Genomic DNA, 144179 nt, shown 5'->3' on the forward strand with positions numbered 1-144179 from the left:
TCCTGAACATGGAAACGCGACTCTGATTGCACTTGTGAAAAGCTACAATAATACAGTAAGCCAAAGAATTAAGGTACCAGTTATGTTCACCCCTGCATATCCTAAACAAAGACAGATATGTCATAATTGGAATCAGAAGCCAACAGTTGAATCTTTTAGCCCGAATTTAAGACCTCGTTTGTTGAAATAAAGACACGACGATCCAAAAACCCAAGGAAGATTCCAATTTAATAAGTTACAGTTTGCTCCATTGCATGCCATATTGATTTGAACTAGCGCCGTGCTTTCATTGATTAAAACACAAAAAGGCAACTTTTAATTTAGTTTCTTCATTAGGTTGTAGATCACCGTTTCTTTGATTCTCAACCGAGTTCAACAAATAAGGTCTTAAACCAGAGCTAATGAGTACAGATATTGGCTGTTTGTTTTAATTTTGACATATTTTTCTTTATTTAGAATATACAGGGGTAAACACAACTGGTTTCTTAATTTTTTGGCTTACTGTACTTATGTGAACGTTCATTCAATGATCATGCTCGAGTTACGTATGTCTAACTCAGATACAATCCTACTTGGTACGGCGAATCTGTAGTGAGGGTCCGTCGTGATCAACGCCGCGCCGTTGTGAAAAACTTTTAGTATGTCATTTTTGGGTCCATTAAAAATGCATTATGCTAAAATTCCTTTGGTTGCAATTAGTTCTATTTTCTATTAGTTCAATTTTCTTAGACTAACGGAGAAATACCCGATCTAATCAAACATAGGTCTTACATTCATAACAGGACAGGTGTTGATGTCGAAGCCAAAGAAAAATATTAAAATATAATATATTAATATAATATAAAATATAAAATATAATACGGTAAATGAATTGCTTAATATCAGTAAAATAATGGCAAGATATCAAAACAGGAAAAAAATCAGATTTGAATGATAATTGTCACAAATTGTTACAAGCAATTCAAACCATCCTTTATTCATCTTGTCGGTTTTAACCTCTCTTGACTCACACATTTACCAGTTGGTCGTTCTGGCTCATAACTCATAACGATAGCAGTAAATGAAGCTATATATATTTTTTTTTTAATCCCTGTGCATGATCAGGAAAATATTTAGCAGTTTTGAATTATGACCCCTTAAACTTTAGACCTTGGAAATTGCCCAGAGGTAACAAGTTGATAATTTTTTGAAAGGTTATATTGAAAAATAAAGCGGTCTTAAAGACATAATGTACGATCCTTATAATATGAAATTGGTTTATTTTTTTCAAACCTGATTTTTTACATATTTGTAATGTTTACAGATGTCCTAACTTCCACCTAAATGGAATCGGCCAAATATGTTGTCTTTGTAGGTCAACAGAGCAAAGTTCGACATATTAGCATAATTTAAAAAATTATGACTTTATGTCCTCCCATAGAACTGCGTGTTAAATGACCAAAATAACCAGTGGGATTTCTTTCACTTTACCTTGTTATTTCAACCTAAAATGGACAGCAACCCTTCTCGTCAGTTATTACTGATATTATTTAAACATTTTGAATAAAGAATAACACAATTAAAATTTGATGGAAATCGTACATTAAGGCTTTAAAGTAACACTGCTTTGATATTTGCTAAGAGTGATATTGTAGTGACATAAAAAGACGTCCGTATTAGATAAGCAGGTAATAGGATGACAGATAGTCATTTTAGCCATTTTTTAAGCATCCGGGGTCCCGGTCCGGGGTACTTTGTTGTTGTTGTTGTTAAATACCCCGTCTTTCTCCAGATTAATGTTACATGTTTTGGGTGTTATGTCCTACATGTATTGTAGAGTAATTAGGCGAACACGTTTTGACAAGGTCATGGCGAAAAGGAGAAAAATATTCCAAACTTTTGTCCACGACTGTACTTATTTGAATTAATTTAATTTTCCTTCACAGCTCCAAGCGGTTCTCCTCCAAACATAACAGCGACAGTACAAAGTGATAGTATTGCAAGTTTCTCATGGAACCCAATACCATGTGGTCAAAGAAATGGCAATATTATTGGATATGACTACTTATTACAAATCAAAGGTGATGGACAACTGCGCACGGGTACATCTACTGCTACATATGTCAATTTTGCTGATTTAGCCTTACAATGTGTTACTTACGAGTTTCGTGTAGCAGCGAGCACCAGTGGTGGTACAGGCACATCAGGCAATCTTGAGTTTACTCTAGAACTAGGTAAAACTTCCGGCACAAAATTTCAAAGGGAATTATGTGATCCAGCACAAATTAGCTTTAATATCGACACTGAGCTTCTTTTGAGATATGGTCATTTATACTTTTTTAAAACACAAAAGGAGAAAGGGGATTTTCAACTCTTACAAACAAGGAGCATGTAATATATCATTGCATATTAACTTATTTTGAGAAGAATTTGCCTGTTCAATATGAGTCTCAAAACGTGAAAACGCCGATATTACAGCACATTTATGGTGGACGGTCACATCCAAGCAAACACAAAACATTTTACAGAAAACGTTTATGGTATAACGTTTTAATAACATTCAGAAAACATTTTTGAAAAACATTCTAACATAATGTTATTACGTTTGAACAAAATATTTTTCGAAAATGTTTGCCAAAATTATTTTGCCATAACATTTTGACATTTAAAAAATGTTGTTGTAGTGTTTTATTTACATAAACTGTTTTTGAAACGTTTTTTATGATCTTTATATAACCCAACATTATTTTAAATGTTATTTAAACCCCGGGTGCACTTCAATATGAAATAGAAGTATGTGTATGGGTGACACTTTCACAGTAGGGGGCATTTGGTGAGAGAAAAAAGTAAAAAAATTATGGGGTCATTGGGTGAGAGCATGATTTTGGCATTCGGTGAGAGCTAAATGTAAAAAAAAATATGGTGCCATTGGGTGAAAACATGACCTTTTCAGCACCACATAAACCTGGAACATTGAATCTCTAGACTAAATGGCTTCAAATTTCTTTGCTTTTTCAAAATAAGTAACAAAATCAGTAATAAATGAAAGTTGCTGTTCAAATTGAAAAACATGGGTCTTTGGGTGACAGATCAAATGAAAAAATGAGGGCTCTTCGAGTGACAGAGCATGTGTTCATTATACAAATGGGTTTGTGCGTGACAGCGACGCTGAAAAGGGGGTCTTAACAGCCCTACCCACGCGTCACCTCAAGCGTGGGAGTGCCCCCTCCCCCCCCGGGTTCTGACTATAACCTTAAAGTGTTTATAGTTTTTAAACATTTTTGTGCTTGCGGGGATAAAGTTTTTAACTGTAATTGTGTGAGAGGCAGATTAAAATGGTGTTTATTAAGATTGACAAGGAATGCCGTTGTTATTTTGTTCAACTGATATGTTTAAGGGTATACGATGTATTGTTGGTCGAAACAGCAAAAAAAGTTGTTCACGGCATCTTGCGAATGGTAGTGAGCTTTAGCAAAAATTGCATTGCTCAATTCATAGTGAGCGTGTAGAAGAATTCAAATATCACAGATATACTTTTGTAGGTCCAGTGGTTCTTGAGTTATGTTGTAAAGAGGGCTGTAACAACAATACTTTTGTAAAACGTACATAACTCATTAACAACAATATATTAAGCAAGTTTTCAAAGTATGATTTGTAGAATGAAGTGTTATTTTTCAATAATATATTGATTCAGATAATGAAAATCGATTTTTTTTTTGGGCTGCTTCGACCAACAATAGCTCGTATAACCTTAATACAGACTAATTATAATATGGTATTTTATTATATCGTTTTAGTTTTGCGTATGTAATGATTATATGAATGATGCCAACAACATGGGTGTGGTATTCAAACTTTTTATTATTTTTAAAGCTCCTGGTGAAATAAGCGATCTCAGGATTACAGGATTTGATTCGGAAAGTTTTGATATGACTTGGACTGCCCCAGACACTGGATGTCCAGCAAACACATATCTAGTGAGGAACACTTTGATAAACCAGGATCAGTGTATGTATAGTAACGACGAGATTCAAATTACTGCGGTAACAAGTGCGTCATACTCTGCTGTAATCCTAATACCATATTCTACATACATGGTGGATATCACACCTGTCAATTCTGCTGGATCTGGAACAACTACAAGTATACAAGTCACAACAAATGAAGCAGGTACTGTAATGTTTATTACCCTTCGTCCTACGAGGGGATAAAAGTATTATGGCAGGGAGGAATTATGTTGTTTCTTTCAGATTAAGACTATTGTAAAACACATGCACACGTACACACAACAACAACAACAACAAATGTTGGATGTTGCTTTTAAGAGTCGAAATTGTTATTATGGTTTTATTGAGTACGAGAGTAAGAAATTAATGTTATTTACCAACCTGTATACATTTATTGACATTTACAGTACATGGAGCCAGTGGCGTAGCCAGGTGGGCGGGGTGGGACAGCTTCCCCCTATGAGAAGTCTTGCCCCTCTTACCATCCCCCACCCGTGGGAAGCTGGCCGCCGAGGCCAAAGTTGCATTGCCCTTGCCCAGGCTCCCTCTCCCATGTTTATGGCGATATTTGACAACCCAAACTCGCATCTCGCATTATTGTGAAGTCTAATTTAGTCGAAGAACAAGCGGCTTCAGCCCATGGTTTAACTTAACTTGGGTGGATTGTTCTTTTGGAAGCATTTTTGTACTTTAGGTCAGTTAAAAAAACATAATGGTTCCAAACATTGTGGTTCCTAGATAAGATTATGTTCTTCTACTCTTTTTTATTTGGCCATTTATTGATCCATCTAATCTAAGACTTCTGGGTCGAGATTTATGTTCATTGACATTTTACTAAATGTAAGCCAAATTGGCCCGACCCCAACCTCCAGCCAACCACCACCCACCAAGTCTAATGGTGCGTTACGACCTCATTTAGCGTCTCCGCTAATTTCTCTTTTGTTCAGTACCAACTGTTGTTCCGTCTAATCTACAACTTCATGATCGAGGTTTGTGTTCATTGACATTTGCTTGGGATGATTTACCTTGTGGAAGTAGAGGCGGAACCATAAACTACATCTATGAACTAGTTAATGATATAAATGGTGATACTGTAAGAGGCCAACCCACTACAAATTACATCTTCATCAATACTCTTGATTGCGTGGTTGATTACAAGTTCAGAGTTGCGGCTGGATCGTCTAAAGGTCCTGGGCCATGGACTGGTTACATAAATGCATCAACAACATTACAAGGTATTTCAAATTATACTAACATGACTAATTTGCCCGGGTAAACTGTGATATAGTACAAGCAAGTACAATTAATTTGTGTAATTTTTCTAATCCTTGTTTATCTTTCCTTGTTTTGACGTATAAATAGTGTCAAACATCCAAGCATTAGGAGGAGAAAATAGCGTAAGCGTAACATGGTCGGCTGGAATTAATTTCTGCACATGTAGTGTCGTGTATTTGATTGAATACTCATTAACCAATCCAGGGCAATGTGGAGACATATCAGATACTACGAGGATGACCGTTACAACTACATCTGATACCACTTACGTTATCACTGATCTATTACCATACTCTTCGTATACTGTGTATGTTACACCAATGGTTGATAATAGAAGAGGAGATGAGGCATATGCAGCTGTCATGACATTTGAAAGTAGTAAGTAAATGCTAAAATGAAATTGAGGAATGTGGTCAAAATATAAAGTAACAAAACCATATTCCGACTGTGTTTAAATTAAACTCTTGCTGATGTTTGTCAGGATCCTAAACGATGTTGGTCACTTGCTGGAATCGCATCGAAATAGGCACAGACGTCCTACTAAACATGAGGTGAAACAGTATTATACATGTATGATGAATGAACTTTCACCTCCTGGAATTGATACTACGTTATGGACTGTGCAATGTGTGGCAGATCAAAATATTTTTGGCAAGTCAAAAGGGGAGCACTGACATTTTTGGCACACATTCATTGAGTACCTTGAAATAAAACGCTCTAAGACCTAGGAAAACAGTACGGAAACGTTCTAAGGTTTTAAGGTTTGCTAAATGCTAATTGAGTTCTTAACAATTTGGTATATGCAACGGGCGACAATTTTTTGGCATGCCGAAAGAGGGGAAGTAATTTTTGGCATGCCAAGATGTGGGCAATGTTCTTTTGGCATATTGAGAGGGGAGCAAGCATTTTTGGCAGGCCGGTTTGGAAATCCCCCCAAAAAAAATTATTGCACAGCCCCTTTACTCCTGCCTTTAAAGCCTTAATCTACGATTTCTGTCAAATTTTAATTTTGTTATTCTTTATTCAAAATGTTGAAATAATATTAGTAATAACTGTCGGGAAGGGTTGCTGTCCATTTTAAGCTGAAATAACAAGGCAAAGTGAAAGAAATCCCACCGGTTATTTTGGCCATTTAACATGCAGTTCTATGGGAGGACATATGTGATGCGATCAAACAAAATCAGTCGGAACTCGGAAATATTGATATTGAGATATAGGCAAACAACGGAAATGTTTCCTTTTGTTTCCTCTTGATTTGGAAACTCTTTAATTGCTCATATCTTTGGAACTGGTTGTTCTACTTCAATGGTTTTCTGCAAAATGCAGCTTTGTTAATGCTTCTCACTATCCTATAAGAAAATGAAAATTTAATATTTCCGAGTTCCGACTGATTTTGCTTGATCGCATCACATATTATCATATTTTTTAAAATTATGATAATATGTCGAACTTTGCTCTGTTGACCTACAAAGACAACAAATTTGGCCGATTCCATTTAGGTGCATGTGTAAACATTACAAATATGCAAAAAAAATCAGGTTTGAAAAAAATAAACCAATTTCATATTATAAGATCGTACATTAAGGGATCTGAAATGAGCGTTTAGAGCGTTTCGACAGTATTTTTATGGGACATGAGAGCACTACAGACGTATCGAATTCCGTTCTGAATACGAATAATGTCTTTCTGATATCAAATAATTTTCATTTTTGAAAATCACGATATAATACAAATTTTATGACAAATTATAAAAATTTGATATTTTTCAAATTTTGATATATAACAGCCCTCGAAGTAAATTTCATAAATCTAATGATATATTCTTAAAGCGTATGTAGCTGGGAGGAAAAGCCGACGATCAATTGAATATTTTGACCTTTCATATTGAAGATATGGATTTTTCCCCAAAAGACCTAATTTTTTTTGTGTGTTTTGGGAAAAAAGCCATATCTTCAATACGAAAGATCAAAATTTTCAATTGATCGTCGGCATTTCATCCCACCTACATACACGTTAAGTATAAATCATCAGATTTATAAAGTTTACTTCGAGTACTGTTAAATATCAAAACTATCAATTTTAATGATTTGCCATAAAATGTGTATTACATTGCGAATTTCAAAAAATCAAAATTATTTGATATCAGAAGGACATTCTTCGTATTCAGAATGCGATTCGATATGTCTGATGTGCTCTAATGTCCCACAATAAATACTGTCCAAACGTTCACACCCCTTCCCTTAAGGCTTTAACAAAAATTAATGGGTATCATTGGGTATATGGTAGTATGTTGAAATAGTAAAATTCAGTATAATTTGTTTTTAAATCAAAGTTCATCTGTGTTGTTAGACTTCCTAATTACCCATTTTCCAGTTTCAATGCCGGGTTATATAAAGGGTATAAAACGTTTTAATAACATTCAAAAATATTTTAACATAATGTTATATTAGCAAAAAAATATTTTACAATAACTTTTTGACAACATTTTTAAACCTGTGATCTCAACATAACTCAGGGTTCGGTGAAACAATCTTGACCTTCAACCGGATACTGGCAACCCAAGTTTGGGATCAGTAATGTTTTGGACACTTGACCAAAAATTTGAACCGTACTATTGGTCACTTGTAATTTTAAAATGGGCCAAAAGACTCAGACCCTGTAGTAGACAGAGGCGAGATTGACTCCAATACTGAAACAAAAATCAGACCCCTCTCTCTTTTATCATGTTTGGATTGTACAAAATAGATCCCCCTTTTCTCTGCTAAACATTTTTCAGACCCCCTCCATAATCTCAAACTACCACAAAAGTATTTAGCAACGTATTTATGAACACTCCCCAACGACAACACCAAATGGATGAAACAATAAGTATTGGAAAACCGACTCTATAATATAAATTTGTAATTAATTGTTAGTAAGCAAAACCATTCAGAGGTGGAAACTTAGGAGTACACCTGGGGCATGCTGCTATTTTCTAGTTTTTCCCTTTACTTGTTAGAATATGTTAGAAATTAAATCAAAGAAAAGAAATTCAATGCTTATGAAGAATATTTAAAAAAGATATCTTAGAATGATACTATAAAGAAGGTAGGCCGTACTTCTTTCGTTGATAAACAATGTTTGGTTTATTTCAACATTATATTCATCTATTTCAACATTATGTTCTTTTATTGCCATCCTGTAAATTCCGATAATATTATATACACACAAAAAATGAGAAGTATCATATAAACATTACTTTTTAGAGCATATAAATATACTTTTTAGAATAGATTAAGTACTTTTGATATAGTTTTACTCTACTTTGTATTGCATATTATAAATTATTATTTATATCAGGCTTTTGAGCGATACAATAAAACTGTATATTGTACAATGTTTGCAAAATACCCGGATGCAATACAATATTATTTTAATATTGTACGCGTATCTCGTACGCGTATCTCGTACGCGTCGTGCGTTGCCATGGTGACAGCACTAACACGCGTCATGATACAACAGCACAACAATACAGACACCGTAACGGCTCACACGAGATTTCGTACTGTATAAACAAGTAAACTCACAAACTTAATTCGCGGTAATTCTGGATGATGATAACATTAGGAAATATAATCCACATCTACAAATAAACCTATATATAATTATTCCGAAATTGTCTTTGGAGAGTAAAGAGCAGAAAACAAGAAGGTCAAAAGGTAAGCTTAGATTACAAAACACATTGGTCAAACCCGGTGGCTAGGTAAGCTTAAATTTTCATTTTACCGCAAAGCAAAAGCCTGATATAAATAATAATAATATTGAATGGCTTATTTTTGTGTGATACAAGAATATATTGCACTCGATAGAAAAATATTGCACTCGTCTTCGACTCGTGCAATATTTTTCTATCTCGTGCAATATATTCTTGTATCACACTCAAAGCCATTCAATACTATATAAATGTTTGTAGGTTTAGTAAATTATTGTTTTGCTCTTGTATTGTTCAGCCCACTGTGGCTTGGCTAACGCGCAATATAATAATACCATTATTTAATTATTTAAAAGCGTTGTGTCCAAATTGATTATTTTTGCTTTCTAATAGAGGGTGGGCTACATACCTCAAGGAATGGGCCTCAAGGAAGAACAGATGTGTTTTTAATTTATTGAGTGTCCCGGGTTAAGGTTGGTCTGAACCCTGGAATTATGGAAACTTTCGGGCCTCATAACTGCTTAATTGTTGGTGTAAAGTATATAAAAGTATACATATTTAGAATGGCAAAGACTTGATAAGTTCATCTGTGAGATCCAATTTGGGCCAAAATCCCAAAAAACGAGATAAAAATATTTAGGACCTGTTTTTTCATTTTTTTGAATTTCGACCAACTTCGATAAAAAAAAGCCCGATTTTCGCCCAAATTTCTTATATTTTTGGTGAAGTTGGTCAAAATTCAAAAAAATAAAAAAACGGGTCCTAGATATTTTTATCTAGTTTTTAAAAATTAAAAAAAAGTGGGCCAAAAAACCGTTTTTTGGGATTTTGGGCCAAAATGAGCATTTTGGCCCAAATTGGACCTCACAGATGAACTTATATTCAAAACCATTCAGAGGTGGAAACTTAGGAGTACACCAGTAAAAGAAAACAAGACAGAACCGATTTTATGCATTTGGCGATTGTTAGTGTATTGTTATATCTGAAACAAACATAATAATGTTCACTCTGTGTACATGATAGGACCTACTACGTGGCCGGTCGTACTGGTTACTGAAAGAACCATCAGCAGCATATACTTCACTTGGGAAGAAATACCGTGTGAATCACGTGGTAGTAGTATCCAAATGTATCGTGTTCAACTTGTCGATGAAAACAGCGTAGATGTTTTCGGACCAACCAATCTTGCTCAGTCTTCGAAGGATGTCAATATTACTGAACTGGAACCTGGCAATGAATATACATTCACAATATCAGCAATAAACATCATGGGAGAAGGGCCACGAGGAACCTTCCCTGTTACGACTTTACCGTTAGGTAACGATAACAAGTGCATCTGACATAATTATTTTACTTTAGTACTTACTCGTTCACATGAATGAGAATATAAAAGACGACTACTAAAAATTTGCACTAGGATTTGTTGTTGTCTTCGTCGTCGTAGTTGTGTTTTCTTGAATGTATTTGTTTGCGAAATTGGTGTTAGTGAATATACCTCTATTATAGAACGTGCTTCTTCTGTTAATCATTACTCTTGTTCACGTTACGCAAAATTTGTTATTAACAGGCCCTAATCCTCCACAATTCGTAATACTGACGGGATCCGGCACTACATTCCTGACATTTTCGTGGGATGCTGCCTCGTGTGGCGGTTTGGAAGGGTGCAACAGCATAGTGAGTTATTCATACACAACCGTTCGAATATCCGATGGTGTTCAAGCTAAAGAAACCACGAGTGAAATTACAGTCACAGTTAATTCTCTGCAACCATGCACAATGTATGATTTCTTTGTGGCGGCAACTAGTAATTCTGGACTGACAGGACCCAATAGCAAAGTTGTGTCTGCACTAACAAAATTGACCGGTACGTTTGTTTAAAAGTATGTTTGTGCACTTGCAGGGTTGTGTGTACAATGTTGTGTAGGTGTTTGTATGTGGCGCATGCCGGCAGGATGTTACAGATGTTTACACTCCCCAACTTTTTTTTCTCCTTTTTTGATATGTTGTTCTCGAGGATTTGTAAAGCTACCAAAAAACATTCTTTTGCAATTATGTCAAACCATATATTGATTATTGACTGGGCTATATGGCATAATATGCCCGTGCAACGGTGCATGGATCACAGTGTCAACACCCAAATATTTTTTCCATACAGGTCAATACTCCGTTGAAATCAATATTCTATTATTGACACAGATAAAGAAAGTTTACATATGCATTGTGTTATAGGACGTGCACCTGGAACTTAACTAAATGGGCTAAACGCGTTCCTTTATACCTATAAAGTATAATTGTCATTCTCAAAATTAAATATATCTCAATTTTTACATTGGATTTCAATTTTTTACGTTAAAAATGCAGTAAAAGATATCCACAGCAGCTGCAAGGCCCCGCTAATTAGTGTACTGCTTTTCGAGTGAGTGTACTGGAAACAAAACCCTGGTTTTACCTGAAAACAAATTTTGTTCTCGTAATAGAAACATCATATGCGGTACTAGAGCATGCACAAATCGTAATAATGTGTAGAATATAGAAACGCTGTGGTATCTCATATGATAGTCATGGTATGCTTAGCCTGAGTCGCTCGGCCTATCTCGAACAAAATCGCGATGCGTAGCTGTTAAAAAACGAGAGGATTCGCTGTACTATCACGGCAATTTTTAAAACAAATATATAGGGATGATGACGATGTGTGGATATTTTCCTTGTTGTGTTTAGTCTTCTCATTCTTCGTCGTTAGTGCTTGCTTTTAAAAATTAGTTTTTAAAAATTGATTAAAAAATGTTTTTTGGGTTTTGACCTCAATTTGACCTCACAGATGAATTTATCAAGTCTTTTCCATTCTAATTATGTGTAATCGATCAGCAAGAGCATTTAATTCATTCAAAATGAGCGATTAAAATGTAATCGATCAGCAAGAGCATTCAATTTATTTAAATGAAGCCCCTAAAGTCAGGTGGGTGATAAAAACGATTACATCGACAGCTAAAGCCTCCTTTATAGACTTCAGACCCGCATAAGCACACATTTGGGATACGTGAGAACAATGATACCACTTTACACATGACCGCCCTTACACATGACTGTATTGTGGTCACTTATTGATACTCGCCTGTTATGTAAAGCTTTAATATGATGCCGGATCAGTGACCAATTTAATGGCTTATGAATAGCCTGTCGGAAAATCAAATCGGCATCAAACGAACAAAGCATTACGTAATCTATTGCCGCTCCTTTCTATCTCTAACCTCCTTGCGTAAAGGCACGTTAGCGCAACGGTAACGGGCATCGACTTACAATGATAAGGTAGCTTGTGGTCGTGGGTTCGAGTCTTTGCATAGCCATCGGGTAGTGCACATGGGTATGGTGCTTTACCTCGCTTGTCTCATACAAACCAGACGTAATGGAACAATCTGAAGCGTCGAGAGCAGTTGTGCTTGAACCCTTGTTGAAATGAAATTTTTATAAAGTATCTCAGTAGCAACGGAATATATTGTTCAAGTGTACTAATCAGTAAAAGTACATTAAATCTAAAAAACAAAAAAACAAACAAAAACAAAAAACAAGACAAGTTGGTGTATGTAAAACTAACGATAAATAGAACGCTTATGCCTAAGGCATAATGGACAGGGTAGTTTTTAATCTTGTATCAGAATATTTTAAATGTGATTGAATTTTGAGAATAGTACCGCATTGCTATTATTACCTTTTATCTCGTTCATGTATAGCTCCTTCTACGGTAAGGAATATAGCCCGTAGTGAGGGTACAAACCCATCCACTTTAGTAGTTAGATGGACAGAACCAGAAGGCCCGTGCGCTGCCGACAGCTACAATGTTAAATACAAGCTACTTAACAAAGATATGTGTGAAATGATTCCGAATGAAATGTTTACCCAATTTGGAGTTGTGTTGACTACCAATGCTCAAATCAGCAGTTTGGAACCATATTCTGAGTATATGATAACCGTAAGCGCTAACAATAGTGCCGGCTTTGGAGATGATGTAAGTGGGATTGTTACAACGAGCGAACAAGGTAGGTTTCGGGAAATGTATATTGCGCGAATGCCCGGGGGGTCATTCCCATTGTGGCCTGTACATCCGCGATAATGAAAACGCGTAAAAAGGGTCGTTTTTCGTGGGTAGGCACGATACGCGCGTATCGCGTTTAGGGTGTCAAAAACATGAAAAATTGGAAAAAAGGGTAGCAAAATTGCAATTTCTAAATACGCGGAAATGAAATTTAGGGTATGAAATTTGATATTAGGAATGAAATCCCTGTTTAGGGTGTCGTTTTAGCCAAGGGTTAAATCCTTGTTTAGGGTGCTTTTCAAAAGTTGATTATCGCGGATGGTGTACAAGCCACAATGGGAGTGACCCCGGGCGCGAATGGCGTTCTTTATGAACTCAAAACTCACAACATCATGATAAAGTTATAAAGTGAAGGTATGGATATTTTGAAAAGATTTTCTATTCTAAGGAATACTGGTCATACAATGCCAAGGTAAATGGAGCCTAAATAAAAAATTATTAAAGAAACGATGAACACGACATACGACATACAGCCCTCAAGCCAGCTCATGCTATCTTCATTACCACACATATATCAGTCAAGAAATGTGCCAAAATATGGAATTTTAGTGTTGCATAATAATAACTTCCTATGGCTACACTGGATATAGGCTAATCTCATTATTGACTCATGTGGTCAGTTTGCCATGGATTAGTTTAAAACGCTGCTACCCAAGCTCTGGGTTGTCTCCGGCACGGGGCCTCCCATGCTCAGGGCGCGGACGGCCTGCTCACGGGGCACCCAAACCAAACCACTCATCGTCGTTATAAATGGTTATCGTTAGTATTCTAATTAAATTTTGCAATTTTCAACTAGTTCCATCTGGTTCACCCATTAATGTTGAAAGTACAAGTGTGTCAACAACTACCGCCAGTTTTATCTGGGATGAGGTGACATGTGGCGAAAGACGAGGAAATATAATACAATACCACTGCAAGATAATAAGTGAAACTGACCTAGCTGATAACGCAGAGATGGATGCCTCAAACAAGATGATATTATTTGAAGGATTACAGCCATGCACTACATATGACTTCACAGTTGCAGCAGTAACAATGGCTGGTATGGGACCAAGGAGCACTGTGACTAGTATTACGACGGGGATGATTGGTAGGTTATTTTACTTGATTGTTTGCGTTCTCTTTGATTATACGTAAAGTCGAAAAAATAATGTTTTGGTTCTCGTCCCCTCCCTCCTCAATTTCTGGAATTTGGCAGATTTAAAAGAAATTAGATTAAAAAAATATAAGATGTTGGAACTTTGGACTTTATGCATACAAATAAGTTTATTATAGATCAAGGATCACTTCCAAATCTATTTTTTTTTAATCCCTGAGAATCTCACATTTGAAAAAAGAAACAAAAAAACTTTTTTCTTCAAACACTGTTGGAAAGACGAACCATGCTAACTTTACATGGGGAGGGGGACCTCCATCCCTTATCAACTCACAAGAAAATCATTCGGGCGAGAAACAAAACATTGATTTTTATACGCCTAATAGTTCAATACAGGAATATTAAATAATTTTTGAGCCACAAAACTCACATGAGGTCATTTTTTAATTAGTCTGTGATTCGTTGTTGTTATGCACTATGCATTAAAAATTATCATCGTCAACTGATGTTTCCTTTAGAATTATCTACAGCATGCATAGGGCCTTTACAAAATTAATGTTCTGTCTAGAAATTATATGGTAAAATCAAGGAATTTGCTTTACAGAACCGTCATCGATCGCAACGTTAACATCACCGCTATTATCAACAGTCCGGTGGGATCCACCTACAGCAGGACTATGTCCAGCTGAAGAGTACCTAGTAGAATATGAACTTATCAATAAAGACCAATGTGAAGATGTAACCAATAGTGCAATTATAATGTATGGCACAGTAACGGACACGGAAACAACGCTTACTGGATTACTGCCACATTCAACATACCGAGTTTATGTAACAGCGAGGAATAGCGGTGGGGCTGCTGCGTCTCAAAATATTGAAATCCAAACGGAGGAAGGAGGTAAGATAAAACATGTTCATTTGCCATATCACCTGGTTCAACAAAAAGATTAAGTATAATTGTTTTAATCATGTGTATCAAAAAAAATGTAACCGTATTTTGTGGCGATAAAATGATAAGTTGTCACGATTACCATCTTCCTATCACAGAACCTACAGGTTCACCTTTGACTGTGATGATAACTAATGTGGGTCAGAGACATTTGACGTTTTCGTGGACAGAACCTGAGTGTGGTGATAGGAATGGTGACATCGTGATGTATTCCTACGAGTTAACTAATAACACAAATACTGTCATAACGCATGAGACGTCACAAACTACTGTCAGCATCAGCAACCTGACTCCGTATGTGAACTACTCATTCAGGATAGCAGCAGTCAATAGTGCTGGACATGGACCCTTTAGTGACGTCGTTATGAGTCAAACTGAAGAGGATGGTACGCAACATTTACCGAATCTTGCTTTAATCTGGAGAATTAATAAATTATTATTAACAGCCCTGTTTAAAATTAAACTTCATAATCTTTCTGTGAAGTTATTAAAATGTGTTTCGACGTAGTTATACGTGTTCAATGTAGATAAGAAATTGATCTGCATTCATGTCCATAATGTTTGATGGCATGTAAAACTGAGTCATTTTAAAGAAAAGTTGAACAATGATGGCGCTATTTATCTAAAATCTTGTTTGCATCTTTACAAGGGGTAGACACTTGTAAAATGAAAATAGAACATCAGCAAATACTAACAAATGACAAGGGAATTAATAAAAATTATAATGAAATGTAAGGGATAACTCATATTATTTGGCTAACTTGAATTTAAACAATGTAAATAGCGCCCTCAATTTACACACAAATGTACAATTGATAGAATTAAAATTACCACAAAAAAGCAGAATATCTTTTGGTATTTTCCAGGTCTAGAATCGAACATTATAATAATATTTTGTTAGAAAAATTTATATATGACCACATCAAACAACCGTGTAATCTATTATTGTTATTACTGACGAATTCTATTTTCTCACGTTCATTATTAAAACGTTGTCAATAGAGAAGTTTGCGATTTCAAAACGACGGGATCGTAAGTCTATCCATTCAAAATCACTCTTCCATGACAGAGCGAGATCGCTTATTTAGCCAGTATTGCGGACGCACGTACGAAATGAGCACGCGGACAACGAAGACAATTCGCAAAATGTGTCCATACGTATTACAATATACATACTAAAGACTGTCAAGGATATTATCATACGAAGGAAAGTCTATTGTATGTCACATCTTACATGTACGTTCCATGTTGGATTTTGCAGTGGCAAATTCTGTACGTGTGTATACGCCTCACGGGATTAGAGGAGCGCGCGTGATTCAAATCTGACACTGTGAAATCCAACATGGCATTACTCTCAGGTTGAGACGAGACAGACTATAACTATTAATATGATCAATATTTGGTAAGAAATCAGTATGATAAAGCTAAAGGGAGGTGTGAAAGTTTGAATTCATTCATTCGTACAGATTGTCCATTAAATGCGTGTTAGATCGGCCGTATAAAAAATGAGATTACATATTTGATACAAACGCACGAAATAACGCACGGAGGACGTCACGTGGTTCATGCAACACGACTCATTTTCCCCACAAAAACTATAATTTCGAAAATAAAGAAATGATATAAAGATTATAATCTACCGAAATATTGTTTTGTTTTTGGCAATCATAATATTCGGGAAGGACTGAAATTCATTTTTGTTAACCCTGGTGATAGTCAGAATCATGCTAAATTACAGTAGAAATATGACATATCGTTAGTTAGACACCTCAGAATATATCTAATAGTATTGTATATTTTGTTTAAACAGTTCCACCAGCACCTGAAGAATTGGGAGCTTCTAACACTGACACGGATTCTATTACCATTGAATGGTTAGCGCCTGATCCACCTCATGGTGTCATCATTAGATATCATATCCAATATTGGAAGACGAGTGAATCTATGAGCACGGCAATGTCTGCAATGAATGAACGTACTGCGTTTACCTTAACAGGGTTACTACCTACTAGCAAGTATTTATTTAGGGTAAGTTTACAAGTGATGTAATCAAAATCCTACTTTGGTTTATGTAACAAATAATCGGAACGAATAAGAAAGACAGAAAATTCGTAGAAAATTCGTTAAACATGCTAACAGTATTGGGGGGTGCGTCATTGTGTATCTTTAGCCCTGGGCGCCACAAGCCCTAGCTACGCCACTGCATTCTTAGGAAAAATTGCTAGTACATAACACACATAGTTTAGCAAACTCCCTTATTATCACAGGTACAAGCTGAAACCTCCGCAGGGAGGGGTGATTGGAGTAAGACCGTAACGGCTGAAGCCACGGAAGGATGTAAGTATAATAATCTTCTTAATTAAATTTGGAACTAGTCTAATAACTAACATTTAAATATTCAATGTATTATTTAAAACTACCGTTGCCATTTTGATTGAAACCTCAGTTATTAAACACATTAAATGGTATAGCATATTGAGTTTCTTTGCCATCATACTAATAATGCAATGATGTAGAGTTACAAGCAGAAAAGATTATGCAATGTCATCGCAGGACAAAACAGTTACAATAACCGGTGTTTTTTGTTTTGTTCTTTCATTTTCAGTACCCAGTGCCCCATTTGAGTTACGAGCAACAGGATTGGGGAAAACATCTATTGCATTAGAATGGAGAAAACCCTTATATCCAAATGGAATCATATTGGATTATGCTGTAAGATTTGTTTTCAGTAAAGGTGTAAAATAACTTTGTCTCCTTTGTCTTTGTATTACTCTTCTGTCGCTTCTTCTTCCTTCTCTTTCTCACATTACCCTGCTTCTATGTACAGGAAGAGATTCGTTTTAAAACATATTAGATTGTAGTTGTGTAAAGTAAAGCGAAATACTTTTAATACCCGTAAGACCGTTTAAGAACCCAGGTCCAAATCTAAAAAATCTGAACCATACTTTTCTGTTGTGATTTTAGATTAAGTACCAAGCGCTTGAAAAGGCATACGACAAAGATTTCATCTCTAATAACAGATACACTACTTTACCGGTTTTAACCACTGCTGCAAATGACGCCCATGAATACTTAGTAGATGACTTGGAGCCATCCACAAAATATGAATTCAGAGTGTCCGGCAGGACGTCTGTTGGGCGAGGGGAGGAAGCAGTCATTGAGGTGTATACAAAAACATTTACTGGTAATTGCATATTGAAAACCTACCATATTAAAACCACACTAAATTTTGATTTTGGCTCATGCTTAATATCATTATTTCTATTAGAATATGTCGTCAGATGTTATATATGTTAATTTTTGACAAATGGCTTACCTTAGGAAAGTGGTATCTATACACTGCGGCTTTAAACGTGTAACTAAACGATCATTAATGAGACGTTAACATTTAAAATCAACATGTCATTCTTGTTAGATATTGAACCACCGAAGCCTCCTGTTCTCAAAACGTCGGGTCCGTCAGTTATTATTGAATTCGATGTTCTACCTAAATACATAAGGTTAGAGGAATAAAAACGCATACCATATACATCATCTGAAGATTAATTTCATTCTTGAATCAAGTAAAACATAAATTTATTTGAATACATTATTGAGAACACAATGGAATATTAGTATTGATACAATAGAGTGTACTTACATTATTCCTAATACCCATAGATGGGGTATAGGATGGATGGATTAGGATGACGAGGATAAGACACGGGACGATACCGACAGCGACATCGTCATGTCGATGATAATTAATTGTTTCCTTTACATATTTTATTGTCTCTTCATAGCAATGTGTTTATAGCCATAGAATATGCACCGGGTAGGAACAAAAGACAAAACAGCAATTTGGACGGAGCTTCAAATTCAATTATAGTGGCTAATCTAACACGCGGTGATATCGAGGAGGGAATGACGTTCACTCTTGGTGATAACAAGACTTATGGTGGTTACATCAATCATGTTCTTATTCCTGATGCTACATATACTGTAAGGGTAGCTTATGCTAGCTGTACTCCTGTTGAGGTAAATGCACACGGGAAAAATAAAATGGTACATCTGAGCTGTATAAGTTAAAGAAATTCAATATTTTTGTTAACAAGAATACTTTTGAAGTGTGTAAGATCTTTGTGAAACTATAAAAATAACATGGGTATTTACCATTACCATTTCATTTCAGGAATGCGTGCCGGTTGCATGGTCACCGATATCTATTATAACAGGTGAAGACAGAATAGTAAACAAGAATGTAAACTTTCATAAAGGTTTATGTGGTTTAGTTGAATTAATGATGGACGTTAAGTATGATTTTCAAATATCTTCCAATGTTTTGTTCAATAAATCCTGTAAGAAGTTTGCATGTATCCTGCATCTGTGTATTTTTTTTATAAATATTTATTTATTTATTTATTTATTTATTTATTTATTTATTTATTTATTTATTTATTTATTTTTATTTATTTATTTATTTTTATTTATTTATCCATTTATTACTTATTACTTAATATTATTATTTGATTATTTTTCCATTTATTTTTGTTAGTTTCATAAACTGTTTATTTCTCTCGTTTTATTTCTTTCAGCTCCTAATTGCAAAAGTGATGGCTGTGGAGAAACAGGAACAAATATTGGCGCAACTATTGGCGGTTCCTTGGTAGCATTTGTCTTGATAATCGTTTTCATTACTGTAGCTATCGTTATCTATTATAGGTAATAATGAAATATAAAAGGATGCCTCCTAAACTTATAGCTTAATAATACGAGTTTTATGAGTACTTGGATTCTTATCTATTCCGGTGAGTTTTATGAGATAAAAAAAAGTTGAAGACTTAAAATCATTGTCTTGTCATGTTTTCAGACGCCAACATTCCTCCTTACAACAGTCACCCACATCAAATGAAACTTACGATGAAATAGATCCAAAAATCGCACAGCAGTCTGCAATACATAATGAGGCGGGATATGAAGTGAATCTAGCAATGGAAGGAATGCAAACACCTAACCAACATGAAGGAGATGAGTTGGATTATGAAGACGTGAAGACTAAGACAGACTCTGACTACCAAGGATTAAATACAGGGGACATGGAAACAGAACACGATTATCAAGGTTTGGACGAAACAGAAAAGAAGAAAGAGTCGGATTATCAGGGTTTGAATAAAGCGAACATGGACGAAGAACATACCTATCAAGATTTAGGGCAGAAAAGTGACACAAATCGTAAAATTAGCTCCCCGTACGTTAATGTTCCCTGATTTTAAAGCGTTTCCTTCTTGACATGCGCAAAGCATTTTATGTGTGTTGCTTTAGTAAAAATTGTCAAGAATGTTTGTTTAAAAAAGTTAGATTATAGCAACCTTGATTATAGCCTGAAACAATTACCTAGAGATACAGAGAGTATTAGTCCCACTTGCTGCTGTAAATACAACAACGCTACTTGATAATTGTTGATGGGAATTATTTTCACAAATTGTTATGAGTTTGCTGACTATGGATCATGGAAAATGTATAACTTATCCAATATTAATATATTTAACTAGAGTTTTTCTATACACTAAATCGATACCTTATACAAAACAAGGTGCCGCCTTTTAAATGTTTTTATTCATGTATTTATTTATTATTTACTTATTCGTATTTGTTTATATGGATTGTTTATGATTATATTGTATTTCTCTATTTTATTCTTTATTTATAAATCATATGAAATGAATCCTAGTCATGACCTTCCTGTTATTACTAGTGTACATAAAATATAAGGAAATAAAATGTATTCAGAATCTGTTTATGGTTGACAGGTTCAGCAACCTCATGAATAGTAAATTAAGCTATATAGTTCATGTGTAAAAAACAGTAAATTAAGTATGCTTGCGTGGCGTAACAGATTGATACCATAGTAATAACATTAGTAAATATTGTAACTTATGGCATGTGTGAGAAATACTTCCATAAACAGCTACATATTAAAACAATACTATAATAATTATGTGGCCTCATATGCATGAATCTGATACCTCTCACAGACACTAAACTGAGAAAAATCAAGTTGAAATTTTTACTTTACTTTTACTTTATTTCAATATCCATGTTCTACCAACTTGGTTTATCATATCAATGAGTTTCTTTTGGACTTCTTTAGCTAGCTGTATTTGAATGTACTCGGACCTAATGTTGGCCAAGAAAAGGTATAAAATTAGAAAATATGAACATTATGATTTAGTACTTTGGCTATTCTCCGTGCATGAACCAACATTTATCAGGTTCATGCATGGCAATTATCCAAATAACCATAATAAGAGAAAAATTTGCGCGCTTCGCGCTCAATGGCCCATAAAGTAGCAAAACACACCTCATTTGGTGCTAAAAGTCCAAACTGGAACACAATAGGCTCGGTCCCCGTCCTCCCCCTCCCTAAATTGTAATGCTTTCACCACCACTGGAATGTCATGTTATTTCACGCTGAAAGTGTTTCTTTTCAGTTAACCATGCAAAATGAGTTGTCTTCTTTCAAAATGACACGTGATTTAATTTTTAAAAAGAGAGAGAAACAATCTCAATGTAATGTAGCATAAATCCGAAATGGCCTTAAGGGATCTGGAATGAACGTTTTGAGCGTTTCGACAGTATTTTTTGGGGGACATGAGAGCTCATCAGGCATATCGAATTGACTTCTGAATACGTAGAATGTCTTTCTGAAATCAAATAATTTTAATGTTTTGAAATTCACGATATAATACAAATTTTATGACAAATTATTGAAATTTGATATTTTTCACGTTTTTGATATACACCAGGCACAAAAAGAAACTCGTCAGTTATATTCATCCTTGCTGTTCGTGAACATTGAGCAAGAATTGACCACGATATGCGCCTCCAAAACTCTCAAACCCCAAAATGAGAAGTTGCAATTTTAACGATTCAATTGTGCCTGTTACACTGTGTGCTTTATTGATTGGCCCGTGGTGCTTGTGTGCAATACAACGATGCGTTCACATTGAAAATCGTTGAAAATGCAACTTTGGGGTTTGAGGCTTTGGATGTGCATATCTTGGTCAATTCTTGTTTGTTTTTCATGAACAGGGTGTCAAATGAGAAAGCAAAGTCCAGTTAACAAAATGTATGTTTCAGAATAATCCAAAATTATCAAGTTGTTGAACAGCAAGGATGAATATAACTGACGAGTTACTTTTTGTGCCTGGTGTATGCTTACTTTTGCTTATCATTATTTCGGGTGGTTTTCCCGAACCACGACAGCTCTCCATATCCTCCTGTCCTGCATCACCGCTCCCAAGTCAGATGCTTCCAGTCCAGTGTCTTGCTTGAGTACATCTACATATGTAAGGGGTGGTCTACCAGGGTTTCTTGTACCATGTTTGGGTGCCCAGTTTATCAGGTTGGCGACAGGTTCACACTTGCTCCTGAAGCAGTGGCCAGCGAAGCGCGTTCTCCTTTCTCTGATCTTCTCTGAGAGCCTTGGGAGGTCTCCATACAACTCTTTGTTGCTTATGTGCTGTTTCCAATGGATGTTGTACACTGCCCTTAGCATACGGGTGTAACAGCCATACCAGCTCTTTGGCTAGTTTTGAGAGTTATGGTCCAGGCTTCACATCCGTACGTTAACACAGACTCCACTGTTGCACTGAAGACCAGCAGTTTGAAATTTTTTGGTAGAGCAGACTTCCAGATCTTGCTTAGGCTGTTGCATGCTCTCCAAGCGGCTGCCTTGCGTGTTTTGACATCATGCTCAGTGCTAGCTATCCATGCTCTTAGATATTTGAAGTCTTTCACCTCATCTAGCTTTGTACCATTATTTGTGCTGATGTTAACTTGCTGATCTTGGTTAAAGGACATGAACTTTGTCTTGGTGGCATTCATCTTTAGGCCGACTCTTCCAACTGATGCTTCTACCCTTTGTAGCAGTTCCTGAGCTTGTTTTATTTCTTCTGACAATAGGGCGATGTCATCAGCGAAGTCCAGGTCGGTTACCACTTCTGGCCCAACTCGTCTGCTTTTTCGCCTTTCAAGCTGGAATCCTAGTGCTTCTTCCTTGCCATCTATAGCTATTCTCAAAGCATAATCAAGCACTATCACAAACAGATACGGGGCAAGGGTATCTCCTTGTAGAACGCCGGCTAGGATGTCAAACAGCTCAGTTTCACCATCAGGGGAGATCACTTTGGCTCTGGTTTTCTTGTATGTCCTTCCAATGGCATCAACAAGTTGTTTTGGTATCCCATAGGCTCTGAGGATTTGTAGCATCATGCCTCGGTGAATAGTGTCGAAGGCTTTTCGGAAGTCAATGAATGTTATAATAGCTGGTCTTCACTCCTTCTAGTATCCTTCTAAGAGCCAGTATGTGGCTGATAGTAGTTCTTCCCACTCTGAAGCCATGCTGGTTGTTTCTCAGAAGTACGTCAACTTTGGGTCTTATCCTGTTGAGTATCAACCCATTGAAGGTTTTGGCCACTATTGAGGATAGGCTGATGCCACGGTAATTACCTCCTTGACTTAGGTCTCCTGACTTTGGTATTGGGATTATGTTAAGAATAGACCACTGATCAGGCATTCTTTCTTTCAGCAATGCATCGTTGCAAAATCCTAGCACCAGGTCATCCAGGTCACATCTCTTTAAGACTTCTGGTGGAATGCCGTCTTCTCCACTACTCTTTCCTTCTGCTATTGCTGTCTTTGCCTTTGTGTATTCTTCATGGCTAAAAGGACCAACCTCAATCGTGAGATCATCTGTGATGGGCTCTATCGTATCATCTTCTCCCTCTATATCTGGGCAACTTCCTAGTAGGTCTTTGAAGTGATGATACCAGTTGTTAACCCTTTCCATCTGAGTGTCTCCTTTCAGCTGCCCCCTCATTGACGATTTTCTTCCTGTAATGTCATTAATCAGTCTCCAACTCTGACTGTGTTTACAGTTGTCATGAGCCATTTCAACTTCTCTCAGCTTGATGTTGAGATCATCCTCTATTGCCTGATTATAGGCTCCTGCTAGATCAGACTTTGCCTGATTATAACTGAGCCTGTTGCCTTCGGTTGTGCATTCTTGATATGTCTCATAAGCCTTCTTGATTTTTTTTGTCTTGCTGTTGTTACTCTGTGATCACTTGAGAAGCACGCCTTCCTGATTTTCCTGGTTATAACAGTAAATTTTATAAATCTAATGATATATTCTTAAAGTTAATGTAGCTGGGAGGAAAAGCCGACGATCAATTGAAAAATTTTGACCTTTCATATTGAAGATATGGACTTAGTTTCACAAAAAGACCATTTTTTTGGTGTTTCGGGAAAAAATCCATATCTTCAATTCTCAATTGATCATCGGCTTTTCATCCCACCTACATACACTTTAAGTATAAATCATCAGATTTATAAACTTTCCTTCGAGTACTGTTAAATATCAAAAAATATAAATTTTTAATCATTTGCCATAAAATGTGTATTACATTGCGAATTTAAAAACAAAATCAAAATTATTTGATATCAGAAGGACATTCTTCGTATTCAGAATGCAATTCGATATGTCTGATGTGCTCTAATGTCCCACAATAAATACTGTCCAAACGTTCATACCCCATCACTTAACGTAATGTAAATTTTACTGAAATTTCACAATGTTGAATTCTTCTAATTTCAAATGGATTCAATGAACATAATAACTATGTTTAATATTAAACATTCACAGGTATTTGTTTCCATTTTTTAGTTACCTTTTGTTTACATTGCTCGTAGATATCATAAGAGTTGACTAATATCAGTAATATATTATACAGATCATATTTTGTACTGGTTGAGGGCCCGACCGACGTGGTAACCTAGTATGCGAGGCACCATCTAAGCAAATGAGCCTGCAGAAAATGTAATATATTAATGGTTAAAGGGATCAAATGTGTATCTATTATTATCTTATCATTTTAATTTTACTAAAGACATCTCCAATTATCTATGAAATTCGCCGTGCTCAACATTACAACATGAACTCACATTGTGATTTATCTCCAGTCTCCAAATACAAGAACACCGCAAAAATATATCAATGAATGATTAGACATGAAGCTTAACTAGAGCGATAACCGCACCATAGCTGAACCATGTGGCTTAGGCAGTATATTGTGGTAGGCCTATACCACTGTAATGGACATAATCTTGAATTGCTACGAAGGTATGACCGCCCGAGTGGTGTTAATGGAAGAGGAAAAGTAAAGAATATAAAATAAACTAGAGCAACCGTGCCCTTTGCAAGGGCACGAGGTAAGCTGAAGGCGGAGGACTGTGACGATCTGATCAAGCAGCAATATTGTGCTGGATAGTATTAATTTTAATAAGACTGTTTCATTAATTGCCGTTTTAATATACCTTGATCGTGGTAAGCTGGCATTTTGAAAACTTGACTTTTGACCTCTGTATGACCCCCTTAATGATCTTAAATGAATTTTAAAATATTTAAAACATGTTAAGAATGTCATAAGGATCATTGCATTTAAATTTCAGCTCAATTGAAGCATTTTGAAAACTTGACCTTTGACCCCTTTATTGCCCCTTAATGACCTTAAATGAATTTTAAAATATTTTCAACATGTTTAGAATGTCGTAAGGATCATTGCGTTTAAATTTAAGCTCAATCGGAGCATTTTGGAAAACTTGACCTTTGGCCCCTTTATGACCCCTTAATGACCTTAAATAAATTTTGAAATGTTTAAACATGTTGAGAATGTCATAAGGATCATTGCATTTAAATTTAAGCTGAATCGGAGCATTTTTGGTTAAAATGACCTTTTTTGACCCCTGTGACCCCTGGATGACCTGTGTTTGGAAATATTTTTGTTATATTCTTTATGTTTCCCTCTTTCATATGACACCACTCATGGGATCATACCTTCGTGGCATTTAGAGATATGTCCATTTCAGACCAAATGGTTAGTGAGTTAGTAAGCTAGTAAGCTAGTGAGCTAGTAACATTTACTCATATAGGCTGATACCATTTCATGGTTCAGCAAAAATGAGACCCATATATGTTTTTGAACCACCTGCTCCATGATTATGGGAACAAGCACTTGTATTCCCCAGCAAACACAAAACATTTTCGACATCATTCACTAAAGGTTAGAAAAGGTTGCCAGAAAACCAGTGGTGTACCGTGGCCGCCCCTTCCCCGGGGGGCTGAAGAAAAGCCAATTTTGCCGCCCCTTCCTAAAAAAAAAAGGATTATAGGCGCTACAGGCCCAAAAGCAACACATTTTGATGTATAGTACATTTTTTTCACATTTTACGCCCTTTTTTCTTTACTAATTCTCTTGCCGAATTTGCCACCCCTGCTTTGACCCGGGGGGCTGACGCCCCAAAGCCCCCCCAAAAAAAAAAAAAAAAAAAAAAATACGCCCATGAAAACGTTTAAATGTTGGGTTATATAAAGGGTATATAATTAGTATTCTCATGCAAAAGAGATATATGATTTGCATGTCGTGAAATAGATAATAAAAAATAGGCTTAAAAGGGTCAATTTCAACTAATGTTCACCTCTATTCGTGAAGAGTATAAGGGTTAGATATATATGATATTAAGTTTGTCTTCAATCCTTGGTAGGTATATATTAATTAACATTTAGGTAATTAATTAAAACTAAGTCTTTTTATTAAGATTTATTCAGTCAGTCCATTGCATTCACGTGTCAAAAAATGTCTGTCCGTAAATGGAACAGTCAGTTGGGGTGAGAATCTGGCAAAAGTAATAACTATACAATTATTCAAAAGTTCATTGGTACATGTCACATTTTGCTTTAAACCCGCGCCCATTTAGTTCAGAAACTGTGCCATTCCAGTTGAAATTCATACACCCCATATGGAAGACATAACCTTACTCTCCCACACAGGGTGGTGTATATTTCAAATGGATTCACACATTCATGGAACCACATTAGAAATTCACATTCCATGTATGGAAGATTAAGGTCAAGTGTTCCATAGGGGGTGTGTGGATTTCAATTGGAATAGCCAATTCTACCTGACTTTTTACACTGTTCCAGTGTTCCTGTTCAAATGGTAAAGATAATGCAACCCAGGTAAGGAACTATTGTCCATGTAAATAAATGTAATTAATTACCTTACCTTGGTTTGTGGTAGGAAACTTGTCAACGAATATCACATACTTTGGCATAAGGAGTAAGCCTGTGTAAAAATAAAGCAATAATGATGACGAAATTCTACTTTTTTGTTACAAATAATACCTCAAATAATTATTGGAAATGACATTACTACAAAATTATTTGTAAAATTGAGATTATAATTTGTCAATGACTGTACTTCTAATGCCTACATTTGCTGTTTTTGTCTCTCCTCTGCATACCGTCTAGTCCGTATTTTACTTGTTCCCCCACATCAAGTTGTTGTACCTTGCTCTTTTTCTTTCCAGATAAATGTCATTTTTATATTAATAAAATGTGAGATTCTGAGAGACAGATTTATTTTTGAGTTTTTAATACAAGATATTATACCTCACGTATTCGAGTTTTGTTTTCGGATTTGTTAAAGGAAAACTGTATTCCGCAATACTGAATAGTCTTAGATAATGCTTCACACAATTATCGAAAGAATTTGAAAATGAGATAATCCCCAGGGAGAGAATTTGCATTCTGAAGACCACAATGACATTTGAGTTGATGTGTGTAACTCTGATGAGAAATCGGAGTGTTGACCAAGTTTGGAAGGATACACACAGTTAGCATGGTTGGTTGATGTCGGTAATGTGGATATCTATATATTTAATTTTAGCTTCATAATGATGACTCGAGAGGTCGTACAGATGGCTAATAGGAACCTTGATCAAGTTGGGCAAATGATTATCTAAAGACTAGCGTAGGTAAACAAACGAGGAGTTTTGTGTTTCATATGCCAACCCACCAAATCTAATTTCATAATACTAAACAATAAATGATAATAATAAAAGCAATGATAATTATATGCCTTTTAAGGTGTTTAAAAACAACCCATGGACCACAAAATAGACAGACACGTGATCACAATCTCATGTGTATTTGTATGTTCAACCAATCGGTATTAAACTTTGGCTTTGACTTGAAATGGTTCCACTATAAGTACTATAATGGGCTAATTCTTAATCCGGGGGAATTCTGTCGGTCCGTGCCACGTCACTTCCGGTTGATGATGCGACTCACGGTCGAGTGAAAACATTCGATTTTTGTTGATGATTTCTGTCATTGGTGTTATGTAAATTTCGATCGCAAATAGTCAGTGGAATCAAACAACCGTTTCTAAGTCTTCAGAGTGGAAGAAACTTACTTGATTTACCGTTTATATACTGACAGACTTAAAATTAAATTCAATGGTCGAGTGTCGTTTTCTCCGAAATTGAGGGTCACTCCAGCAACATCGCTATGTAGCCTCCTTCACAGCCGGTTTCTGTTGTTCACAACAAACCGTGAGCCACATGCAGTTTGGGCCCGAGACTAGAGATAGCCCGGATGTCCGACCGACAGAATAAGGGGAGACTCATGCGATTCAAAAGGAAGGGTTATTCGACAATATAATGTTTTGTGACAGCTTCCCTTGAAAAATATAGTTCTCTCGGTGACTATTAAAAAGAAGAGTCTTTCAGTGACTGATGCTAAAAAATTCATCTTTTGTTGAAATGGAGCCATTGATAATGTTTCACTTCAAATAGTAATGTTTCGCTGATGATTTAGGTCATTGTGTGATTGTTTTGAATTAGAAAAATAGGATCCTTGGGGTGAAAAATCTAAAAAAGATGGAACATTTTTTATATTTTTAAATAGAATGTTTGAGTGACAGCGCACTAAAATATGTGGTATGTTTTGGTGGCACTCACAGCTCACCATACTATATGAGTGCTGGTTCGTGATTTCAACAAACCCTTTTGGTATTCGTCAACTCCGCACTTTATAGTTCAACTTAACGTGCATTAACACATTGTATTTACTTACTGACCCATTGTAGAAACGAGGAAGTGAAAAAATAATATTAAAATGTAATTAAAATGCTCTAAACATATCCTTAAATGGTTCAGAAAAAAATGCAGATATATTGTTTTGTATTTTGCTGAAGATTGCAATTTGAAACTATGTTTGCTGTAAGAAAGTTAGTGCTTGTGATTACCTTTCTACTGTCATGTTTATACAGCATCGAAGGTAAGTCTAAATTATGTATGGTTTAATCGCATCTAGTTTCTATTTATATGAATTTAACCTTGAACATGTTAAACCGTTTCAACACGTTGTCATTCATTAAGTCATAACAGTGTAAAACAGGAATTGTACGTACAACATGATGACGATTGGGGTGACCTTGGTCACCCTTGTCATTTAGTTTCTTGGTTCCTTATCGACCAATCGTTGACGATCAGGTGACCATCACAACAAAAACACACCTTATCTGCTAGCTTCGCCATCAGACCTGCTAAGCCGACTGAATCGCGTAACTGATTTTCTTTTTAAGAGGCTGTTGAAAATAAGAAGTCATGTGGAGGGTAAAATTGGGAGCATGCAAAGCCAAAAGCGGTGGGCAAGCAATTTGGGGGGAGATCGAAAGTGGAGGGCAGGCGATTTTTGGCTCACATTTATTATAGAAAAAAATGCGACAGCACTGGACATTCACATCGCGTAATAATGTAAAATGGTCCACGAAATGGCTTCAGTTCAGTCTTTGTTTTAATTTTTTCTAAATACTGAGGGGTGCATCCTCCTTCAGACAACCCCCATCCTCCCCATTCAAAAAGGTGGCAGCAACAATTTCAATTGTGTCCCCCCCCCCTTTACCAAATTCCTGGATCCGCCACTGCTTTGTGACATACTTGACGAACCTGCCCCAATAAAAACTTTACCCAAACATTTTGCGATGAATTGTACGGGACAAGTGTTTGAAGCAGAATTTATTTAATCTCGCCAGGAAATAAATATGCAACTTTATCTCGAGCAAATGTCATCTACATCTAAGCCAAATCTAACCATGGTCGTGATGAGATCGCCAAATGCAATAGGTGCTCGGTTTTGATCACCAAGTAATTTGAGTGCTTTTTTTGAGCATTTTAGTGCACCCAGGAATATTCTGTAAGCAAGAAAAGGCAGTTGACGAGGGTGAAGGCTTTATTTGTTTTTCAATCAATATTATTGTCTAATAACCGCGTTCGGTGCACCCTAAAATAATATATGTAGCCCTCGAAATGAAATATACACTACACAAGTAATTGGCTGTTTATCCTACCCGAAAAAGTATTACAATTACCAGGCGGCGAGTGGCATGATCGAGCCGGCAACTTGTGAAACCGCCCGGCCGTATGGCATTTTCCATATACTCGGTTAGTTTTGTGGGGTTCATTATCGAACCCCAACGGTTTTAGCTTGTATTTATATTATTTATTAACATAGGCCTATTTGTTTGTGATATTTCAAGCGTTTTAAAATTTCAAAATAATCCCATTCAATTACACGGTTGACGATGAAAATTTACTGAATTTAGAGGATGCACGGCGACCACCACCTGACAATTATGAGCTACACGTTATGTCATATAAATACTTACCTTGCTTGCATTTTATATTCTGATGACAAAACATCAGTTTTTCTTAGGGTTCAGAAACACATTCCTTTCGTAATTCAAAGATGCACAAGAAAAAAATGCACCAGTAAGGCAAAGACGAAGATGGATTGTTGTTGGAAATAAAAGTTAAACACCGCAGAGAGTGACTATTTGACTACATTCTGTTAGAATACGTCATACCCTTAGTGTCCCCGCGATTACTCTCATCAAGAACCTTTAATTTATAATAACACTTACTAGAGTAGCCACCTTACTTTTGTGCTAATTTGTTTAATAAATTTATATTTTAATATGCTTCATTTGCCTCTTATTAGCCCAATGTAGTATTATGAATCTGCATCTATTGGCAAAAACGGCTTCTTCCTTAACGATATCCTGGTCGTGCTTCAAGTCCGAAAGAGATAGTGAGTTTCAGGTAAAGTATCAACTTACAAACAAAGAACAATGTGACACAGGACCTTTTGCAACCATAACTCATCGATCTTGGGCTACTTTGATTGGCAGCAGTGATGGTACAAATGATTTATACTTTTGGATTATTAATGGACTTCACCCTCATTCAACCTATGAAGTGACCCTGGACACGAGATCCCCTTCTGGTATCAATGGAGTCTCTAGATCATATACCGGAAGTACAGATGAAGCAAGTGAGTCATAGGCTAATAAGTTATTTCCTTAGACCATTCAATATTAACGCCAGTAGGACTGAAAGCTCGAAATTTTCGGATTCCCTCTTTTTTTCCGATTTTCTCCATTCAAAAAAATTCTCCATTCAAAAAATTCATATTCCCCCTCAAGATCCTAAATTTATTTCGGATCCTCCCTCAAAACTTCCGGCGTAAATATTGAACGTTCCCTTAACAGTTGTTTGATCCTCTCGTTGACAGCAAAGCTTCATGTATCTTAAATTCCTTTTTGTATCTAGCGATAACAGCTTTAAATTAAGAGGCTGCAATTAGCAATAAAATGTGTTACTTGGGGTGGTAAATTTTCAAAATGGTCTGCCAAAAATCGCTTGCCCCCACCTTTAACAGTGTTAAAATCCTTTTCAAGTCCCCCCCCCCCTCCGATGAGCCAAAAAAATCTTTGCCTCTTCCTTTTTTGCACACGATTTTGGGGATCCCCTATTTGCAAATGAATCAAACCTTAAATTGTCTAATCGTGTGAGGCGGGCGCAGCGAGCACAAAATTGTGCACATTTGAACATGTTCCTACACTTTTTGGGGCGTAATGTCGAAACGGTGTCCAAATTTCTGTGCCAAAAATTGCTTAACCCCCCTTTCAACCTGCCAGAAAGTGCTCCCCTCCCTTGTTTTTGACCTGCCAAAAATCGTGTCCCCCCCCCCTTATAATTCACCACTCCGATGTATACATAAGCATTGCACCGCCCCTAACATAATGTGAGTCAACGAAATTCGAACTAGGTTCAAGCTGTTAAGGTGGTATTGAATGCATTTTCTAGAAATTAGAAAATGCTTTGAGCATGTTTTAAACAGATTAATTGAGTAGGGTAAAGTACACTGATCAATATGCCTTTTGTTTGGAGCAAATCGGACATACGGTTTCCATAATACATCAATTTATATTTTCTTTGTATCCTATTGTATTTGTCAATAATCAATATAGTTAATGAGCTAAAAGGACTGGAAAGGCTCATTAATATGTAATTTTGCCAATATTTTGCTAAAAATCAATGCATAAATGTTCAGGGTACTTTTATTTTGCATACTTTTGCCCTGAAACTTGGTCAAAGTGTGTCTAATATGTTCTAATGTATTATATAGTGAAGCCGCCCTCTAATTTGCATATTTGCATAATTAATGAGCTAATTTGCATAAATGCTAATTAATTATGCAAATATGCAAATTAGGGCGGCTTCACCATATATATACATTAGAACATATATATTTCATACACCACGAATGAGCCGTAAATGTCCTCAATTGTATTCTGAGTTACAGTGTAAAATGGGCATGAAGGTCGTATTCATAGTGTACCTCAATTTGGTGCTACGTGTACCTCATTTAATGACCAAGATCAGGGCAAAAGTATGCAAAATAAAAGTACCCTGAACATTTATGCATTGATTTTAGCAAAATATTGGCAAATTATATGTTAATGAGCTTCTACAGTCATTTTAGCTCATTAACTTTATTGATTATTGATAAAAAACAATAAGATACAAAGAAAATATAAATTGATATATTTTTAAAACCGTATGTCCGATTGACTCCAAACAAAAAGCATATTGATCAGTGTACTTTGCTCTACTCAATTAATCTGTTTAAAACATGCTTAGAGCACTTTTATAATGCCTCCATAATTCTGCATTATTGGCATAACTTTTCTCGCGCGGTCGGTCTTTTCATCTTCATTTTCAAGAATGTTACATTTTATTTTTTGTTATTATTTGATGAAACACAATCACCAAACTGGGGACCATTAATAGAATTAAGGTTATGATCGTTGTTTAGGGACGCACCATTAGATATCAAGGGGGCTGGGTCGTGAAATAATTTTTTTAACACCTAGGCGAAACAAATTGTGTGTTTTTTACTCTTCGGTGAGACAATTTTAAAAAATCGTAATGCTCTCTATTTTTAACTATTTGTTTTGGATTTGTGAAACAAATTTTGTTTAATATACTAGTCCATACTTTTACCATTGTTAGGTTTTGTAGCACCTAAATTTCGCGTGTCGCGAAAAAATTATTAGATTTAGGTTAAAATGCGTTCACATGGTGAATTTTTCGTGCGTAGCGGTGAACTCTATATTTTTTCAAAGGAGATCAATGTCTAAAGATATATAATTTCGTTAATGGTAGAAACAGCCAAAAACTCGATATTCATTATCTAAATCAATATATCATTGAAAAATAACACTTTGATGTTTTGCAAAAGTTCATTCTACAAATCATATACTTTAAAATCTTGCTTGATTTATTGTTGTTAATGAGTTTTACAAAAGTGTTGTCGTTTCAGCCCTCTTTACAACATAACTCAAGAACCACAGGACATACAAAAGTATAATGTGATATTTGAATTCTACTTCACATTTGCGATGAAATGATCAGTGCAATTTTTGCCAAAGCTCACTACCATTCGCAAGATGTTGTGAACTACCAAATCGCAAAAGTTTAAAATAGTTGCTAATCTTAAAACATAGACTCATGTGCAAGGATTTCTCACTAAAAACATACTTACATGACATCCATCCCCACGTATGGCTCCCATCAGTGATTCAGGTATTTCTTTTTGATATGGGGTGAAAATCTGTGAAGTATCTGTGAAGTGTTTTCGCTCATCTGTTCACGAACAAATACGCATAAAATACTTACCAGTTCGAAGCCAATGTTGAGGAAAACTGGAACTATTAATGAACCCCTAATTGTGAACGGACAAACAAATTTAATTTCATTAACGTTCATTTGGAGATCAGCATGAAGTCTTTGATACAGTCACTCACTCGTTGATGAAAGATGGCGTCCCATCTGAAAATACCGAGGTAGGAATTATTTCTTTGTGTTTGGATCAAAAGTTAAATCAAAATCATGATTTATACCAACACAGATGAACTTTGATGAATGAAGAATTTGTATTTGGGTTTTACATTTCATACCTTATACGATTACAATGACTATAAAATGTTACATATTCAATCGCTCGTTTGATCTTATCTTCTCCGTTTCATATCACAGCTCCAAGTGTTGCACCCACAAATTTACAGCACGTAAGTTCTCAAGTAACATCTCTGACGTTTACCTTCAACGTAATACCTTGCGGAAACAGAAATGGTAATATCCAGTATCAGTATGAGCTCATAGACTCAAATAATGTGATACAAGATGTAATGATTGCCCATGACTCCATTACCGATGACGTTGTCACAGTGACAATAAACAATTTACAGTGCACGACAAGTTATCGCTTCAGAGTAAGGGGGGCTAATGATGGCGATCAGTTACCCGGTCCTTATACCACAAGAATAAGCAGTAGCACAAGTTACGGTGAGACATAATTATTGCAATAACACTCTTACTAACATTATTGCCTTACGCGTACGCCAGCTTAAAACGCCAGCGTAAGACCATAAGATCAGCTCTGTCTGTCCATCCGTTCGTCCGTCCGTCCTACAGTGTGAAATATCACATTCTCAAATTGTGTTTGTAGTGACTATTAAACAGGAATAAATGTAATAAAGTTGGTATAATTGTGTGACGTTGTCGTTAAAGTTTGTACAACAGAAATATTATATTGGATTATGTTTTACTTTTGATGTCGTTATCGTTTTGTTAATGGTTTTAATGCCTTTATTAAGTTTAGAAAACCCAGCAAAAATATACTGTTGATAGGTATAGTTAGCAGAGAAGATATCTTACCCTTCCCATAATCTTTTGCAACATAATACATCCCCTCATTTCAACAAATGATGCTCCCATTTCGTTTCCTTTGTTTTTCATTTTGAGAATAGACTGACTGGCTGAACAAGGGTCGCTAGTCAGGAATTCAACATATTTTGCAAGATCTGGATGTGCTCTGTTTACTGAGGTATATTTTGTCGACCTGTGGCACAACAAAAGCAGATCAGTACAGACTAGAAGGCTATATATTTGTACACAATCTGTGTACAAACTCTGAGCCCTGAAGCTGCTTTATTTGATGATAAATGGGCGGCCCTTTTTTTAACATTTGGGGCCCTGGGGCCCATAATATTTTACTTATGAGGCTCATGTACATATGTTGAAGTATAATTCTAAAGTGCTATCAGTAGACTCAAGCTGGGCACTGTAGCTGCTTTATTTACTGAGTAACGGCTGGCCATATGTTTTAGCGTTTTGGGCCCTGGGGCCAATGGTGTGACATATGGGGCTCATATTATGAACATATAACAATATAATTCTCAGGTGCAATCTTTTTCCAAACTCTGAGCTCTAAAGTTGCTTTATTTGATGAAAAACGGCCGGGCCTTTGCTTTAACATTTGGGGCCCCGGGGCCCATAATATTTGACTTATGGGGCTCATGTAGATATGTTGAAATATAATTCTCAAGTGCTATCAGCAGACTCAAGCTGGACATTGTAGCTGCTTTCTTTACGGAGTAACGGCCGGCCCTATGTTTTAGCGTTTGGGCCCTGGGGCCCATATTATGTGACACATGGGGTTCACATATACATATAACAATATAATGCTGAAGACCTATTAGTGTACCAAATCTTAACCCTGTAGCTCTTTTATTTGCTGACAAACGACCGGCCCTTTGTTTTAACATTTGGACCTCTGGGGCCCCTAGCCTTAAACATTTAGGGCCAAAATGGGCAAAAGGCAATTTAAAACTTAGGGACCATACATGTGCCACATATGAGATCTAGTGCCCATGTAGTTTTATAGCTAGCCTTGTCAATCTGTTGCCCCTTATTTTAAAATTTGGGGCCCTGGGGCCCATAATATATGACATGTGGGGCTCATGTATACTTTTATATATAGAGTGCCCCTGGATCTATCAGTGTACCAACTCAGGGCCTTGAGGCTGCTTCATTTAATGAGAAACAGCATGCTTTGTATTTTTACATTTGGGCCCCTGGGGCCCGTGACCTTTGATCTCTGGGGCCAAGATGTGCAAAGGATAAATCTACAGGGTAGGTCCCATAAGTGTACCACATATGGGCCCTAGGGCCCTTGTAGTTTTAGCGCTAGCCCTGTCAATCTGTTGCCCCTTATTGTAACATTTGGGGCCCTGGGGCCACACATTTAAATGCTATAACATTTAATGGTTTATTGGTCTTGCGCAGATCCTGAACACTGTAAATATAAACCCAGAAATGCAAGGAAAATCGATTGACTATTAGCATGAAAGAAATTAATGTCCAGACTTTGTGTCTTTTAAGATATTAACGCCTACTTGTTAGGCCATAAAGTTGTTGGCCAAGTGGTTGTAAACTTCTCAGTATTAAAATGACTGAGCAAACACAGATAATGGAATTATCTGTGGAGCAAATACCCTTAATTGGAAACAGTTGATGAATATACAATCTGAATTTTTTTTAAAAGTAAACTCGTGTTTAAAGGGCTGTAACTACAGAGCTATTATAATCTGTAAATGAAAATATCATTGGAAAGAGCAAATTCTACACGTTTAAATAAATTTAAAAAAGAATTGATGTAACTGCTCACAGCAAACCCAAATTATACTTGCTTGAATAAAACCACCCATTTTTAGCGGCACATAAAGTACACAGGTTCACTTCCCACATACCTAGTGTATTTAATAGGCACATTTTTAACTAGTCTACTGTAGTAGACCATTTAAACTTATCATCCCTCTAATCCCACCATGGAAAATCCACCAATCCTGTTCTGATCCAACAGCTATCTATCCATGAGAAATTTTTTTCTCTGGGCATGGCAGTCACTGGGGATGTGGATGTGTTGTGTTTTATTAGGGATGACCATCAAAATTGTATGTTGCCCCTATTGCTACAAAAGATAGTTTTCTGTAAAGAACTCATCAGCAGAAGTATTTTGGTGGTTACATGGTCAAAATCGGTCAAAAACTTTTCGAATTATGAATTTTCAAAGTTTCCCATTCTGACCGGTCATTGGAACGAAAGTCCAAAAAGTCCAAAAATAGCAATGGGAGCAAAATTGGTATAAGCATATATTTACCTTTTTATATTTCTTTATTTTAATATATATGCAAAAATGAAACAAGCATATTGTGAAAGTATCAAAGGGGTTTCTTATGAAATGGCACTTTACTAGTCAATAGCATAAATTATTTCTTCTCTTTGATAGCTGATAATGCCCAGCCATTCAGCAAGTGGCTAATAACTGACCTTGATATGCTTGAATGAACACTGCCATCTGCTACAAAACCATCACACTCTAGGACCTGGTCACTCCATAATGCTACAGGGAGCACAGTACTTTAACAATGGAGTGAAAGACTCATTATTGATTAGGCGCGTATTTTAAAAGTACAGCTCCTGTGCGTGTGGCGATGGACCAATTTTGACTCACACTTACAGAAAAACCAAATAAGTTATGTTGCTGTAATTTGCAGGATAGTTACAAAACATAATTGGCATTGACATCCCTAATTTTTACAGAAAAAATATGAAAAATAAAAGAATGAGCTCAATTTTATAAATGTCTGTGCATGCAGTGATACAGGTTGCTTAGCAACGCGGTTGCCAGTTGTTTAAAAAAGGAATGCAACCGGCAACCGCGTTGTTAAGCAACCTGTATCATCAGCGGTAAACAGAAGATCATCACAACAACATCAGTGTTGAAAAAGAAGTCTGCAAGTCTTCGAAACGTCCACAGTGAGTACTGTTTTATTGGACTAGAAGTATGAAATCTCTTCATTTATTTATCAACAACAGTCCTGAGGAAAATGTTCAGTAATGTTCGAGAAATACACGGACGAAGTACTGTCAAAAATCTGCGTGATTTAGAGAATTGCGAACGTAAGATTGCCCGTCATCAGAACCATATTGTGTTTAGTCTCCGTTGCCGAGACCTTAGCCTCACACCGCCTAGTTTGAAGCTCAAATGCCCCATAAATACCAAGAAAGCCAAGGATATAGTGGAAAAGGCTCAACGTGAATTATTGCGTGAAAGGATAAGGGTTGTCAACAACAAATTCCCGCGGAATTAGAGCTTGCCCACCAAATCTCGTCGCACATCACGAGAGTTCGCGAGAACCCTTTTGAGAAGTCAAAATGTCGGCAAATGCGGAAGTTACAAATTCTGACGGAGAAGAAGGTAAACAACGACAAGAAACGTCTTCCTGCGACATCGGAACTCGACCTGTCCGGGCGCAGTGAAAGAAATGGGTGGAAAACTTATCGAAGTATAGTCTGAGTAAGTCAGAAATCAGTGTTTTGGCCAAAGGATTGAATTTCGCCGTGTCTCCAACCAATGTATGTGCGGAGGATTTCGTGTTAGCCACGGAACTCGCGTGTAGGAACCTGCCGAATTCGGAAGCTGTGCAACTGAGGTAAGGTAGCCAGTACGCTAAGTTCGTCAAAAACCCCAAAGTCAAACGTTAACCAGGATGAAAGACAGGCAATTAAAGACCTCAAGAAAGTTGAGTCGATCATTATCCTCCCTGCAGACAAGGGTAAGGCTACGGTGGTTCTTGATAAAAAGGATTATGAGGAGAAGGTTAACACCATGTTGGGAGATGAAAAACGTACGAGACTCTTCCCACTGACCCCACTCCAAAATATAAAAGAAAACTGGTTGGCATTCTTTCAAGACTTGTGAATGAGGAAAAGATCCCTAATAAAGTACAAAAAATTGTATCCAACTGCAGAAAATGTACCAAGACTTTATTGCACGCCGAAATCCATAAACCTAATGCACCACTGAGACCCATAGTAGATTATACTGCCACCATTGGCTACGAAACTTCACCCATCATGTGGTAAATTCAAAACAACATTTTGTCTATTATGGTCGGAAACTCCACCCATCATGTGGTAAATTCAAAACAACTTGCTGAGGAGTTAGGAGACTTAGTAATTGAGGAAGATTACATCTTAAATTCTCATGATGTTGTGTCTCTATTCACGTGCACTCCGATACACAAGTTTCTTGAAATTGTGAGAGAGAGATTAGAGAAAGGTTACATGAAGGAGTACAATAAGACTTCTGGTTACAACTTGTCGGTGGAGGATGTGATCGAGTTGTTGGACTTCATCTTATCCACAACATATTTTACCTTCAGAGGTGAGATCTTCGGACAGCTATTTGGGGCAGCTATGGGCAGTCCTGTCTCACCGCTTGCTGCAAATATTTTCATGGAACACCTTGAACAGTCTGCTATCGCCACGGCTCCATTGAATTGTAAGCCTAAGCTCTGGAAAAGGTATGTGGATGACATTTTGGAGGTTGTCAGCAAAGACGGAGTCATACCACTCACAGATCATCTCAACAGTATCGACGATTCGAATTCACCTGTAATTAATAATAATAATAATAATAATAATAATAATAATAATAATAATAATAATAATAATAATAATAATAATAATAATAATAACACTAATAATAATAATAATAGACCTAATAATGATAATGCTTATAACCCTACTAGCTATGTAATTATAATAATAACAATATTGCTTTGGAATTAAATCATCAATATATTTTTATATTACTTTTTTTAATCAACATTTATAGTAAATGTTATCAATATTTACAGTAACTTTGATCAATATCCCTAAAAAGATATTAACTTAAACACTTGTTCAACTGTATAATCCCAGTTAGCTCAATTGGTAGAGCATCAGGCTTGTAAACAGAAGGTCCCTAGTTCGAATCCCTTTAGGAACTAAGGTAAGTGACTTGTGTAAAATCAAGGTAGTTAATTTGTCTTCGTTGTAAAATAAAGAGCCAGGTAATTTAAGAAATAAAGTAAGAACTATTTTTTTTCTCATTGGAATGGTTTCCTCTTTACTCCTTTGGGGGGTTGAGATGACTCCCAATAAGAGTCATACATGTTAAGACTCCTGGAGGGGTCAAGTGGGTAGACTCCAATGAGGTGTCATCTAAACTCCCTATGCTAGACTCCTGTAGGGGTCAAGTAAGCAAGACTCCAATGGGGTGTCGTCTAAACTCTCGTTTGGGGGGTCGAACGTTTGTCCCTGAGCACCCATAGTGGGTAGGAGAACATGAAAACTAATATGAGATACTGTATTAGGATCACATATTAAGTATCATGTGAGAGTATACCCTTGTACTCTGGGTAGTGAATGAGAAAAAGCGCCCTCTGTTGTTATTAATCGTATTTAATGCGTATTTACAACGTTGTGAATAAATATTTGACACCATAGAATATAAAAACTAGTAATTTGATAAGTTAAAATAAGATTTTTAACGGAATAAATCTAAATAATATGATTATGCAGTTTATTCCGTTAAATATTTACCCATAATTTCCCTCATTCTTCAGGCCCTGCCCTCTATCGGGTGCTAATTTAAAGTTTAAGCTTGATTGCTATTGTTTCTTTGTAAGCCTGCGGCGCAACCTTGAACAATATTGTCTCTTTGTAAGCCTGCGGCGCAACCTTGAACAATATTGTCCTTGCAGGCCCTGCCCTCTATCGGGTGCTAATTTAAAGTTTAAGCTTGATTGCTATTGTTTCTTTGTAAGCCTGCGGCGCAACCTTGAACAATATTGTCCTTGAGATAACGCCCCGTAGCCACCCCCATTCAGCCCCATACCTCATTTCAATTTTTAACATACCCATATCCTGCTTTTTATATTCCATAGTGTCGCACATTACCAAAGTCAATTATCGATAACTATCGGTTACTGCCATATATATGTCACGTGACAGTGAGAATACCTCTGGCAACACCCGCATACCACTTTAATATGTGATCCTGTCTTCTGGAGTACAAGAGTATACTCTCACATGATACTTAATATGTGATCTTAATACAGTATCTCATATTAGTTTTCATGTTCTCCTACCCACTATGGGTGCCCTGAGATGACACTCGGAGAGAGTCCAGTATGTTTGACTCCAGTTGGAGTCAAGAAGGTAGACTCCCACGAGGTGTCATCTAAACTCTGGTTTGGGGGGTTGAACGTTTGTCCCTGAGATGACACTCAAGAGAGTCTAGCATGTTTGACTCTAGTCGGAGTCAAGAAGATAGACTCCAATAAGGTGTCAGTTATACTCAAATTAAAGAGTCTAGTGCTTTAACCAATTTAAGTGTCATCTCAGGGACAGAGCTGGACTCTTGTGAAAGGGTCACCTACACACTTATTTTTTTCTGTGTGATACATGTTTTTTTATTTTACTTGGCCTTAAGCTTTTTACATGCTCACTAAGGTCTCCTTTCTTCCTTTTGCGGACCCATGGTATCTTTTCTTTGCTTTTTTACAGGCCCACAATACGATTAACAATACAAGATAGCCTTTGACTCTCACTTAGAGTATAAACGATAGGAATTTTTGTTTTTACTATCCTCTACCATGTGATAGACGACAGGCAGGTCCAATATTTTGAGTAGATAAAAATATTGGACCTGCCTGTCGTCTATCATAGGAAGAGGATTGTAAAAAAAATTCCTATCATTTCTTCTCATTGTTAGTCAGTTCAATATAATGTTAATAACTATAAACTATTTTTAAAGCAAAAAACTAAGTAAGTTACTGTCATAAAAACGAAACTTGTTTACAAATCCACATATTCTGATGCGCGTACTACTAGCGTGTGCGAGTATTCCGCACTAGTCTACGCATACAACGCGATACATACGCGCAACTCTGCAAGCGTATTACGCGTTATCAACACTCATGATGACGTGGGGTCGTCTACGGCCTGATAGACGGCACCCGAAATCATGCGGTTGTCCAATCAGATTATTTGTCTACGGACTAGACCACTCCCAATGACTAAGAATTAGAGAATAAACGATAGGAATTTTTGTTTTTCCTATCCTCTACCGTGTGATAGACGACAGGCAGGTCTAATATTTTGAGTAGTGAATGCCGGCGCAGCCGATATAGTCCACTACGATAATAACTGTAAACTATTTTTAAGCAAAAACTAAGTTACCGTCATAAAAAAAAATCCCCTTATTATAAAATGAACGAAACTTGTATACAACTTCACGTATTCTGTTGCGCGTACTGCGCGTGCGTGTATTCCGCACTACTCTAAGCATACAACGCGATACATACGCGCACCTCTACACTGCAAAAACTTCGGTATTGAATATGCAACACCGAGCTGGTGTTGAACCTTCGGGTGTTAATTTACGGTGTTGGATCGTTAAATTAACACCACATGGTGTCAAATAAAATCTTAAATGTGCACTGCATGGACTTTTTTGTAGATCTAAGTGATCTATTATTTGGGTGGAAACCAGCAGAAGCAACAGAAACAATTCACGCTCATTGATTAAGATGTTAACAATGATTAAAGATGATAATTTTAACACCCGTACCAGTGTCACTTCTACACCAAAGAGTGTGGACCTCTCAGAACACCGCCGCAGTGTTACATATGTTCCATCAACACCCAGAGGTGTTAAATTTACACCCCAGTGGTGTTGAATATAGGAAATTCAGGCAAAAGGATCAAATCAACACCCAGCGGTGTTGAATAGGAAATTAACACCTGAAAAATTATCAAATAAACACCAGAATACAGTGTCAAAATAACACTTCGTAGAGTCAAAATAACACTTAGCACTGTTTCATTAACACCGAAAAGTGTGGACCTTTCAGAACACCACCCCGGTGTTGAAATCAATACCCTCGGTGTTACTTTTAACACCGACGATTTTGCAGTGTACAAGCGTGTTATGCAATGTCAACACTCATGTCTACGGCCTGATAGACGGCACCCAAAATCACACGATTGTCCAATCAGATTATATGTCTACGAACTAGACCACTCCCACTGACTAGGAATATTTCATAATTTAGCTTAAAATTGGCAATTTTCCACTCTTTTTAACAATAAGTTCAATCTGGGAGCAAAAGTCGCTACTTTCAAATTGCAATTAGCATTGACATTAGCAAATTTTCTGCACATCGCGCGGATGTTGTTCAGAGAAACTTAATCTGGGAGTAAAATGCCACATTCAAATTGCAAATTTGTGCGCATTTGTCTTCTTAAATGAATGAATGTTCATATTTGGTTATTGGCATCTACACACGCTACTTTCGCTCCGCTTCAACATGTTTTCAATGATTTTACACCAACATCCCTCCCCCATGTTACAAAGAAATTCACACCACTGCTGTTGCCTACCCCCCCCCCCCACACACACACACACCCCACACACTTATGAAGTCCTGTATCGTCATATCGCTGATCAAAGGGGCCCGTGCGTTCATTTTACCTCTCGGTGGCACTGGATATGTATATTATATGAGCGTATGCCGTCCTTTATACTTGCCGTATGATCCCCTGGGTATCATGAAAGTCTCATGAACACATAGGCCCCTTTTTTCCCTCAAAAAGTTTTTCATTGTCACTCTGAGTGAGAGTGTTCAAGTACCTTTCATCAAAAAAAGTTAGAGCAAAATCTATTTTTTGACCGATCACGCCTACGGTAACTATATACAGGGTGTCCCAAAACAAAAAGAGGCCCTTCATTGCGCCCTCTTTTTCTCCTATTTCTGAAAATTTGATCAAACATTTTGGTATGTAAAGAAACCTTAAGTCGTTAGCTTTAATAAACCAAAACAATTATATCAATTGGCGCACAACTGTTGAAGATATGCTCTTTTAAAGAAATGTACCCGTTTTTCACTCTGTCCACGGAGAAGGTTTGGCTACTTAAAAGATTGAAAAGGAGTACATATACCATGCATGAATATCAAACATTCCTCAATGATAACTTTATAAAATAACTTTATTTATGAAATGGGCTTTACCGGTGGGTTAATAGTGTCATTAATTTGTGGGTAAAATGGATGCCGAATGGGACTTCTTTTGCTTTACTTGCAATTACTTATGTTTTTCTTGGTTATTTATGCCTTTTTGTTTTATTATGTTTCTTACTTTCTTACTTTGTTGTTTCTTGCTTTCTTTTTTTTATTTACAACATAAGTTTTTTATTTACAACATAAGTCATTTCTCTTTTTAGGATAAAAGGTAGCCCTAAAAGGCTGTTTGGTTTGTCTTTGGTTCTTCTGAAGTGAGTTTACTGTGCTACTCTGCCCTCTACCTGGTTGCCTCCTTGGCGAATACAAGTTTCAGCCCTGGTCCTCATTGCATCAATTACGTTGCGTACCATCCTTGTGCGCCAGATACTTGCGAATGCATTCAGTAATACGTTTGCGAAGATCTTGGATTTTGCCACAAAGAAAAAAAGTCAAGTGGTGCGAGGTCTGGTGATCGTGCAGGCCACTCCACAGCATGAGCCACCCCAACCACTCTGTTTGCTATCCGTGGACAGAGTGAAAAACGGGTACTTGTATTCAAAAGGACATATCTTCAAAAGTAGTGAGCCGATTGAAATAATTGTTTTGGTTTATTAAAGCTAACGATTAAAGGTTTCTTTACATACCAAAAGATATTTAATCAACTTTTCAGAAATAGGAGAAAAAGAGGGCGCAATGAGGGGCCTCTTTGTTTGGGACACCCTGTAGTTAGGTACTGTGAACACATAGGCCTTTTTTCCCTCAAAAAGTTGTTAACCCGCGCCTTGCACCTCAGCAATAATTACTATCTCATACTTAGTTTCTTCTTTTTTTTTTTTCTTTCTTTTTTTTTTATAGTTGTTGTGATGTTATCCGGGTGTTTTGATTTAACAAGATATGTATCTGCAGGACAGACTTATCAACTAGTGTCGTATCCAAACTATCCATACAAACCAACGATTACAAATGGCATAGGTTCATACGTATACACTTACAATCCACCACTAAATGAGTTTTACGCTGTTGGAATACGTCAGGTAACAATAACAGCTATCGATACGATGAGTTGTGTAAGAGGCTCGTGTCAAATTACGATTTCTATTAATGAAGCAACCGGTAAGATAACACACTCAAACCTAGAAGGTTAATTATGAATAAAATACTGGACTATTAAACAAAACAGACAGGTTCTATTTTGGAAATATGTGCTTATTTAAGCATGAAGCGGCAAGTTCGCGTAAAAACTGGCAACCAAATTATTTAGGTTAATTCGGGTATGCTGAATTGCACAATTTTGTCTGCCAAGCTAAAAAAGACCCCAAACCCCCTACATGCTCATAATTTATCCACACCAGCAGTGGGCTGTGTGATGGCTTCTGCTTCACAATGTCCTGCCATCTGCCTCGGTTGGTTGTTAGCCTGCTCATTTCTGTTAGGGTTGGTATTCCTCTTGCTTGCCCATCTGCTTTAGCACACTCCAGCCATCTTTTACTTGGTCTTCCTCTTGGTCTCTTTCCATGTGTTTTGCCCTACATGGTTATCTTTGGGTATCTGATTGTCTCCATCCTTTTAATGTGGCCAAAGTACTTCAATCTTCAATCTTTCTGCGATAGTGTCTAACACTGTGTGTTCTTTCCCGGATAGCTTAGTTACGTATTTTATCTCGTCTGGTGACTCCAGTAATTCGACTCGAAAGTCAGAAGCCTGTTTTCGTCCTGGTTTTTGAGGGTCCATGTCTCTAATCCATATAGTAATACAGAGAGGATGAGTGTTTGGTATAATTGTAATTTGGTGTCTTGCTTGATGTCTTTTGCTTTCCAGATGCTCTGGAGACTTTGAACTGTACCTACTGCTTTGTTGATTTGGTGCCTCACATCTTCCTCACATGTCCCATCTCCAGATATGGTGCCGCCCAGATACACAAATGATTTTACTTGTTCTAGCTTATCTCCTTCAATTGTAATATGCAGTCTGTTGTTATATTCGGTAATGGCTTGAACTTGAGTTTTAGCTATATTTATAAGTCCACAGTTGCTGCTTTCTTTGTAAGCTTTGTTTATCAGGGTTTGGAGTTCTTCTGGTGATTCTGCTATTAGAACGATATCATCCGCAAATCTAAGATTGTTTATTTTGAAGCCAAAGATAACAGCTCCTGCGTCTTCATTTTCTAGTGCTGAGGATATAACTACTATCCAGGAAAAAAATACTTGGCACACTTGCTCTAAACAATGGAAAGGCTTGCCCAATCAAAATCGGAGAGGCGAGTGAAACATGCATGCAATATATGTGAAGTACAGATTCCCCCCTATATATTACCCTTCCCACTCCCCATCTTTCAATGTTGGAGGTTCTCACGGACCTGTTGACTACATGGCTTGGTCCAACATTGAATTGGGGGAGCGGGGGAAGCGATATACCAAAAGACAGGCAAAGTGTGCCAACCTTTTTTCCTAGATTGTAGTTCCAGAAGTATGTTGAAAAGCTGTGGCGAGATCACACAACCCTGCCTCACCAAATTTTGTGTGGAACCAGTCGGTCAGTTCTCCATTGACTCTCACGGCACTCTGTGATATTTCATACAGTGATTTCAGTAGGCAGATGATCTTCTGGGGGTATTCATAGAACCTCATTGCTTTGCATAGTCCTTCTTGCCAGATGGAATTAAATGCTTAGGTAGCATAGGTACAGGTTTCTATTCTTTTCCAGGTATTTTTCAATGATCTGTCGTAGTGTAAACTGCTGGTCTACGGTTGATCGATTTGGTCTCCTGCTCTGTATATGCAGAACATAAAATTTGGTATACTTCTGCTGTAAATTCTCCACTTTCTATCCAATCTGTTTCAGAAACTCCAATAATCTCCCATTTGAATATTATTTATTGAGTTGGTGAGGTAAAAGTTCAAGGTTTCCTGGCTGGTTCAGTGTGTGTACATTCCCTATTCCAATTATACTCTAGTAGTTAAAAGTGTCTGTCTTTCCTTCGGTTTATCTGAAGTAGCTCTTTCAATTGGGGCTCGACATGGTGAAACCCCTGCTCTAGGAACTTCATCATATATTCCGATTGGTTTGGAATTGTTGCTTCATTCTGCTCCGTCTTGTGCAGGCCCGATGGTTGAACAGGTGGGTTATAATAATCAGGGGCTTTAACCCTGGTGCTGTTGTGGCGCTTCATTGTGAATCAGTTTCGCTCTGTGTTTAGCCATGCGGGCGAGACACGCCTCTCCTGGCCACCCTGGTCCGTCCGTAACTTAATGGACATATATAAGCCATCAAGCTAACAACCCCCACCACTTGAAGGTGGATCAGGACAATTACCAACATCCTCACAAGTTGGTCACATCCTCACACAAAAGTGTTACCACAGGTGGTCTCCCTCTTGAGCTCCATCCTCAGAACATTTTAGATATAGGGTATAGATTAGGTGGCAAATAGGGTAGAATTAAGGAAGGTTGGAAGGAAATAGAATAGATGTGAAGTATAGGCAGGGAGGGTGGGAGAATGCTATTTTTGGGGGGTGGTCAAACTAACATTCTTCCACCCTCATTCTCTTATGCTCATAATTTATAGGGGCAAAATTAAGCATGCTCCAAATTCACTAACAAACATGTCAAATTATTTGTCTGAGTCTGAGGATCACAAAAATGTAACATATTTGCGCGTATAACATATAGTTACCAAGTTATGAGGATCAACAGGTCCAAGGTCTATTTGCATGTTATATAAGGGGAAATTAAAGTTGCTCCGATTTTCGTAAAAATGGATCCAAACTGTTCCTTAAGTTCAAGGGATTCAGGAAAAGAATAGTTTTTACTATTTGCGATGTCAAGTTAAGAAGATAGATGATAAATAAATACAAATTTTATTGAATCCTGTGCAATCCTACATATCTTTTGACTGTTTGCTGTGTAACATGCTAACTAGACATCACAGATAGTATACAAATATATACTGCCATGAGAGGTTCTGGTTAAAACTATGGGCCCGAGGTGAGATCAATAGTATTAATTGATCTCAACGAGGGACCATAGTTTTAACCAGAACTTCGAATAAAGGCAGTATATATTTGTTTTATATACTTCATTAATATATTCTTTGTTTATTGATTGGTTAAAAGAAAATTATTTGACGTTTGGACTCTCCAGCTTCTATCCTGAGTGAACAGCACGACCAATTTAAGCACAACCTATATTTTGCCCTTCAAAAAAATCGAATAGGCTAAAATCAGGCTAACCAATTACAGCAGCGCGAAATCACGTTAGGGCAGTTTCGCGTGCGTGAACCGTTCCGTCGCATCGAATACGCGCACGCGGAAGGCATGGTCAAAAGTACTATTTACGGCTTGGAGGTACTATTTACGGCTCATCCGGGACATTAAAAATACTATTTACGGCTTAGAGGTACTATTTACGGATATGAGTACTGATGGTAAAACTATTTTTGGTCATGTGATCCACTTTTAACCAATCAATGAACAAGAATATATTAATGAAGTATATAATGCAAACTATTCTTTTTCTGAAACCTCTAAGCTAGGCCAACAACTTGCCTCAATTTTTACCAAAATTTGAGCAACTTTGACTTTTGACCCATACACAACCATGACAACAAGCTAATCGACCTGTGACCTTTTGTGCCCCACAACTTCTTAAAGATAGGTCGTACACGCACAAACATTTCATTTCTGGAATCCGTGGGGCCAGACGCATTATCTGATATGTTTGAAAGTGTTACTGGAATAAAATTAAAACAAATTTTGCTCCCTATGGGGTGATGTTTTAGAGGGTCTTGGTCTCAAAACATTACTTGGCAGACAGCAGATTCGAGTTCACCATACCCAAATTAACAAAAATAAGCTGGTTGCCAACTTTTACGCAAACTTGCCGCTAGAACCAGTCTAATGTTGCAACCTGTTTATTTGGTCATGCACCCACTATCCTAAATGAAGAGATTGGCTTTTAATCTGTGATGGGTGCACAATTGAATATTCAATCAATTTTTTTTTCGATTGTGCACTCACCACAGACTTAAAGATTGAAAAATCTTTTCATTTAAGATAGTAAGAGACGCCCTACATTAATTGATGGTGAAGGGGAGTTGAGTTACAGAAGTAAAAGAAGCTTCAGGCTTCACACCAATGGTTTAAAAAATATACATTTTAATGCATAGCTTATAGTGCTCCAACTTTTGACCAGGATTGCAGGTGCATCAAAATTTGGTATATCGGTGGGTGGTTTTTCAGTGATACTAAATCGCCCAATTTGGGTCCATTTGTGCAAAAATGTCCTTAAAAGCACCCAATTTAAGCCCATTTGGGCAAATGTGGGTGCTTTTGAGGCTCTTTTGGCTGTTTTGTGAAACATTTGTACACTGATGGGTTGCAAAAACAGCAACAAATCTTGTATAGAAAGTCAGCATCCGAAAGTCTACGTGACACATCCCTGTACAAAATATTTTAAAGACCCCCGGGGAGTGTGTGTATATTGGTATTGTTGTAGGCCTATTAAAATGCAAATTAATGTCCACAGACATGATAACTGATATAGTTCCTGCAAAATAGATTACAGTCAGCTGTTATATTACATGTCTTTGACATTCCAAAATCTTTTCTTTTCCTTACAACTGGTTCAGTGACATGCCCACAGAATATGGTGGATGATTTGGACAGATTACAAGTGACCGCTCCAAGTTTACAAAACTTTTATTACCCGGATAACGTCCAATATTCTTATCGGAACACACAGACAGGTGCTTCTTTAGGAACCTTTAGCAAATTAGTTCCCCATATACTTCAAACTTTTCCCCTGGGGAATAATATCATCAGAGTAACAGCTACTGAATTTAATAATAGCTTTCCTACAATGCTAACTGCAACCTGCCGATTTCTTTATTTCCGCACAGGTGAGTGAGAACCTTAGTATATTACAAGGTATAGAAAGAGTTGAATAAACTTTAATTAACTAAAAGATCTTAATGGATTTGAAAACAATTCACAGAGGATAGAATAACTAACATAAATAAATAAATACTAATGTTAAACGTTGCTACATGTAAATTTATATTCTCCGGGAAAACAAAAGGAGTATTGGTGTATAAATAATCATCTGATTTTGAATTTTTTTAAGGAATAATTTGCCCATCCACGTCAGATATCAGCATTTCTTCTTCGTCAATCAGCTTCAACAGGCCAGCAATTGTCTTCCCTTCCACTAGCCAAGTATCTGATATTGTATACACGAATTCCGCAAATGGGGTGGATATTGCAACGCTACCGTTCACACAGTCAACACACATTCTGTCAGATCTTGAGACCGGTATGTGGGTTGTAAGAGCGACAGCAACAGATGCTGATGGTAACTCGGCATCATGTCAATTCAGCTTTATGATAGGATCAACAGGTAAATACTAATAGACTAATCAATTTAGATAAAATAATGGGTACACCTGGACAAAATTGAAACACCAATGTTTTTTTCTTGCTGGTCTTTTTTAGGGTCACGGGGTTCCAATATAGCTTGGCAGACAAAAATCTTGAATTCGGCATACCCGAATTAACCAAAATAACTTGGTTGCCAGCTTTTACTCGAACTTAAGCACATATTTCCAAAATAGAACCAGTCTAACATCATTAACTTAAATTTCTTCCACTCGCTATCCCACTTCAATTTCACTCCAAATTGAAGCTATACTATTTCACAAACCGTTGTTTTTGGCGTTCAAGTCGCCATCGGTACTCAATTCCACTACTAATACTAATTGCGGACGTTGTTGATCACTATATCACATAAAACATTATTGTTTTGAAAAAGATACTTCAAATTTACAGTTATCGTCACATTTATTATATACAAATAATAGTTCGTAAACTATATTATTTTGCATTTAGTAATGAAAATGGGACACGTGAAATGTTAACAAATCAATGTTTGTACAGTATTTGGTCAATTCCAGCGAAAGCGGGACAAAATTCTCTCAATGTTAACTTTTCACTTTAAAATGTCATTAATAAAGGAAATCACGTTATTGATGGAGCATATCATGTCACGTCCAATGTGCTCACTTTGAGCATTAGGCCTTTACTAGCAAGTCAAACCAAAGGACAAGTTATGACGGCTTAAATGAATTGGCGTTACCCACGAATTCAAAGATAAAGCACCATATATGTCATTGAATGTCCTTCAATCAAAATGAAATTATTACCGTTAGAAAGAACTTTGCATGATCTCTCATCATATGTAAAACGATTAAAAAATAAAATGATCGTTCTGAAAAAATGTTAAGTGAATATGCCATAAATGACTATATCATAAAACGAAGTTTCGTACTATAATTCTGAGGTCCAAGTGATTATTCTATACAAATATATTTTACCCATAAAATTCCACAAGATCAAATTTGACGTTACCCACGTATCAAATGTTATCCACGAGTCCAGCAAATATAATTGCCATAACTTAAATTAACCTTGAACACTGAATTTAGTTTGACAAGCACTTAAAATTGCAAATCGTATAAAGACGTTCACCGCTTTAAAAAATCTACGACGGTTTAAACATTTGATACCCACGAATCCCGAATAGATGCTAACCTTGCAAAAGAAGGAGAATATTTATTTTAAATCTAAATCAGCACATATTCAAGCCATGGGTATGCTATAATTTTTTACAGTACTTACAGTTTATGCACCTAAGAAACGCAAACCCCAAACGGTACTATAGTACTTATAGCTTTACCCACGAATTCGGCTTTACCCACGAATCCAAGGATTTACTCGTAAACTAGATGTTTCTTATTCTTCTTAACAGTTTGAAAACATGCGAAATAGGTTTCAAAACAGTTCTATTTATTAAATAGCATCCTCTTGAAGGTATACTGAAGCTGTATCGTGAGGTTTTGATTGATTATCCTAAATTACCATTTTTTGGGTGAATGCAATTGGTTAGAGAAACAGGAATCATTGAAACACGATGAAGGAATAACCAAATGATGATTTCCAACCTTCTGTAATAGTTTCTATTTTGCCGCTTACCAATACATACCTTCAAATATGTGTTACCCACGAACATTTTGGTTACCCACGAATCCCTACTTAAATTATAGTCAACAATGTCTTGATAGCGTTTTAGTTCATAAGAACCATCAAACAGGATTTAATAGAATATTGCTGCATGAAAATATGGAATGGTTTTACTTAAAATAATAATATAAAACTGTTTGCTATGTCTATTTGAATTTGGCAACTTCATTATTCTCAAAATTGTTGTACCCTAAATGCCATAATGATCAATTCTAAATAGCTCATGTAATTTGTATTTTGATTAAAATCCATTTTAGTGCCATTGTAGCCTGAATTATTGACATACGGAAACTAATTTTTATTTTTATTAAAAAATTAATAGGAATTTGCTAATTTTCAGACGCTGTTTCCCCACGAATCCATCCGAGGTCCTCATCCTGCAACAAGATATAAAATCTAACTTTATATTTCTATAAAGCATTTATTCTAATCTTTCGAACTAATCCAGTAATGTTAAATGACAGCCACTTTGGAAAGAACTCGAAGAATTGACACAATCTTACCTATACACCTGGTTCTTTCTTAAAATTTGTAATAACCAAAGAATTTCTTTGTAGATATGTGTAATAAAATTCTATTTTACGTTCAAAGTCTTCACTGATTTCTAGTGTATATGGGTCACACGTAAAATATTGAAAGATATTAAAGAAAGTGAAAAGTTGTGGCGTACAACAGGTGAACAAGGCTTAAATTCGTGGGTAACATGCATATGCGCATTTAACACTTTGTTTGGTCTAGCAAGAAAAGTTATTTTTCAATCCGATGGCACTTCTCATTTCTAGAATTGGAAAGGAAAACATTTTAAAATGCCCCCCCGAGAGAGAATTTTGTCTCGCTTTGGCTGGATTTGACCATTTACGTATTACAACACGTGAATAATAGGCCTGTTTTGCCAAATGAAACATAGCTAAATCCTAGCCCCTTAGTTAGTCCTAACTAGCAATAAAAGTAAAATTTCAATGTTTGGCCAATTTTTGGAAATAAGAGCCAAAAACATGCGTTTTTAGGGTGTTTTCCGTATGCTGTGACAATCAAGCCCAAAGACTTGTACTAAGACTAATTTCAGTTTATGCTTTCTAATTTTTGTAAAAGACATGTTTCATTCTTATAACCAACCATTTAATTTAAGTAACACAAAAAAATGATTTTGAATGCTTAGACTTTGTGACTCGATTGTCAGAAAACATGCCGTCAATGCATGTTTTGGGCTCTTTTTTCAAGAAATTATTAAATTTGTGAACTTTTTCTTTTATCTCCAGTTAGGATTAAATGAATGATTAGGATTGAGCTATGTTTCATTTGGCAGAACTTGATAATATTTTTGATTGGATGGACGTGTGATTTCACATTCCTTTCCCATGAGTCATAGAGGTTCCCTGGCTAGATTGGGTTGCTCTCTTGAACTATAATAGACCTTTTTCTGACGCTCTGTTAAGAACATAATTTTCGTAATGTGCCAGCCTGATAAATGTCAATGGTAAAAATGTTTTGAACATTATATCAGGCGTTGACACAGTTGTATCATTTACATTAATATACAGTTAATCCACCTGCAAACGTTGCCTTGGATAATGTTCTTACCACAAGTATAACATTCTCCTGGTCTGTGGCGACGTGTCCTGACACATGCCCTGATGGCATCACGGGCTACTTATACATACTGCTACGAAGAGTAACTGGAATAGAGGTTGGCAGGGGTACTACGGGTGCCAATGAGAGGATGGTGACCATCTCAGGATTGACGCCATGTACCGAGTATTCATTCACTGTGGCTGGCATCAGTGGAAGTCAAGTAGGACAATATAGTGATGGAAATGACGTTACAACTTCAGGAGAAGGTTAGTATATACCCCGGGTATATACACTCACAGCGTGTGACACAAACGCACGAAGCCCATGAAGTGGACACTGATAGTACAAAAGACGCTCAGTTTCTGGTTACAAAATGACCTTAAAGCCATATTATAACATTTCTGTAAAAATAGATTAGTATTTATTTTCCATAAAGTGTCTTAGCTTTTCCTGTCAGATATGTCCCCTTTTAATTTTGAGCCGAACAAGTGAGGTAAAGCATAGAAAATTATTGGAATTTACTACTAGCGCCGATGCATGTTACTCCCGCGGTTGTAATACGGAACGATCCTCGGGTTGTGTGTGTATGTGTATCCCGCACGCCGTGTACATACTGTGCATACGTGTTCGACTAATATTTCCATCGTAATAATGAAACGCCGGTTCCATCGTTGTATTCAAAATCTCGGATTTTGACAAAACTACAGCACCTAAAGTCTTGATTTTTGCAGAGTATCTTTATTGACTAAAGTACATTACAATCGTGTAAAAATCAGAATTTCTTTGAGGGCGTTCTCCTCAGCAAATGTTAGGGGCAGGCGGCATAGGAAGCGCAACATGTGATGTACGAGGCTGACGAAGATACAGGGCTGACAGCCCCATTCAAAATACACGGTTAGCAATGACAAATGGAAAATTAACATACTTGCAGTGTGGTACATTGTCGTACCCCGACGGTTTTAGAGTAAGATAATTTTGCTTTGACACCACATAACAAATTTAGAATTGTTTGTGAAGATTACATGATTATGTGTTAATCCAATGGCGACCTCAAAATTGGCGATATCGTTTCCATCACCGCCTGGTTAGGGGGTTAAAGATATGCTAACCAGAGCCAATAGGCGTTTCAATATCAACCATTTCAATCAGAACATCCAGGTTTGCTAAAAGTCCAGTGCCATATTTTATTAATTTTTAAATCTGTGGTTGCCGTTTGCACTTGCCATTTTAAGTGTTTTTTAAACATTTTTGATGTATTACAGGTGTCATATTTTATGTTTATATGATCTCTTAATTTGTGGGAGCATGAGGGTCTATCTGATGTTTTGGAGTATGTTTGAGCTCAGTGTATACGTGTGGTGTGGATATGTGTGTGAATTAGGGGTGTGTGGGGGTGTTTGGGTGGGTGTTGTATGTATTCAGGGGTGATGGGACCATGTGTGCTGGGCATGCAGTTGTGTGTGCGTCTGCATGCATGGCGTGGTGTCTGGTGTGCACGCGCTCATGCTCGCTTCACATCGACTCACCCCTGCATTCGGCTGTGTATATGAGAATAATAGCCATTTATGCTTTCTTTGTGCAATATCTTTCATCTTTTACCATGCCTTATTTAAATTTAAATGTGTTGTTTATATATTTTGTATTTGTGTAATATTTTGATGTCTTTTACTCTCAAACATTGCTCAATTTAGTCTTGGGGCACCGATGCTTTTTGTAACAAAATGAAATGAAAATGAAATAAAGGTTTATGAAATTTGGTGGGAACCACTCCGAAGCGAGACAAACAATCACAGGTAATTTCTGGGTCATTTGGTGTCAAATCGCGGCAGCCAAATATGATCCAGAGGTCAACAGGGGTTGTTATGGTCAAAGTCCAATCAGAGGTAATCGGATCAAATTACCTTCTTTGGTTACAATAATGGGTCAAATGTCATGCAGAGGTCATTGAATTCAGAAGCAAGCACGTTCATTATTATTCCGGGCGTAAGTCATATAAGTGTTTATTGTGAATGTGTGCAATTGGTCTACGTGAGTCTATTGAGCATGTGAAACGCAGCATGGCCTAGACCAGCATGTATGATACACATATTTTATTTTATTAACGGCATCTTTATAGAGGGTAGCCCAGATCAGTGAACAAAGCACTGCTTTCCACTGGGGCCCTCTTTACATATTAGAATACACAGAGATACAAAGTTATAAAAAAATATACAAATAATGAAAAATAAAATTTCCTTAATCTTAAATTACAAAGCACTTAAAATACCATGAAAAACTGTATAAATTGCACTTTTGTAAATTGCATGCATAACAATAAAATAAAGTCTGCACAAAAAGCAACGCAACTGCCACAAATACGCCCATAGCTCCAGAACCAAATATTCGCTCCCACAATGTCCCAACATAAAAAGGAAGGACGATCCACCCACGCGCACTTCGATGCCCAATCTATCCAACTCGGCTCAACATCAACAACACAGCAGCGCCTCGATAGAAAAATACCCGAACTCAAAAGCTGCAGCTATCCGTATGGAATCTAAGCAAGCGAGACTTTGACAACGGCGGGCCCCACGCACCACAGCACCGGCACAACATCCATTGATCGATGTTAACTGCAACCTTCAAGCCCAGGCACCTCTCCCCAAAAGCACTACTACGCTGTCAATATTGAACGACATCCGACAAATGGGGCACCAAAACGCGCGCAAATAAACCACCCCCCTCTCCATGCCGAAACATCCCGAAAGCAAATACTAGCTCCGAAGCCACCGGCGCATCTATAACAGCCGCGTCACTTCCCGTGCAGACTATACATGTACATTGGATCACAATTTAAAATTAAACGATCATAAAATATAGGTACAACAAAATCGATAAAATTGCATTTATATATAAATAGATTGCAAGAGTACATAAAATTATATTTATTACAAAAACTTAGCACAGCAAAATGTTACTAGTAGAAAATAAACCTTGATGTGATTCACTGCGAAAGCCATCGGACATCCCACAATTGCACAAAGACACAGGAGGCGCCGCACATGACCGACTCAAAACGTAGAGTGCTACCATTGACTTCCACAGTGAGTCAAACCAAAGCCTATTAAATTAAACAAGAACACTAACCATCAGAATTACCATCAAAATCTTACTTAAAACCAAAATGTGACTTATTAATTACTATTAATACAAAGAAATGGAATGTAATTGGCTCCACCAGTAAAGCTAGTACATGTACGCACAGATGAACCCCTACACAAATGCCATGTAAGTAAGAAACCCACACTAATCAAGCAAAAATCCCACCCCAGAACCATGCAACACTCACTAAATCATGCAAAAACTTTAAATAAGTAAAAGTAAAATTCTACACAACTCAGCAAGCACCCCACAGCTCCGGGGCAACACTCCACTCAACCACCGTGATGCTCCACAACCTATACACCATGATGCAAAAATTCCTCTGTGCGTACATGTAGTACATTAATGGTGAAGTACATGTTGGGCATAAAGCCAAAACATAATAATCAAATAATCCAATGAGAAATCAATAAATCAATACAATAGAAGATCCAGTCCCAGAAAACAAAAAACATTATACAAACCTAAGCTCAATTGAGGATGTGGGCTTTGAGCATTTTTTTAAATATGTGAATGTTGGGTGAGTTTTTAACCTGGGCTGGAAGCTGGTTCCACAAATAAGCTCCCGAGTTCTGAAAGGTACGCTTGCCCCAATTGGTTCTACTCCGACCAACAAGGATGTTGATTGTGTCATGCAATCGTGTTCCATAACCATGGGACTTCATGCGATCATGGATGTTTTGTACCAAGTACTCGGGGGCTAACTTGTTGATACACCTGTACATCAAAATACATTTAAAATAATTTGCACGCTGATCCACCTTCATCCAATTTAGTTCACCATAGATTTCACTAACATGTTTATCCCTAACTTTACATCCCAGTGTGAGTCTTGCAGCACGATTTTGAAGCACTTGGATTTTGTTAGTAAGCTTATCAGCAGCACCTACATATATCGGACAGCAGTAGTCAATGTGGGGGAGAATGATTGCATTATACAACATGGTCATTGTTTTCTGATCTATGTAATACCTCAGGCGTCTTAGAATGCCAGTCTTTTGCGAGATCTTATTTGCAGTTTTTTTAACATGGGTATTCCAATTCAAATGCGAGTCAAACCACATGCCGAAGTATTTGAAAACATGTACATGTTCTAATTTTACATTGTTCAGTTTGATGTTAAGAACAGAGTTTTTCAACTTACGCTGTGAGCCAAACAGCATTACCTTTGTTTTTGAGGCATTAACAGTCAATTTATTGACATGCATCCACTCAGCGACCAGTGCAAGTTCCTCATTAAGAACATCTTCAATGTCATCCCTGGAGTTAGAGTTGTACATGATGGCTGTGTCGTCTGCATATAGTACAACCTTGCTTTTGGAAAGAACACCAGGCATGTCATTAATAAATGCAATAAAAAGGAGTGGGCCTAAAATACTGCCCTGAGGCACACCAACTGTCACCTGCATAGGTTCTGAGTGGACACCATCAATGCTCGTGCACTGCTGCCTATTACTCAAGTAATTTGAAAACCAGTCCCATTCTTTACCCATAATGCCAAGGTGATTTAGTTTTGACAGAAGCACCTCATAATTGACGGTGTCAAACGCCTTTTTCAGGTCAAGCATGACAGCACCTGTAAACTCACCATTGTCCATGTTATTAAGAAGGTAGTCGGTCACATCTGTTATACATGTAAGGGTTGAATGTTGGGGACGGAAACCTGATTGCATGTTTGAAAGAAGCCCTTTTGAGAGTAAGTGATTATAAACCTGCTTGTGAATAGCCCTCTCAAGAATTTTGGAGACAACCGGCAGCACAGATATTGGTCTATAATTCCCACACTCGGTCTTGAGACCATCTTTAAAAATGGGAGTAACAATGGCTTGTTTCCATTCTGAAGGAATAATACCTGTGGAGATGGTGAGGTTCATTATATGAGTGAGCGGTTTAGCAATATGGGCAGCACCCTCTTTCAACAATCTAGAGCTTAAACCATCAAGCCCAGTGGCTTTGTTAATACAAAGGGCAGATAATTGTTTCTGGACAAACTCTTCCTCAATATCAATAAATTGAAGGGGTTCCCCGCTGTAGCTGGGAAGTTCACATTCTTTACTACCTTCAAACCTTTGGGCCAACTTCTGACCAATTTGGACAAAAAAACCATTAAAGGTGTCAGCAATTTGCTTGGGGTCACATACTTGTTTACCATCAACATTGATTTCACTGATTTTACCATGCACCTTGGATGGTAATAGGGTTTTGATGGTTTTCCATAGCTGTTTGCTGTCATCCTTATTTTCCTTGATGGTCTCTGTATAATATGTTTTTTTAACCTGTTTGATCATATTTGTAGTCTGGTTTCTGATATTACGATACAATTCCCAGTCCTTGGCACTACCAGATTTTTGTCCCTTACCTTTGTAGTAATCCCGGTCTTTACACATTGACAAAATATCTTCATTGAACCATGAAGGCTGGTTCCCCTTCACACGTACCTCAACTAGGGGTGCATGCTTATCTGAAATCTGTTTAAATTTCTCTTTAAAACAACACCAAGCAATCTCAGGGTTATCAGCCTGAAAAACAAAATTCCAATCAGTGTTATTAAGATCATCATGAAACAAACTGTTATCAAACTTACGGTACGACCTGGTTTTTAGGATCTTAGGTTTCGCTTTTACAGGGCGAGATTTGTATGTCATATACACCAGATTGTGATCACTAAAGCCAACTGGTATATTACCAGATGTATACAGTTTGCTATCATTTGATATTAGAATTAAGTCAATACAAGTGGCACTTTTCTCAGTTATACGTGTTGGAGTGTCTATCACATTATGCATCTGAAATATTTGCTTCATGGTCTTTGCTGTCTCGGGTTTGTGAAGATCAAGATTAAAATCACCTGTAACTATGATATCATTACTACCAGCTGCGTCAGTTACATTACTGAGATGGTCCTTAAGCCTATCTATATATTCAACTTTTTCTTCTGGGGGTCTATAGATGGTACCAATTATGATAGGTTTACTCTGTCTCAAACCAATTTAAATCCACATTTCGTCGGCAGAGTGCTACACTATCGTTAGTGCAGTTTGGACAGTTTTACAGGAGGAGCATATTTGTGTTTGGTGTAGCCGTTTGTTTTAGTAGCCATAAAATGACATGATAATGTAAAACAATTTGATTTTAATAATATAAACCATATAAATGGTATTAAAGTTAATAAATCGATGAATTATTTACTGATTTAGATGTCCTAAGTGCCACACTTTGCACTCAAATAGAAATGAGTGTAAAATGCAACACTATCGTATGTGCCACATACTATAGTGTAGCATTCATTGCTAAATTAGGATATGCGTAATATCGGCTCAAATGTCCAATATTTTGTCATTTTATGTTTCTTAACAAGTGTTAATTTATTTTGGCACATAATATTTACAATAGCAAGACACCTTTTGCCGTAATGTTATCTCTCAAGATTTATTACTGAATCTAAATATAAAAACACCCGATTTATCGTCTCTATTACCAGTCATGGGAGCTATGAACTTAGCCAGCATGATGACAACGCATGCAGCCGTCAGCGTCACAGCCAGTGATCTGTTAGAGTCTGTTTTGCACGATGGTGTAGCATACCGTGATTTTGTTGTTTAGGCCCAATAAAGTAGCGTATGTGGCACATACGATGGTCTTGCAGCAAATGAAAAACAAAATTAGCGTGCAAGACTATCGTAAGTGGCACATATGATAGTCTTGCATGCATTAATTAAAATTGCATTGCAGTTAGGATATTTTATTTTATTAATTAAAAAATAATTAAGCAATTTTGAAACTTAAAACCTGGTTTAAAATGTGTGTTTTTATACGGACTTCCATAATTCGTCAAAATCTCATTTATTTTCGCCAAAAATGTCACTTACAATAGTGTAGCACTCTGCCGACGATTTGTCTTTGAGTTTTCTCAAAATCACATTCCATGGACTTGGGTGGGTTTTGTATTCATATATTCAATTATATTGACGGGTGTATCTCTTCTTCGTGCTTGCTTTAACTTTTCTCAGCCCCTGATCTGATAATGATACACACCGCAAATCCTGGAGAGACGGATATTACTATCCAGTGGCAGGCTCCAACCACTCATTGTCCTGTAGACAGATACATAGTAGAATACCGATTGGTTAATAGAGACCAATGTCAGTCCATTACAGATAGCGATCGATTATCTGCAGGAGATTTTACAACATTGAGTGCAACTATAAGAAATTTGCTACCTTTCTCAACTTACGAGGTTTACGTGCGTGCTGTCAATGATTTTGGAGAAGGAATTGAGGCGTCAATTCTGATGACAACATCCTCCCAAGGGGGTGAGTAACATGCTTGTCTAATATCTTGGTGTAGATTATTAATCCAGTAGTTCAAAACATTATTTTTGTAAATTAAATCAAATACTGGAACTAAAATTTGCAACTCACTTTGCTACGTTGCGTCCGAAAGCATCGGACTTCGTCAGGCATCTGATTGAAGATGTTGTGATGACGTCAGATGTTGTGACGTCAGACGGCGAGGAATGTCTTGTAACGCCGGGTCCCATGCATGGGACCGTGCGGACACTGTCATTACCGTGCGGACACATGCAATACCGTGCGGACACTGTCATTAGCAATTCTGAGGACATTCCGGAGGAAAAAGATCACTTACACAAAGCCCTTGGAAATTGCGGATACCCCGGTTGGGCGTTTACCAAAGCGAACAAAACCAAAGACTCCACTAAATCCACCACAGGAGAGGTAAACCATGACAATCGCACACAGGTAACCATCCCATACATCGCTGGATTATCTGAAAGGCTTAAGAACTCTTTCAAGTCCTTCGGCATTACTACGTGCTTCAAACCTACTAACATCCTACGGGGGAAGCTTGTGCATGTTAAGGACAAACCCCCCAGAGATAAAAAGTGCAATCTAGTTTATGGCATTACCTGTGCTGCCCCGGACTGTGGTGACTCATATGTAGGCGAGACAAAACAATCTCTACGAGCGCGATTGAACCAACACAGGCACCCTAGCTCCAGCGAAGCCCAAAACTCAGCGGTTTACAACCACTGCAACAAGAAAACTGAACATTTCTTCAACCCTGAGGAAGCGGTTATCCAGATAAGGAGGAGAAGTGGTTTGAGCGAGAAGTCAGAGAATCCATATGGGAGAGAGTGGAGGAGCCCGCCATTAACAGAAAAGGGGGACTCCGCTTCCAGTTGTCACATGCATGGGATCCGGCGTTACGAGACATTCCTCGCCGTCTGACGTCACAACATCTGACGTCATCACAACATCTTCAATCAGATGCCTGACGAAGTCCGATGCTTTCGGACGCAACGTAGCAAAGTGAGTTGCAAATTTTAGTTCCAGTATTTGATTTAATTTACAAAAATAATGCTTGTCTAATGTACATGTACAAAGGATTAGGACACTGGGTCATGTATACTATAGTTATACTAGGGGTCTTTTTATCTTTTCAGTTTCCGTAAGTCTATTGTTCAGATACGAAAACGCAGGGGATTCAGTAAGTTTACTGTAATCTGACTTCATTGTTAACTTTGAAGTACCAATCAGGTTATTTCAATAGAGGGGATGCCTATGTTAATAAAAGCGGGAGAGACAAGATTATGAAACACCGGTGTTAACACCGGTGTTTTTAATGGTCTAGCGCCCTCTCGTCTGACATTTTTAAATTGATCTACATTAATTTGACAAAATGCATGCCAATCCGAATGACAAAGTCCACGTTTTTCTATAAAAACGTTGAAAATAAGCCCTTAAATCACAAAAGGTCCGATTATGAGCCTGTTGCACCCCAATGCACTCGCCCTTCCCTCGTATCAATGTCCATCACCCTCTTTTGCTTCCTCCTGTCCCCCCCCCCACCCCCATGAGCAGTCTCCCCCACTCCCTCCCCGGTCCCTACTCTCTCCTCTCGAGTTCTTCTCTTTCTAGTTTGTCCGTCTCTCCCTCTCCTCTCTTTCTTCCTCACCCCTCCCACTCTCATTTGTTCAGTCTCAAGTATCTCTCTCCCTCACTCCCTCCCTCCCTCCCCCCTTGCGAAATTTATCAGTATGATCCATGACTGAAAATAAGCTCTGCAAAAATAAACATTTAAAATAAACCCGAGTCTTGCATATAGGCCCAACCAATTATCAGATTAGCTTGCCATTGGTACGAATGAATAGAATACATCTTCGCTCCAATGCAATTCTTTTGTATTGCATTTCAATATAAAACATAATTACCAAATCACCACTTGTACGCGCCTCATTGGGAGATATTTGACTATTTTAGACGCTCGTTTCATCGCCAATATGAGAGACTTTTGCTTATAACTTGGCAACATGGTTAGTATATATTTCAATGCAAGACTATTTTTACGAGCTACTTACGTCTAGGCGTTAGTGCATATACACCAAACACAAGTCAATTGAAGCCGTACAATTTACCGCGAATTTAGGACCGTAAAATTTGTCTAGATTAGCACCCAACCGCATATCTCAAGGTTTTATGTCAAAAATCAATATAACTTACCAAAACGAAAACTGAAATTCACGAGCTTCAAAGGCTAGAATAAAAGATTGGTCACACCTGGGAGACTACCACTTCAGAATAACAATGACTTACAAAAACGTATATGGATACGGAAACAGAAACTGAAAAGATAAAACGACGGTAGACCAGGTGGATGTGAGTCCATAAGAGCAATGTCGGGGATTATAGATCACATTTTTTCAATCGATGTGGAGAGATGAGGTCCGACCGGAACCGACCGAGTCTCCTACACAGGTTACGCTCCCTGTGGAGGGGGCGGAACCAAACTGGCTGATGTGGAGACTAAGCCAGTTTGCGTCAGTCTGATACTCGTCTATCCTCGTCTTTGACCATGCGCAGATCTGGCTGGTCATGAAGATATTTAATATCCCGAATTTATAAAAGCCTACCAGTTCCATCGTATAACCGATTTGCTAGAGAATATTTGTTACCATGTTTAATAAATTTGTATTTATCGTATAATAAAATGTAGCCAAATTTAAATATGTACCTAGTGTGTGGATCCACTCTTCTATTGACTTGGCTACTAAGCATGTCGGGAAGGATATGGCGGTATGCTGACCTGGGTCAACATGTTCTGGGCAGATGAGGTCCGACCATTTGCCTACGACCTTGTGTGCGATCATGTGTGACAGGCAATTCCCGATAATAAAGTTCCCTGGGTAGACATCATTTTACTATTATTAAACTTTCCACATGGACAGAGAAGAGAGAGCGAGAGAGAACAGCAGAGAGTGTAAAATACTGCATTGCTTGAACGGTTCATTTTGTCTTGCCACTCCCTATACATATTTTCAAATCCTAATAATTTTAAGAGAACAGTGCGAGATATATATCAATGGGCCTGGCGAAAATATAATTGAGCGGATTGCTAATAATTCTATATAGTACAGTTTAGGGCGGAACCATATTTTTGAAAGGGATTGGGCCGTTCATAAAAAAAAAATCTGCACGGTTTTGTTCGCCCAAATTTGAATATTTTGTCCATTCTGAAGGAGCCCGATGGGGGAGTGCGGCTGACGTAAAATTATTATAGGCGAAAGGTCAAAGGCCAAGGACACATTTTGTGCTCCGCATAGGTCAACAATTGAAAAATGGTTGCACTTGTTAACGGATTTTAACGCATGTGTATTCTGGTTGCTCTACGAAAAAGGAATTATTATCAAAACCACTATCCAATCTATCCATTATTATCCCCTGCTGATGCCCTATTATATAGCCATCAACATGGTGTGAAAAGTGTGCCAACAGATTCCATAATACTATAATAATACCATTATTACATAAGAATTTTCTATCCTTTGGCTTGTCTACTGTGGTTTATCATTGGAGTGGGCTTGACCAGCTGGGAGTGAATATGGCTAAAGGGGGTAATCACTGGTAATTGGACCTGGATAAGCATCCCTTTTTCATACAGCAGGAAGAGGGCTATACGGTTTTTGGGGCAGCGCCCCCAGGCACGCTCCCTATTTAATTTCACCTACAGACGAATGGTGGTTCTCCGTGACTTTCTTTGATACACCATCGAACAAACACGCGATAAATGAGCTTAAAATGAACCCAAAAATACAGGTTAGTCTCATCCCCGCTCTGTATTTGCCACTATCAAAAACAGCACGATATAAACCGACTGATAAGGAGACTGTACGATCTCTGTGACAACATTTTTGTGACACCCTTTAGAAAATGTTTTTAATAACTTAAGCGTGCTTTGAATGGTCTGTATCATGATGTGATTGTTTCCTCAGGGTCATGCTGTGTATAGCATAATTGGTTCAAGATCAATTAAGATAAATTCGTTACAGAGAAGATAAGATGTGTTTCATGCAATATGATTCATCTGTCTTTCACATTATGGCTAGGGTGTTAAAGGCCTATTGAATTGCATCACAACTAAGGGTATGAATGATTGCTATATATTAGCCTACTATAATAGCCATATTGCTAAAAGGAACACTAAGTGTGTTTTTGTCTATTAAACATGGCAAGAAAGTCTTGGTGAAAAATATGCGCCTTTCTGAACATGCTGAATGGTTTCAAGGATCCAAAATATGACTACTGTATGGTTTGACTACCAGAAAAAATCATGAAATCCTTTATATCTATATAAATTATAGTTAGCTTGTACACCCGGGGCTTGTACTGTCGTTCGAAATATTGACCCCGGGATATTGACATTAGACCCTGATCCATTTGGCTCATGGGGGCCCAATAAAATTGGATTGGACATTTACTCCTCATTAATATACTTCAAGTTGGAATTTTTCTACAACATAATATTCACATATCAATACATTTTGCATCTGAACATAAAACCTTATTTTTCTTACTGTTGTGAAAAGAATAGGCCTATTAGTACGTGTAAGTCAGTGTTTGTCGGGATGTGTCAACGGTCCACGCCTTTGTTGGGTGTGTGGGGTGTGTGTGGATGTGGATGCGGAGTGGGGTGCGTGTTTGCTGCGAGCTGAGGGTATTACTACAATGATGATATCACAGAAAACTTCACACATCAGTGGTTTCGTGCAACAACGATTACTTTAAATTTGTTCCCGTACCGGCCCCACATAGCCAAATGATGAACTTTGTCGCTGCTCATCCCTTTTTAAGGGATTTTTTGATCAATAGATTTATAAAGTGTTAATGTGTAAGTGACTGCAACGTGTTTATTATGTTAAGAAAGAAAAAGGCGCAGTGATTTATAGTGCGCTACGCACAGGCACAACGCCTAGACGTTGATCCACAAGCCTGAGCACACTTTACAATTTGTCGCTGACCACTACGGCCCACATGATTCCATAAACCATTTAACAACAAATCAGGGATTTCGCTGCTATAAGAGCGCACACCCTATACATTCTACAATTAACCATCGCAACCAGGATCAGCTCCCCGAGTTTCGTGCGGGTTACAACGAGACAATTAGCAGCAAGTTCCTTGTCCAGGGGAATTTCAAGCTAACTCAATTTTTCCACGAGAGCATATTGGCACCACCAGGGTTCGAACCCGCAACCTCTCGCACTATAGTCGAACGCCTTAACGATTGAGCTAACTTGACTACATTTGAATTACTGCTTGCACTCAAACGTGGCAAAGCATGTTCAAAAATGTTTGGCACATGTTGCCATCAATCAAGTTAATAGCTAAACTGAATAAACTAAATTGACAAAGGTTTGAAGTCCTTTACAGTATTACTACGTTACTCAATTATGGACAAAAACAGCTCCTTATTTTAATCTTTTTTTCAGGACCAAGTGCAGCACCATCTAACGTTAAACTCATATCTTCTGATGTGGATAGCCTCAGCTTCTCTTGGGATGAGGTCCCATGTGGTAGTAGACATGGTGTGATAACAGGATACTATTACCAACTGATTGATGACAATGGTGTCATTATGCAGGCCAACACAACTAACATGCAGATAACGTTTGAAAGTGGATTGTTGCAATGCATGAGGTATCAATTTAAAGTAAGCGCAGGCCCACAGGGAAATCTGGCACCATTCAGTGATATCACTGAAGCAATAACAGCTACTTCAGGTATGATTATGATTAAGGTGCTGTACAAAAACCCCGGGGGGGGGCACTTCAATTTGAAATGGATATAGGTGTAGGGCTGGCGCTTTCGCACTAAGGGGCATTCGGTGAGAGCAACATGTAAAAAATATGGGGTCATTGGGTGAGAGCATGATTTTTGGCATTCGGTGAGAGCAAAATGTAAAAAATATGGGGTCATTGGGTGAGAACATGACCTTTTTTTTAAATGGAATCTTTGGGTGAGAACCAAAATAGCGCAACAAAAACCTCGAAAATCGAATTTCTAGTTCTAAATGGCTTCAAATTTCTTTATTTTTTCAAAATAAGTAACAAAATCAGTGATAAATGAAAGTTGCTGTTCAAATTGAACTTGTAAGGGTCTTTGGGTGACAGATCAAATGGAAAAATAGGGGTCTTCGGGTGACAGAGCGCGGAGCGAGCATGTGGTCGTAAAAAATATGGGGTCTTTGGGTGACAGCGATGCTGAAAAGGGGGTCTTAACAGCCCTACATACGCGTCACCTCCAAAGTTGAGTGCCCCCCCAGGACAAAAACTGCAATACTTATCTGTCCGGAGCGGTCTAAATTTCAAATGGCCTGACAAAAAAATGCCTTCCATCCTCCTCTCTATCGACCTGCAAAAATTTCCATGCCCCTTCCTGGCCTGCCAAAGATATTCTCCCCCCCCCCCTACACATGTCAAATTTTGGGAGCCCAATGTGCAAACCTTAATTGTCTATAAAGTCTTCACAAAGAGTGACGTAACCATTATAAATATACGCTTCAGAACTAATAATCGTATTCACAATAATTTAACATAGAAAGAACGATGGTGTATTTATGTGCATTTTGATATCCCACAAGTCCAATGCCGTTCAGTATTAGCAACACAGTAGTGTTTTTTGGCCAAAATAACGCTCTTTTTATCATTCTATTGCTGTTTTTGCGGTAAATTGTGATCATGTCTACAAATATTATTTTTAAAATATAACAATAATTTCGACTTCATCCAGTATGGCAATTCACGCATGGTAATTCCCATAACATGTCTCCGCTTCACCCAATAATTAATAATATGAACTCGTTTGTCTGTGCCTTTAAATCTTGTTATACAGTAAGCCAAAAAATTAAGGTACCTGTTACATTCACCCTCTGTATATCTTAAACAAAGGCAGATATGTAATAATTGGAACCAACAGCCAATAGCTACATCTTTTAGCTCGAATTTAAGACCTCATTCGTTGACATTGTTTACAAAATAAAGACACGACGATCTAAAATCCCAAGGAAGATGCTAATTTAAAAGTTGCAGTTTGCCACATTGCATGCCCTATTGATTTGTACACAAAGCGTTCGCGAACAACATAATTAGCGCTGTGGTCATTATCCATGTGCATGGCTTCAAATTCGGCGAGAATCAGAAAATCGAGTCCTGCGACATGTCTCCTAAATCAGAATTAATTCTCCCCTAATCATGCCCAATTCTGCGCACGGACATGACGACCAGTCGATTCTCAATTTTGATTCATAATTGAGCCATTGATGTGTAGCTCTGATAAACCATACAAGCAAAATTATTCTGATGGTCATTGTAGTCCTTACTCGCTATTCCAGAAAAATGCAGCATTGATTTTTGGGATTAAAAAAATATTTATCAAGTTCTGCCAAATAAAACATAGCACAATCCTAATCATTCATTTAGTCCTATAAGCTGGAGATAAAAGAAAAAGCTCACTTTTTTACTAATTTCTTGAAAAAAGAACTAAAAACATGCATTTTCGGCATTTTTTCTGACAATCGAATAAAAAAAATCTAAGACTTGGAACAAGCCTAAGCATTCAAAATCTTGAGTATATGCCGAAATGTTGCTCTAATTTCCCTTTTTTGTGTTACTTTAATTAAATGGTTGGTTAAAAGAATGAAACATGTCTTTTCCAAACACTAGAATGAATAACTGAAATTAGTCTTAGTACAAGTCTTTGTGCTTGAATGTCACAGCATACGAGAAACACCCTGTATATCTTAAACAAAGGCAGATATGTAATAATTGGAACCAACAGCCAATAGCTACATCTTTTAGCTCGAATTTAAGACCTCATTCGTTGACATTGTTTACAAAATAAAGACACGACGATCTAAAATCCCAAGGAAGATGCTAATTTAAAAGTTGCAGTTTGCCACATTGCATGCCCTATTGATTTGTACACAAAGCGTTCGCGAACAACATAACTAGCGCTGTGCTTTCATTGATTAGCACGAAAAACTAGCGTCGTGCTTTCATTGATTAGAACACAAAAGTGCAACTTTTTATTTCGTATCTTCATCAGGTTTTGAACTACCGTTTCTTTAATTCTCAACCAATTAAGGTCTTAAATCAGAGCTAAAGAGTACAGACATTGGCTGCTTGTTTTAATTTGGACACATTTGTCTTTATTGATGACATACACGGGTGAACACAACTGGTACCTTAATTTTTTGGCTTACTGTATGGCTCTTTATGTTCCTCTTCTCTTTCACTTCCTCTCCGTTTTGTCTCTTGATTTACTGCACTGTTAGTTTACTGCACGAAATACAGTTTCCGAAAAAATCGCAATTGAAAATCTTTCTTAATGCATTGGTTTCATGTTGTGGGTGATCTTGTCCGGATTTTGCGAATACGACGCAGATGCAACACTATGTGAAAATGCTTACATGAGAATACAGCAATTGAATTAATCGATACGACAACATTTTAAAATTTGAACATATTATAACGTAATTACCTAATTAATATCTTACTAATTAGCCCATTTAGTTTTAAAATTTTGGTGCAATTGTAGTACATAGCATACATATGCCAAATATCTCTAAAAAGTAAAAATGTTAGATTTACAGTACGTGATGAGAGCGACGAATTAACATGAATATTTTGTCACATTTCTCGAAACTTATCTTGAATTTGTCCAGTCGTAAACTTAGCTGTCACCGCTTTATCATCTACCAAGCTTAAAGTATCTTGGGAGTATCCTACAGAGTCATGCACAGACAGCTTGATATACCAAATCGAGTATCGACTCACTCGAAGAGACCAATGCCGAAGTGTAGATAACGAGTTTGAAACTTACGCGGATTCTGAGTCTGGAACGTCAATTACGTTGACGAAATTGCTTCCACATTCTACTTATGAAGTACGCATAATCGCTGGCGGTAGTGTAAAAACGGAGATCGGAATAACAAATGAAGAAAGTAAGAGAACGGTTGGGGATTTATTTTTGTTTGTTTGTCTGCTTATTTGTTTGTTTGTTTGTTGGGTGAGTTAAATCTCAATGTTCATTTTTAGAGCTTACCACAGCCGCTGACTTACACGTGACGATACCTCATTTAGTAAGTTTGGTCTTAACATATGCCATAAAATGCGAATTATATCGCCAATTTCAGAAAGTCAAAATTATTTGATATCAGAAGGACATTCCTCGTATTCCGAGTGCAATACGATATGTCTGATGTGCTCTCGATTTTCATGTTGTGGTATAGAAGTAGGTATTTTCCTGATGGAAGGAACATTATTTTGAAGCATGATCCAATGAGTCAATTATATCACATTTGTCTTTGAATTTATGTCTACAATAGGCAGGTCCATCACAGAAAAAACGAACACTTTTCGTTACGAAAACCACACTTGATACATATGTTGCTTCGGTTGATATGATCAAAAATAACCCACGGGCCACCTCAATTGTTTTCCTGAATCAAAGATGGCGCCCAAAATAGCCACGTGTACAAAAAATTCCATGTTGTGACATCTTTATATGAATCAAATGCCACCATTTTGCCTAAAATGTATCCAGATATAAGTAAAATATACAAACTTCAGTCAATGTCTCATCACTTGATCTTGAAATAATCAAAATGGCTGCCCTTTGCATTGTTCCGGTTTAAAATCATTGAAAAAATAGTGTTTTGACATCTTATGTGAAGCAAATGCCACCAGTTTCGCCTAAAATGTATACACAAAATATACAAACAGATTAACTTCAGTCAATGTATCATCACTATATCTTGAAATATTCAAAATGGCTGCTATTTGCACTGTACAGGTTAAAAATCGTTGAAAAAACAATGTTTTGACATCTTCATGTGAAGCAAATGCCATCATTTTCGCATAAAATGTATAAGCAAATGTGAAGCAAATGCCATCATTTTCGCATAAAATGTATAAGCAATATACAAACAGTTTAACTTCAGTAAATCTAGCATGAAAGTTCATCTGTGTTGGTAGACATCATAATTTATGATTTTAAACTTTTGATCTCAACACAAGATTAGACATACCTCAAATTTTCGGTCGTAACTTCAGTAAATCTGTTATCACTAGATCTTGAAATATTCAAAATGGCTGCCATTTGCATTGTTCCTGATAAAAAGCATTGATAAAATAGTGTTTTGACATCTTTGTGTGAAGCAAATGTCACCATTTTTGCCTAAAGTGTACAAGCAAAATATACAAACAGATTAACTTCAGTCAATGTCTCATCACTTGACCATGAAATATTTAAAATGGCTGCCATTTGCACTATACAAGTTAAAAATCGTTGAAAAAAATAATGCTTTGGCATCTTTATGTGTAGTGAATGCCACCATTTTCACCTAAAATATATCAGCAAAATATACCAAAAGATTAACTTCAGCCAATGCTTTATCACTTGACCTTGAAATATTCAAAATTGCTGTCATTTGCACTGTTCCGGTTAAAAATGATTGAAAAAATAGTGATTTTTTACCGGAACAGTGGCAGCCACTTTGAATATTTCAAGGTTAAGTGATGAGACATTGACTGACATTAATCAGTATGTATATTTTATTCTGGATACATTTTAGGTGGAATTGTGGCATTTGATTCACATAAAGATTCCACAAGTTCCAAGTATGGCAAATTTCTGACGCGTATCGCGTATACGCGCTTCCAATAACTTGCGTTCGCGTATACGCTACTGGCAAATTGTAAACTGTAACTGTAAAAAGGTATAGGAAAAATGGCCTGCTGAATTGTTTGAGAGTTGACTCCTATGGACTCAAATGCAACTTTTAACACAGTTTAAAACGGTCTCTTTTTTTTACATAATGAACCATTGTGACTGAACGCAATGACGTGTGACGCTAAAATTTGTTCCATAGGTGTAAAGCAAATAAGGCTACACATGTCTTTTTACAAGTTTGCATTTTGTCAAATATTTTTCGATTTATTTAAAAAAGTATTTAGGGGGAACTTACAACTTGTGCTATGGGCTCAGGGCTCTTTTCTTACATAATTAACCATTGTGACTGAACGCAATGATATGTGACGCTATAAATTGGTCCACATGGTTAAAACAAACATGGCTATGCATATCTTTTTAAAATTTTACATTTTATAAAATATTTTTCGACTTATTATAAAAAAGTATTAGGGGGGAACTTAGAAGTTGTGTTTCCTGTATGTACCAAGTGTGGTTTTGTTAACGAAAAGTTTGAGGTTTTTTCCTGGGATGGACCTTCCTTCAACCCCCACCTCTTTTCTCGCGAGGTATTCGACAGCGGTTGCATGGCTATACCAAGTTCTTAAGATGATTCCAAAGTTCATTTGGGAGATGAGGAACTGTTTGTTGGTCATATTTATTAAGTTCTATAGAAGTTCAGTTCTGCTGTATGAGATGGATATGAGATCATTTGTTTTCGTAGATGGATGCGTAGATAGATTCAGTTTCTTTAGCCTTTACTGTAGTAGACTACTTATATTGTATGCTAAACGTAAGCAGGTAAAGACTGCACACAAATAACGCACAATGTTTTGACATAGAACAAAGGATGGTGTATTTACGCGCATTTGTCCAAGTACGTTTAATATTAAAAACACAGCAGTATTTTGAAAAAAATAAAATACCCGAATTTAAAAGTTGCAGTTATTTGTCAGCGCGAAGATACGGGCAGGCTTTGCGTGCTACAATGCTTGCATAATAACCATTGACCGCTGAAAACTGCAACTTTTAAATTCGGGTATTTTACTTTAGCAGCACTACTGTGTTGTTAATATTGAACGACATTGAACGACAAATGGGGTATAAAATGCGCGTAAAAACACCAAACTTCGTTCTATGTTAAAACATTGTGAATACAATTTTAGTTCTGAAGCTATAAGCGTATACTTTTTGTGCAGTCTCTATGTGGTATCATTTATACAGGGGTGGTTTCAGAGTCAGAGTCCAAGCATGAACATGATTCAAATATAAGGGCAAAGCTCAACTTTCGTTATATACTATACTGACCACCCTTCGCATGCTATTATACGAGGGGCAGTCAGTATGTTTTAAGAGTGGACTCGTGACATGATATGTGGATTGTTTTCGTGGCATTTCTCAATGATTACATAAACACTGTACCTTTGTCTTTCAAACAACACATGCAAAAATTATATTACACACATGATTACGTAACAGCATTAGCATAAAATCAATGGTCTAGAGTCACTGGTGAAATTGAGTCGTTTTTGTTAAGGGAAATAAGAGGCTGAAATGAGGTATTGTTGTATATTTTATATTTTCTCGGGAATTAAAGAATGGAGAATGCTGCCTTTTGGAACAGTAATAGCACACAAACTACCAGTTCATTAAACCATGTTTGTTGGGCTGTAAAGGTTTTAGTTTGTTTAAAATGCATGGCCAAATATGTCTTATTTTTGACAAAAACAAGGCTTTTCTTTCTATACAAATCTTGATATTGCCAAAAATAGCAAACGTGGAAATTTATTTTTTTTGGCCAGTTCTGTTGACTAATCTCCAAAAATTAAAACGGGAGTCTCCCTAGAAAATATTTGAATCCGTGATTAATATATAACTGTTATTCTACCATTGTTACATTTATACAAAAAGTAGTGGTACAGAGAGAGAGGCCATCGTTTTAATAAGATATTTATTTTAAAAACTTTTCTGTTCATTTCAGATTGAGATCATCCATAAAAATTCATATAAATATTTAAATATAAAATTTCATAGCATTTTGTAATATTTTAGGCCCTATTTACATGGAATTTTGCCATTTTTGTGCATTTCCACCATGTTGTATCGGTCATCCTACCTACGCATGCGCAGATTATTGTTTGATTTGCACCAGTTATCATCGCACTGAGTACTAGCTCTCACACGTGACCAGTCATTATATTTTAGTCTGTTTCATTTTGGAGATAATTAATGTCATTTGTAATAACTGCTTTTTCATTAACGCCATTTTGGCAGAATAATTTTGCTTACATTCAAGCCCTAAAGTTGTTGAAGTTTCCAGACGTCCCATTTCCACCACAGTTTAATGACAAGTCTTATATTTTACCAAATGCAAACTGAGGACCTAGTGTTTATTGCTGCCAAAAACTAGCCTCATGCCCCTTGTACTTTTTCTGTTCTCGGACATTTTAAACACGTGTCTTTGCTGTAATTTAAAAGGCCCGCCTTTTTGCGTGATTTGGCAGTGTCCCTAGTATATTGATTTTATGCTAATGCTGTTACGTAATCATGTGTATGATATAATTTTTACACGTGTTGTTTGAAAGACAAAGGTACAGTGTTTATGTAATCATTGAGAAATGACATGAAAACAATCCACATATGACGTCACGAGTCCACTCTTAAAACATACTGACTGCCCCTCGTATATAATGAAATACAGTCTTCTTTTAAAATACATTTTAGTATTCAACATAATAATAGGTATGATATGCGTAATTTATCATATTTTAAATGATTATTCTAGAGCCTACCGGTCCACCTGTTGGTCTTGAAGGATCGAGTATTTCAAATACTACCTTGACGTTTGCATGGTTTATATGGAATGAACCAGAATGTACAAACCGAAACGGCGTCATAACAGGCTACTCATATTCACTATCTGAAACACATACCCTTACGAAGACTGCTGATAATGAAAATACATCAAAAACAAGTGCATTCTTCACTAATCTGTCACCGGAGATATCTTACACGTTTGTTGTGTCAGCCAAAACGTTTGTTGGTGATGGACCCACAACCACTCTTACCATTGTAACAGATGGTACAAGCAGTACCGGTAAGTTTCCTGCGACAGTAATATCAACTTGTGTGCCATGCTTGCATGTGTACGAATTATAATTTGTATATATACACCAATCACACTTTTTCATGGTTTCGTAAAATGTCAATGCAATGTGAGTTTCTCAGTTTTTCCAAACTGTAAAGAAACATTTTCCAGTAGTTCAAGGGGCAGATTAAGTAAACTCATATGTGATGCGATCAAGCAAAATCAGTCGGAACTCGGCAATAATAAATTTTCAGTTTCTTAAAGGATAGTAAAAAGCATTTACAAAGCTGGATTTTGCAGAAAACGTCATTGAAATTGAACAACCAGTTCCACAGATATAAGCAATTACAGAGTTTCCAAGGAAATATTTCCTTCCTTTGTTTGGCTATATCTCAAAGTCAATATTTCCGAGTTCCGACTGATTTTTCTTGATCGCATCACATATAGAGAACACATACCGGATCCACCTACTTTTTCACAAATCACGTTAATTGGTTACCTCCCACTGCTGATTTTGTTTAGACATTACAGCGGTATTTACTGGAAGAGAACACGTAATGATCTATATAGGACTTGGACAGTTCATTTTTGATAAACATTTAAAATAACAAGTACAAAAATGATCTTTGCCCATAATATGTTTCAAACTTCTGACTTAATTTACCCCTTGCAATTAGATTCAGCAGGACAAGAAGCGAGCTCGCCAATAGCAGCTATAGCCGGTGCAGTAGCAGGGACCATAACATTACTTATTGTGCTTCTGATATTATTCTTTGTTTGGAGGTTAGTAGTGTAAAAAGAATTCTTCTCCCTTAAGATTAAAAAGATATGACGGGGATGTGTGGACATCTGGAGTCAATGTGGCTATTCATCCCTTTTACCCATTTGTAGGGAATGTCCCCTCCCGGGTAACTACAAAAATTTCTGACAACGATTACCCCTTGAGTATTAAAATCTTGCAAAATCTCAAAGGCCGGGTGAATCCAAAATGTAATTTACATAATTTATTACTAAAACCTGCCACATCAATCATTTCCATGATGTATCAAATAGCTATTATTAATAAGTAGTTACATCATAATGTGATCAGACGCAGAAGGTGTAAGGACGAAATAACTTAGGGTGCTAAATTAGGCCATTTCAATGACAATAATTGAGATAAAATAAATGTCGGCTTTTACTAACATTATTTTACTAACTTTCCAACTTGTTCGAAGCGCTCTGCAACAATTTAATCCGTACGTGGTGCAACTCATCTTAGCACTTTGAATATAATTATCCCCTAGCAGTTTCCTTTTTTTTTTATTGCAAGTGCAATAAAGCACCTTTTCCACTTGCACAGAACGATGGCACCGCCGAGGTTCGAACCCGCAAATCTCCGATGTGTAACAGCCCATACGCGTACCGCTGCACCACCGTGCCCTCTAATTATTATCAAAGCACAACTATATAGAATAGCTTATGGAATAAGTTAAACCCAACACGGGTTACCGTGAAATAGAGTGGTAGTGTCAGTAAGGTGACCAAGTTGGCAGTATAAATTCCTATGCAAGGACCAGGAGGCAATGTCATAATAAAGTCAAACAAAATGCTTCCTAGACTTGTGGCGGAATTTATTAATAAAAATTTATTACATTTTTTATCAACACTTTCTTAACTCCTCATCGCACTGCGTCATCATCCCTATATCTTCGTGTCAAAAATTGCCGTGATAGTACGGCGAATCCTCTCGGTTTTCAAAAGCTTCGCATGGCGATTTTGTTCGAGATAGGCCGAGCGACTCAGGCTATTAAAGCATACCATTTACATGATATGAGATAACATAGCCCTGCCATAGAGCCTGCCGCTTAGTTTCTATTCTACGATTTGCGCATGATCGGTACCACATATGGTGTTACTATTATAGAAAATTCGATTTGTTTTCAGGTAAAACACAGGCTTTGTTTACAGTACACTAACTCGAAAAGCAATACACTTATTAGCGGGGCCTTGCTGTTTGCTGTGGATATCTTTAACTGCATTTTATAAGTAAAGATTTTGAAATCCAACGTAAAAATTGAGATATATTCAACTATTTGAGAAATGAAATATACAAAGGAACCCGTGTAAAATCCAGCTGCTGTATACAATGTACATTTATCGACTTTCTTTATCTGCGTCAATAATAGAATATGGATTTCAATCGAATTGAATACATGTATCCATTTTGAGTTTGTACTACACCTCTGAGCGACAAAGCGATCGATTTCTAGCCAATCAGATACGGTAGGCCTCCTTTTCTTGCGTTCGGTGAAATACCAATCGCCCGTCGCTCACCAACGGAGTATTAAGTTTATATTTATAACACTGGCTGTTGACACTGTGCATTGCTGAACCAGCCGGCAATTCTCTAAGCTTAAAGTATTGCAAACATCCCGAGAGTTAATAAGAGTCTTTTATATTGTTCTCATGAAAATAATTACATGGCTTTTCTTCTATGTTTTCAGACGTCAACAATCCATTCCACAGACATCACCAACATCCAATGAAACTTACGACGAAATAGATCCACAAATCGCACAACAGTCTGCGATACAGAATGAGACAGGATATGAAGTGAATCTAGCAATGGAAGGAATACAAACACCTAAGCAATACGAAGGAGATGAGTTGGATTATGAAGACGTGAAGACTAAGAGAGAATCTGATTACCAAGGATTAAATACAGGGGACATAGACACGGAACATGATTATCAAGGTTTGGGCGAAACAGAAAAGAAGAATCAGTCGGAGTATCAGGGTTTGAATAAAACGAACATGGACAAAGAACATGACTATCAAGGTTTGGTGCAGAAAAGTGACACCAATCGTAAAACTAGCTCCCCGTATGTTAATGTTTCCTGATTTGAAAATTTTAATCCCACTTGCTACTGTAAATTACAACCAACAACACTACTTGCAGGCCCGTGGCCATAGGGGACCGCGACGCACCTCCAAATTGACAAAAGTCCCCGGGCGAAAATGTTACATTTGAAATAGTAAGGATCATCAGTGAACATAATAAATGGTTCACATAAAATCACTCCCGTAACATTTCGACGATTTTCAACAAAACAAACATGTGAAATGTGGAAACACTTGGTGACCCATTCAAAGTTGTCTTATTTCAATATCCTTTTCTTTCTTTTTTCCAAAATAATAACATTTCCAAAAACAAGTTGCACTTTTCAACATCCAACCTATGAAAGCGACCAATTTATCAATTCATAATGATGCCTAGGTTTTATTCACTTTACTTCTTTTTGCTTTTCATTAATCAAATCGCACATTTGGCAAATTGTTAGATCTTCTTCATCCAAAATTAAGAAAGTGAAGTCATCTTGTACATCATTATTAGATGTTCGTCATTTAAAATTACACTTATATTTAAGAAATAAAGAGTAATGCTTTATTCTTTACACCCAAATAATGTGTCCGAGGCAGTAAAACGTAAATAATGGGTGAGGCGCAGCCGAACCCATTATTTAAACGTTTTTACTGCCGAGGACACATTATTTGCGTGTAAAGATAATGCTGCACCCTTTATTTCTATTCTATTACCAGAAAATAGTGCGATTTAAAGAGAAAATATCTTTTTTTGGCACAAATATTTTAAGTTGTTTACTTCAAGGTGGAGCGCGTACGCGTAAGTGACAACGCGTATCGCGGAAATATTGCACGCGTAACCAAGCGTAATGCTGTGCGTAGAATGTGTTACGGCGCTCGACCCATTATTGCAGAATAATGGGCTCTCACGTGACGCGTTCCAACAAATCACAGTGCGCGATTTTGAATAATGGGTCGTGGAGGTAATAGAATAAAAATATAAACTGTCATCTTTTAATTCTTCCATATACTTGGATATTTTGGGTAAATTGTTTGGCTAAGATGTTGAAAAAAAAAATGTTTTGAAAACGAACAACTTTGGGATGGTAGCCAAATGTTTCCTCCTTTCACATTTTTGAATTTCCATCAAATTTTTCGTCAAAATGAGCATCATAATTATATGCAACCAAATGTTTTGTAATTTCAGGTGGGTATTTTTGTTAACCCTTTACATTAAGATGTAAGAATGAACATTAACAGCCTTTTATCATGAATGTGTTTACTCAGAAGTAAGTAAATTGTGGGTTTTTTTGTTTTGTTTTTTACGGTAAAGGATAAAAAAAATCTAATCGGAATCGCACATTGTGGCTTTAATGAAAGAAATCTCATTATACTGTATATGGCAGCTATGATGTACAGCTATTGATTGTTTTTTTATTATACTTACTCGTAATTAATATCAAATGTCCGTAAGGCCAAAAAAAATTGTTTGTTTGTTCACGTCCGACCGACCGTGTACTCTGGTCCCGACCGTGTCTTTTTTTTTTTTAATTTGTGTTGAATGTGCTAGTAAAACAGTGGTTAGTATAAATTTAAAGAAAATGTAAAGAAAATGAACAGTATAACATGCAGAACCATCTCAAGAGTTAAACCAGTAAAGTGCTGTGTGTTTTGACTTATTTACCAGTCTTCAAATTGTCAGTTTCAAGTGCAATATCTCTAAAAATTAAAAAATTAAAACAAAAGCAAGACTATATGGACAAACAAACCTTTTTTTTTTAGCTTAACTATCAATAACGCGTTATATCAGCATAATGTGTATTGTTATACTCAGACTCAGGTTTGCATATTAATTGTGATGCAAGCATCATGCTCATGTAATAAAGCAAAATTGGTGGCATGTCATAAAATCCATTCTGAGATAATGACCAAAACATTATATATTATATGTTGTTGATTGTTGTTGTTGATTTAGAAATACTTGGAAATACTCAAATCATAATAAATATATAATTATAATAATAATAAGTTCCGGAATATTTGATTCTGTTTGTTTGTGTGTTTGGTTTGGTTGGTTGGTTGGTTGGTTGGTTGAAAGCTAGAATTTTTCCCCAAAACACCTAAGAAATTGAGGTAAAAAAAAATGTGTATCTTCAAAACGAAAAAAAATTCAAATGAGCGTCGGCTTTTCCACCCAGCTACATACACTCAGTGGCGTAGCCAGTGAGGGGCCATTGGGGCCGGTGCCCCTCCGCTCGTCATGGCCGTCGGTTCATGTAAGGCCGTCGGTAGACGGAAGGCGTTGGTGAAAAAAAATTGGGTTAACAATAGACTATTTTTTACCCAGGGTGACAGAAAAAAGGGGAGAATTTAAAAAAAAATCAAAAATTGTTAAGGGATCTAGAATGAGTGTTTATTGCGTTTCGACAGTATTTTTTGTGGGACATGAGAGCACCTCAGACCTATCGAATTGCATTCTGAATATGAAGCATGTCTTTCTGATATCAAATAATTTTCATTTTTTGAAAATCACAATATAACACAAATTTTATGACAAATTATAAAAATTGATATTTTTCAAATTTTTGATATATAACAGTCCTCGAAGTAAATTATATAAATCTAATGACATATTTTTAAAGTGTATGTAGCTGGAAGGAAAAGCCGACGGTCAATTGAAAATTTTGACATTTCATATTGAAGATATGGATTTTTTTCCCAAAAAGACCAAATTGTTTTTTGTGTTTTGGGAAAAAAAATCCATATCTCCAATACGAAAGGTCAAAATTTTCAATTGATCGTCGGCTTTTCATCCCACCTACATACACTTTAAGTATAAATCATCAGATTTGTAAAGTTTACTTTGAGTACTGTTAAATATCAAAAATATCAATTTTTTAATGATTTGCCATAAAATGTGTATTTGATATCAGAAGGACATTCTTCGTATTCAGAATGCAATTCGATATGTCTGATGAGCTCTAATGTCCCAAAATAAATACTGTTCAAACGTTCATACCCCAGCCATTAATTATACATAAAATATGTGTGTTTTAAGCTGGTACCGCCTAATATCCTTTTATGGACGGACATTAACAACCTATGCACCATATGACCCACAACTTCACATCAGTGGGAAGGACATCCCGTTTATCCACCAATCATCCATGCGATTTCTCGATCAAGAGATATTCAAGGATCTGAACGACAAAGAAGTCCGATATGGTGTTGAGTCCAAACGGAAGACTCTCCTAGAGAGAGAGTAAACAATGACAAGTCAACAGTATCGCTAAGATGTGGATATAATATGAAAACCACATTGTGAGCAGGATATCTTGGGAATTCATCATCTACTGCTTCCCAGTGTCATTCGCCCAAAATCTTCAAGTTGTGGCTACACGCTACCTCAAGAGATGGGTAGGCCTACCGAAATGCGCCAACACCTCTATTCTCTACAGAAAGAGAGATAACAAGGGCCTCCAACTGAAAGCTTTAACAACTCATTTCAAATGTATGCAGGTGGTGAAGTACCACATCATGAAATACTCTGTGGACGAGGAGTCACAGTTCATCTATGGTCACAAAGAGAAGAGACAGAGAGGAAAGAAACAGTGCAGTGGAATGGTGTGAAAGAGCTGCATAAAAGAGAAAGACATCTTTTTATCAACGAGCTATGCAGATGGCAACATGGTCGCCAGGGCCTGGGCTTTATCAAGGGTCAGAAACGCCAAGAGCATATGTCTAAACAAGAGCATAGGAGCATGCTATCATCCATTACCAAAGATGTCTCAGAAGAGCACCCTACTTGTCTCTTTATATGGAATAGCAAAACAAGGTCGCTTCCTCGAATGGGAAACAGCCATGCACATGGACACAAGGTGGAATAGTCTCCTCTACTCCTGGTCACCTGAGATGCTGAAATTTTACCTCAACCCAATCCAAGACACACTACCCTCACCTGCCAACTTGAAGACCTGGAACAAACACCCACCTGTGGGTGAATAATTACAACGTTATGGCACGTTTACCACATTTATGTTTGAGAGTACAGAGCTGCCTTAAGGATCTCATAATGTTATCGGTATGGTTTTATGCTCATCCAGAACAAGTCATGTTTTGGCCCGTACTATAGATGCTATTCAGGTGAAGATGCAATTCTCAAAGATAAAAGCTGATTCGAACACGAAAGGTTAATTCATATGAAGGTAGCCATGTGTCAAAGATTGAGACTCTCTTTCGTGACATACCGTACTTTTTTCATAGCTGAAAACACCAATTTTGAGATGAATTGTTATACATCTTATGTACCAATTACAGGTATGTAGAAGTATACATTGCTTGAAAGCAAAAAGAACAGAGATTACACTGACCGAAACCTGAAATCAATATTCAGGGTGTACTATAAGAAAGCAATTAACTTTTTAATGAACATGTGGCATAGTTTGGGAGTGGTCATTTCTTTTCAAGTGTATTTTCTTAATCTGATGATCAAAACAAGGCCCACCAGAAAATATATACTCTATATAGGGTGTGATGCTTGCTTCTATGTATACAAAAATCTTCATCATTAGCTAGATCTAATTAATTATCCAAAAGGTTTAATTAGTGCTAATTAGATGGTTAAATACTTAACAGTAACTGCTTTCAGTCACAAATAATCATTCCAAGCCAGAAAGAATACAACATCTCTTTATTTGTCTATTTTAGACTACTTGCTTGCAATTCTGAAAATAGACTGTTTTACATTGAAGCTTATGAGAAAAGGCATGGGCGAGCATGTAAACCACTGACCTCTATACATGGATAGCGGGCTCCCACGTTACCAATATGGTAAAATGTTAGTGAGTACAATACCAATCACCTGTTCGTGGTATTGATTCTTTTGTACTCCATGCATGTGCATGTCTTCTGAACGACGATTTGGACTAATTTTTTATGCCGCCTTCGGAAGCGAATTTCTTTTTCAATTTTAATTTTAATTTCAATTTTAATGTATACCTTTATACAGAGTTGGTGGGTAATTTTTTTTTACTCGAGGTCAGTCCAATTAATGAGATGAAATTACACATAATTATTTTGTTGCTACTGTCAATTACTGACATCAAATTGGTACGAAATAATCATGGATTTCAGTTTTAACTCAACATGAAAGAGGAAAAAAGTATGTCATCAAACTTTTTCCATAGACTTTCTATGGCACCGTTTCCACCAATCCGTATCCGCCAATCCGCGACCCTATATAGTTCGTTAGGTGAAGGGTGTAAGTATTCACCTTCATTTTGAAAATATCATTATCATTTCATTTTTTGAAGAAAAATGTTACGACGCCAGCCTTACCCAACTTATGACACATGGCCATATACGCAAGTATGAATGCCGGTATGCCCGGACTGCGCCAGGCTTATAAAATCTTTTTTATTCGACGTGGAATACTTTATGACGTCATGAAAAATATTCAACATCAAATATTCTGCGCAACATAGAGGCTACCCTAACCAACACCACATTTCGCCATACTGCATTCTAGAAACGCTTGCTGTTAGAATAAGAAAAATTTAAATGCTAAATTATTGCACATTCTAGGGAAGCGTGGTTACCGTTTTGAAATAACCGAGTGAGAGGGTTTTCAAGAAAATATTTTTCCTGTCAAAACTGAAGCATCCTCTGTATAAAAGAAAATATGAATATTAACTGCACATCATATATAACGATTCGTGATACCTAATTGATGTCGTTTATATACGCCAAAATATTTTTTTAATTGAGCAAGAATAAGGATAGAAAAAACGTTGAAAATTCTATGTATAAATAACATTAGACCCGGCAAAAGATTACTGTTTCGTTTTTACGGTAATCTAATCTTTTATTTCCTGAAAAAACATTTGGGGTCTAAAATGGATTTTTTATGTAATTGATAAAAACATCGAATGTGTATACAAGAAAAATTGTAGGTTCCTCTATAGTATTTTACTGACCGTGGAAATATACTGACACCGTACGAGCACATGTCAAAACCGATATAATGTATTGTCCATATAGACGCGCATTTATCATGTTTATTGTCGGATTAACAACAATTGAGCGCTATTAATACACATTAATGTTTTTAGGCAAATAAAATTCCAAAATATGGTACGTTTTCTGCTTTTGCTTGTCACGTGGTAGGCCTATGTTGAAGTTGCGATTATATCTTCAAATAAGTTTCAAATGGATTCCATACAGACAAGAGGCCGAGTGGTCTAAGGCGCTAGGCTCATAGAGCATATCCAAAGCGGCGTGGTGCGCCGTGAGTTCGAACCCCGCCTCTGCCAAACTTTAAAAGAAGTAAAACTAAAATTTAACTTTTTTTAAATTTCATATTGGGGAAATGTGACTGGGAGAATTTATGTATGGCGTGGAGTGGTGTGACCCTAACCTATGCAGCCATCCTTTCCGTCCTGTGATCAGTGACCCATTATAAAATTATGATGAACAGGGAAGTAAATGAAAGAAAACTACAAAGTCAAATGCAAGCTATTGACATGTTCGTGCGCTATTCTACCAAAACAATGTTTTCTGAAGCTAAATGTTGTCGAATTTTAATTGCTTTGCTGTCCTATTTTGGCTGTGTACGTGGTGAGTACATTAAAATTTGATACGAAAATATACATGTTCGTGTACCCAATTTATCATGTAAATATTTTTGTTTTGTTTGTCTTCAGCACAATGTGAGCCGCACGAACTGCAGACATCAGGCATAATGCCCATGGGATTGACTATAACATGGAAATGTTCTAATGTTGGACTTAAAAGTGAATTCCGAATTGCATATAAATACAGTGATCAATGTAGTAGTGAAGATGCAACATTAATGGAGCAGCAATATACAGCGTGGGGGCAACATGGGCAATTCAGTCCTATCCCTGATCCGGAATTCAATGTTCTCTATTCATACTCGACCGGCTTATCTGAACTTTTCCCTTCCTCTGACTACACATTCTGGATTGAATCAAGGGTTCAGAGTGGAAATGGCTACATCCAAAGCGATGAACTAACGTTTACAACAAGCGATACAGGTGAGGTATTTATATTCTGACATTTTATCAAAAGGCGATATGAGTCACAAAGTGTGATTTTGCTGAATACTCTGAAGTATTTTTTAGTTTGGTGGCATCTCGTGCTGCTTTCCATTCAATTCTGCCTGTTAAAATAGGTATGGGCAATGTACATTATTCTTTTGTTTTCTTCCATAATTGTGATGTATATTTTTTAATGCAATATGGCTCCTTGGTCGTAATAAATCATGTCATATATCACCTGCAAGCCTTATGTTCCCATCCACACACACACACAATCACCCCACCCCCACCCCATGGGTGTATTGATAGTCACCTTCATGTGGGGTTATTAGCGAAAGTTTTTTTTTAATTTGTTTCGTCTTCTTTACTTGAGGGGTACGACATGGTCAATTCGTGGTTTGATTACCAGAGGCAGGGTGTTTGTAAGAGACACAGCCTAGCCCTAGCCATCAGAAAGGCCATCTCAGATCGCGTACCAAATAAATCAGAAGTTCAGAAATTAAGAAAAAAAGAAATTAAGAAAGAAAGAAAGAAAGAAAGAAATAAATAAATAAAGAAAGAAAGAAAGAAAGAAAGAAAGAAAGAAAGAAAGAAAGAAAGAAAGAAAGAAAGAAAGAAAGAAAGAAAGAAAGAAAGAAAGAAAGAAAGAAAGAAAGAAAGAAAGAAAGAAAAAGAAAGAAAGAAAGAAAGAAAGAAAGAAAGAAAGAAAGAAAGAAAGAAAGAAAGAAAGAAAGAAAGAAAGAAAGAAAGAAAGAAAGAAATTTCAATATCCTAGCTGGCACGTAAGATATCAGAGATGTGGTGGTGGAGGTAAAACTTTTTTTCATTCTTCAGATTCTTGAATCATATTAAAACATATAAGAATCAGGTCTTATGATATCCATTTATTGCATTTGAAGTCACAACTTATAATTCATTTATATAAACTTAGCACAGACTTAAGACACCTACTTGCTCGCTTAATTGAATTTCTTTTAAAATTTTAATTCCCATTAGCTCCTACAGTTTCTCCGATTAACGTAACGGTACCTACTATGACTGACACTTCGGTCAGCTTTTCATGGAATCCGTTGCCATGTACACAAGAAAACGGGCAGAACTTCAGATATGCTTACAGTCTCCGGGAAGTGCTTTCAAATACATATTTGAAGAGTGATTTAACGACAGAAACGCGTGTAACCATAGGGAATATTAACTTAGAATGTAACGTGAATTATGAATTCCAAGTTGCGGCAGTGAACGATGAAGGGTCAAGTCCTGCGGGTGGTGTAGATTTTTCTCCTGAATATGGTGAGTAAACCGAGGAGTAAGCACAAGTTTCAATGATTTCTGTTGCAATCTTGCTCTTGCAAGATTACATATTAAATGAAACAAAATTATAAAAGCTTATAAAACAAAACATAATTTAAAGTGAAATCAATATTTAAAACAAAAGATACAATAACCGAGACTTTTTATGTGCTTTTGTGTGAGCTTTTAGGAGATGATGGATGTGAAATGGATTCTGGCGCAATTAGTAGTGGGTCATTTGATAATTTTATCCCTATTAAACTTGATAAAATGAAAAGGGAAAAACAATTCATGTATGATCATCATCATCATCTCCATGTACATGTAAATGTAATTTACACTACAATTTCAGTACATAATTAGAAATCAAAATTAATCAACATCAGTGTCATCATCATCATTATCATTATTATTTAAAAACTTACTGCCTCATTAAAGGTGGGTGGTCAGATTTTTTAATATTGTGTTTTGTACCTCACATTGGCAACTGTACCTAACTAATCTGATTCCCGAGTTTTAAGTTAATTGCACTAGCGGTTTTGTTATGAGCGGTAACCATCATCGGGGATGAGGCTACCACTACGTTTATAACATCTAAACGAACATGTGAGAAAATTATGAACATTCTTTTGATTCCAAAATCTCTCTTTTGATAGGATAAAGTGGGGATGAGGCTGGTCACAGCCCTTTAAACGTGATTAATGTATTTTTCTTATGACATGTAAACGTGTTAATTAATCAAATTAATGACAGATGGTGAAATATTATTACTGATTATTGTTTAAAAGTGCCAGGTTCAGTTCATAATGTACAGACTATACCGACTGCAACGACATTGGCTATATCATGGGAAGCGTCAAACACTGGGTGTGTCACAGACAAGTATCTAGTGAGAATCACACTTATATATCAGGATCAATGTAGCAGTACATCGATCAATATCATAGACTTGGAAACAATTTCATCATCATTGTCTCAAATGGGCTTGATACCGTATTCAATATATAGAGTTGAGATAACACCTGTGAACTCTGTTGGGTCTGGAACTCCGATTGCTGTAGATGTGACAACATCTGATATAGGTAACCATTGCTTACATTTTGTAACTATAACATTTTCGAAATTATGAAAAGCGGTTTATACTTCTATTGTAAAGAACCTTATGCCTATTGTCTAATGTTTCGAAATATTTTATTGGGGGGGGGTAGATGTCACTAAACATGTTTCAAGCATTAGTTATTATGAAGTAATTTCAATACTTCGATTCTTAAAGTTGTTGGTGAATATAGTATCAACAACAACTGTTTTTAATTATTCTTATACTAGACATGGTCATACAAGAACAAAATAATATTTTGGTTCAATGTTACAGCTCCAACATTATCACCATCCAACTTGAGGCTTGAAAACCAAGGAACGTGTCATTTACATTTTACCTGGGACATTTTTACATGTGGAAGTAGAGGCGGGGAAATTACTTATGTCTTTGAGCTTGACGATCTCATCACCCAAATCACACAGAGTGGTTCTGTTTCTACCAATGGAGCGACAATAAATAATTTAGATTGCTTGGGTAATTACCAGGTGAGAGTGAAGGCTCAAAACAGTGATGGAGAAGGACCATGGAGTGACTACCAATCTGGATCAACAATGTTGCAAGGTAACTATCATTATTTTTGTATTATAATGTAATGAGATACCTGAAAAGAATATTTTTCTCAACTATTTGTCGCTTTTACCTTTGATATGAATTGCTATACTGAACTATTTTGATGTATATAATTATTTTTCATCAGGTATACGTGTATTCGCGCTCCCTGAGTCTAATTCAGCCACCGAGCTGCTGGTTTTATGGGGAGATTCAACTGGAGGTTGTTCATGCAGTGTTATGTATTTAATTGAATATACATTAATCAATCCTGGTCAATGCGGGAACCAAGATGATGGTGTGAGGATGAATGCTGGTACTACGTCAGGCAATTCATATATTCTTACTGGTCTGTCACCATACTCTACGTATACTGTATATGTAACACCGATGGTTAATGGCAGACGAGGAGATGAAGTATCAGCAATTGGTACCACATCACAAAGCGGTAAGTGCTCAAGAGGTATACATACATGACATACATGAAATCATTGGAAGTCGTCCACATATGCCATCTTTTCATTGGTAAAACCAATTTTGACATTTTTAGGAGATTTCCTTTAAGAAACATTTGTCACTTTTTACAAAAAGATTGATTTTTGAGAAATATGAGACAAATGAGACAAATTGAGCCACAAACAGACGAACGTAAGTCTTCAAAACTGTTCACTGCGTGAGCATCAGTACGTTGCGACTTAAAATTGCAAAATGTATCATGCAGCCATTTTTACATCCAATATGATATTTTCAGAAGTTTTATTAAATGAGTATTGTAAATTATAGCTAAAAAGATGTAGCTTGTCAATACATTTTAAACATGTTAATACATCACCACATTCGTTGAAACCCGCCTTTTATGGGACACCCTGCATGTTAGCATCAGATTATGTTTGTCAGAAGACTCTGATATTTTTTCTTATCTTTTCCTTCAATTGTTTCACAGTGCCAACAACTGGACCAGTGGTTTCAGTTACTGAGAGAACTAGAAGCAGTATCTACTTCACTTGGCAAGAACTACCATGTGAATCACGTGGAAGTACAATTCTGTCCTACAACGTACAACTTACCGATGTGAACGATGCCAACTTTCAAATGTCGTTTTATCCTACTGGGTTAAATATCAACATTACTGGACTGGAATCTGACCATGAGTATATATTTACGATATCAGCCAGAAATGGGTTGGGAGAAGGTCCAGCAACAGAACGCATTGAAAAGACTTTACCTTTAGGTAAATATGCATGAAATAATAGTATATTATTCATCTAATAATTAATAATAATTATGTCTTAGAGCAGGTGAAAAGAATGCAAAACTGTGGTTTATAATTGAATATGATTATTTGACTGCATAGTTATTTGTTTTAAACCCGTAACAAATGTATTTAACAATAGGACCCAATCCTCCAGCATCTGTGAGACTGCAATCAAGCAATACGAACAGTCTGACGTTCTCTTGGGATGATGCTACTTGTGAAGGGCTGGATGGGTGTAGTAGTATAACTGGTTACTCATACAAACTGGTTCAAGCATCTGCTGCGAACGGTGAAAAACAAGGAACCATTATGGATACGATGGTCACAATCGACGAGCTGCTTCCATGTACCGTCTATGACTTCTATGTTGCTGCAACCAGTGGTTTTAGAGGACCCTTTAGCGAGGCTGTATCGGCAGAAACAGCAATGACAGGTATGATTTTACTGAGTTCTTCCTGTTTGTATCAATGTGTAAGCAGTGATAATGAAATAATCTACGGATTTCAAACAAAATTAGCTCACGGACGCTCGATTATCGTTTTAAGGTGTAATTTAGACAATAGCACAATTAAGGTTATCGCACTTGACTAGTCAGTCCACGTTTTTACTTAATATGTGATGCGATCAACCAAAATCATTCGGAACTCGGAAATATTGATTTTGAGATATAGCCAAACAAAGGCAATATTTCCTTTTGTTTCCTATTGTTTTGGAAGCGCTTTAATTGCTCATATCTTTGGAACTGGTTGTTCAATTTCAATGGGGTTTCTGCAAAATCCAGCTTTGTAAATCCTTTTTACTATCATATAAGAAACTGAAAATTTATTATTGCCGAGTTCCGACTGATTTTGCTTGATCGCATCACATATTAGCATCATACAGTGTACATATTATAATGTAGATATTCATAATTAAATTATCAATACATCCAGCACTTATATAAGATTTAAGTGCTGGATGCTGAATTAGGAATTCATTACGATATTAAAAATAGTGACTTCCCCAAAAGTCTTTACTTTAGTATATCTTTTCTAACGTGGATACGAGGGTCATTCAGAAAGTTCTACCTCCATCATCGCATCTCTGTTATCTTGCGTTGAAATTACCCATGGTTATACTCTTAAATCTTGGCTACAACATGAAAGTTATTTGATGAAAATATGATTTTTGGTTGATTAGATATGTTGGTTAAAGCGAATACATCGGAAACGGTTCAAAACGGAAGCCAAAAGTTTAGTAAGCATCATATTGTAGCTTTCGATAATCTCCATAAAGATGTTTTAAGATGCAGTTGTCCTACTGCTTACTCAGGATAAATATTTTGTTCCTATTCTAGCTCCCTGGCATGCTTTTTTGGGTTAATAACACATTCTCTGTGTCTATTGGGCATGTGAAAAATAGCATGTACGAAAGAATCACCCAATTCCATGATTTGAGTCTTGTAACACATTGATTGAAATCCAGTATGTATAAAACCTACTGCTTACTCAGGATAAATATTTTGTTCCTATTCTAGCTCCCTGGCATGCCTTGGGACTTCAAAGCAAAATAAAACATTTTATATGAGAAGAAATCACCGAGGGGCTCAGCAGACACACAAATGTTAGTTAAATTTGCCAGATTTCGACTAGACCATGTTTAAGGGTAATTCGTAATTACGTCCTTATTTTAAGCAAATGGTACATCTTGACGTGGAAATAAGATAAACAATTTGTTAATAACCTTGTAGATACTTACAAACTACAAAAAAAAATGTGCATAAAACTTATTTGATTTTAACTTATGACCCAATTAATACGACTTGAACCAACAAGTGCTCATCCGATCGAAGTCAATAACCTATGGAAAAGGGTTAACATGAAGGCTATCCTGTACATGTATCGGCTTTGTTGTGCAAAACCCAGTAAAACTGTACTACCTGCAAGCATTAGATATTAATTAAATTATTTCAACAAAAATAAACAATTTAATCATTTTCAGAAATAAATCTGTAATGATTTTAACTTAGATGTGGCCTACCTTTTTAATCAAAATTAGCCTTTCTTTTCAGACCGTTTCCGGCGTACCAAATCTGTATTCGCTTTAACCAACACATCTTAACACAACCAAAAATCACATCTTAATCAAATAACTTTTACTTTGTAGCCAAGATGTTAGAGTATAATTATGAGTAATTTCAACTTCCTGGTTGTTACGATAACAGAGATATGACGATGGAGGTAGAACTCTAGACCCTCATATATATAAAATATCTTATATGTGAACGCATTATCACAAAAAAGAAACTTAATACCAACATTTACCAATTTTCTTGTCAATTTTAGAAAAATTATATTGCATAATCAGGAAAAGCATACATAAAGCAAATTATAGCATGCCATCTGTAATTGTTAATAAATGCAGGGCATACACTTAGGAGTGTTGTACACATGGTAGAGGATGAGTGTACATTACAACAAGAACATCTACAGAGCATTGCCATTGTTTTATAATATCAGGCATTATGATAATGTAGCTGCAAATAAATCAGTGTTCAAACGTACAGACTACTCTTAAGAAATCCATATTTAAAAACATAAATTTGTAAACTTTACTTGCAAACATTGTAGACATGAATCCTGGGGTTTATCTGATTGGGATCAAAAGAACATTCAGCAGTTCAGCTGCACATAATCTGTATGATATGCAAAATACATACAAATACAAGGGATTTGGAAATGGCGCTAATACTTGTCAGTGAAGAGGAAATATACATCAAGTTTGGTATCAGAATAATTCTACAAGTTTTGTTTTTCTTTCCAAATAATGTATTTCGATATACGCTAATCCTTCTGAAAGATATAAAGGTCCAAAAAGGTAAAAAGACTTTTGAGACACCCTGTACATGTCATAATGATGCAAAGATGAAGAGCAAACGTTCACCTTTATTGTACATGTTGGACAAAAATAAAAAATGAAAAATGTGTAGATAGTGATAAATAAACAAAGTATATTCCCCACCCCTATCATGGGCCTCTGCCGGTACGGTACAGTGAACAATGCAGAAACAATACTGTTTTATTTTTTGCACGTTTTCTCTTGCAGTTCCTTCATCAGTGAACAATATTGCCCGTAGTGCAGACACCAATTCATCTGTACTAGTAGTTGTTTGGACAGAACCAGAACAGTGTCCTGCACAAAGCTACAGAGTTGGATACCAATTACTCAACAAAGATATGTGTGACGCTCCGAATGAAGCTGTAACCGGATCTGTAGATGTATTGAGTACTAGAGCAGATATAAGCAGCTTGGAACCATATTCAGAGTATATGGTGACAGTAAATGCACGTAATAACGCCGGGTTGGGACCAGATCAGAGTGCGACTGTCATGACAGGCGAACAGGGTAACTTCTCGCATTGTATCATTAATTTTACATCACTCATTTTTAATTCTATAATAGTTACTTGGTACTTGGTACTTGGTTTATGTCTATGAAGTTATTTAAGATCTTGTACAAACAAAAGATCATGTAGTCTCCACGTCGCTCTTTCAGAGACGTCCAATTTAAGGATTTCAAAATGGCAGAAATGCTGGAGTCACGTTCATATGTGTTTGTGACGAATCTAGCTGCTCTCTTCTGGACAGACTCGAGACGATTTATATTATTGGAGGTATACGGATCCCAAGCCGCAGAGGCATAATCTAGTCTTTCCAGTAGCATGATCTTTTTGGATCTGGATGCCTAAATACTGACAAGTGTCAGTATTTTCCAGGTCGACTCCAAGCATGTTGTAAGTAGGACCATCTTGGTCTCTGCGTCTTGTAATTCTCATGGTCTGGCATTTACTCGGGTTGAATCTCATACCCCAGGTCTCAGCCCACTTCACCATGGTGTTTAAGTCATCCTGTAGAATCCGCGCATCTTCGGGTGTCTTGATGGATCTGTAGACTAGACAATCGTCAGCGAAGAGCCGGGTGGTACTGGAGACGTTTTGATGAATATCATTTATGTGAAGAGGAAGAGGGCCGTACCCCGGAGTGCACCACTCAACACGGGGACCCAGTCAGAATCTCTTGGTCAGGAAAGTACTAATCCAATTTTTGGTATTTGAACGAACTCCGTAGTAATCTAGCTTGGTCAGAAGACGTTGATGGGGCATGACGTCAAAGGCTTTAGAAAAGTCAAGTATAGCCATGTCGGTAGAAAGTCCTTTGTCAATATTTGATGCTAAGTCATGGGTTGTTAAAATCAGCTGTGTTTCACATGATCTGGCTCGGCGAAAAGCGTGTTGGTTTTCAGCAAGAATATTCCATTTGGTGAGGTGCTTCATGAGGTTACTATCGATGATGTGTTCGATAAGTTTGCAACAGGTACACGTTAATGAAACAGGTCTGTAGTTTGCTGGTGCAATGGTGGAACCTTTTTGCACAGCCTTTTTAATTTTGAAGAGAACCAAGGAACACGGTTGTTCCCTCTGATTAGTCTATGGGGAACATTTGTAAAGACTAAGTTGGTTAAATTGTCTCTGAACCAAGTCCAATTTTCCTCAACTATTTTAAAGGATGGATTTCTCTCAAAAAAGTCTTGCTGGAGATCATTTACTTTGGTCTTGAAAAGATCATCATCCACGGACTTCCAAAGGGGATCTTACGAGATGGTTTCTGCTGAAGTTTAGTCTTAGCAGCGAGGTTGGCCAACACTATGCTGTGATCACTTATGCCAGCGTAGGGTCTAACATCAGATACCAAGGATGGGTGACTTGTGAGCAGCAAGTCAAGGACGATTTCAGTTCCATTTGCGTCCCTTCTGGTAGGGAAATCTACTAACTGAGACAAATGATTGTCATCTATGACATTCAAGAGAGTCTGTTGCATGGGATTTTTGTTCGCCATACTGGGGGTTTCTTGCCATTCTGTAATAGTTTAGCATCACGATGGGATCGTTCCACATGCATGACATGCAAGCAAACAACAACAACAAACAAACAGTAACAACAAACAAACAAACAATAACAACAAACAAAATGTTATTGATCATTTTAGTGTGATGTGCAATGCACATTAGGTTTGCACATTATCCTGAACACCCGCTCACACATCAGTAACCGGTAACATTTCTATCAGGTAACCGGCATTTTGCCGTGCACACTTCTGGCAGATAACAATTTCAGACATTCTAGTATGAACATGATGAATAATCCGCTATTTGTTTAATTGTGAATAATTATCGCTCTGATGTCATTTTCTTAAACATTACTTTGATATTTTATCTCACTCTACAACAATGCAAATATAACCGTTAACTTTATCTTTTTTGTTGTATCAGCTCCTTCAGCCGCACCTAATAATGTTCGTAATACGACTTTTTCTGTAACTTCCGTTAACTTTATTTGGGACGAGGTGACATGTGGACATAGACGAGGCTTCGTACTCCAATATCACTGCATGATAACAAGTACAACTGACTCGGCTGATAACAAGGAGCAATATACATTTGAAAGAAACGCGTTATTCGAAGGATTACAGCCATGTACAACATACGACTTCACTGTTGCAGCTGATACAGTGGATGGTATAGGCCCAAGAAGCACTGCGGCTCAAATAACGACGGAGAAAACTAGTATGATATATTTATTTTAAAAAACAATTTTATCGTAGAGATACAAAATACTGACACATTCGATCGAATAAGGGAATACGATTTGTTTAACTTCGCACGATAAAGATACAGGGTAAGATTATGAGCTTGTACTTCAGTGCAATTGACAGTATGCAGTATCATGATTATAAATACTATTATGATTGTGGTCCGTTTACAGAACCATCACCGATATCAAACTTAATGTCCCTTCCAGTGGATAGAAGTGCTATGTCATGGATTGCGTCAAAAATCAATTGGACTCCATCTACATCAGGTCTATGTCCTGCAGATGAATATCTGGTAGAATATCAGCTGCTCAATATAGATCAATGTGATCTTGTATCAGATAGCGCTACCGAAATGTATGACACAGTAACGGACACAGAAATAACGCTTACTGGATCATCATTTCTTCCACATTCAACATACAAAATGTATGTAACTGCAAGGAATAGCGGCGGAGCTGCTGATTCTGAAAACATTGACATCCAAACAGGGGAAGCTGGTAAGACAGAACATTTTTTATTTCCTATCTGCTAACACCTGGATCAACATAAAAAAAATTAAAGCATGTTTTCAATGTGAGAAAGGTTTTTAAAACAAGTCTCCACATACCTAAATGACAGCCAGTGAAAAAATTTCACTGACCATCCAGGATTTGAACCTGGGACCTTCGGATCACCGGACCGATGCTCTACCAACTGAGCTAATTAGTCAGATGTAGAAGAGCAGAGATGTTATTATCTATAGGCCTTCAGTTCAATACCCGCCCTCTATCATCTTCTCATCCAAGGAGTTTTAAGAATGTTTTCAATGTGTTACAAAAATAATTTAGCAGTATTTTGAGACGCTAAGGATGAGTTTAATATCACAATTATTTGATTATTCTCATCTTCGAATCTTCCTATCACAGAACCTACAGGTTCATCATTGTCTGTGGTGGTAACTGATGTTGGTCAGAGACATTTATCGTTTTCATGGACAGAACCGGAGTGTGGTAAAAGAAATGGTGACATCGTGATGTATTCATATGAATTAACTGATCATCGCAAAAATCCTGTTGTAATGGATAAGACGTCAGATACTACTGTCAGCATCAATAATTTAACGCCCTATGTGATGTACACATTCAGGGTAGCAGCAGTTAATAGCGCTGGTCAGGGACCATTTAGTAACGATATTGTGAGACAAACTGAAGAGGGCGGTAAGCTGCGAATACGTGTATTTAAAAAAACTAAAAAAACACCAAACCAATGATAATGATAATGTCAACATTCTTAAAGTTTGGGTAAAATATCGAGGTGTATTGCGATCCTTACTTGACCATCTAATCCAGACTAGGGCATTTTCGCAACATTTCTACGCTTTATTTTCTTGGATTGTCCATAATAGGCTTAGTCGACATATATTGTTGTTCCTGTTTAAATGTTGGTGTAGTCGTCGTCGTCGTTATTGTTTATTGGCTTTAATTGGTTATACTTGGGATATGTAATGATTATTTATTTCATGGATTCATTAAATGTGACACATCCAAGTGTATGTGTCAACGTTGCTACAGTTGCATGGTAACAAATAACTTTGTTTAAACAGTTCCACCAGCACCCGAAGAATTGGTAGCTTCTAACACTGACACTGCGTCTATAACGATCCAATGGCTGGAGCCTGATCCTTCTCATGGTGTCATCATTAGATATCATATCCAATATTGGATGACGAGTGAATCTATGAGCACGGCAATGTCTGCAATGAATGAAAATACCGCCTTCACCTTATCAGGCTTACTACCTAATAGCAATTATTCATTTAGGGTAAGTTTATATTCCTACATATCGCCCCACCCCCACAGCCCCACCCCACACACACCCCTACATACCCTCCGAACACTCCCATCCACCCACACACCATCACGCGCACATCCCACTCGCATATATCTTTAATCCTGTTTCGACAAAGCGGTTATTTATCAGGTGTACAGTATGTTATGTTGAATTCAGTTTTCTTCCCATTTTAATCCGCTATCGTGCTGTCGTAACATACGAATTACACATGAATGTTAAAAACAAATGAAGACATATCTAATGTGTTTCCCTGCGCTCCTTCTTACATTTTGGGGTGAATCTCATTAATAAAGTACGCACGGATAGTCAAATAAAACGCTGACAATTTTATTACATCCGTAGTATCTTTGCTTGCATAATATACACACATGATAGCAAACTGTGTGTTTTTGTCACAGGTACAAGCTGAAACCTCGGCAGGGAGAGGAGATTGGAGTACGACTACAATAGCTGAAGTCAAAGAAAGACGTGAGTACAAAACTAGTTTTGTTTAGTTTTATTTGGCAATTCAACACCTAAATACAATACATCAGAACAGAACATAATTATATAAAAATGACAATAAAATACACTACACAATATAACATACAATACCAAAAATAGCTCAAGAAATCAGTAAAGAGGGCTTAGTTCTATTGGAGTCCTTTATAATAAAACATTACTCACATAACCGTCATTAATATTCAGTATATTATTCTAAATTTTAGGAAATTAATCTACCTTGTCAAGCATAAGATTGACAATGGCCTATGGGGTTTCAGGTGAAAACAAGTCATTTCCTAAGGTTTTAAAATAGTGATTTTGATTTAATGTGTTATTCACATCCCCATCTGTTTTGGTTTTTTTCTTTGTTTGTTTTTGTTGTTGTTTTTTGTTTGTTTGTTTTTTTGTTCTGTTTTGTTTTGTTTTTGCTGCGTTTACTTGTTATGTTGTTGTATTTTTATGTTGAAAAACTAAATATTTGCATTTAATCTTTGCATTTAATTGATAAAAAAGACACGATCTTTATAATTTTGTTTGAGGAACTTATGTAATGTCATATTGAGCGTCTTTCACATCATGCCATAATGGTTAGCTGAAAAAAAAAAAAGATGTCATCAAAATAATTGAAGACCCAGTTTTCTTCTTATTCGTTTTAACTTTTTCTCAGCACCCAGTGCCCCATCTGACCTACGAGCAACAGGAATAGGGAAAACATCTATTGTGTTAGAATGGAGAAACCCCTCAAATCCAAACGGAATGATACTGGATTATGCTGTAAGATTTGTTCTGTCTCTTTTTTAGCGAAACAATCTGCTCTTCCTGCTCTCTCTCCTCTATGTAAGATTATATTAGGGTCAAGCGAGAAACGATAATGTAAGGTCTAAAGCATATTAACTTTCTGTGATTTTAGATCAAATACAGAGTACTTGAAAAACCATACGACGCAGATTTCATCTCCGATGACAGATACGTCACTGTAATGATTCCGACTACTGCTGCAGATGGTGACCTTCAATATTTAGTAGATGACTTGGAGCCATCCACAAAATATGAATTCACAGTATCAGGCAGGACGTCTGTTGGGCGAGGAGAGGAAGCCGTCATTGAGGAGTATACAAAAACATTTACTGGTAATTTCATTATTATAAACCTTACAAATAAAATAAAACTAATAAATACTGCTTTCTTTTTATTACATTATGTCGTCATATGTTGTGGTTCTATCTCATGGTGATATTTGACAAAATGAGTATAGCTTAGGACAGCAGTGAACTCATTTCAATTTCTTTTACATCTCAGCTCTTCTGTACTACTTGCAACTTGTAACTAAAAGATCGTAAGTGTTAAAAAATTGAAAATCTAAATGTCATTGTTTCCAGATATTGACCCACCGGAGCCTCCCGTTCTCAAAACGTCAGGTCCATCTGTTATCATTGAATTCGATGTTCTACCCAAATACATAAGGTTAGAGAAACAAAACAACGCATATCAATACATTTTCTTTTAATTCAAATACTATCATTTCAAGATTAATTTCATTTTTGAAGCAAATAAAATCTTTAAAAACAAATTAAATACAACAAGGAAATAATGAACTTTTTCCAATTAAAGAACCCTTAAACTCAAATACCCACTATTTATAATGTGATGCAGCAGAGGGGCAGAATGAAACTGTAAACGACATGGGGTTACTTTTATATTAGGATAGGAGGAGGAGGATGACGACAACGTAGATGATAATTATTTTATGTTTTTCCTCACATATTCATTGTTTCTTATAGCAATGTGTTTGTAGCCGTAGAATATGTACCAGATAGGAACAAAAGACAGATTAGCAATTTGGACGGGGCTTCAAATTCATTTATAATTGCTAATCTAACACGCGGTGATATCGAGGAGGGAATGACGTTCACTCTTGGTGATAACAAGACTTACGGTGGTTACATCAATCATGTTCTTATTCCTGGTTCTACATACACTGTAAGGGTAGCTTATGCTAGCTGTACTCCTGTTGAGGCAAGTCTATAAAAGAGGGGATGTATTTCTTCTAAGATGTGTTCAAGTTAAAGAATTTCAATTTTTTGTAAACAAGATTTCTGTTGAAATGTAGAAAACCTCTTGAAACTGGCATTTAGATACGCCTTTTACCTTTTCGTTTCAGGAATGTGTGGTTGCATGGTCACCGGTATCGATAATAAGAGGTGAAGTCAGATAGTAAACAACAATGTAAACTTTTATAAACGTTCAATTTATTTAAAGCGCAAAATACAAACGTTTTTAAACAATACTATGCAAAACGATGTGGATAGCTGATATACCTGGGTATTGTTGATCATGAATATTACAGATATTGGCCAATACAAATGGTCTAGACTTTTTTCTTTATTCTTTTTTAAAATGTATGTATATATTTATTTATTTATTTATTTATTTATTTATTTATTTATTTATTTATTTATTTATTTATAATTTATTAATTATGAACAATCCTTTCTCTCATATAATTCCTTCCAGCTCCTAATTGCATGATTGATAGTTGTGGAGAAACAGAGAAAATTACAAATATTGGCGTAACCATTGGCGGTTCCTTAGTAGCAATTACTATTATAGTGATAATCATTATTGTAGTTATTGTTATATATTGTAGGTAAGAATTATAAGGCAGTAGATCATTTCCTAATCAAAAAGAATATTGCTAAACTTGTGGTTCAAGTGTTCAATTAACGGGTTTTTATTTATAAAATGACCGGTTACAGGTCGATAGTCCGAAGGGTTAATAGTCCGAAAACAATCAATGAAATTATTATAAACCCTTATCCTTACCCACACCCCGACACTAAACTTCACCCTGCCCTATAACGCAAGACTATTTTTACCCAGGGTGACAGGAAAACGGGGAGAATTGTAATTAAATGATGAAAAATTGTGAATGAAATTGAATTTTACATAAAATATCTGTGTTTTTATGTTGGTACCGTCTATAAATTGGGTCAACAAATCGCAACTTCCGTCGGTACATTTACAAGTTGTGCCCCCTCGGTTCCAAAATCCTGGCTACGCCACTGCCCTACACATAGCCCTGGCAGAATCTTTAAAACTCTGACCCTAACCCTGTGTTTAACACTAACCCTAATGCTTACCCTAACCCTAGCATTAACCTTATCCCTGATCCTAATTTAAAATGCCCTAACTTTAAACATTTTCGGACTAATCATGCTAATGGACTGTTTCCAACTGATCGTCTTTTTATGTTTTAGACGTCAACATTCTCGTTCACATAAGTCACCCACGTCAAACGAAACTTACGATGAAATAGATCCACAAATCGCACAGCAGTCTGCAGTACAGAATGAGACAGGATATGAAGTGAATCTAGCAATGGAAGGAATGCAAACACCTAAGCAATACGAAGGAGATGAGATGGATTATGAAGACGTGAATACTAAGAGAGAATCTGATTACCAAGGATTAAATACAGGGGTCATGGAAACAGAACATGATTATCAAGGTTTGGGCGAAACAGGAAAAGAAGAAAGAGTCGAATTATCAGGGGTTGAATAAAGCGAACATGGACGAAGAACATGCCTATCAAGGTTTGGGGCAAAATGGTGACACCAATCGTAAAACTAGCTCCCCGTATGTTAATGTTCCCTGATTTGAAATTTTTAAACCCTTTTGATATACGCGAAGTATTTTATGTGTGTAAATGTCAAGAAGTAAAGGGTTGATAAAAAAATATTTCATTATATCATGGCCCGAAACCTTTACCAATACCGAGAGTATCATATTTCGCCCGCAAAATCCTTGCTAAGGGCCTGGCTACTTAATACTTGCTTAATTGATTGGAATTATTCCTCACAAATTGCTGTGAGTTTGCTGATCCTAGAACATGTTAACTTTATCCAAGCAGAGGCTTTTTACACTCGTGCGATACCTTACACAAAATAAGTTGCAGTCCTTTAAATGTATTCATTTGTTCATTTTTAAATGTATATTTACTTATTTAAGTATTTATTTATTTTGACAAATTTATTACTATATTGAAATACTGTATTTTATTCTCACTCAAAAGCATACTATTATGAACTGAATCCTGGTAATATTGCTGTTAAATATAAAACGTATTCAGAAACGTCACAATATGCTTTACGCTTATCAGTTCAGGGATAAGATACTGTTTACATGTACAAACAAACAATTAAGTGTAAATATGCCTGTGTGACTTTACAGATTAATATCGGGTAGTTAGAGCATTAGTAAATATTGTAACTCGTGGCATCTGTGAGATATATTACAAAAAAACCTTACAATAACGTCATAATAATTAATATTAAAATAATTATGTATATAAATTGCAATATTTCCAATGATGTTTCTTTAAAATTGTAATGGTAAAATCAGTTGCAGATATTCATCATGTTTATTGGTTTTGTACATGTATTTAATTCTCACACGTACACCTTTGTGGAGTATTTTTTCATGGGATTTTCACAACTCCTGGCCATCCCTTGGAACACTTAATTCGTACTTTTCAAATCTTAAAGTTGTTGATATACGACGGTCATGGAAAAAGTTTGGAATGCTTCGTATTTGGTTTACTACAATGCAATATTTAGGGAAGAGACTGTGGTATGTACGTGAGGGATGATTTTGAAAGTTTATTTTGAAAAATAAAGAATACGAAGAATGTCCTTCTGATATCAAATAATTTTGATTTTTTGAAATTCGCAATGTAATACACATTTTATGGCAAATCATTAAAAATTGATATTTTTGATATTTAACAGTACTTGAAGTAAACTTTATAAATTTGATGATTTATACTTAAAGTGTATGTACATGTAGGTGGGATGAAAAGCCGACGATCAATTGAAAATTTTGACCTTTCGTATTGAAGATAGGGATTTTTTCCCAAAACACCAAAAACAAATGAGGTATTTTTGGGAAGAAATATCTTCAATATAAAAGGTCAAAATTTTCAATTGATCGTCGGCTTTTCCTCCCAGCTACATACACTTTAAGAATATATCATTAGATTTATAAAATTTATTTCGAGGACTGTTATATATCAAAAATTGAAAAATATCAAATTTTAATAATTTGTCATAAAATTTGTATTATATCGTGAATTTCAAAAATGAAAATTATTTGATATCAGAAAGACATGCTTCGTATTCAGAATGCAATTCGATACGTCTGAGGTGCTCTCATGTCCCACAAAAATACTTTCGAAATGCCATAAACGCTCATTCTAGATCCCTTAAGGTGACACGTTCTAATAGACGAGTCCTGTGCTAATAGGGGTCCCTTTATCAGACAGATTGCCACTAGGATGACAGTATTTTACCAAAACGAGCTCTTTAATGATATTTTTTGTAAATATATGGCGGTTTAATGAAAAGGCACAAAAACATGTTTTGTAGCAGGTTGTTTAAAAACATCCGGGATACTTCCTTGTGAACTCATCATTACAAACCATATCATCATGCCAATACCCCTTCCTTCTCCAGATTGACTGTACATGTTTTAGGACTTATTATTGAGTAATACTCATTGTAAGGAAGTTCGTGGCAAGAAGGTGAACAATATTCCAAACTGTTGTCCATGGCTGCACAAAATACATCCAGCAAAGGCAAGAATACAAGGAGGAACACAACTGTATATAAACTGAGAAAGTCATGTTATTTCACGCCGAAAGTGCCTGCAACGATCATTTGGAAAGTAGTAGTTGCAAAAAGAATTCTTTTCAGTTAACCTTGCATGCAAAACGAATTGTCTGATACTTAGTTGTAACTTTACCATAAATTAATTTACTCGGAAGAAAAATATTGGTTTTAATTTTTCTCAGCTGCTATTAAAATGAAATATTATATCTATTATATAAAATGAAGTAATATATTATATCTTAAAATCTTAATGTAATGCAGCATACACCCGAAATCACCTATATTATTATATTATGTGTAATGTAAATATCAAAATCAAGTGGATTCAATTTCAGAAACATAATAAAGGGTTTACAAACAATAAGTCCCCTAACATTTCGACGATTTGAGAAAAAAAAAAAAGTGGTAACATTTGGCGACCCATCGAAAGTTGTCTCGTTTCTTCTTTCTTTTCTTCCAAATTAATAACATTGCCCAAAAACAAATTGTACTTTTCATTATCAAAACTATGAATGTTACCAATTTATCAATTCATAATGATGCCTTAGTTTTTGCTCTATTTACTTTTTGGTACTTTTCATTAATCAAATCTCACATTTGGTCAAAACGAGTCTGTTTTGCTTCGTTGAACACAAAAAAGTGTTAGATCTGCATCCAAAATGTTAAAAAAATAAAGCAATCTTGTAGATCATTTATTAGGTGTTTGTCATCTTAAATTACACAATAGAGTGACCACAATACAGATGTTAATTATCTTGAAATTAAAAACAATGAACTGTCGGCTAATATGTTGAAAATGCAACTGTTTCTGAAAACATCATTTTTGAAAAATGTGATTATTTTTGAAAAAAAGTAAATTGTTCGAAAACGAACAATTAACTTTGGGAAGGTAGCCAAATGTTTCCTCTTCACAGGTTTTTAAATTTCCAAATCGTCAAAATTTGCTATAAGTAATGAAACCAAGTTTGTTGTAATTTCAGGCGGGTATTTTTGTTAATCCTTTATGTATGTTATTGAACATTGACAGCCTTGTAACTTTTATCATGAATGTGTTCACTCAGAATTAAATAAAGTGTGGGTTTTTTGGTTTTTGGTTTTGTTTTATTTTTATGGTAAAGAATAAAAAAAATCACTCATTTCATTGTAAAAAAAAGCTCATTATACTGTTAATTATAGTCTATTTGGCAGCACTAATGTACAGCTATTAATTTTTTGTTATATTGAAATTAATGTCATATTTTCTTAACCAGCAGTTAGCGCTTTTTATCAGCATTAATGTTACTCAGACTTATTGGCTTGCATATTAATTGTAATGCAATCACCATGCTCATGGAATAAAGCAAAATGGATCGCATATCCTGAAAATCCATCCTGAGATAGCGACCAAAACATTGTATATAATTTTTTATATGTTGTTGATCTATTTAGAAATACATGTACTTGGAAATACTCAAATCTTAATAAATATATGATAATTACAATTAAGTTCCGGAATATGTTATTCTCTTTGTTTGTGTGGTTTTGTTTTCCTTGTTTGGTTGGTTGTTGAACTGGTTACTTTGTTTTTTGTGTGTGTGTTGCACCCTGAGATACCATATATATAATAATATAAATGTCAAAATATTGTTCATCGCCATCACAGATTCAAGTGACAGGTTTTAGTTTCAAAAGCCTAGATGCCTCTTCGACCATACGTCGTCGGTGGAACTAAAAAAGCAAGAAAAACAATAAATAATAGATGAAGACAAATAGACAAATGTTCACCTCTATTTTTGAAGAGTGTATTAAGGGTTAGATGTTGCAACCCTTGGTATGTATATCTGTTAATTCCATTTAATTGCTATATCATTTTATGAAGGTTTATTCACTTGAACCTTTGCATCCACATATCAACACGTCCTCTGTCCGTAAATGGAACATGACGCCAGGGGTAAGCATTTGACTTTTGTTTCGGCAATTTTTACCTGACTGAAGTGAGTTACTCTGACTGAAGTAATGAACGAGATTTTGTAGCATCACGTAAAAGAATGCATTTGCCAATTAGACTTACGCCTTGAATTTCCTTTCAACTTGCGTCACCTCAGAGTGAATTCAAAGTATACTGCGCCAATAAAGTATCCTTACATTTGGAAAAATAATCACAATTTCCAACCTGAACAATATTGGGGTAAATTTGTTTTTTTTAATAGATGCACTATCTAATCTTGCACATTATGACATCGCATTGAATCCAATGCGACTTCAAGAAGCAAAGTTACAAGCATTTGATTAGACGAAGGTCCAGTTTTAAAAGTGACAAACTGGCCTATTCAAAATTCCACAGACTAGACATCTGGTTTGAGAGTGGTGAATGGCTAATTTATTCGTTTGGCTTTAATTTAAAACAAAAGGAACAAAAGAAAACTGAAACAAAACTGACAAATAAAATGAAAGTTATGAAAAGTACAGAGAAGTAAAAACTGAAATAAAAAACTGCTTTAAATAACGCTTCATTGAAGAAACTGTGTTGTCTCTTTGTTGCGCTTGTTGGAATCTTTTTGCGCCTTGCATAGGCTAGTTTGTCACGTTTAAAACTGGACCTTCGTCTATTCAATTGCTTGTAACTTTACTTCTTGAGGTCACATTGGATTCAATGGGGTGTCATAATGTGCAGGATTAGATTTACCCCAATATTGTTCAGTTTGGAAATTGTGGTTATTTTTCCAAGTGTAAGGATACTTTATTGGCGCAGTATATTTTAGGCAAAATCTGGATTGCCGGATTGGTACATTGCAAACTCTTAACAAACTTCATTTTGGTATTATGCAGGGTATTATGGGTCCTAAGTTTGTGAAATAAGGAATGCCATTTTTATATATTTGCCATTGGTCTGACTTACGTTCGGCTGTGTATTACCAGCCAATATTATTATATAGACAATTTTGTGATACTTTTCACAATGATCCTGTTCAAGTGGTAAACACGATGCAATCACCAAGTAAAAATCAATTACTGACAACCAATGTTGAGCATATTTTCCGTGTAAACAAATTGACTTACCTTGCCAGTGTCTGTGGTAGGAAACTTGTCAACGAATAACACATACTTTGGCATAAGGAGTGTGGAAACCTGTGTAAAAATGTAGTAACAATGGTGAGGAAATGTACTGTTTGTTACTATCATATTAATTTTTTTTTATTGTTATTATTATTGTTATTAACACGTAGCCCATGTGTTTTTTATTCTTATTTTAATGGATTATTGCATACACAGTTAAGTGGGTAAAGTTGGGTTGTTTTAGTAATAGTGTGGCAATTTGGGTTTTTCTTGCTCATTTGGTGAAGTGGGGTTTTTTTTCAAAAACTTCGAGCACACCCCTGGAAGTCAAATGGTTCGTCCCTTAGTTGTTACGCGCCACAAGGTAACACTTTTAAATAGTTTTTTACCCACTTTATTTGACATTTTATAAGTGTTACCTTCCCCTCGCAATACTCTCGTATGTCATCTCCATTCACAGTAACCGGGTTCTCCTTATTCAATCTAAAATGACGCAAATGGTGAAGATCGTCAAGTCGATAGTCAAATACAGCATGTAGAATATGTGCGGAGTGAGAATATGCCGATTCATAATAATTTTTGAGATATGTTGAAAGTCTCATAGTAACGACAAATGTAAAACTCATGTAACCATAAAATAAAGACGTGTCTCAAAACAGGCTTCAGTTGACACGTCTTGCATTATCTCAGGTTTCGAGGGAAGACATGCACCCGATTATATTTCTTGTGATTTCTATTGTTTTAAATAACGTGTCTAATTATTACAAATACACGATTTTGCAGTAGTTTATTATGATCATCGGTCTAACTTACTTGATGCAAGCGCAAACCTCCTCGAATGAACGCTCATCTGGGACACCAACAACCTGTTCAAAATGTTTAAAAATGAAGTTAACAACGCGACAACTACCACATTTTTTGAATGTCTGCATTATTCAATGAATGGGTAGGAGGACTACGAGTACTGAAAAACAGCTTGACATTTTGCTTTCATTACATTTTGTAAGTAGTTAGTTATTGTTTTTACCGATAAGAAAGACCTTTGCAACGTGCTATGAAAATTGCATAATCTTGATTTTGGACAGAAATTTCTACAGAAATTGTCCCTTGCATATCCACCTCTGTGTTCGTACGTCTCATTGAATTGTAAAACTTGCGTTTTTTAATCTTAATAACATGCAGGCCCAATTCTAACATTCGTTACCCAAAACGAGAAGTATACAAACCAAGGCATCTGCTTCCGCTTCGTGTTCATAGAGCACAGCTTCCAGCTCAAGTGGGGCAACATTAATGGCTTCTTTGATGACAATTAGATCCTGATGAAAATGGGAGTACAAGAACTCGTGTTATGGCCGAGGTATTAAGAATCTCATAATGTTATCGGTATGTTAAATGATCATAACTTGTCTAGAATCAGTTATGTCTTGGCCCATATACTATTAAATGCTTAACTCGATTACTTTGGGTGAAGATGCAATTCTCAAACATTTAACAAATATTTATCAAAAGGCGATGCGAACAATGCAGTTCTTAAAAAGGGTTAGTTAATTGATATAAAGGTGTGTGATACCCTTAAACTATTACAAAAGATTAGGTTTTACTATAATTTTGAAAATTCTGACTGTTTACATGTTATTATTGTATTATACACGAAAGTATCCCTTATCATCCATGATTCCAAGATCTCTGAGGTAATTGAAAAAAAACAATACTAAATAATTTACGTAGTGGACAGGTCATGCAATGTAGACATTACTACACAGCCCAAGATCTGCTTTTACTTGACCTCTAAAACATATTTCACAAGAAGTCACATAAAACTTACAAGTTCACGTACTCGTTATTATTGTTATTTTTGATTCCACAAAGATACTTGCACATAATTTAGTGAACATAGTACGAGCAATCACCTAACATTTTATTATAAATCATGTTCGTTAATTATCGGACGTCAATTTCCAGCTTACCTTGTATGCCACCAGCCATTCTCGTCCTTGGCGTCTTTAGTCAGCTTTTCGTCCATCCAGTAATACTTGAACACAGCGTACCCACGTATGCATATCTCTCCACGTGTGTCTATTGGGACAGTTTCGCCCTTTTCATTGACTATTTTTACCTAAAAAAGCAATGTCCACATTGAGACTAAGTTATATATTCGGCACATTTGCAATTCTATAACTCATTACTGTGACACATGATGCAGTCATGTCTACAGTAGAATTCATCTCGACCTTTGCAGGACTTAACCCCATTAAAAGCTATTAAACCAAGATAACACTCATTGAAACAGCTCAACTGATTAAATCGGATCTTCTCTGGTTGTGCACAAGTGACTGTTTTCATGTGCGATATCGCAATAAAGCTGGTATTCATAGCTTCAGTTGGGTAACCGATTATAAAGGAAACGAAAGGAAACAATGTTATGTGTGGCTTTGTTCACGAAATCAGACAATGTCGTGCTTTTTGTAAACCAGCATTCTTGAAAATGAGCAACATAATGATTTTTGACTTAACACGGTTTAGAAATAATTTCTTCATATTTTTGGTGTTATCTGTCGTTTACATGTCCTTCCTAAAACACAAAAGTACGACCCTCTCCAAACACCTAAATTAGCTAAAAATTTAGGACATGTTACCGGTTTTTTGTGGCATCCTTCAGAAGTGAGCGGTCCGATACCAATATTTTCGGTCAAATCTCCATTCAAATAACACGGGGAGTTGGCTAGCTATGCCTTGCCCTCACTCATATTTTACAAAAGTGCGACCATTTCTGAACATCTAACCTAGCTGTAATTTTAGGTCATGTTAGAGAAATATATTTGCTAGAAGTTTTGGAGAATAAATAAAATATTGGCTGGTTATTTTTCACACAGTGATGTTAACTAGGCAAGTGTCCATTCTCCCAACATACATCATTTGTAGGGGTCACGCGTCAATGGTGAGAGCACTGTGTATTGTGTATAGGAAAACGGACAGTAACTGCAGTATGAGTAACCTAACACTTCATGTCTTATTTGACAACAGATAACAATACTCAATTTATTTTTATATTGCATTGTATCCATATGTAGATCTTCTAAGTCATTCCTTGCAACATCATGTCAATAGGAATGTAGGGAGATTTAACATGTTTAAAAGACAAATGTTTGATTCAGAGTTGAACCCTCTGCTCAAAAACAAGGGCATTTGCAACATGTCAAAAGAAAAGTTAAGTTTGTTTGGAATAAAATATGTTGTACCATACAGGCTACAGCTCATTTACCAAGATCTGAAGGCTTTCTCAAAAATCCAACATCGCTGAAAGAATCCCTGAGGCAATTCAACATGGGACTAGGTATGTAGAAATTGTTCATGGTATACGTACTCTTTAAATTATGCAAACTGCTATCCACTGAAGGTAGTAACATTTGTCCAGAAATATTACATGACTGGGTAACGTGGTATTAGACTTCAAAAGTAATCTCAATCATAACTTTATAATAAAACACCTTTACAGGAAACGCTGCAGGCCACTGAAAATTAGATTTCTACCCCATTTATCTTTTTGGTGCTTCAGATGCCACACTCCCGAACAAACCATGCCTTTCCCAAAGAGACCTGTGTTTTAGATTGCCAAGCAGCTATACGTGTTTGTTTGATGTAAAGACGCATTACATTGTTACTCGTTGCTTTTAACCATTGCCGAACAACCACAACCACAGACCCTAGACTTGGTGCTGATATAGATATTGAATTACACAAAAAGGTACTGTGATACCTCAATTCCACCAGTTGGATAGACGGCAGCCGAATCCAGGACATATGCAGGATCCAGTGGGTGGGACAAATGAATTCCTAACATCTCTGTTGCACCATATTGGTTCTGTAAAAAAATCGAAATCGAATGATTACAAACATGCAAGTGTTAATCGGTTAGTGTGGTCGGTTAGACTTCAAGCACCTTATATGGTGGATGTTGCAAATGTTACTTACCGCAGTTTAGCAGTCTTCTCTAATTTAGCAGAATTTTACACACTTTTCTGCAATTTAGCATATAATCTCAAGACTCCTGAAATTTAGCAACATTTACTGTGATGTATCAGAATTAGTCATAATGTTCTGCTTTTACCACACTTTCGCACTGTTGGTTGTGATTTACAACAATATGTTGATTATTTGCGATCTCCCATTCCTTCCCCAGTGATATTAAGAGTGTTGTAGCATAAAATGAAGGCAAAACTTACTGTGACAAATGGTGCTAGTTGCTTCTACTTTCTTCTCAGTGTAATGGGTATAATGCTTCCCGTTACACAAACTGAAAAGAATGTAATAATGATAAAGCAAATTAGGTCATATATAAGTTGTAGTACATTGATTAAATGGCATAAATGGTGCTTGCTTTGCATGGCGGGAATATTCTTATTTAAATTGGTTACAAATCGTATTGAATAAATGGAACATGAATGAATGCATGGATGGGAATGTGTGTCTACAAAGCGAAGTATAAACACCCGATTAGAGACCTCTTTGCATGACCGCCAAATCCTGTTGTAAAATACACTTCTTCACAATTTAACAATTCGAGAACTACGTACATTTCATTGATACAGACAGATTATTTCATTGATGCAGACAGGCTTCAAGAATTCTGTTACTCCTTCATGTATCCATGTATGAGGCAAAATTAATCATTATAATATAGTTTGTTCTCGGTACCTACGTACTCATAACTTTGTAAATTAGGAAGATGTACTAAGTCACTAAGATGATGGATGAACAGGACAACATCGGTGCATCTGTGGAAGGAAAAAATGTTGACTGTTTGCAGACTGAGATAAATAGGTGCTTTTTTCATATTCTCATAACAAAGTAATGCAATCAGAAAGCTAATCAATAATAAAGATAGTACTGACGTTAATTAATTAATTATTTTATTACGTAGGTACAGGTCTTTAAATTAATGATGCAGTGGCCAAGATTGCAATTAAAGTAAAATTAAAGTGTTTGTAACTGATTCCATAGGGACAAACAAACATATAACAACCTTTGGTCCTGTAGACATCTCGCAAACGTCTCCACATTGTATGTAGGTGAAACTATGAAAGTAGTTGATTTGGATTTAACAAGAGGTAGCACTACACCAAAACATGATGCTGCTCCCGCAAAAGAAATTGTCAACGCATACCTGGTGTTTAACATGATATCAGATGTAAATCAAGTATACACTAACGTCTCAGGGAATATTATGAGAGTCGTCTCAAAGTTATAGAGTGAGATGCTGGGATCATCGTCTTCGATCTTGATTTGATAAAGGGTAAGAGTCGCTATCAATTATGAAGTTTAATAGTAATAATAATAGGCATGTCCACTAAAAATTGAAGTACTTTTAAATTGATTCAGATCTAACTTATTGGTGAAAGTAACATTTTGGCGTTTAAAGAATCTTAATCGGACGTTTCATTCCAGAGATGTGGCTTTTCGAGTGCCACGGTTTTATATAGGGCTGCTAGAACATGTAAAAAAGCATGATCATAGATGGCTGCCATTAAAAAATCTCCATAGAGGAGCTGAACAATAAGTGCATTATTTCAAATGAATAGCAGAAGTCTTAAACATTGTTCAATCTTTTCAGGTCAGCACATTTTATCTTCAAAAATGATTATATTTCATCATGACATAAGTTTGGTAACATTCATCACTACCAATTTTGAGAAATTTGCTCCAACTCCAAAGGTTAACTTTACTACATTGAGCAATATACTCTGTGTATGGAAGCCATGATGGGTAGCATATCTAAAATGGACATGGTGGCCAGAAGTGCATAATTTGAGATGGGTTTTGGAAGGCTTAAACATTCTTTAATTTCTTAATATCTTGCACATTTTGTCTTCAAAAATAGTTAAATTTTATGAGTATGTAAGTTTGCTTGTCTGAATCAATCCAAATTCGAGATAATTGCGTTTCAACACCTGATGCACAGAATGGTTAATCTCATTAATTTTTTTAAGTTGATCCCTTGATAAAGGAAGGTCCTTTCTATTTACTGACCAATCAGAAAAGAGTTTGGTTAATGTTTTCTGGATGAATCAGGAATTTCATGAAACACCCTGTTATAGGTCTAAATTGGGCCAATGCAAACAACTGTATACCATCTAACAGGTCTGGGACTTCCTGCATAGATATGTGTTTGCATAGACAATATATGGATGAGTGCACACATACACTAAGTAGAAAACTGTTCTAGTAGCAAATGTATTGACAGTGGACATCCATAATAATAATAATAATAATAATAATAATAATAATAATAATAATAATAATAATAATAATAATAATAATAATAATAATAATAATAATAATAATAATAATAATAATAATAATTCGTCATGTGACACTTATCAAGATCAATAACATCAGTTTGAAAAAGGCTTAGCGACGCAAGCCGAAAGCTCACATAAGTGAACATTTTTGTTGTGAGAATAGTCATAAATTCATCAATATAATAATAATAATAATAATAATAATAATAATAATAATAATAATAATAATAATAATAATAATAATAATAATAATAATAATAATAGACAAAAATATGAATCAAATACTTATACTTGACTCAACAACGAATTTTCTAGTAACGTTGCGACCCGGTGGGGTCCCAGGCGTGTGATAACAGGAAACGGAGCCCCCCCTTCTTATTGAGTTCTGGCTGCTCAGCTCTTTCACTCCCCTCTCAAACCACCTCTCCTCCTTGTCGAAGATTATGATGTCGTCGGCATTGAATTGGTGGCCAGAGAGTTTTGAATGGGTGAAGACTGCGGAGTCCTGGGTTTCGTTGGAACTTCCTCTCCGGTGCTGATTAAAGCGAGCTTTAACAGACTGTTTTGTCTCTCCTATATAAGACTGGGCACAACTAGTTTCAGAGTACGTGAGTCCATAAACTACTTAAATAGACTGTTTGTCTTTTGGAATTTTGTCTTTTACGTGCACCAGTTTGCTCCGTAAATTATTAGAGGGTTTGTAGGAGGTAGCTATGCCGAATGCCTTGAAAGTGTTTTTATTCTCTCTGAAAGGCCTGTGGAGTAGGGTATTGTAACTGTGACATCTCCCGTGTTATTTTGTTGTGGGGTGTCTCTGGTTGTGGCGGCTTTTTCAAAAGCCCAGTCTGGGTAGCCACACTGCGGATGTGATCTTTTTCCTTCTAAACTTCACTTTCGTCAGAAGTAATGGTATCCGCGCGATGATATAAGGTACGGATCACCCCTAATTTGTGCACAAGGGGGTGATGTGACCCAAACTGAAGGTATTGGTCAGTATGGGTCGGTTTCCTGAAAACAGTAGTACTAAGAACTCAATAAGAAGGGGGGGCTCCGTTTCCTGTTATCACACGCCTGGGACCCCACCGGGTCGCAACGTTACTAGAAAATTCGTTGTTGAGTCAAGTATAAGTATTTGATTCATATTTTTGTCTATTATTATTATTATTATTATTATTATTATTATTATTATTATTATTATTATTATTATTATTATTATTATTATTATTATTATTATTATTATTATTATTATTATTTCTGGGATGGTCACCGTTTATAGTTACATACGCCCTCCAGCACCCCCCGCCTACTAGATTTGTACATATAAAGCCTGTTCAGATACGATGAAAACTACGAAAAAAATGTTTACCCCATTATTTTCAAATTTTTTCGACTTAGAGGAGGCAACTGTGCTTCAATTGGAAAGGGGGATACCACCCTTGGCACTTCGGTCGGGCCTCATATGGATTATCCCTCCCCAGCCGATATTTTTAATATAATCAGGAGCCTATGATCGTCATTGGTCTTGAAATTGTCAGCAGTTTCTTCTCACTACTAGTCATAGGACTACCATTAATGACAGAATTAAAAATATTAATGGCAGTTTCAGCCAGAAAATACATTAAAAACAATTATTCTTTACATGGTTATGTTGGTGCATGTTTTCTATTGTCATTGTCTAAGAGGTCGCGACAGGTCGGTTTCTGCTTAGTCAACGATGTGAAAATGGCGACGACCAGGAAGTATTATAGTTTTCTTTATCTACTATATATTTATATCGCAGAAATATCAGGTAGGATTAATAAAATTCATTAATATTTTAACTGACTACTTACAATGACTAAAAAGTACTTGCTTGTAAACGAACATGAAATAAACTAATCTGACTGTATTATCCGTTGGAAGTTTCGTTACAGTTTTGACCATGTTGATGTACAAACTGTAAATTGTTAATTAGTAATAATGTAAAAAAAAAATATTATGGGACTCATTTAGGCAGCATTGGGTCAGACTACAGCAGCTGCTAATTTGGATTTTCGGAGCGGGTAAATTCTCATAAACATCGAACCGCCCCTCTGCCCTGCCCCTCTCGCTGGTATAAATGACCCGGGATAAAAACTTCTGATCAGTGTCAGTTGTTCAATATCCTACCGATAATGTTTGTTGTCTACCGCTCGTACGGTACCAGACGGCAAAAAGTTAAGATGGCCCCGGGTCACATGAGAAAACGCAGTAAATCATCTTTTTATTTTTGCATTTTTTGCAGAATATCTGCTCATTTACTGCCATTTTGTAGAGTTTAAGGGGGTACTACACCCCTGGCCAATTTTATGCCTATTTTTGCATTTTTCTCAAAAATTATAGCCCATTTGTGACAAGTAAGATATGTATATTACAGGGGCAAGGACTACAACTACTGCACTGAAAATTCAGCAACCCAAGGCAAGTAGTTATTGATTTATTGATCAAATATTGGTTTTCCCTTATTTTTGACTGTAACTCCATAACTGTTGTCTGTTTTGAAATAAAATTTCCAGTGCAGTAGTTGAAGTCCTTGCCCCTATAATGTGACATTTTAGGCCTGAGATATGTTCCCATTAGTGGTGGTAACCAGTAATATTTACTGTTCTATAGAAATGGGCCATTACGAGACACGGTTTTTGCTTTTAAATATGCAAAACAGTGGAGTATACAATTTGATCACAATACATTAATCTATTGCATGAAACATGTAAATAACCCGCTCTGAAAGTGTAAATTCCTATCGTCAGTGTCTCGGACAATCGTATGTCCGATTTTGTTCTGATCAAATTGTTTTCACTTTTGCCATTCAGTAGCACATCTATCATGTCTGTGGTTACCAAAATGGGAAAAAAATGATGAATTTTAGAGTGTTTTGGTTCAGCCAATCCCTTAAACTCAACACTTGGAATCAGATTGTTCATAAGCCACATAAAATTAATTTTTTGGTTCTCGTCCGGAGGATCGGCATGAATTGAAATATTTAAATAACATAATATTTTATTTGCTTTCCTAATTTTGGGAGAGTGGACTCACATTATGACGAAATATAGCGACATCACGGATAATGTTGGTACTTATTGTTGTATTTATGGATAGAGATATATTCGTGATATAACTGAAATAAATATTCAGCAAAGGACGTTTATCATAGGATGTGTCACAAAACTTTCTTCAGTATGCTGAGGGTGTATTGATTTTTGTTTGAATTGTTTGAATTTTAGGTCAATGTGAACCGTATAATGTTCAACAAACTACTGTCACGTATTCAACATTTCGAGTATCATGGGAATGTTACGATCCTGGCAAACCCAGTACATTTCAGGTTGTCTACACGCTGACCAACAAAGATGGATGTAATGCTCCTGACGCATTCAACATGCAGCAACAGTCTACAGAATGGGGACAATGGAACTGTCAAGAAGACGAAGAGTTCCGAGCAACTTACTCCTACTGGATAGAAGTAACTGGACTGAATCCATTCTCCAGATATAGATACTGTCTTAAATCACGAGCTTTGTCAGCCGGTAATGTCTACAACTATGATCAAAGCACAGCAGTTTCCTTTGTTACAAATGAAGTAGGTAAGACGGCACACTTTATATTACGGATTATTTATTTATTTATTTATTTATTTATTTATTTATTTATTTATTTATTTATTTATTTATTTATTTATTTATTTTATTCTATCTGTTACAATTCTATTCGATCTATGACCAAAGTTTAAAAAAATAATAATAATAACGGCTAGTTAAACCAGGTACTTATTTTTTTTATTTACACTAAAGACTAAAAACACTCAATTGGTATTATTCTTTTATTTTTATGCTTAGAATTCAAACTTACCGTTTTTCTATTTTTATAAATTCAAAATAGGAACACGGAAAAGGGTTGTTTTCCATTAACCGTTTTGATATGCAAATGTGACCATTTTAAGGTTGTTACTAAAAAAAGTGTTTTTAGGGGGAAATGTTAGCTTTCGTTCGATATAAAAAAATTCATATAAAAAGGTTTGGCTACAAAACGATTCTCTTATAAATGCATCTGCGCACAATTTCCACCTTGATACACCCGAGTACACAGATATTTCTCTTTAAGTTGCAAATCTTGTGCAAAAAAAAACTACTGTTTTGCCATACGGTTGTAAATTCAATGAACTAGAAGAGCGCTTACAAATTGATATGTTCTGATTGGATGACGGGAACATTTGAGGTTTTGACAAAACACAATCACAGATGCCTATTTTCCACTATAGTCACCAGCTAGAAGCTTACATAGCTCTTATGATGCAATGCACTCAAGCGTGTAAACAAAGACTGTAAAGAGACAATTCACTGCTTGCTTGGAAGCTCTTGGACGAAATTGTGTGCTCAGGTGTATCGAGGTGGAAATTGTGCATAGATGCGTTTATAAGAGAAGCCAAACCTTTCCATATGACGCCCCCTCTGGAACCAAGGCATGAAAAAACTATATGGTATGTTTATATTTTTTTTAAACTAGCTTTATAATGTGATGTTCCCCAGCGCCCCTATTTATATCATGTGCTTTGCACTGACTGGCCTATCCTGGTACTTGCTTACTAGGTGTGAAAGATGAAAACAACTTTCATATTTCCCCCTATTTGCTGAGAAAATAAATTCAGGTTTCCCTCCAACACATGGGCACTCACAATAGGCAATTGACCCCTACTGGTAGCGCTGTGTTGTAGATATAGGAGATGAACTAGTTAGCGTCATATATCAACAAGTATAAAAGCTATGATTTTAGTACTTGCTCAATGTTTCAATTACTTATTCTTTTCCAAATATCTGATTTTTCAACCCGGTACAAGCTTTAATAACGGGGGACCATACATTTGTATGAGAAAGAAATCTACCAACTCCTGTGTTATTCCAATGCACATTTTGCTTCACCGGGCCGGCCTGGGTTGGTCGCATTTGGGAGAGGGGTGTCACGAAACCGTAATAGGTACCAATTTAGTACTTTCTGTCAATCAAGTATGGTAGTTCTTATAATAACGGGGGACCGCCTTGATGAGTAAATGGCAGCAAACCAGTGAAAAATACCCCAAAACTCAGTCAGTGGAGCTCCGCCCGTACATGTCAATAGCGTCATTATCGATTGGATTAGTCGACCGTAGCGGACAATTCGATCGCTCATTGGATTAGTATTATCACGTGGTAATAAATTTGCATTGGACAATCGATTACTATAATGGTTTAGTACTGCATATCTCTTCACTAAGCGGGTTTATGGCTGTAAAGGTCACGGTGAATTTGCCGTGGACATAACTGCACTATGTCACATCGAGTGTTGTTAATCAGTTTTCAATTCCCTGTGATGTCTACTAAACAAAATAAGTTGCAAATCAAATGTGAATCAAATGTGTACGCCATTCATGTTCAAACACCAACAAATATGCTGATTACCCCCCCATACTAACCAGATATTTCTTTTCATATTTTGACAGCTCCATCTGAAGCCCCTGGTACGATTACGAGTATCATTGACCTGCAGAAAACAACTCTAACACTTAGCCTGAATGCAATACCTTGTGGAAGCAGAGGAGGTGATACCATATATGAGTTTGAGGTGATACCTGCTGCAGCTTTGTCTTACGTACAAGAAAATGATAATCTTACAGTCACCCTCAGTGGTTTACAATGTAATACCGCTTATTCATTTAGGGCTAGGGGATCTAATGGTGAGCTGGATGGACCATATTCCGATTCATCATCCGTAACCACATCTTCTTGCGGTAAGTGCATCTCTTAAAACATTCAAGGCCGGTGAAACATACTACTAACACTCTTATTGTTTCACATTTCTAAACAAAATCCAAGAAAATGCAAAACGCAATGCAAAGATGAGTTTTAATTCAGAAATCATTATCCATGCAAAATGAGCCCCCCCCCCACACACACACACTTTACGCCACCAGGTTAGGCTATGATGGATAGGATTAGGGGTAGGGTAGATTAGGAATAGAGTTATAGAATTCGGGTTATGGCGATGTTAGGGGTAGGGAATTAGATATAGGTTGGAGTAGGTTTGGGTTGTGTAAATACTCCCTTAATGACCTTTGACCACAAATCTGTAACAACTCTATAGGCCCCGACTATAGCCAATGCTAACGTTCAAGTCTCATTACTTTATCATGTATTCTGTAGGAGAAAAGGCTTTTTTGGTAACTTCTGAAGTTGTGCAATATTCCATTCATCAAGTCACAAGGACATAACTCTCAATATAAGTAGCAGTGGATGAGGAAAGACGGGGATGTCAACATTGAACATATTATTGTATTGTTGTTCTTCTTATTGTAACTGCAAGCCCAAGTATAGCAATCAGTTTTTTTCTATTACAAGTGTTCCTAAGACTAGGCATTGTGCTAAAGATTAAAAGATAAATTTTATGTTCATTTCGTGCTACATCATCAGTATGACCTGGGCAACGGTAAAAGCAATATTTGCATATACCCTTGTTAGATTGGATTTTCTACTAAGAAATGATTTCAATCTATCATCATCAACCATATCACAACAGAATAGAATAATGATTTTCGTCTAAATTTCAGAAGTAAAGAAGGTGCAGAAAGAAGATCAATTTCACAATTCTCAATGAGAAACACAAATTTTTCTTACTAGCATTGATATGTTGCATTGCATTTGAGGTGTACTATTGGTCAATTATGTTGTAATAGGGAAGGAAAATGTAATAATTATGTTTGGTATCAAAATAATTGCATGAAATTTCCCCTCGTGCAATCCTCGTGAAAGATAATGACGGGGCAAAATGGTATCGAGAGTTAAAGGTTTTGCCTGAATTAAATATGTTGTTTTTTCATGTTCTTTTATTGCTGAGGACGTGGATGCCGGTCATCCATACTCTCTTTTCATTTCTTGCCGCATGTAAATGTAAATGAAATGTTTTTATCTAACATTTTTACTTTGATATATTTGTATTTTACCTGATATATTATTATTATTATTATTATTATTATTATTATTGTTATTATTATTATTAGTAGTAGTAGTAGTAGTAGTAGTAGTAGTAGTAGTAGTAGTAGTAGTAGTAGTAGTAGTAGTAGTAGTAGTAGTAGTAGTAGTAGTAGTAGTAGTAGTAGTAGTAGTAGTGTTATTATTATTATTATTATTATTATTATTATTATTATTATTATTATTATTATTTAGTGTTAAGATAAAATAAGATAAGTTAAGATAAAATATTGGATGGCTCGGGGCGATACCAGATTATATTGGATGAGCTATGAAAATATTGGACGAGACGAAGTTTAGTCTGATATTTCCAAAGCGAATCACCCGAAATAAGGCATCCAATATTATCATTTATGCTCATATATACGTAGGAGAAGAAGCATTTTTGGTAAAACCACATGTTTAGCCAAAATTACTCATGCATGACATTTGACCCAAATGGGTCATGTCAAACGTAAAATATGGGATGGTGCAACTTTTGCCCATGTTTGATATATAATTGGATGGATTGAGGATGATACATACATTTATCGGTCGAGCTATAGTTTTAAAATATCGTGCGAGACGAAGTCGAAGACGATATTGGAAAACTTTAGCGATACCGATACTGATGTATCAACAGAAAAATCCATCCAATTTTATCATTATTATGTTTCTAGAATAAATAGCCTTCCGAAATATGCAAATGCGGCTACTCTCCGAGTGATGAAGTAATCATTTGGTTATGTGCAAAGTTATAGAATGCAAGCTTCTGAAAACATAATAAGGTCATAATCGGTCAAATAATGAAGGAGATAATTACATGTATATCTAAATATAAAGAGCTTGCTTCCAAAAGGGATTAATCCATTTTTTGTCGAATTAACGTTATGTACAGAAAGAGATTTACAGATTACACATTTAAACCTTTGTTCCACATCTGTATCATGTTCTGGACCGCAGTTGTGGCCCTTGGTATTTTCCGGATATTTTTTTTACAAATCATCATCAGTCGGCTGCGGAGCAGGCAACTACAACGATGTCGAAAACGTTTTGTGTTTGCTGGGATGGTTGATGGTACTACCATAGACTTCAAGTGCTGGCTGGGCGTTACAGTTTGCAGTCATATATTCTGTCTTAGGTGCGCTGTTGACAAGGCCTATATCTGCTGCTGCAGTAGCAGTCCTAGTAAGCTGTTACTGGGCCCGGGCTATAGAAGATTCCAACAGGGCAATACCATCAGCAAAATCCAGGTCATTCAGCATCCTAGCCAAACCAGTTTTTAAGCTTCAACATTATGGTATCTTCCATTGGGCAGAAAATAACCTTTATCAAAGAAGTGCAACATCCTTATTTTTAAATACAAAATTGACAGAAGAAAGAAGAAAGAAACGAATGAAAAACAATAGTCCAGGCGCATTGTTATTCATGTTCGCAAATTGGGAACTAATGTATATTTTGAACGGTGCTAATCATTCTGGGACACCATGTCTAGTCGGCCCGCGAAGTATACGAGGGGCAGTCAGTATGTAATGAGAATTGACTAGTAACCCCATAATTATATGAATTATGTTCATGGCATTTCTCTGTGATCACATACTCACTGTACCTTTCACACAACAGATGTAAAGTCTCACATCACACACTTGATTCCGTAACAGCATTAGCATAACATCAATAGATTAAGGACACTGCCAAATCACGCAAAAAGGCGGGCCTTTTAAATTACAGCAAAGGCATGTGTTTGAAACGCATATAATGGCTAGTTCTGGGCGGGTATAAACACTAGGTCCAGGGTATGCCTTTGGTAAAATATGACACTTGCCATTAAACTTGGGTGGAAATGGGATGTGAAGGACTTGAAGGGAAGCAACATTATTCTACAAAAATGAAAAAGCAGTTATTTAAAATGACATTAATTATCTCCGAAATGAAACGGATTAAAATATAATGACTGGTCACATGTGACAGCTAGTACTCAGTACGATGATTAACTGATGCAAATGACCGATACAACATGCTGGACATGTATGAAAATTGCAAAATTTCATTACAAAATGTTATGTACATAGAAATTTAATAATTCATGTGATTTTTTATGGATGATCTCAACCTCAAATGAACAGAAATAAAAGAAAATAAAAAAATTAAAAAATTCTCACTCAAACGACGACCTCTCTCTTTTTGTAAAAATGTAACAAGAGTAGAATAACACTTATATTTTAATTACGGTTTAACATATTTATTAGGGAGACCCCAGTTTTAATGTTTGGGGTTAGCCAACAGAACTAGAAAAAAAAAATTACCACGTTTACTAATGTTGGCAAAATGTTAAATGCAAGTAAATTTTAATTATGCATGATCATGAACCCCATGTCGGTGGTAATCAGACACACACCCCACCACGCTTTCCTTATTCGGACAAATGTATATTGACCTTTTCGCTTATAACTCAAGAACGGTGTGCCGTAGATAGGTCAAACTCTATTTTATCTGAATCGTTATGACCGGAGAATTTTGACAATGATTGATTGATCGATCGATCGATCGATTGATTGATTGATTGGTTGGTTGATTGATTGATTGACATCAGTTTCATGCCGTAAGTATTAAAGCATGTTAAAGTCATCATCAATTGTTGTAATTGGATCGAATAAATGCAGCAATATTTCAGACATCCTCACCTCTTTGACGGACCTTTCAGTCATGTGGTGTGGGAACAAAGACTCGAACCAGGACGTGTTCTGTCACAGGTGCTTGTAATGGATCGTCGATTGGGTCAGAGAATTACAACACACATGTAACGCACACATGTCGTACTTAGCATAATACCATTCATCATTAATTTTATGTAAATCGCACTTACTTATTTCTAAATGAGTCACATTGAATAGTTGTTTACACAATTATGAAAGTCTAAATGAATGTGCTCCATGCGATTCTGAATAGTGTTTGGAAATACATCATAGCCATATATAATAAATGAAAAATCTTCTCTTATTATGCTTGTCGGGGCCGATCGGTTCTTCCTTCCTGATTGATTGGTTTATTGATTGGTTGATTGATCGTTGATTGATTGATTGATTGATTGATTGATTGATTGATTGATTGATTGATTGATTGATTGATTGATTGATTGATTGATTGATTGATTGATTGATTTACCGTTTCTTATATCGTTTTTTAGCATATTGGAGCTCCTGGAGTTCCTGGAGCACTTGTAGTAAAACATGTGGTAGTGGAACAAGGACTAGAAGCAGGACATGTTCTGTAAGTGGAGGTTGTAGTGGATCGACTAGTGAAACACAGCCTTGCAACACGGTCAATTGCCGTAAGTATTTAAAGCCATAGTGTAACATTTGAAGAGCTTCCTAATTGATTTATTGATTGATCGATCGATTGATTGATTGATTGATTGATTGATTGATTGATTGATTGATTGATTGATTGATTGATTGATTGATTGATTGATTGATTGATTGACCGTTTCTTGTATCGTTTCATATAGCATATTGGAGCGCCTGGAGTTCATGGAGCACTTGTAGTAAAACATGTGGTAGTGGACAAAGGACTAGAAGCAGGACATGTTCTGTAAGTGGAGGTTGTAGTGGATCGTCTAGTGAAACACAGCCTTGCAACACGGCCAATTGCCGTAAGTATTTAAAGCCATAGTGTAACATTTGAAGAGCTTCCTAATTGATTTATTTATTGATTAATTGATTAATTGATTGATTGATTGATTGATTGATTGATTGATTGATTGATTGATTGATTGATTGATTGATCGTTTCTTGTATCGTTTCATATAGCATATTGGAGTGCCTGGAGTTCATGGAGCACTTGTAGTAAAACATGTGGTAGTGGACAAAGGACTAGAAGCAGGACATGTTCTGTAAGTGGAGGTTGTAGTGGATGGTCTAGTGAAACACAGCCTTGCAACACGGCCAATTGCCGTAAGTATTTAAAGCCATAGTGTAACATTTGAAGAGCTTCCTAATTGATTTATTTATTGATTAATTGATTGATTGATTGATTGATTGATTGATTGATTGATTGATTGATTGATCGTTTCTTGTATCGTTTCATATAGCATATTGGAGCGCCTGGAGTTCATGGAGCACTTGTAGTAAAACATGTGGTAGTGGACAAAGGACTAGAAGCAGGACATGTTCTGTAAGTGGAGGTTGTAGTGGATCGTCTAGTGAAACACAGCCTTGCAACACGGCCAATTGCCGTAAGTATTTAAAGCCATAGTGTACATTTGAAGAGCTTCCTAATTGATTTATTGATTGATCGATTGATTGATTGATTGATTGACCGTTTCTTGTATCGTTTCATATCGTCGGTCGCAACATATAGTGGCGTACGGTGATTTTGGTCAATTTTATGAAATTTGGCCCAACGGTTTTATATATCAAGTTCTTCAAGTATACCAAGTTAGAAAGCTCAACTATACTTAATTAATAAATAACGTTAATTAATTAATTGACTTAGGTTAACAATCCCGTAAGAATGCAATATCTTCCGTTTTACAAACTGACGTACGATCATCATACGCCATTATGTGAAACGGCGAAAATCGGACTTGATGACATTTAGGCACATCATCCGTCAATAATGTGGCGTACGCTTCAGAAACCAGCCGAAGACCCCAAATCTTCCGTTTCACATAGTGGCGTACGTGCGACTTACGCTTCAGAAACCTGCTGAAACCTCCAAATCTTCCGTTTCACATAGTGGCGTACGTGCGACTTACGCTTCAAAAATCCGCCGAAATCCCCAAATCTTGTGATTGATTGATTGATTGATTGATTGATTGATTGATTGATTGATTGATTGATCGTTTCTTGTATCGTTTCATATAGCATATTGGAGCACCTGGAGTTCATGGAGGAGCACTTGTAGTAAAACATGTGGTAGTGGACAAAGGACTAGAAGCAGGACATGTTCTGTAAGTGGAGGTTGTAGTGGATCGTCTAGTGAAACACAGCTTTGCAACATGGTCAATTGCCGTAAGTATTTAAAGTCATAGTGTAACTTTTGAAGAGCTTCCTAATTGATTGATTGATTGATTGATTGATTGATTGATTGATCGATTGATTGATTGACGGACCTTTCAATCATGTGGTGGGGAACAAAGACTAGAACCAGGACGTGTTCTGTCACAGGTGCTTGTAATGGATCGTCGCGTGGGTCGTCGAGTGGTTCAGAGAATTGCAACACGCACACAGGCCGTGCGTATCAAAATACCATTCATCATTTATGTGAATCGCACTTACTTATTTCCATATGAATCACATTGAATAGTTGTTTACACAATTATAAAAGTCTAAATGAATGTTGTCCATGCGATTCTGAATAGTGTTTGGAAATACATCATGGCCATATATAATAAATTACTGAATTGGAAAACTTTTCGTGATAAAAACTCGAACGGTGGTAATGCATTTGCAAATTGCATTTTTGCAAAGCATATCATACACCATTACGTTGCATTTGTCAATCTTAGCGATTAAAGTCCAAAAATGAGCAAAAACAGCCTGAAATACATTATCCGCGTGTATGGTTGCATTGGTTTTCGCACGTATTTACGCGATGGTCTGCATTAACGTGCCATAGTAAAATGAAAATTGGGCATGTTGAGTCACGAAACCGTGTAGAATAAACACGGGAATATCAACATGAATAAGGAGCGTTCATGTATAGATCCATCTTTCTAGGGTCTATAGTGCATGGGTGCCACGGTTTGGCGATATTATTTAACCATAGACCCTTCTAGGGTCTATGATTTAACAATCCAGGGTCTATGATTTAAAAATCCGCGAAACATAGGTGACCATCAAACTTTACGACCATGGCAAAAATTTAAATTTAAATTGATAGCCGTTATAAATCTGTTTGGCATATGACTTGTATATTAGCGGTTGATTTGTAAGAAGTAATATAGCCGAAGGGACAGATGGGAAGAAGTATCAGAGCCAACGGAACAGATAAAAGATGGGTAGAGGGATGTTAGCTACAGCAGGAACAGAGCAGAGGAAAGAAGAAGAAGAAGAAGAAGAAGAGGTGGAGAGACAACGAACAAGAAGTTGATTTAAATGAATGAATAAAATGAAACAATTGATCAATCAAGGCTCCAAAAATGTCCCCCAAGTTGATTAAGAAATATAACAAAGCGAGCGAGCATAGCGAGTGGAGCCTTTACTGGCGTGGGGTCCAGGGGCCCTTGTGGAGGTACAGGGGGTGAAGCACCGGAAGCTAATGGGTTTGGGGTATTTTTTTACCATGAGGAGAAGCCTCCTTGCATACATTTGTAACGTGATGTAAATGTAAGGTTTCTTCAATTTCTTCCCCTTTTCTGTCATTCCTTCCTCCTTCCATTAAATTCCTTCCCCCTAAATTACTTCCCCTTCTCTTCTTTAATTTCCCCTTCCTTCTCTTTCCGTCTTCTTCGTATTCTTCAATTTTAAGTTCCCCTTTTTTCATTCCTTCCCCCTTCCATTACACTCACTAAAACTACTTCCCCTCAAATCACTTCCCGTTCACTTTCTTAAATTTCATTTCCTTCTTCATATTCTTTAATTTCTTACCCTTTCTTACACTCCTTCCCCTTGTGCATGAATTGCTTCCCCACAACAAACATGCAAGTTGTTTTCTTTACCTCTTTTTCCATCTTTCATTCCCCTTTCCCTATTCCTTCCCCCACCCTCTTATGCTTCCCTTTTGTTTTGTTTTTTCATTTCCCTGTTTTTTATTTATTCTTGTTTCCTCTCTGTTGCTTTTCCTTCAATCCTGACCCTTTCTTTTCCCCATTCCCTCTTCCTTTTCTCTTCTTTCCTTCCTTCCATTTTCTTTCTTTTTTTCTTCTTTCCTTTCCTTTCCCTTTTTTTTTTTCTTTTCCCCTTTCCTTTCTCTTTTTTCCCTTGTCCCTCCATAATTTCCCCCAGATTTTTCCAGGGTGGGCGAGTCACCCACCCTGCCCAGCTCTAGCTACGCCACTGATTGTGGGTAATCTTGCCAGAAGCTAGCGTTTGCAAGCTGGCATTCGATTAAGTTCTAAAAATGTGTGAATGAAGCAGTTTCCGTGACATCTGTCAATGATTTAGCGAATTCTTATTGGTCGATTTGTTCATCTGCGCCCCTATGGTAGAGGGAATGTTCTTACGGGTGAATTGCGATGTGTCTCGACAAAAAGATAAAGAATAATGATCATCGGTATCCTTTCTATCTTCACAGAGGTTCCGACCACAACTTTCCCAGCGTCAACAAGTCCACCCAAAGGTAAGTTTTAAATTATTATTACTTATTTTGATAACAAGACGCGCTATATAAAAGGGGGTAACCCTATTGGTTTTGGATATGGGTTGTCTTCAAACTTACATACAATATCAAATATCGTCCCCTTTATGCAGCTATGTGAAAAAAACGAGAGCATTTTCAGCGTAAATCTTACTATAAATAGAGGAATGTTATATCTATGACTGACTATGTGAGCATGTCTAGAAAGGCTCCGTTAGTTTCGATCCAAATATCGCCAAATTCATACGGGAGATCGAGGAATATACCGGTTTTAAATCCGCCACTGTAAAAAAAAAAACCCTGTTGTTAGGTATGTCACAGTGGCTGCACAATAATTCTGCTACACTGTGCATGCAAGCATAACAGTGAATTGAAAAGCGCGCGCTTCAAAGTTGGCCAATTTTAGAAAACATCCATGTCGACAAATGAATTTCCTCATATGCTTCATTATCCAATCCAAATTGTTTGAATTTTTAATATATGGTGTGTGAAGCCTTTCCGAGGCTACCATCGGGTCCTCAAAAAATTGTTTTGTTTAAGAGCTACTGTCTGTTTTTATGGATTTTTGAAGATCGCTCATAAATCAGTTAATATAGGCCTATTGAAATAAAGGAACCTACCACCATTTAGCTAAAATACTTATCTTTCTTAGCATGTAAATTATTTCCGTCGACAACGAATGAAACACTTGAGGAAAACAAGTTGAAACAAAACATTATCAAAGATATTTTTAGGGAGTAAATTTCCAAACCACAATAGCTCTAAGCCATTGTGTGTGCCCAAGGCCATACTATTTTTGTATACGCGGTACGGTGGAATGGCTGTTCCTTTTACCATTCGTCCCCCCATGTTAAGCCAGATAACAAAATGTTAATTTAAAGTCTCATTGCAAATGAATTTTTATTTTTACTTTTCGGATTTGGCTTTGAGCAATGGTGACACATACCATGTGTACAGAAAAAAATGACAATTCTATTCCAGACATCGTCAAAATGTCAAACTTTGTATGTTTTGTATTATATTTAAGTAATTAACTGCAGTTTCTTTATTCAACATCATAACAGATCATACTTGACAAATTTATGGTGAATGAATAGACTTTCATTAAATATTGAAAAAAAAAAAAATTACTCATGCCTAATTTACATAAAAATATCATGAATACATAATTACCTGTAATTATCTAATTTGCATAATTAATTACTTTTTGTGTATTTTTTGTTATCAATTGAAATAACTTTATATACATATGTGTGCAAAATCCGCACCCTGATATCATGTACGGTTTTCTATTGGCATTAAGATTAATTGAATCGATGAGGTATCGCGGAGCAGAGAAGGTCAGGCACTTATAAATCAGAAGACAGAGTTTGAATTGGATGCGGTTGCTAATCGGAAGCCAATGAAGATTGTTCATGAGAGGTTTTGGATCAGTACGTCTACATGTCTCTGCCGAATGCAAAATATTTCATCTAAATTTCGTTTTTGGCTCATAACTCAAAAACGGAATGTCGTATGAGCTTCTCATTGCACACGATTTGAGAGTGGATTATATGCTTTGGAATCATAACAAAATTGTTGATTTAAAGAAATTGGTTTCTTTAGGAAGTGGTCACTGCAATCACCCCCTATGCTAAAATACACACATTTTGCAATTATAGCTCTAAACTGCTCTAAAAATGTCGTTTTTGTCCCATAACTCAAAAACAGAATGTTGTATGAGCTTCATATTTCACAGGATTTGGAAGTAGACCATGTACTTAGGAATCATAATACAATTGCTGATAAAGAAATTGGTTGGTTCAGGGAGTGGGCACTGAAACACCCCATACCCCAACTTACACGCATTTAATGAAATTTTTATGCTATATCTCAAAACCGAGAAATCGTTTCAAACACATATCTCGTAATTACGGCTCTAAGCTGCATGATTCCGAGTTGCCTAATTTATTTTTAAAATTAATATTAAAGTTCACCTTCATAGCACTTGTCAGATAGGTGAATGAACGTTAGAAAAAGAAAATTGAGTTTCAATTTAATACTAAAACCGCATGTACGTTACGATTTGTAATGAAGTAAATAATAAACTATACGACTATCTTCAGTAGATAGCATTAACTTGTTTTTGACATGATGTAACAACTATCTTCAGCAGATGTGTGCTTCACAAATTTGTGTATGTATAATGTGTGGGGTGTGTGCGTGCATGGTGTAGGGCGTGGGATGTATGTGGGGTAGGTCGGAGGGGGTTTGTAGGACTATTATAAGATCACATTTAAATCGGAAAGTATTTCATTTGGGAGCTTTTGGGAAAGAAATAAAGAAATGATTAAATAAATTAAAATCAAACATAGAGAAAGAAAGGAAGAAAAAAAGACAGAAAAATAAAGCCAAAATGTAAACTTCATGTATTTATAATAAACAACAATTTTCACCGGGTTCAGCGTCGCAAATAATAAATGAGACAGAAAAAGTGATACCGCCTGGGAATCGAACCCAGACCCTCAGGTTTACAAGACCTCTGTCTTAACCACTTCGCCACGGGAGCTTCGTGATTAAGACGCTTGTAATTTGAACCTATAATAAGCGGTCACTTCAACTTTTTTTTCCACGTTCATGTTTTTATTTATTTAAAATGTCTTTCGTTCATTCTTTCATTGATTGAAACTAAGTATTTTATTTAAAATGACTTTCGTTCATTCTGTCATTGATTCATTAATTGATCTTTCTTTCCTTCTTTCTTTTCTTTCTTTCTTTCTTTCTTTCTTTCTTTCTTTCTTTCTTTCTTTCTTTCTTTATTTTTAATACAAAGAAAGAAAAAAGAAGCATATAAATAATGAATTCATAATTTAGCAATGATTCACGCAATTAAAACACGAATAGTCAAATGGTGTAAAGTGTAAACCCATAATGGTAATCTGTAATGGTAAACTGCTGCATTGAACAACGTGCATACTGAGCAGTTTGCCCTGCATTGATATTAATATATACGTATAGATATTTATTTCAATTCAAAATGGCAAACTGCTAACAAATTTCATAAATGCGATCAATGTGTCATTACTTTTGTATTCAAACATTCTCAATTGGTATAGCCAATGTAAACGAACATCACGCTTCATGAGATGCGGCCTAAAAACCATAAAAGGTCGATTTTGGACCATTTTGTCATTATGGTAAACTGATGCACTTTGCCGTTTGCACTATACAGCTTTACACTTTCCCCGATACCTGACTACTATAAAAGACCAAAACTGTTTACTTCGATTGCGAAATGGCAGCGTGGCGCAACGGCTTAGTCCTTCGACTGGTAATCTTTTGACTATTGATTGATGCGAATGGTTCGAATCCCCGTGGTGGTCGATTTTTTTTCTTTAAGTGTATTCAATTGTTGTTTTCTTTTTTTTTTTTTTTTTTTTTACCTCAAAATCGTATTTTATTATAAATAATATTCAGAAATGAGTTGTTTCAAATTGTTACATCATAATCTTTCTGATTCGTTCGGATAAGCCTATACTCAGCAAACACAAGTTTTACAGAAAACATTTACATGTTGGGTTATATTATAAAGGGTACAGAACGTTTTAATAAAATTCAAAAACATTTTGGAAAACATGCTGCAAAACATTGTAATATTTTTTAAAAACTATATTTTGTGATTTTGAATTATGAGACAAAACGAGATTTTAGTCATAATTACGAAATGTGTGTAATTTAGCATAGGAGGTGTTTTCAGTGACTATTCCCTAAATAATCCAACATCTTTATCAACAATTTTATTATGATTCAAAGGGATATTATATACCTCCAAATCGTGTGCAATATGAAGCTCATACAACATTTTGTTTTTAAGTTAAGGGACAAAAATGACATTTTAGAGCAGTTTAGAGCCATAATTACGAAACGTGTGTTGTTTAGCATAGGGGATGGTTTCAGTGACCACTCCCTAAATAAACCAATTTCTTTATCAACAATTTTGTTATGATTCCAAAGCATATAATCCACTCTCAAATCGTGTGCAATATGAAGCTCATACGACATTCCGTTTTTGAGTTATGAGCCAAAAACGAAATTTAGATGAAATATTTTGCATTCGGTAGAGACAATCAACGAAAAAAAAGTCTTGGAACGCTTGCGGTTAAATAACGGAAAACTGTCACCCCTCTCTCCCCGTGCAATGTTGAGAAATACCAAAGTCTTCAGCGGTTTCCCAATGTGTTCCAACATTGATGGATGGGGAGAGGGGAAGGGTTAATCATTGTTGTAGATGTCATGCTTGTTCCCAGGCAAAATATACGTCATTTCCATGATCATATGAAATTCTGCACGGAATTTCGACAGAGTGTACCAAGCGTTCCAAGGACTTTTTTCGTAGATTGTAAATTAGCTTGGATGCTTTCAAGGGATTGAAGGCGGCGAAGATCTTGAGACTTGAGTCCATAGAGAAGGCTGTTACCATAGTCCAAACGCGAAAGTATAAGGGCCAGGACAACATGATGTTTAGTGTCCGTATCCAAATGATGCTGTATTCTTCTGATGTTGCGAAGCTGGAGGTTGACAGAGGAAACGATGGAGTTCACCTGTTTTGTCATAGACATATGACTGTCAAAAATCACCCCGAGGCTACGAACATTTTGGAGGCTTTTGAAGGCGATAATGGGATCCAGCAATGAAAAATTCCGTTTTGTCATTGTTCAGTTTGAGTTTATTTATATTCATCAAGTTTTGCAGTTCGTGGATACAGGCTTCAAGTGTTTGTAACGCCTTCTCAGCAGCACCCGGGATGTTAGGGCAAAAGGAAACATACCATTGTGTATCGTCTGCATATATATGAAATGAGACATTATGTTTACGAATTATGTTCCCCACTGGCAAGGTATAAATAACAAACATCATTGGCCCAATCACAGAACCCTGTGGAACACCAAAAACAAGAGGGCTTGAATTGGAAACACAACCATCAATAAATACACGACTACTTCTACAATTAAGATATGTACGAACCCATTGCAATACATTACCAGACAAACCAATTCTATCCTGTAAACGTTTGAGAATGATACCGTGGTCGATGGTATCGAATGCCGCAGACAGATCTAAAAGTGCAAGAAGGACAACTTCCCCTCTGTCTACGGCATTCAACACATCACTTTTCACCTTTAAGAGAGCAGTTTCAGTACTCGTGTTGGCTTTGTAAGCCGATTGATAGATTTCACCTAAATTACAGTCATTGATATGATTTGTTATTTGCTGAGTTACAACCTTTTCAATGAGTTTGGATATAAAAGACACATTTGATACCGGCCTGTAATTTTTAAGTTCATCATGATCAAGAGAAGATTTCTTAATGATAGGAGATATAACAGCTTTGCCAAGAGGTTCTGGGAAAATACCAGATGAGAGAGACACATTAATGATATGAGTAATTAATGGAATAAAACGCTCAATGTGGTCTTTCATCAACCAAGTAGGGATTGGATCAAGGATACAAGTACTGGTGGAGGAAGCATTGACAAGTTTGCAAACATCTTCCTCAGAGACCAACATGAAATCACTGAACACATCTTCAGTGCGGTAGTCAACAAATTGAGATTGGGTACCAGGATGCAAATCAAGACATTCTCTGATTGTGGTGACCTTATCATTAAAGAAAGTGGCAAACTGGTTGCACAAACTCACAGTAGAGTCTGAGGAAGGGAGGATACGCGTATTTTGGTTCAGAAGGGTTTTTACATTCTGAAACATACCATTGACATCGCTATTGGCAAATTTGTTTTGATAGAATTTAGCTTTCTCAGAATCAATAAGATTATTAACAGCATTCTTTTGATCAAGATAAACTCGCTTATCCTCATCAGATCCGGTCTTGCGCCATTTACGTTCTAACTTTCTGCGGACTTGCCTTTCTTCTTTGATAGTACTATTATACCATGGAAAGCGGGTTCTTACCGTGCGCATTTTAACAACCTCTGGGGCGTGGTGATCGAGAATATTCCGGACCTTGCTATCAAATAAGATAACCAAATTGTCAATAGGAATTATAGGATCATTAAGTTCAGTAAAGTATTCCAGTTCAGTAATAAGATCACTTCTAAATTGCTCATTAACAATGAGTTTATAATTCCTTACTCTACTGGGTTTCTTGGTTTGAGATGGCCTTTTCCGATTCAGGCAACAATGAGGGATCTTTAAGAAGCTTCCTTGGTGGATTTAGGAAAAGGATAAAAATTTCTCTTGATGAAACCCAGTGTCCGGTTTGCCTTTGCTGATATCTGTTGAATATGGTTCTTCCAATGAGCTTGTTGGTAATGAAGACACCTAAATAGGGTTGGCCATCTGTTTCATTTAAAACATAGTCACCCAGTTTGTATTCAAAGAGTTTCGGTTTTCTGGAGTGTATGAGTCTCATTATGAAACACCTTGAGGGGTTGAAACATAATTACCACTTTTTCTCCCATTCGACCAAGGTATTAAGGTCTTCTTGAAGCTCCTTTGCATCAAAATCATTTTGTATTTCATAATATAAAACACAATCGTCTGCGAGCAGACGGACAGACGAATTTAATTTTTCCGGCAAATCATTTATGTAAACGAGTAATAACAACGGCCCCAGCACCGTGCCCTGAGGGACGCCCAAAACAACATCAACCCAGGTCGAGTGTTCGCCACCTACGACGACCCAATGGACACGGTGCGAGAGGAAGTTGTTAATCCAACTGTGAGTTTTGTTATGAATACCATACAATTGAAGTTTAGGTAACAGACGGTTATGGGGAACGCTGTCGAAAGCTTAAGAGAAATCCATTATGGCAAGGTCACTTTGAGATTTTTTATTGAGGCCAAGGGCAAGGTCATGAATGGTGAGAATTAATTGACTTTCACAGGAGTGTCTACTCCTGAACCCATGTTGTTTATCAGTTAAAGGGAGTTTTTGTTTTGATTCTTTTTGTAAATCATTCCTTAAACGTGCTTGGGCTCTTAGAGCTTCTCTTGTTAAATGAATCTATGCACAATTCAATACCAGTCTTTTGCCATGATAATGTACATAATTATTTTATATTATTCTATATTTCGTTTTATTTGCCTGCTAACGACCCATTTCAAGACAACTTGGGTTGACACAGGCAATTCATTTTGCTTTTGTTTTGTGCCATAATTGTGCATATATATTCAACTTTGTTTTAAATCATTTCTTGTATACAATTATGTTTGTTATTGTTTTTGAACGCACCGCTGTTTAGGCGTATACCACTGATACAAAAGTGTATGTTCCAATAAATAAATAAATAAATAAATAAATAAATAATATTGAATATTTGTCAAAGTGAATCATGATACTGGAATGAACAATATGCTCGAGAATTTTAGAACAAATACAAGTAAGCGACACAGGCCGATAATTGGCGGCGCATGTTCGCTCCCCTTTTTTTCTTTTTTTCTTCTTTTTTTAAAGAGGGGTAATATTTGCACGGAGCCATGACAGAGGAATCTCTCCAGAATCCAAAGATTTTTGAAAAATTAAGCTTAAGGCAGGGGCAATTTCCACAGCAGCAATTTTGAGGATTCTGGCGGGGACATTATCAGGGCCCTGAAGCCTTACTGGGATTGAGCTCCTGCAATAATTTGGTAACACCGGCAACTAATACCTCGATATCAGGCATGATAGGGATGTTCAAATCAGGCAAGTCAGGATTTTCACACGTGAAAACCGAGCTGAATTGTTCATGCAGTATCTCTGCTTTTTGCTTATTCTCCGACTCAAGGTTCCCGTCTTTTTTCAAAGTAGGGATACCTATATTGTCGACTATTAAACTTTTCTCATAAGACCATAATTTCTTTGGTGACTCAGTGCATGTGTTGTTAATATATCTCCTGTATGCATTTCTTGTTTCTTTGAAAGTTTCTTTCCGTTGTTTACAGAAATTGTCATAACTTTGATCATTTTTGTCCTTTTTATACTGGTTATACGCCCTTTGTTACGCTTATGTAAACGCTTAACTCTGCGGTTGATCCACGGAGTCTGATTGCGTTTACTAATGATCTTGGAAGAGATATGTGTATCCATGGCGGACTGAAGCGTAATTAAATTCATCATAAAGGTCGTTCACACTTAACCAGACAAATCTCTAGAGCAAAAACCATTACTCCACTTGTCAGAAGCTAGAAGTTCGCAAGCTGGCAATAGATTGAGTTCTAAAAATGTGTGAATGAAGCAGTTTCCGTGACATTAGCGAATTCTTATTGGTCGATTTGTTCATCTGCGCCCCTATGGTAGATGTTCCTACGAGTGAATTGCGATGTGTCTCGACACAAAGATAAAGCATAATGATCATCGGTATCCTTTCTATCTTCACAGAGGTTCCGACCACAACCTTGCCAGCGTCAACAAGTCCACCCAAAGGTAAGTTTTAAATTATTATCAATTATTTTGATAACAAAACGCGCTAATATGGGGGGGGGGGGTAACGCTATTAGTTTTGGATATGGGTTGTCTTCAAACTTCCATAAAATATCAAATATCGTCCCCTTTATGCAGCTATGTGAAAAAACGAGAGCATTTTCAGCGTAAATCTTAATATAAATAGCGAAATGTTGTATGTATTTTTGTGACTATGTGAGTCCACGAAAAGCTCCGTCAGTTTCGATGCAAATGTCGACAAATTCATACGGAAGATCGAGGAATTTACCGAGACGGCAAGGAAGTTTATTTTGTTGAAAACGGTCAAGAACTGGTTTCAAAATCTACGTGTACGTAATGCGCATAACGCCGTCGCGCGCGTAACATATCAATTTGTAAGCGCTCTTTAGCAAAGTCATAGTTCATTGAATATACAACCGTATGACAAAACAGGCGAAAATAGAACTGTTTGCACAAGATTTGCAATTTAAAGAGAATTGGCCATTGCTCATTCCAATGAGGCTAGTATATGGACAATATAAGTGTGCTCTTTAATTTAATGACATAAAATTTATATTTTAAAAATAGTTTATTGTAAGGAACACTTGAGGTTTTGATTTTTAAAACCTACATTTTGGCCAAAAATCGTCGTTTTCAACAGATTTACTACATTCGCCTTGCTATAAACATTGAATTGCGTTACCTATTGAAAAAAATGAAAAAAGACTGTGTAGAGATATTTCACTGCTAGCTTGAACGAAATTGCGTGCTCAGGTGTATTGAGGTGGAAACTGTGCATAGATGGTTTATAAGAAAATCGTTTTTGTATCCAAACCTTTCCATATGACTTTGTAGAGGCACTTGGCATTTACATGCCACAGCTCAACGCCATGGACTATCATGTTTCATATTTGTAATGACAAGTTCTTAGAATGTTAGTAGCTTTTTGTGTGTGGCCTGTGATTTTCAGGTGAAAACAAGTCATTTCCTAAGGTTTTAAAATTGTTAACGTGTTATCCATTGATATAGCTAACACGACCTTTATAATTTTGTGGGAGGAACTGTTATGTCATATTCAGCGTCTTTCACATCACGCAACAATGGTTAGCTGAAGTTGGTGCAAAGACATCAAAATAATTGAAGGTCCGTTTACATTTTCTTCATCTTATTTGTTTTAACTTTTTCTCAGTATCCAGTGCCCCATCTGACCTACGAGCAACAGGAATAGGGAAAACATCTATTGTGTTAGAATGGAGAAAACCTACAAATCCAAACGGAATTATCCTGGACTATGCTGTAAGATTTTGTTTCTCCTTTTTAGTAAAGCTTATCCATCGTTTTTACACTCTGCTCTTCCTGCTCCCTCTTCTCTATGTCAGATATTAGGGTAAAGCGAGAAACGATCATGTAAGGCCTTATAAGGACATGCCATAATCTTAAGAATCTAAAGCATAACGTTCTGTGATTTTAGATCAAATACAGAGTACTTGAAAAACCATACGACGCAGATTTAATCTCTGATGACAGATACGTCACTGTAATGATTCCGATCACTGCTGCAGATGGTGACCTTCAATATTTAGCAGAAGACTTGGAGCCATCCACAAAATATGAATTCACAGTGTCAGGCAGGACGTCTGCTGGGCGAGGGGAAGAAGCAGTCATTGAGGTGTATACAAAAACGTATACCGGTAATTTCATTATTATAAACCTTACAAATAAAATAAAATAACAAATACTGCTTTCGTTCTATTAAATTATGTCGTCATATCGTCGGCCGTATCACATACTGACGTATTTGCAAAATACGCATTTCGAGAAAATCGAACTTGAAAATCTAGCGATTTTCATTTGCTGCATAATCTTGATTAACATATCATTGTCGATTAAAACCAGGTTAACAGTAATGCAAATATACCATATTTTCAATATAATTCACTTATCACTATCAGAGCATAACTTATTCTGCAAAACGTTCTTATTGCTGGTGCAACATATGCTGTAAGGGTAGCTTATGGTAGCTGTATTCTTGTCGATATCACTTTGAGGCATGGTTTTTGGTGAATATATATAGTAAAACATAACAAACTATGAGAGCAGCGAATTCATTTCAATTTCTTTTACATCTCAGCTCTTCTGTACTACTTGCAACCTGTAACTAAAAGATCTTAAGTGTTAAAAAATTTAAAATATAAGATCTAAATGTCATTGTTTCCAGATATTGACCCACCGGAACCTCCCGTTCTCAAAACGTCAGGTCCATCAGTTATCATTGAATTCGATGGTCTACCCAAATACATAAGGTTAGAGAAACAAAACAACGCATATTAATACATTTCCTTTTCATTCAAATGCTATCATTTGTAGATTATTTTCATTCTTTAATTAAATAAAAACCTATTTAAATGCAACATCGAGAAAATAATGTACTTTATACCAATTAAATGCATATAAACAAGTTCAATTGTTATGTTATGCAGCAGAAGGCATAATGTAAACGGCAGGGGATTATTTTTATTAGGATAGCAGGAGGAGGATGACGACAACGTCGATGATATTTTATGTATTTTGTCTCACATATTCATTGTTTCTTTATAGCAACGTGTTTGTAGCCGTAGAATATGTACCGGATAGGAACAAAAGACAAATTAGCAATTTGGATGGGACTTCAAATTCATTTATAGTTGCTAATCTAACACGCAGTGATATCGAGGAGGGAATGACGTTCACTCTTGGTGATAACAGGACTTATGGTGGTTACATCAATCGTGTTCTTATTCCTGGTTCTACATATACTGTAAGGGTAGCTTATGCTAGCTGTACTCCTGTTGAGGCAAGTCTATAAACATGATAAAAGAGGGGATGTATTTCTTCTAAGATGTGTTCAAGTTACAAAATTTAAATTTTTTGTAAACAAGATTTCTTTTGAAATGTAGAAAACCTCTTGAAACTGGCATTTAGATACGCCTTTTACCATTTCATTTCAGGAATGTGTGGTTGCATGGTCACCGGTATCGATAATAAGAGGTGAAGTCAAATAGTAAACAACAATGTAAACTTTTATAAACGCTCAATTTAAAGCGCAAAGTACAAACTTTTTTTAAACATTACTATGCAAAACGATGTGGACAGCTGATATACCTGGGTATTGTTGATCATGAATATTACAGATATTGACCGATACAAATAGTCTAGACTTTTTTCTTTATTATTTTTTACAATTTATTTATTTATTTATTGATTGATTGATTGATTGATTGATTGATTGATTGATTGTTTTATTGATTGATTGATTGATTGATTTATTTATTTATTTATTTATATATAATTTAGTAATTATGAACACATTCTTTCTCTCATATAATTCCTTCCAGCTCCTAATTGCATGATTGATAGTTGTGGAGAAACAGAGAAAATTACAAATATTGGCGTAACCATTGGCGGTTCCTTAGTAGCAATTACTATTATAGTGATAATCATTATTGTAGCTATTGTTATATATTGTAGGTAAGAATAATAAGGCAGTAGATCATTTCCTAATCAAAAAGAATATTGCTAAACTTGTGGTTCAAGTGTTCAAAAGGGTTTTTATTTATAAAATGACCGGTTACAGGTCGATAGTCCGAAAAAAGTCAATGAAATTATTATAAACCCTAATCCTTACCCACACCCCAACACTAAACTTCACCCTGCCCTATAACGCAAGCCCTCATCCTAACCCTAAACCTAACCCTAAACATAGCCCTGACAGAATCTTAACTCTGACCCTAACCTTGTGTTTAACACTAACCCTAATGCTTACCCTAAACGTAGGCATAACCTTAACCCTCCTAACTTTAAACATTTTCGGACTAATCATGCTAATGGACTGTTTCCAACTGATTGTCTTTTTATGTTTTAGACGTCAACATTCTCGTCCACAAAAGTCACCCACGTCAAACGAAACTTACGATGAAATAGATCCACAAATCGCACAGCAGTCTGCAGTACAGAATGAGACAGGATATGAAGTGAATCTAGCAATGGAAGGAATACAAACACCTAAGCAATATGAAGGAGATGAGATGGATTATGAAGACGTGAATACTAAGAGAGAATCTGATTACCAAGGATTACATACAGGGGACATGGAAACGGAACATGATTATCAAGGTTTGGGCGAAACAGAAAAGGAGAAAGAGTCGAATTATCAGGGTTTGAATAAAGCGAACATGGACGAAGAACATGCCTATCAAGGTTTGGGGCAGAAAAGTGACACAAATCGTAAAACTAGCTCCTCGTGTGTTAATGTTCCCTGATTTGAAATTTTAAACCATTTTGATATACGCGAAGTATTTTATGTGTGTAAATGTCAAGAAGTAAGGGTTGTTAAAAATATTTCATTATATCATGGCCCGAAACCTTTACCAATACCGAGAGTATCATATTTCGCCCGCAAAATCCTTGCTAAGTGCCTGGCTACTTAATACTTGCTTAATTGATTGGAATTATTCCTCACAAATTGCTGTGAGTTTGCTGATCCTAGAACATGTTAACTATATCAGCTTATATCCAAGCAGAGACTTTTTACACTCGTGCGATACCTTGCACAAAATAAGTTGCAGTCCCTTAAATGTATTCATTTATTCATTTTTAAATGTATTATTTACTTATTTATGTATTTATTTATTTTAACAAATTTATTACTATATTGCAATAGTGTATTTTATTCTCACTCAAAAGCATACTATTATGAACTGAATCCTGGTAATATTGCTGTGAAATATAAAACGTATTCAGAAACGTCACAATATGCTTTACGCTTGACATGCCACAGGTTCATCAAGTTCAGGGATAAGATACTGTTTACATGTAAAAGGCAGACAATTCAGTGTAAATATGCCTGCATGACTTTACAGATTAATATCGTTACAGGGTAGTTATAGCATTAGTAAATATTGTAACTCGTGACACCTGTGAGATATATTACAAAAAAAACCTTAAAACAACGTCATAATAATTAATATTAAAATAATTATGTATATAAATTGCAACATTTCCAATGATGTTTCTTTAAAATTGTAATGGTAAAATCAGTTTATTCATCATGTTTATTGGTTTTGTACATGTATTTAATTCTCACACGCACACCTTTGTGGAGTATTTTTTCACGGGATTTTCACAACTCCTGGCCATCCCTTGGAACACTTAATTCGTACTTTTCAAATCTTAAAGTTGTTGATATACGACGGTCATGGAAAAAGTTTGGAATGCTTCGTATTTGGTTTACTACACTGCAATATTTAGGGAAGATACTCTGGTATGTACGTGAGGGATGATTTTGAAAGTTTATTTTGAAAAATAAAGGGGTCTTAAGGTGACACGTTCTAATAGACGACGAGTCCCCTTATCAGACAGATTGGCACTAGGATGACAGAATTTTACCAAAACGAGCTCTTTAATGATTTTTTTGAACATGATGTTTTGAAGCAGGTTGTTTAAAAACATCCGGGATACTTCCTTGTGAACTCATCATTACAAACCATAGCATCATGCGTATACCTCTTCCTTCTCCAGATTGACTGTACATGTTTTAGGACTTATTATTGAGCAATACACATTGTAAGGAAGTTCATGGCAAGAAAGTGAAAAATATTCCAAACTGTTGTCCATGGCTGCACATACAGCAAAGGCAAGAATCCCGGGGGTGGGTTCACTCCCATTGTGGCCTGTACACCATCCGCGATAGTCAACTTTTTGAAAAGCACCCCAAACAAGGATTTTAACCTTGGCTAAAACTATACCTTAAACAGGTAACACCGCCTGTTTTCACACCCTAAACAGGGACTTTATTCCTTGCATCAAATTTCGTACCCTAAATTTCATTTCCGCGTATTAGCAATTGCAATTTTGCTACATTTTTTCCAATTTTTAATGCTTTTGATACCCTAAACACGATACGCGCGTATCGTGCCTACCCACGAAAAACGACCCTTTTTACGCGTTTTTATTATCGCGGATGGTGTACAGGCCACAATGGGCGTGAATCCCCCGGGTCAAGAATAAAAGGAGGAACACAACTGTATATACACTGAGAAAGTCATGTTATTTCACGCTGAAAGTGCCTGCAACGATCATTTGGAAAGTAGTAGTTGCAAAGTGAATTCTTTTCAGTTAACCTTGCATGCAAAACGAATTGTCTGATACTTAGTTGCAACTTTACCATAAATTATTTTACTCGGAAGAAAAATATTGGTTTTAATGTTTCTCAGCTGCTATCAAAATGAAATATATATCTATATCTTAATGTAATGTAGCATACACCCGTAACCACCTTACATTTAAAATAGACAGGATCTTCAGTGAACTTAATAAAGGGTTCACAAAATATAACTCCCTTTGATAAAAAAAAAACCGTGAAAGGTGGTAACATTTGGCGACCCATCGAAAGTTGTCTCGTTTCGAAATACATTTCTTTCTTTTCTTCCAAAATAATAACATTGCCCAAAACAAATTGCACTTTTCATTATCAAACCTATGAATGTTATCAATTTATCAATTCATAATTATGACCAAGTTTCGCTCTTAGTATTTACTCTTTGGTACATTTCATTAATCAAATCTCACATTTGGTCAAAACGAGTCTGTTTTGCTTCGTTGAACACAAAAAAGTGTTAGATTTTCATTCAAAATGTTAAAAAAATACAGCAGTCTTGTACATCATTTATTAGGTGTTTGTTATCTTAAATTACACAATCGAGTCTCCACAATTAAGATGTTAATCATCTTGAAATTTAAAAAAAATTAACTGTCTTCTTTTAATTCATCCATATACTGGGAAAGTTTGGGCAACTTGTTTGGCTATGATCTTGAAAACTGCAACTGTTTCTGAAAACATCATTTTTGACAAATGTGATTATTTTTGAAAAAAAGGTAAACGAACAACTTTGGTAAGGTAGCCAAATGTTTCCTCTTCACAGGTTTTTTAATTTTCTTGCTAGAAGTAATGAAACCAAGTTTTTTGTAATTTCAGGTGGGTATTTTTGTTAACCCTTAATGTATGATATTGAACATTGACAACCTTCTAACTTTTATCATGAATGTGTTCTCTCAGAAGTATATAAAGTATGGGTTTTTTGGTTTTTGGTTTTGTTTTTGTGGTAACGAATAAAAAATAAAATCCTATGGAAATGACACATTTATTACTCATTATACTGTTAATTATAGTCTATTTGGCAGCACTAATGTACAGCTATTAATTGTTTTGTTATACTAAAATTAATGTGAAATTTTCTTAACCAGCAGTTAGCGATTTATATCAGCATTATTGTTACTCAGACTTAATGGCTTGCATATTAATTGTAATGCAATCACCATGCTCATGTAATAAAGCAAAATGGGTCGCATGTCCTGAAAATCCATCCTGAGATAGCGACAAAACATTGTATATTATTTTTTATATGTTGTTATAAATCTATTTAGAAATACTTGGAAATACTCAAATCATAATAAAATACAATGGTTATAATATTAAACATGTTCCGGAATTTGATTCTGTTTGTTTGTGTGTTTTTATTTTCCTTGTTTGGTTGGTTGGCGAGCTGGTTGTTTTGTTTTTCACTGTTGCACCCTGAGATACCATATATATAATAATATAAATGTCTTAAATATTGTTCATCGCCATCACAGATTCAAGTGACAGGTTTTAGTTTCAAAAGCCTAGATGCCTCTTCGACCATACGTCGTCGGTGGAACTAAAAAAGCAAGAAAAACAATAAGTAATAGATGAAAACAAATAGACTAATGTTCACCTCTATTTTGGAAGAGTGTATTAAGGGTTAGATGTTACAACCCATGGTATGTATATCAGTTAATTCCATTTATTTGCTATATCATTTTATGAAGGTTTATTCACTTGAACCATTGCATCCACATATCAACACGTCCTCTGTCCGTAAATGGAACATGACGCCAGGGGTAAGCATTTGACTTTTGTTTCGGCAATTTTTACCTGACTGAAGTGAGTTACTCTATTTTGAAGTAATGAACGAGATTTTGTAGCATCACGTGAAAGAATGTATTTTGCCAATGAGGCTTACGCATTGAATTTCCTTTCAACTTGCGTCACGTCAGAGTGAATTCAAAGTTTTGCGAAGGCAAAATCTGGATTGCCGGATTGGTACATTGCAAACTCTTAACAAACTTCATTTTGGTATTATGGGTCCTAAGTTGGTGTCAGTGCCGCCAAAATGATATAAGGAACGCCACTATATATTTGTCATTGGTCTGACGTTCGGCTGTGTATTACAAGTCATGCAATTTTGTGATACTTTTCACAATGATCCTGTTCAAGTGGTAAAAACGATGCAATCCCCAAGTAAAAATCAATTACTGACAACCAATTTTGAGCACATTTTTCATGTAAACAAATTGACTTACCTTGCCTGTGTCTGCAGTTGGAAACTTGTCAACGAATAACACATACTTAGGCATAAGGAGTGTGGAAACCTGTGTAAAAATGTAGTAATAATGGTGACGAAATGTACTGTTTGTTACAATTATGAAACCAGAAATAATTATTCTTTGTTTTCTGTTATTATTATTGTTATTAACACGTAGTCCATGTGTTTTTTTCAATTTTAATGCATTATTGTATACACAGATAGGTGGCTGAAGTTGGGTTGTTTTAGTGATAGTGGGAAAAGTTGGGGTTTTTTTTCTCAAAAACTTCACACCCAGGAAGTCAAATGGTGCGTCCCTTAGTTATTCAAATAATATTAACTGACTAAGATTAAGAATAAACGACAGGAATTTGTGTTTTTACTCTCAATCGTCATGATTGTATGATGGAGGATATGCAGGTCCATTACTTTATTGCGCCGGCATCCACTACTCAAAACATTGGCCCTGTCTATCCTTTATCACACGACCGAGGATAGTAAAAACATTTTTTTTTAATAAAACATTTCTATCGTTTATTCTCCAAGCATTTGTAACATCTCTGATACTAAAGGAGCATTTCCTCTAGCATCCTCTTTATAGGACATGGTTTCATAGATATCCACACAAAAAGCTTATATATTTCCAAATTTTCATTTCATTCGGACATTGAGTTTGTGATTTACGCATACATACTAACACGCTATTTGCGCGCCACAAATGACATGCGATAGGTAACCTTTTTAAATAGTTTTTTTACCAAATTTATTTGATATTTTATAACTGTTACCTTCCCCTCGCAATACACTCATATGTCATCTCCATTCACAGTAACCGGTTTCTCCTTATTCAATCTGAAATGACACAAATGGTGAAGATCGTCAAGTCGATAGTCAAATACATCATATGCGTAGAATATGTGCAGAGAGAGAATATGAAGATTCATATAATTTTTGAGATATCATGTTGAAAATCTCATAGTAACTGTCAAGTATAAATTGTGTATTGGCAAACTTTTAACAATATGCGTCTTTCAAATGGAATTGTGTCTTGGCTG

General features: G+C 36.3%; 8 protein-coding genes across 8 annotated transcripts in view; 6 read left to right on the forward strand and 2 right to left on the reverse strand.

The window, feature by feature from the left end:
• Positions 1-5647, forward strand: part of LOC140161675 (netrin receptor unc-40-like) — a 7094-nt gene extending 1447 nt beyond the window's left edge. The window contains exons 3-6 of the mRNA XM_072184979.1: positions 1926-2213; positions 3853-4149; positions 4934-5221; positions 5349-5647. Coding sequence (XP_072041080.1) covers positions 1926-2213; positions 3853-4149; positions 4934-5221; positions 5349-5647 — 1172 coding nt within the window. The remainder of the gene's footprint in view (positions 1-1925; positions 2214-3852; positions 4150-4933; positions 5222-5348) is intronic.
• Positions 5648-9981: 4334 nt separating this feature from the next.
• LOC140148863 (phosphatidylinositol phosphatase PTPRQ-like) lies at positions 9982-21427 on the forward strand. The gene is made up of 15 exons (XM_072170954.1): positions 9982-10269; positions 10520-10816; positions 12681-12986; positions 13839-14132; positions 14743-15036; positions 15186-15473; positions 16898-17115; positions 17355-17424; positions 17693-17799; positions 18052-18271; positions 18503-18587; positions 18870-19104; positions 19259-19301; positions 19662-19788; positions 19937-21427. Exons 1-15 carry the CDS (start codon positions 10080-10082, stop codon positions 20331-20333), a joined length of 3171 nt encoding a protein of 1056 aa, XP_072027055.1. The 5' UTR covers positions 9982-10079; the 3' UTR covers positions 20334-21427.
• A 12949-nt stretch (positions 21428-34376) lies between these two features.
• Positions 34377-78426, forward strand: LOC140161686 (uncharacterized). The gene is made up of 11 exons (XM_072184989.1): positions 34377-34662; positions 44910-45167; positions 49680-49949; positions 50174-50446; positions 53667-53963; positions 60849-61151; positions 66626-66916; positions 69859-70137; positions 74671-74982; positions 75651-75756; positions 77460-78426. The coding sequence occupies exons 1-11, from the start codon at positions 34506-34508 to the stop codon at positions 77854-77856; spliced, it is 2943 nt and encodes a 980-aa protein (XP_072041090.1). The 5' UTR covers positions 34377-34505; the 3' UTR covers positions 77857-78426.
• A 5898-nt stretch (positions 78427-84324) lies between these two features.
• Positions 84325-86230, forward strand: LOC140148892 (uncharacterized). The gene is made up of 3 exons (XM_072170993.1): positions 84325-84432; positions 84519-84872; positions 85872-86230. The coding sequence occupies exons 1-3, from the start codon at positions 84339-84341 to the stop codon at positions 86171-86173; spliced, it is 750 nt and encodes a 249-aa protein (XP_072027094.1). The 5' UTR covers positions 84325-84338; the 3' UTR covers positions 86174-86230.
• A 1743-nt stretch (positions 86231-87973) lies between these two features.
• On the forward strand, positions 87974-101171 carry LOC140148853 (phosphatidylinositol phosphatase PTPRQ-like). Its single transcript, XM_072170943.1, has 16 exons — positions 87974-88261; positions 88757-89044; positions 89208-89501; positions 92153-92452; positions 94376-94669; positions 94869-95195; positions 95604-95894; positions 96281-96498; positions 96927-96996; positions 97679-97785; positions 97922-98141; positions 98391-98475; positions 98793-99027; positions 99173-99212; positions 99526-99658; positions 100269-101171. Exons 1-16 carry the CDS (start codon positions 88054-88056, stop codon positions 100570-100572), a joined length of 3414 nt encoding a protein of 1137 aa, XP_072027044.1. The 5' UTR covers positions 87974-88053; the 3' UTR covers positions 100573-101171.
• A 3050-nt stretch (positions 101172-104221) lies between these two features.
• Positions 104222-109554, reverse strand: LOC140161692 (medium-chain acyl-CoA ligase ACSF2, mitochondrial-like). The gene is made up of 8 exons (XM_072184995.1): positions 109471-109554; positions 107681-107829; positions 107363-107399; positions 106940-107029; positions 106527-106579; positions 106133-106196; positions 105717-105785; positions 104222-104384 (listed from the first exon to the last, which is right to left on the reverse strand). The coding sequence occupies exons 1-8, from the start codon at positions 109552-109554 to the stop codon at positions 104322-104324; spliced, it is 609 nt and encodes a 202-aa protein (XP_072041096.1). The 3' UTR covers positions 104222-104321.
• Positions 109555-134631: 25077 nt separating this feature from the next.
• Positions 134632-142221, forward strand: LOC140161710 (receptor-type tyrosine-protein phosphatase kappa-like). Its single transcript, XM_072185013.1, has 8 exons — positions 134632-134707; positions 135894-136000; positions 136176-136395; positions 136923-137007; positions 137303-137537; positions 137692-137731; positions 138079-138211; positions 138606-142221. The coding sequence occupies exons 1-8, from the start codon at positions 134632-134634 to the stop codon at positions 139000-139002; spliced, it is 1293 nt and encodes a 430-aa protein (XP_072041114.1). The 3' UTR covers positions 139003-142221.
• Positions 142222-143910: 1689 nt separating this feature from the next.
• Positions 143911-144179, reverse strand: part of LOC140148901 (3-[(3aS,4S,7aS)-7a-methyl-1,5-dioxo-octahydro-1H-inden-4-yl]propanoyl:CoA ligase-like) — a 107480-nt gene continuing 107211 nt past the window's right edge. The window contains exon 9 of the mRNA XM_072171005.1: positions 143911-143976. Coding sequence (XP_072027106.1) covers positions 143931-143976 — 46 coding nt within the window. The 3' untranslated portion in view covers positions 143911-143930. The remainder of the gene's footprint in view (positions 143977-144179) is intronic.

Source organism: Amphiura filiformis, chromosome 1 (genome assembly GCF_039555335.1).
Source record: "Amphiura filiformis chromosome 1, Afil_fr2py, whole genome shotgun sequence".
In the NCBI taxonomy this organism is placed as follows: domain Eukaryota; kingdom Metazoa; phylum Echinodermata; class Ophiuroidea; order Amphilepidida; family Amphiuridae; genus Amphiura; species Amphiura filiformis.

Excerpts from the sequence above, each read along its gene's own strand:
- LOC140148863 (XM_072170954.1), top strand. The coding sequence starts at position 10,080 with ATGTATCGTGTTCAACTTGTCGATGAAAACAGCGTAGATGTTTTCGGA. Across the intron at positions 17,116-17,354 it reads CTAGCAAGTATTTATTTAGG|GTACAAGCTGAAACCTCCGC; the intron begins GTAAGTTTACAA and ends TTATTATCACAG. Across the intron at positions 19,302-19,661 it reads ACCGATATCTATTATAACAG|CTCCTAATTGCAAAAGTGAT; the intron begins GTGAAGACAGAA and ends TATTTCTTTCAG.
- LOC140161686 (XM_072184989.1), top strand. The coding sequence starts at position 34,506 with ATGATTGCCCATGACTCCATTACCGATGACGTTGTCACAGTGACAATA. Across the intron at positions 34,663-44,909 it reads AAGCAGTAGCACAAGTTACG|TTGTTGTGATGTTATCCGGG; the intron begins GTGAGACATAAT and ends TTTTTTTTATAG. Across the intron at positions 49,950-50,173 it reads ATTTCTTTATTTCCGCACAG|GAATAATTTGCCCATCCACG; the intron begins GTGAGTGAGAAC and ends AATTTTTTTAAG.
- LOC140148892 (XM_072170993.1), top strand. The coding sequence starts at position 84,339 with ATGTTCGTGCGCTATTCTACCAAAACAATGTTTTCTGAAGCTAAATGT. Across the intron at positions 84,433-84,518 it reads CTATTTTGGCTGTGTACGTG|CACAATGTGAGCCGCACGAA; the intron begins GTGAGTACATTA and ends GTTTGTCTTCAG. Across the intron at positions 84,873-85,871 it reads GTTTACAACAAGCGATACAG|CTCCTACAGTTTCTCCGATT; the intron begins GTGAGGTATTTA and ends AATTCCCATTAG.
- LOC140148853 (XM_072170943.1), top strand. The coding sequence starts at position 88,054 with ATGTATTTAATTGAATATACATTAATCAATCCTGGTCAATGCGGGAAC. Across the intron at positions 96,499-96,926 it reads ATAGCAATTATTCATTTAGG|GTACAAGCTGAAACCTCGGC; the intron begins GTAAGTTTATAT and ends TTTTTGTCACAG. Across the intron at positions 99,028-99,172 it reads CTAGCTGTACTCCTGTTGAG|GAATGTGTGGTTGCATGGTC; the intron begins GCAAGTCTATAA and ends TTTTCGTTTCAG.
- LOC140161692 (XM_072184995.1), bottom strand. The coding sequence starts at position 109,554 with ATGTTAGGAATTCATTTGTCCCACCCACTGGATCCTGCATATGTCCTG. Across the intron at positions 107,830-109,470 it reads ATCCAACTGGTGGAATTGAG|GTAAAAATAGTCAATGAAAA; the intron begins GTATCACAGTAC and ends TTGCTTTTTTAG. Across the intron at positions 107,030-107,362 it reads ATGATAAGGGATACTTTCGT|GATCTAATTGTCATCAAAGA; the intron begins GTATAATACAAT and ends CATTTTCATCAG.
- LOC140161710 (XM_072185013.1), top strand. The coding sequence starts at position 134,632 with ATGATCATCGGTATCCTTTCTATCTTCACAGAGGTTCCGACCACAACC. Across the intron at positions 136,396-136,922 it reads GTATACAAAAACGTATACCG|ATATTGACCCACCGGAACCT; the intron begins GTAATTTCATTA and ends CATTGTTTCCAG. Across the intron at positions 137,732-138,078 it reads ACCGGTATCGATAATAAGAG|CTCCTAATTGCATGATTGAT; the intron begins GTGAAGTCAAAT and ends AATTCCTTCCAG.